Source organism: Natrix helvetica (genome assembly GCF_964273705.1).
Source record: "Natrix helvetica genome assembly, chromosome: Z".
Taxonomy (NCBI): Eukaryota; Metazoa; Chordata; class Lepidosauria; order Squamata; family Natricidae; genus Natrix; species Natrix helvetica.
This window is the reverse complement of record NC_138554.1, coordinates 59629837-59742347: the sequence shown is the minus strand read 5'-3', so window position 1 is coordinate 59742347 and position 112511 is coordinate 59629837. Positions and strand designations below refer to the sequence as shown.

At 40.8% G+C, this 112511-nt stretch overlaps 1 protein-coding gene across 1 annotated transcript; it reads right to left on the bottom strand.

Moving 5' to 3' along the window:
* Window positions 1–2893: 2893 nt before the first annotated feature.
* LOC309401577 (transmembrane protease serine 11E-like) lies at window positions 2894–108149 on the bottom strand (the record flags this gene model as incomplete). The annotated part of the gene is made up of 11 exons (XM_081970647.1): window positions 2894–3055; window positions 3877–4019; window positions 5161–5426; window positions 5785–5953; window positions 7105–7143; window positions 8668–8831; window positions 9718–9785; window positions 13937–14055; window positions 16141–16256; window positions 36383–36479; window positions 107603–108149. 11 exons carry the CDS (start codon window positions 108147–108149, stop codon window positions 2894–2896), a joined length of 1890 nt encoding a protein of 629 aa, XP_081826773.1.
* Between the last annotated feature and the right edge of the window lie 4362 nt (window positions 108150–112511).

Below are 112511 nucleotides of genomic sequence, written 5' to 3'. Positions count from 1 at the left end.
AAATGAAAGTCTTCAAACCTCTAACCCTCACAATAGTGGGCAGAGGGCCAGGATTGTGTACATGCATGCCAATGAGGAGGTGAGCAAAATCCACACTGAGTAGTGAGTAAGGAGTGAGGAGGAGAGAAGGAAAGAGAAGAACAGCAGGTGGTGGGAGAGTGTGCTCAAGAGGGGAGCGACCCCTGAGCCTCTGTGCTGGGACACTCCTTGCCAGCATGCCAGCTTGCCAGTCTGATTTTCTGCTGGCGCAGCAGCTTGGTGAGCGAGCAAGTGCAGGAGATCTAGGGCTGGGTTGGCCCAGATACCAGTGGCAGCAGGATCCACCCATGGGGAGAAGAAGGCGTGGGAAAGGAAAACTTTAATTCTTTATTTTTAGTTTAAGAATACTATTAATGCATATATACATGACTACACATAAAATGAATATAATAATTTTGTAACTTCTGGCCTGTATTTGAACCTAAATATTCAGGAGTTTTCTGAAGCCAGAATAATATTTTAGGGGTTCCACCAGACTTAAAAGGCTGATTTAGTCTTATATCAGAATGATAAAGTTTTCACTGGTCACATGGTGTTTATTTATGGGATTTGTGATCATTAATGCATAGACATGGATTGCAATGCAAAATAATATTTTTGTTAAGTTGAATATTTTTTGTTAAGTTGAAAGCAAGAACAGGTTGAACTCCCTGATATGAAACATGTCTTAATAATGTTAATCCCATTGAATTAAAAAAATGTTACTTCATTTTAAACATTATTACTTAGAAATAATAAGCATGTTTGAACAGCTTCAAAATAGAGTACTACAGGTGGTATAAATAAAACACATAGTTTTTGCTACATTGATCCTCTTTTGTCTCACACTTTTCTTTACATTTTGCCATACAAGAGCAAGGAATGGAAGGAAATGTATTTTTTAAAAATGTTTCTAACTCTTTAAATAAACTTGGGTTGTATTCTGAACAACAGGAAATATACAGAAAAAAGAAAGGACAATGTTGGCGGAAGCTATTATAAACATGGAAAACTATATTATCATTTCTTCTAACTGAAATGAATTATAAACAAAACCCTGGGATTTTTATTTATAATAAAAATCAACTTAGCAAGGTAACTCACTAACATTTTCTTCACTAAATTTCCTCTTTCTGTCTAAATAAATGTTAATTTAGTTTGAATTGAATATTAAATGCTTCTACTTCTGTTTTCTCAAAATGGTCCATGTTGGGAGTTGCAATTCAAAGCATCCTGGAGGTTATCGGATTAGGAGAAGGTCATTGAAACATCATGAGAAACCATATACCGTACTTTTCAGAGTATAAGACACACTTTTCTCCCCCCCTAAAATAGGGTGGAAATGTTGGTGCATCTTATACATCAAAAACAGCCATTTTTGGGCTCCAGAAACCCCGCCCCATGAGTCCTTTTTTTGGCAAAAACAGGCTTGTTTTTCACAAAAACAAGGTGCGCAGACTGTTTGGGAGGCCTGCAGAGTGCTCTTAGGGGTTGGGGAGGGCAAAAATATGATGCATGGAGAGTTTGGGAGGAGAAAAGCAGGCCCATTGTTCATAAAATGGGGGTGTTTTGTTTTCCCTGGCCCTCAGGAGCACTCTGGAGAACTCTGCAGGCCTCCTAAAATCTGGTTGCCCTGTTTTTGCAAAGAATGGGTGAAAACAGGCTCATTTTTGCCCTCCCGACCCCCTCCCAAGAGTGCAGTTTTTGCTCTCTCCAGCCCCCAAGACAGAGGTGGGTTGCTACCAGTTCACACCAGTTCAGGCAAACCAGTAGTGGACTTTGGGACTGGGTCGCCGAACTTACTGAACTGGCCATGCCCCTAAACCAGTTCCCCAGTCGCCCATGCCATTGCCGGCATGGTTTTTACTCATAATGTTCTGCGCATGCCTAGCGCAAGCAATGCGTGGCACACGCAAGCAATGCACGACACACATGCGCATGAAATAATCCACAGTAATGCTGGGAGCAACCACTCCTGCCCCAAGAGCACTCTGCAGGCCTCCCAAACCCTCTGCCTGCCCCGTTTTTGGCCTCCCAACCCCCCCCCCAGGAGTGCCAATTTTGGTCTCTCCAGCCCTCAGGAGCACTCTGCAGGCCTCCCAAACCCTTTGCGAAAAATGGAACAGGCATAGGGTTGGGAGGCCTGCAGAGTGCTTCTGGAGGCCAGGGAGGGCAAAAACTTTTTTTCTTGTTTACCTCTTTGAATCGTATATTCTGGTGCATCTTATAGTCCAAAAAACATGGTAATCATTCTAAGAAGGTGAACAATTGCACTTTTATATCATATTTTATATAATAACAAGACTGGTGCAAACAAACTGATCCTTAGTTCAATATTTTCTCAATCTGCATGGCATGTCTCTTTCCAGGCTTCATGAATTAAGGAAGACCATGGAGGATCCTTCATCCAAGAATCTTCTCCATTTTTGAAATACAGTTGTAAGAGAGTTATGTACCTGAGTACTCCAATTCCTGGAAGGGATGATGTGCAATTTTCCTTGAATAATACCACACACTCAAAACAAAACATTGGCCGAATTATCAAAGCTGTTGGGAGGGTTGAACATTCAACGCAATCAAGCAGGTGCCACAATGCAGCATTTTAAGGATAGGAATCATAAAGAACTACAACAAAATTATTTTGTTAGTTGCAGATGAATTCTTCAGTCTATTCATCTTCTTGTATGACACATAAACAGTGTTTATAATATAATATAATGACTCATGGACCTGAAATAATATGGGAAGGAATAGTGTTGATGCCTCCAGCAGAAAAACAAATCCCTATCCAATAGAATGTACCAGAGCAGTATGGCTGTTTGTAAGAAAAATATCTTGGATCTCAGATATTAATATAAGGTTACTCGTCATTATTTCAGAGTCCTGTATGGAGACCAATCCAATTTCGATAGTAAGTAACTCGTGTATAGACTCCAGGTTTATTTGGCTTAGCACATTCATCTCCCCAGCTTACTATGCCAACAAGGTACCATATTCCTCTTGAATCAGATGTAACCAATGGTCCACCAGAATCACCCTAAAAGGGATGGAAGATCGCTTTAGAAAGACCAGGAGAAAAATCTATAGTGTATATAATCATATGACAGATAGAGCTGTTTTATCAAACATGATACCATCTAAAATGATTTCCCTTGACATAAAATCTTCTTAAAGGAAGATATAATGGGGTGATCTGAAGACCATATTTCTCTCCTGACTCCCAAGCCTTCAGGGCTGGACTTACTTGCCAACTTTAAATGATTTAAAATACAAATTAATATAAAAATGGAATAGAATAAACAAAGCAATAAAAATAAAGGTCACATATTTCCGATCCTTAGCCATAGCTTCCCCATTCCTTTCCCCAGATGGACCACCATAACCCTGGAACTGCAACAACAACAACAACAAAAATGGCCATCCACATTTTGTATCTCCTAGATCACCTCTTTTTAAAAAGATTTTTAAAATTCTGCCTTTATTTTTTATGAATACTCAAGTATTATACTCAAGTATTATGTACGTTAGTTACTCAAGGTAACTAACGTACATAATACTTCTTCATTCTATTTTCTCCTGTGAAGTAGATTGGGCTAAGAAAAGATGACTGGCCCAAAATCATCCAGATGGCTTTTATGCCTAAGGTAGGACTGGAACTCATAGATTCCTATTTTCTTGGTCAGTATTTTAAATACTACACCAAATTCGTTTCCCGCCCCCATCTAAATCTCTGTTACTTAGTTATAGAAAAATATGGTGGCGTATAAATAAGTGGATTTTGCTCCAGCACAAAAATACTACCAAATCATAATATATCCAAGAGCCGTTTGCTGACTTCTAAGTTATTATTACATCTACCTGACAAGCATCGCTTCCTCCTTCCAGGTATCCAGCACAGAGCATTCCAGATGAAATGGCTCCATTATATACTTGTCTTCTGTTGCAAATTTCATTACTTATAATTTTCACTTCTGTTTGACGAAGTTCACCAACACTGGGACCTGATTTTCAAATAATAATGTAGTATTTTATACATGAAAACTCATTATCAGGTTATAGAGTAGCACAATCACAAAACACATATGCTTTAGTTTGTGATTTTGTCCATAGTATCAGAAATACTTTAAATTCCATCCCTTTAAAAGATATCTTCCTATGATAATTTAGCCTTCTACAATATATTATTGAAATTCAGAACATGGTACAAGCAGTCCATAGTCATTTTCCAGTTGACTAATAGGAAAGAAAAAGTCACCTCACAAAATAGTGTCACTCTTATTCATTCTCTGGGTAGGAATAACAAAATTGCCTTACACTACTTAAGAAAAAGGAAACATATAGGTAATGTATATAATTTGCAGCACATATATTTGAAAGCAGTTGTCAGGTAATTTCCCCCCTCCCCCCATATTTAGTTTTCTTACAGATGAACATGCATATGAATTTATATATTCTGCCTAAAAGAAGGCAAACAGGCTAGATGGTTGGCACCCCACCAGTCCAAAGGCTTAATTGCATATTATCAAAAAGTTCTAACTCTGTTATTCTGTGTTCTAACTAACATTTTCAGGTGGCTTTATCAGGTACAGAATCTCAGAATTAAACATTAATTTCCACAATTGAACATTTATGTTTGTATTTATCTTGTCTATACTGAAGGTGGCAAACATGCAACACACCTTCCTCACTCTATTTTTTCTACAACAATACTTCTGTGAAGTAAGAGAGCAACTGGTGCTTCAGAGAGAGAGAGAGAGAGAGAGAGAGAGAGAGAGAGAGAGAGAGAGAGAGAGAGAGAGAGAGAGAGAGAGAGAGAGAGAGAGAGAGAGAGAGAGAGAGAGAGAGAGGAGAGAGTTGCATAACTGGGCCAAAATCACCCAGCTGGCTGTCACTTCTATGAAGGATTTGAACTCAAGGTGTCCTGCTTTCTAATCTGGTGCCTTAATCACTAAGCCAAATTGCCATGATGTCAAGTGTTTCTCTTCCTGAAATCTTTATGGATATACCTGTTAGAAAGTAAGCCCACCTAATAGTGTAATTTGATGTCTCTATAAATCTGGAACCAACTCTACTGTGGTTAACAAATGATCAAAGAATGATTATTCACACAAGCAAACTAGCCCCAAATAGGGAGGTACTAACCGTCATCTTTAAGAGCACCAAATCCTGTAACAGCACAAGTCGTGTTGTCTGGAAACTTAAATGAAGCTTCTGGAAGACAAACACGATGTACAGCAGTTGTTAATTCCACTGGGGATGAAAGCTGTACAACAGCAATATCAAATTCATGGTTCATGACATTATTAGCATAATGCTCATGAATGATGATCTCGCGAAGATTCCTTCTCATTCTTGGAGATCTTAGACGAGCCCCAAAACTACTTGTCCAAAGTCTGACATCTCGGACACTGTAAGACATTAGAGAGTACAATTTATACAACAAACACTCTATTTGCATTTTCATTTATTGTAAACAAAACTTCACAATGGTTCCTTGCTAACTGTTTTCCAGTTTTCCTGCACTTTCACACAATCAAACTTCAAGATTAGACATACATTCAGTTTATAAAATGGAGTGTTTAGGCATAACAGCAGATGTGAACAGAGATAAGGAGCTAAACACTACTCTCCTTTCTACATTTTTTTTTAGTTTTGAACATATGAGACAAATTATATTAGTGGTAACATATGTGAATAAATGAACTTTATTGATTAAACACGTTGGTTCAGAAGTAGTCTTAGATGTATGGGGAAAGATTTACTCACCCTCTAAAACAATGAGCAGCAGTCACAAGCCAGTTATTGCTGATCAATGTTGCTCCACAACGATGAATGCCATTTAGCTGGAGACTAGCTTGCCAGGGCCATTCCCCTTCCCCTGCAATGGTTCCTCCATAGATTCTCTCCACAGATCTGTCCAGTCGTGTCCCACAGCCTGCTCCCAACCCAAAAAAGAACATTTCTTTCAAGGAAACAGTACACTTTATTAAAGGGAATCTGGGTTTTTTGCTAGAAGTACTATAAAAATCATAGTTTATTAGAACAGTTTTTAATGTTAAAAAATAAACAAAAGACATTCTCACTAAAGATGGTGGAATGTATTAAAGAGCCATACATTATTCATTCACTGAATGTTAAGAGAACAGGTAAGGGAGTATCAAAACATAATTGTTTCTGTTCATGTGCTGTCTTGATATTGCTTTTTTCTTGTCCTAAATTATTCATTCACAGGAAAACAAGAAAATAATTGCATAATCTGTTTTGAATACAGGTAGTCCTCAATTTCTGTGTGATGGGGACAGAATGTCTGTTGCTAAGCCAACTGGTTATTAAATGAGTTGCACCCAAATTTATCATCTTTTAGCCATGTTCTTAAATGAATCACTTAAGTGACTCACATGGTTATGAAATAAATCTGGCTTACCACATAGATTTTGCCTGGTGGAAGCTAACTGGTAATCAAATGGTAACTCATGTCACCACAGAGTGCTGCAACTGTAAAATGCTAGAAAACTGTCTTTCTGAAAACCATTACACTCCACCAAACAAATACAGAATGGCATTTCTGGATTCAGGAAAGAAAATAGATATATTTTGCAGGTTGCTGCGGTTAGCTCAGAAATATTGTTCTTTTTTCTCTTAGAGAAAATACTATGTAACAGTTCAGTTTTGTAGAAATATCTCATTCTTTAAAAAAAAAACATGGAAAATCTAAGTTACAATATTACAAATGTGAATTTAAATTTTATTTTCATGACAGATTACTATAAAAAAGAGGCTCCAGTATCTTTTTTGTCTTCATAAGGTTATTTAGCGGAAGTGACTTCAAATGTAATAATCAAGCTGAAAAAACAAATTCGAGATGATTGGGCATATTAGGAGATTAAAAAAGAGTTTGAGAATGATGGGTGCCAGCCAAGGCAGCCTTTCTCAAAAGGGCAGTCTTATCTTATACAGTAGACGTGTCCACCATCCCCAGTTATAAAATTAAAAAGATCTGGATAACAGCATCCAGAGGAAAATGAGGCTAAACACATCAATTTTTAACAAATCTGTTTTCAAACAGAAAACTCTTGTGATACTTACAACTGTTGAGAAGATTTGTACCATTTTCTTCATTTATTTCTGGAAAAAAAGATAGAGAAGACAAATACTAATTTGGCAATATCAATATTTCCACATCCTTCATCCTAAAGTACCTGATTCAATCAATCATTCAATCAGAATAGGGCTGGAAGGGACCTTAGAGGTCTTCTAGTCCAACCCCCTGTTCAAGCAAGAGAACCTATATACCATTTCAGACTGCCCAGTATCTTCTTTAAAAACTCCAGTTATGAAGCACCCACAATTTCTGACAGCAGCTGTTCTACTGGTTAATTGTTCTCATTGTTAGGAAGTTTCTCCTTAATTCCAGATTGCTTTTCTCTTTAATTAGTTTTCATTCATTGTTTCTTCTCCTGCCTACAGATGCTTTTGTAAATAAGTTGATCCCTTCCTCTTTGTGGCAAAATCCCAAATACTGGAATACTTGTCACCACTAGTCCTTCTTTTCCTTAGGCTAACCAAACCCAAATCCTGCAGCTGTTCTTCATATGTTTTAGTCTCTAGGCCAATGATGGCAAACCTAGGGCACGTGTGCCACAGGTGGCACGCAGAGCCCTCTCTGTGGGCACACCAGCCATTGCCCCAGCCCAGCTCCACCACGCATGCACGGGCATCTCCTACCAGCCAGCTGGTCTTCGGGTCTCTGCTGCGCATACAGAGGGGGCAGGGGGCATGAGGGGGATGCATAATTTGGGAATATTGGAAGAGAATGCTTTCATGCCAATATCTCCCTTCCAGTAGGGTTGAATGCACAGCTTTTTAAATAAGAGATATGAAAAATTTTCTTAAGCTTTTTTTCAACTTAGAACAAAATAGAATCTTAGTAAGTCTTTGTAAATACATTATAAATTATGTTAAAACCGTATTAGCTTTAGGAAACCTTAAAATTGCAATGCCACATCTCTAATTTCTTCCTCTTGGTTAAATGTTTTTAACTGTATTTTTTCTGGATTAGTTTTTATGTAATTTAAAGTATTTAACTTTGCATCTATCTACTATTACAATCACCAGAAAGAAAATAAGATACCTATTAGGAATTTTATCTCTATATAGACTCTTACAGAAACTGTCATATAGTTTGTAATCCATTTAGTTTGTTAGCATCATGATTAACCAACCAACTGATGTTTCCATTTGTTGACTTGTACTGTATAAGGGTGACTAGTTCATAAAAATAATCAAATAACATAAAGATTATTGGCTTTGGCTCAATGAAAATTTTTCAATATTCTTTGGCAAAACGCTCTGCAAATTCCTAAAGATAATTCCTTAAATATTAAAAAGAAGTAAATGAAAACCAGGGAATAATTATTAATAAATTGGATGGAAATTTGAAACCTGTAGTATTTTATTTCCCCACAAAGGGGGGGGGGGAGGGTTGTAAATACTTGCTTAACATATTTCTTAGAAATATCTTAAGCAAGAATAGGAAATGGGTAATGCAGTTTTGATTAAATCAACATATATATTTCAGATTACAGTGCAAGCAAATAAAGCAGTTTAAAAAATTTGATCATCATTACAAGTGGCATCTGTAACACTTGCCTGAAAGCTTATAAGAAGAAATATCAATACTTAAGGGCCATGTTGATGACTTCAGTTTTTTCAGCAAACTTTGATAAATATTTGTCCAGAGTGTCTCTTTATTATTTGTGGCAATGAACTTAAATATCAGCAGCACATCTGCCAGGACACCATCATTACCCGGGCTGCAAAAGAATAATACAGACAGCTGACCAAACAAGCCAGAATATTTTCTATACTCTGCAGGGGTATTTTTCCCCATATACTATTCACTCAAGGATTTGGGGCAAGTAAGACAGAAAAATTAAAATACTGTTTCCATCCATAAAGGAACACCAAGTAGAAGCACCAGACGGTTTGCTGCTTAACTCATTGCTTTTTAGAAATGGATGAGAATGGGCAGATACTAGGAAATGTTTCGACATAAATTTGGGTGATACCATCAAAAATAGCTATGATTTGGGATGGAGAAAATATAGGGATCTTTGAGAGGCACAGAGCTTTCCCGTTTTAACTCTTTCCTCTTCTCTTTTCATGTGCCAATCTTGCAATTAAACTTTATTCATTGGGGATTGTTTACCTATGAATATTTGCCCCAAATTCCCAGAAATAGGGGTATGCTGAAAAATTTGGGGGTGAGAAACAGAAGCAGGATAATGCCTTTCATCTGCCTAAATAGATAAATAAATAAGACAACATTGAAGACTTTCCAGTCTTTGCAGAATACTGATCTGCCAGAATAAACTTCCAATAAATGGGGTGTCTTTGGATAAAAGAATGCCAATTTATTATGTGGTGAGTTTAAAGCAAAATCTTATGGATTAAGAGAAACAATAGAAAAGATTGGTGTATTCTAACATGCGCCCAGCTCCTAGGTGTGAGACTCAACTAGCACAATTATGCTAGTTTTGAATGTGTGGCTGATTTATAGGAGTGAGAAACACATTTGGGAGAAATAACCCAGATTATTTCTTAATACTATCTGGGCCATTTCATTTATAAATTCATTCTCATGTCATTGTTAGCGATTAATTCAACATTTATTCCTGAGTGGAATATTCATCTCCATACCTTAGCCTGACAACACGTGCATTAATGAGCCTTTTTTCTAAGGGAGTAGCTTGAAATGCTTGTTTAATCTGTTGAAAGGAATGAAAAGTTATCTTTGATATAAGAAATGTTTAAAACAGAGTAGAAATGTAGCAGTTACCCTACGTCTATGTCTCCAAGTCCAAAACGATTGACACAATGTCCCTATCATAGCCATACTAGTTTTGTACAGGGACGTGCGGTCAGGGGAGGCAGGGGAGGCAGAGCCTCACTGCTCTCATGAAAAAAAAGGGGGGAAAGGGAAAAGGCGCTGAGGAGCCTCGGGGAATGGGACCGCGTGAGCCGCGGTCCCCTTCATGTTGACTCAGGAAGGCGGAGAATGGGACCACGTGTGCAGGACAGAGGGAGGTGCAGGAGGCTCCTCTAGCCTCAGCCTCCCTCCTGCACACGTGTTCCCATTCCCCGCCTTCTGTCGTGTTCTGACACCGGAGCTCATGTTCCAGGGCCAATGTGCATGCGCGAGCGGCTCCCTTCCTCGCACTGAGCAACGGCAGGTTTACAGGAAGTTGCTCGCGAAAGCAGAAAGTGTGACGGACTTTTCGGACCGTCGGCTACCGTTTCCCTGCCAGCTCGCTCGCGAAAGGACCCTGGAAACCAAGTCGTGGCTGGTGCCTTGTTAAGAATTCCCCGCCTTCCTGATGACATCACCAGCCTCACCAGCCATAAACCTCACCGCACGTCCCTGGTTTTGTACATGCCTAGAATCACTTGCAATGGGAAAGGGTGGGGCTTTTATAGTAACATATTCCATCATCTTTGCAGATTCTGACCATTCTTTTTCATAGACATTAATGTAGCAGTGAAAAAACCAACACAGTATGAATCAATTAAAACAATCTGGCCAGGTTTAAAATAACAAACTTGATTATCCTTTCTTTATTATCTGGGTTAACATTTGTAAATAACTTGGATTTAAGGTTTGAAATTTTATAATAAAAAAATGCTAGTGATATAAAGTTAGGAGGAATAACACCGTAGAAGACAGTATCAGGATTCAGCAACAAGCTGGAACAATGGATAAAAACCAGCAAATGAATCTCATCAGGAACATATTGTTTATTTTCTTCAACTTTCATGCTGGCTAGAGTCATTTGGAGGTGACTTTAAGCAGCTTAAGTCTTTGATTTGTATTTTTAAAAAATCAAAGGAGCAAATACAAGATAGCATGGCATGCTGGGAGCAATGTTGCTGAAAAAAAAATCTGAGTGCCTTGGTAACTCACAAAATGATTATGAGCCAATGCTATAAAGCAGATGGGGAAAAACAAATGAACAATTGGGATGCCTCAACAGAAATATAATGTCAAGAGGTCTTATTTCACTCTATTCAGAGTTTGGCAGACCACAATTAGAATACTATACCAAGTTCTGGTAAACATATTTTAAAAAGAACACTGAGAATCTGGAGATATTTGGGGGGGAAATGATTTAGCGATGGAATAAACTGTCTTAGAAAGTGGTTGACTTTTTCATTAGATGGATAATTTATATATTAAGAAGGGATTACTTGATCTCCAAGGTCTCTTCCATTCCTTCTATTCTACTAGTATTCTGATTATGGTTGGTTAGATAATAGAATATAAAACTCCACAAATTTACCATTCCCCTAAGATAATTTCTTTCTAAAAAGAATATATCTGGATCTGCAATAAAGAAATAAAAATTAAAATAAACCAAATGTGCATACAAAAGATAAGCCTGCTTGGAAACTCCTTTAAAATCCTTCCACAAATGGAAGCTATTAAATTGCAATATTAGATGGTGTAACCAGAATGAAATTGAGTTGTAGAAAGAGTTGTACATCTATTTAAAAAACTAGGCTTTATTGACCATTTCAATGGGAATTTCCTCTAAGTTAGCCACAAGCTTATATTTAAAATAGAGGTGACAAAATTGTGCAACTTTACAATGAACCCTGGAGCAATCTCTGCCCAGTTGTTTTACCAAAGCATTCGCATGTTGAGCTAATTTAAGTACCTCACCTAATTTTTCACTGGTACAATGACTTGTTCTAAATGTTAACTTTTAATTGAATGGCTTCTTATTAGGACTATCTTAACTTTGGGCTAGGCTAGTTTAATGCCATATTTTGTTATTATTTCTCCCTGATATTGTATTTCTTGAACTTTAAAATTGTGTTGTTGTTTTTAGTTTCATACTTGAGAACCTAGCTTTTTTGAGGTCCAGGTTTAATCATTGATTGCATAGGTAATCTTTCACTTACAACCAATTGAGCCCCAAATTTCCGTTGCTACGTGAGATAGTTGTAAACTGAATTTTGCCCCATTTTATGTCTTTTCCTGCCAGAATTGTTAAGTGAATCTAGCTGCTCCATTGACTTTGCTGGTCTGAAGGTAACAAAAAGTGATCACATGGCCTCAGGACACTGCAACCATCATAAATATGAATCAGTTGCCAAGCGTCTGAATTTTGATTATGTGACCATGGGGATGTTGCAATGATCATAAATGTGAAAAATGGTTATAAGTCACTCTTTAAGTGCTATTGTAACTTTAAACAGTCACTAAATGAACCATTATATGATGAGAAGTACCTGTATTCATTTATGGTACACACAAGCATATATCAACATTCTTGGAATGCTTCTATCAATTGTTGCATGCTGTTATGAAACACTTAAACTCAACCCAAAGGGCATATATTTAAAGTGTATCAACTACATAATGTTCTAAGCATATGTAGGAGTGTGCTTCCTTCATCCTGTGGCATGTGCCAAACCCAGCTAATGCACCTAGTTGGAAAAATATCTTCACGTTTCCTAATTGTGCTAGTAGTTCCATGTGTTGGGATATGAGAATATTGTCTCTGAATTAACTGAATATTTACAATCAAGTTGGCTCAATTGTCAATGACCACACATAGATAATTTTTCTCCAAAATTTGATGTCCTCAACTTGGTCATCCAGATCTTCCAAATAGTGCACACACCTTGCTGCTGAACATCCTATTTTTCTCTTTCCATCTTCTTCAGCATTATAGACTTTCTAAGAGACCTGGATATTTGTGTAATATGTCCTTGACATGATAATTTGAGCCTGCTCATGTATGCCTTGAGTTGATTTGTTCTATGAACAATTTGTTTATTTTGGGGGTTTTCCATGGTATTCTCAGGAGTCTTCATCATCAAAATATAAAAGCATCAATACTTATTCTATCCTGTTTCTTGGAAGCTCAATTTTCATACTTCATAAAGTGTCACATGGAAAAACATTAACTGCACCATTTCAATCTTTGTAGATATTGGCATATCCCAGCATCTGCTTATTTTTTTTCAATGTCTTCACTGGTGCTCTACAAACTGCTAAAATGCAGAACATTTATTGACTTCTGGCTCTTTTACTGTTGATTGCAATGAGTCCCACTAGATACATAGACCAGGCTGGGAATCACCTTCACAGGTAGGCTAAAACTACTTTTATTGACATTTGCTATAATAACAGAATCTTGCAAGTCTGACTGTGCTTTATTTCCCCCTCCTTTTTATACTTCCATAAAATAAGGAAGCATCTGCCTGAGTCATTCCCAAATATTATCCATTATAGATTTAAGAAGTGCTTCAGCTCCTTTGCCAAGCTCCAGTAAGGTAATCTTTCTTTTTCCTTTAAATAGCTGATCCTAAAAGGCAGAAATTATCTACCAATTTTAATTTATTGTCAATTCTAGGGCTGGTTGGGGCATCTACTGCTGTTAGTTTGGCCTTCTTGATATTTAATCTTAGTCCCTGACTTTAATTATTAGTGATACCATATCATTTGACTCTCAGAATAGTATAATCAATGTAGCTCAAATTACTGATATCTCCTTTTCTAATTTTAAAATCATGCTCATATTCTTTTAATTCGTGTTTCTTCAATATATATTCAGCATACAGTATATATTTATTTGAATAAATAAACGATTATTAACAGTACCCATTGTTTCTTATGGGATACTTTTTAGCCGGCAGGGAGTGCAGATGAGATAGAGATTCATAAAAGCTGTTCGGAAGTTTACTAAAGGGGAAGGAAGGATTTACAATTTGCAGAATCCCTCATCAACTTCCAAATAAAAGAAACAGAAAGACGGGGAAGGATTGTCCCAAAGTTTCTGTGTCTGTCTGTGTTCTTTTCCTTCTCCAGAATTTAGAACATTAAATGCATTAAAAAATCATTCTCACTTACCAAAACCTCAATACTTCTGCTCAGTTCTCTAAATTCTGATGAAGTCTGTTTGTCAAAGTTAGGCTGATATTGCTTATTTTTGATTCTAAAGGAAGCATTGTAAAAGAATAGCTTCTGATCTGCAGATGAATAGGGAAAAATGAAAGTATTTATACTATAGTATCAATTAATTTACAAGAATGAGACACAATTAAGCAATCATCAAAATAAGAAATTTTCTAATAATTTAGAGGTTTTATAGGATTAACTATCATAAAGTGAAAGATACATTTTAACTCTGAAGCAAAGGATTTTAATATATTTCCCATATTTTGTATGAGAAGAATGTAGATCAAGTATAATAAGTTGACCTGGATTATGAATAGTATCTCAAAAATTGGTCCTAGATAAGTAAAGTTGTTGAGTTTTGGAGCTATCAGATAGAGTGTATGTTAAGTGAAAGAAGCCATGCTAGTTCAAACAATTCCCCATCTACAAAAATAATCAACTATGTCTTCTCATTCTTGATGGTTGGCTAGTCTCAAAATTGATTTTGTTATTCATCCTCCTTTCAGAATCTCCAATGAAAGGATTAAAATTTCTTGGTGAAAGGCCAGATCAGGAGTTGGCTACTTTCTGCTAAGATGCAAATGTTGCAGTGTACATGTAGTCTTGCATAGTATATGCTTACTGATATATACAGAGAACCTTTTCAATCAGGTTCCAATCCTGTAAAACAAAACATGAGCAGGTTCTTCCTTTGACTTATCAGACACCATTCACTGTCTCATCAATGTCCATTGGGCTTATTGTGCCAGGGGTGGTCTTCAAGCAGCTTACTAATTCTATTACCTTATATCCAAATATTAAGATTTGTGGCAGCTCTAACAATATTTCAGCCCTCCAAAATAGACCAGACTTGGAAACTAAAGATAGGTAGTTATTACAGGGAGTCCTCGGCTTACAACCATTCATATGACCATTCAAAGTTACAATAGTACTGAAAAAACTGACTTATGACCATTTTCCTCACCTACATCCACTACAGCCTCCCCATGGTCACATGATCAAAATACAGATACTTGGCAACTGACATGAATTTATGGTGGTTGCAATGATCCAAGGTCATGTGATCACCTTTTGTGACTTTCTGACAAGCAAAGTCAATCACTTAACAACTGCCAGTGTTACTAATTTAAAAACTGCAGTGATGTACACAACAACTGTGGCAAGAAAAGCCATAAGATGAGGCAAAACTGAATAACTGTCTTGCTTAGCAATGTAAATTTTAGTCTTTGTTATGGTCTTAAGTCAAGAACTACCCATATTACTTTTATTGCAGATGGTCCTTGACTTAATAACCATAATTGGGATAAAAAATGTTATTAAGTGATACAGTCATTAAGAAAGGTATCACATCACCACATCCAATTTTGCAATCTTTTTTTTAAAACCACAGTTGTTAAGCAAGTCACTGTAGCATTAACTGACACATCACCTGACAACAGTTTGTGATCTTCCATGCCAGCTTCCCTATTGATTTTGCTTGTTGGAAGTTGGTTGGGAAAATTAAAAACAGCGATCATATGACTGCATAGTACCACAACTGTTGTAAGTGCGAGCCAGTTTCTGAGCAACCCAAATCATAATCATGTGACTGTATGGATGTTGTGATGGTCATAAATGTACTGACTGGTCATTAGTCACTTCTTTGAGTGATGTCATAACTTTAGACTCTAAATAAATGGCTGTAAGTCCAAGACTACTTGGTTATAGTCACATAATTTTGCAAGTCTGAAAGTACTCCCACCTCTCTTTTTTCTTCATGAGAAATAGGGAGGGTCATGTTTGATATGCTTTCTCAAATTACATTTCTTCCCTGGACTCAGATGTTGTTATACCTGACCATTGTTTTGGTTGTAGCTCTTCATTCTATTCCTCAAGGTTATTCCTTCTGCCCATTACACAATGCTGGCAGGATCATACTTTGCCTTGGGTGATACACCAACACAGAATCAGATAGGAAAACATTGCTAATACATAATAAATACTTTATGTTGTTTGGCAGATGGCCTGGCTTAAAATGATCCAGTTGAAATAAAAGTAGCTATAAATTCTTCAGGAAAGAAATGCACAATGTAATTTTTTCTTTCTTTCTGATTATTGAAAGATTTTCAAGCACAAAGCCATTCAAATCATATGGACTGAAAAAGAAATATACTTACCATATATCAAAAAGTACACAAGCAAACCAATGGCAGTGGCTAAGACCAGCAATATCGCTAACACAATCAAAGCAATCATCCATGGCGCCCAAGGACTGGTTCTTGGTTTAGACATTCTGAGAAGATGGGCAAACATAAGATTTTGTAGGAGACAAGTGAACCTTAAGTAATGCAGTTAATTTCTGCTATAATCTGCTTTTGGGTTGAGATTGTTGATGATGATAATAATGATGATGATGTATAATGTTTATGCACATTAAATGTTTCACAAATGAATGAATTAAAAATACTGCTGAACTAATAACAAATTAACTGCATTAATCTTCATTCATTCATTCTTTATTTTATCAATTGCAATGGTAGTTGCAATTGCAACGTACAATTTCAATAATTGTTGGCACACATCAGGGATGGGTTCTGGCCAGCTTTACTGCTGGTTCGCTAGTGTGTGCGCTGGATGCTCGCACACATGCACAATTCAATTAAAATTGTTATGTACAGAACTCAAAAACAAGATGGAGATAGCGCCAACCGGAGAACTGGTTTGGGGGCGTGGCAGGCCTGGGTCACTGCCGGTTCCAGTGACCCAGGCCACCATACCACTATCAATTCAGCCAAACCAGACCGAACCAGTAGTAACCCACCTCTGGCACACATTGGTTTAAAGCGAACAGGTAAGAAAAATAAGAAAAGTAATGGCTCTTGAAAATAAACTCTGATCCTAAAAAAGAGAAATTCACAGTGATGAATTTGTCTAATCTCCAAATCCCAAAGGAATATTCAAATCTTCAGGAACTCTTGAAATGTTAGCAGGGTTAGGAACATGAATTTTAGGAATATGGTGTTTTAGAAAAGCCATACCTCCTTGGGTCAGTCTGATGGTCTTATTTAATAAAGGGACCCAGAGCACAGCCTCCTCGTTGGATCTAATGGGCTGGGAAGCAACAACTAGAGCAAAATACTGCTAATCCCACAAATAATTATTTACTTTGAAATCTTTTTGCCGTCTCCTTTGTAAATTATAAATACAGAACTCATAATTGAGGCAGCACACTATAGAGACATTTGACTATTTAACTTAGTTCCCATATTTTGCAAAACCGCATCAGATATTGTTCTACGTTCAATTACCACTCATTTAAAAGGGGAAAGTTTGACCAAGTCCACTGGTTCACTTCTGATCATGCTCATGCAGAAGATTATGTACTACAAATATAAGTAAGGTCCAGCACAAGCAAAGAAATTCATTCATGCTTTTTTAAAAAGCTTTTGTCATATACAGCGGCCATTGGTTTTCCAGTGTCTTTAATATTCATTCTGCGCTATAAGATCAACATTCATGCTTAAAATAAAGTGAGAAACCCGCAGTCCTCAGCTACATCCTGGATTTACAGTTTTAAAACTTTGGCTGTGCTTCCTTTTCCAAATTAAATGTGCAATACTGCAAATTCCCTTCAGATTTGACTCTGTCTCTGGCTTCAGCTCTGTTCTTCTTAAAGCATGCCTCAAACTAAATATTATTATACCCTAAATATTATTACCTCCCTGTGTATGTGTATTCCCGTACACATAACATACACTAACTAAGCTCACAAAATAAAATCAAAAATAGACAGTATAGGCTTTTCTTTACAGTTCCATTAAAGTGCCTTCCTCTAGTCCTTGAGTCTGAGAAATTCTTCCCAAATCACCCGCATCCACCCTCTACCAAGTCCGTCATCCCAAGTTCCAAATATCCCAAACAAATGCATGCTCCAGGGGAGTATCAGTGCTTTTAATAAGGGCCATAGGTAATAGCATCCATATATATTCCACGGAGTCCACAAATGCCATTAGTGTACAGCTGAAATGTCAATGCTTTCCTTCCAAGGAATAAACAGAATTAGAACCAATTGATGCCTACCACCTTGTCAGCAGAAGGAGGCAAGGAGTTTGCCTGAAGCAGCAAGCAGCCTTAGCCAGCCAATATAGCATGTGAATTGGTAAAGCCTGTGTGCAAACAGCTTCTCACATGTTCATGCATTTGACATGTGAGAGTAGTGCACGGAAGATAGGGCTCCACTGTTCTTTAATATTAATTTCTCCCATGATTAATACATAAAGGAGCATTAAGCATTTTAGAACTTTGAGCACTACACCCTATTATTTCTGTACTATTTACTCCCGGCGAAGCAGCAAATTCTAGTACTATTATACTGGCCCCATTAGGAAATCCAACTTATGAGTAACTGCCTGGGGGGAAAGGGACTCAGTGGAGTTTCAGGACTGTCCAAATCTTAATCCAGAATTGCCTCTCATTCTTGGACTCTGAAAGCATATTTGTCTATAGACTTAATTAATAAATGTTTAATTAATATGCAATTAATGTCAGTGCCTAACTTAATGCTTAAGAAAAACTTCTGTCTCAAGCATTTGAATGAACTGGACATGCACTCATGTCATCAACTGAGGCAACCTAACAAGTGATGAATATAGCATATGTCCATGGTGGCGAACCAATGGCATGCATAGAGGTGGCAGGCAGAGTCTTCTGTATGGGCGTGTGCACTGTCACCCCAGCACAGACAAAACACTGTCAGATATGCGCCAAAACAAGTGATGGGCAGAAAAGGGCTCTGATTGGTGTTTCACGCCTTCAGTTTAAATTGATAGATAACTGAGGGCCTGTTTGTGAGTGCTCCCTGCTCCTTTCCTTGTATTTCAAAAAACCCTCCCCAGCCTTTTGCTTTTTCCAACACTCACCCCCTACATTCCCTCTGGTAGTTGTCATTTGCTTACCTTCTTTCAAAAATTACACTGATGCACAAGCAAATAACCTGTGCGTTGGCTCTGCTGCCTCCTCTTACCCTCCTCCTGCTCCCCACTTCAGCAGCAATAGCGTGAGTGAGAGAGAGACTCTGTGTGTGTGTGTGTGTGTGTGTGTGTGTGTGTGTGTGAGAGAGAGAGAGAGAGAGAGAGAGAGAGAGAGAGAGAGAGGGAGGGAGGGAGGGAGGGAGGGACTCGGCCTGCTTCCCTTCTCCTACGTTTGCAGTCGCTCTCAAAATCTGGGGTGGAAAAAGTGAAAGGCCAGGGAGGGTTTTTTGAAATAGAAGGAAAGGAGCAGGAACCATTCGCAAACAGGCCCCCAGCTGTCTATCAACTTAATTGAGAGGCGTGAAACACCAATCAGAGCCCTGTTCTGCCCATCACTTGTTTCAGTGCATATCCAGCAGCATTTAATCTGTGCTGGGGAGACGGCACGCAAGCCCTCTGTGTGGGCTCATTCAATAGCAATAACCATGAGAGAAGAGAGCGGATGTAGCAACGGCACAACATGCGATCTTGGTGCTCTGAGATTGCAGTCGAATTCCTGCCACTGGACTGTCCATTTGGACCTAAACTGTCCCACAGAGATGGTGATTGAGAAGGGCACCTCCTGTTGATCTCAGGGACACCGCAAAGTCCCTGAAAGATCCAGGAATAGCCTTTTTTTCCGACGACAGAAACACAGCTAATGAAGCTGCTGAAGTTGAGACAGCTCCGGTATGGGAAGAAAACAGAAAGAGAAAGTGTGTTGAATTGGTGAGGAAATTTTATTATTAGAGGAAGAGACTACCCAAGAAAAAAAATTAAGTTAAGTTAAGATTGAAGACAGAAGACTGTAGGCAGCAAGATTGATCTGCATTGAACTTAGTGTGTTATCCAGTTTCTAATTTTTTTCATGGATGGAACTTTTGCAGGGGCTCCCTATTTTTTTAAACTGAATGGATTAATTCTTTCTTCTTCTTTTTTCATGCTTTCTTATACTATGGATTAAAATTCTCCTTTTTAAAAATAATGCTTGATTTGATTGATTGGATTGTTTTTCATCTCCATTTAAGGTTTTTCTTTCTTTCTTAAGCTTGGAATATAAAGAAGAAAATAAGAAGGATTATAAAGAGGTTGTAACAACAGGAGGAAAAGCATTTACACTGCCACTTAGAGACTGGAGGCTGGATACATTGTTTTTTCTTCTTTCTCTTTGATCACTTGAGATTCAAGGTTTATTATTTATTTATTTATTTATTTGGATTTCTAAACCGCCCCCTCTCCCAAAAAGGGACTCGGGGCGGTGTACAGTCAGATAAAATGCAGATAAAATACATGAATAACAATATAAATAGTATAAAAACAATTAAATACTAAACATTTAGATGGAGGAGAAGAGACTGTACAAGAAATAAATATGCTATGGAAACCCTAAAAAACATCCCCAATTAAAATACCCAAACCCAGTTAAAATATATCCCCGGGAGACAAAACTAAGAGAGTGCCAGGCCAGCTGATTGAAACAGGTGAGTTTTTAATTTTTGACGGAAGGAGCGGAGGTCGGTGGTGGTTCTGATGTCAGGGGGGAGGTCATTCCAGAGAGTTGGGCCCATCACAGAGAAGGACCTACTCCTAGGTGTCGCCCGCTGGCATTGCCTAGCGGACGGCACCAGGAGGAGTCCCTCCCTGTGTGAGCGGATTGGTCATAGGGACGTGTGTGGTAGGATGCGATCCTGCAGATGACTAGGTCCTATGCCATGGAGCGCTTTAAAGATGGTAATCAATACCTTGAAACGCACCCGAAAGGCCACAGGTAGCCAGTGCAGCTCGCGCAGGAGGGGTGTTACGTGGGAGTATCGTGTACTCCCCATGATGACCCGCGCGGCTGCGTTCTGAACTAGCTGCAGTCTCCGGATGCGTCCCAAGGGAAGCCCCATGTAGAGGGCATTGCAGTAGTCCAGGCGAGACGTCACCAGCGCATGAGTGACCGTGCGCAGGGCACTCCGGTCCAGTAGGGGACGCAATTGGCGCACCAGGCGGACCTGGTGGAACGCCCCCCTTGCCACGGCTGCCACATGGTCCTCCATTGACAGCCGGGCATCAAGGAGGACGCCCAAATTGCGCGCCCGTTCCACAGGGGACAGTTGTTCGCCCCCTATGGCCAGCGATGGTGTCAGCTGGCTGAACCGAGGTGCCGGTAGCCACAGCCACTCAGTCTTGGAGGGGTTGAGTTTGAGTCTGTTGTCCCCCATCCAGACCCCGACGGCTTCCAAACACCGGGACATCACTTCGACAGCCTCGTTGGGGTGGTTTGGGGTTGAAATGTACAGCTAAGTATCATCAGCGTACAGGTGGTACTCAACCCCAAAACCACGGATGATCTCACCCAGCGGCTTCACATATGCGTTGAACAGGAGAGGCGAGAGGACCGACCCCTGTGGCACCCCACAAGTGAGTGGCCTCAGGGTCGACCTCTGCCCCCCTGTCAACACACATTGCTTCCGGTCGGAGAGGTAGGAGCCGAACCACCGCCAAACGGTGCCTCCGACTCCCATCCCCTCCAACCGGCGCAATAGGATACCATGGTCGATGGTATCAAAAGCCGCCGAGAGGTCTAATAGGACCAGGATAGAGGAGCAACCCCTATCCCTGGCCCTCCAGAGATCATCGACCAACGCGACCAAGGCTGTCTCTGTGCTGTGCCCGGGTCAGAAGCCGGACTGGCGTGGGTCTAGATAATCGGATTCGTCCAGGTGTCGTGGAAACTGCTGTGCCACCACATTCTCAACAACCTTCACCAAAAAGGGGAGGTTGGAGACTGGACGGTAGTTAGCTAGCTCCATTGGGTCAAGCGAAGGCCTCTTGAGCAAGGGTCTCACCACCGCCTCTTTCAAGGCGGTTGGTAAGTATCCCTCACCCAATGAGGCGTTCACCACGCCCAGAAGCCAGCCTCGTGTCACCTCCCAGGCTGCCAGTACCAGCCAGGAGGGACACGGGTCCATTGAACATGTAGTGGGCCGCAGCCATCCACGCAACCTGTCCAAATCCTCGGGGGCCACAGAGTCAAACTCCTCCCAGAATGGTCTCTCAAGACTCGCTGTTGACGGCTCATCTGCTCCACTGACGGAGATCCATCCGCTCCGGATCTGAGCAATTTTGTCCTGCAGATATTCCCCAAACTCCTCTGCTCTTCCCTGTAAGGGTGCCCCCCGCGTCCCCTGCGATAAAAGGGAGCGGGTCACCCGAAACAGGGCGGCAGGGCGGTTATCCGCGGATGCAATAAGGGTGGCACAATGCCTACGCTTGGCCGCTCTTATTGCCACAAGGTAAGTCCGCAAATAGGCTCTTACCTGTGTTCGGTCAGATTCGGAGCGTGAGGACCTCCACCTGCTCCTAGACGTCTCCTGTGGCGCTTCATCACCCTTAGCTCCTCAGTAAACCAAGGAGCCCGGGTGGGTCGATGCTGCAGGAGAGGTCGCAAAGGCGCAACCCGGTCCAAGGCTCCAGTCGCCGCCCTATTCCAGGCAGTCACTAGGTCCTCGGAGCGGGAGGGGGACAGGGCTACAGGTATTGGCCCAAGCTCCATCTGGAATCTATCCGATTCCATCAGGTGCCTGGGGCGGTACCAGCTTGTAGAGTCTGGTTCTTTCAGTTTGTTTACTGACAGTGATAGTAGGAAGAGCACGTTGTTTATACAGGTGTCTTTTGGACATTCTATCACTAGCTATTGTAGGGAAGACTACATTTTGACTTGAAAGATAATAAATGAACCTGTTTGAAGTTTATTAAAATAGCCTTGAACCCTTTAGTGGCAGTGCCTGCAAAATTGAAACAATGGCTCAGCAGGAAAAAGAAACTGTAACATTGCAAATGATTATGTTTGAAATTCAAAATGTATTAGTTGTGACAAAGAGAATTGAAAAGAGATTGGAGAATATGGAATACAAAACAGAAAAATCTGATGGAGAAACTGAGCATGTTTACCAAATGAAGAAAGTGGAGGACAGAGTTCAAAAGATGGAAGAAAAAAATGAGCAAAGAGATTAAAAAAAACTGTGGATACTGACAGCAAAGTGAGCGTGGTTGGTAATGGCAAGAGAGGAATATGGAAAGGGGAGATAGATGGATTGGAACTCTACCCCAGACTTCAAAGCACAGAAGAAGAAAAGAGAGAAAAATTGATGGAGATAAGGAGAGAAATCTTGATAGAAGCACTAGCGATAATCAAAGATAAGCTGATGGAAAGAACAGATGTTGGGTTTCAAGCTTTTATGAGATACGAAAGGAACAACATGTTACAAGAGAAGTTTATACAAGATTTATTAAGAAAATAACTAGAACTAATGCTACAAATGGCAAGAAATATAAGACCGTACTATTACTGGAAAGATACAGGTTGATGCAATTAAAATGTATAATAAAAATTAAGCTAAATTTAGTTTACTAGTAGTATGTATAAAATGAAGCAACAATAGCTGTAGTTAAACAATGATTAATAATGATAACAATACATATAGATATATTAGTTTGATAATATGAAATTTTATATAAACAACCCAAGGAGATTATGAGAGGAGATTTAAAAGCTTTATCTAGAATATGTTATAAAGATGTATTGTGATTGGATGATCCTAGGATGATTTAAAGGAATGTTATCATATAATCTTATTCTAGATTTTGAATATTATATATAAAAGGATGTAAAAACAATTATAGCCAAATTAAGGTTGAGTTATAATAATTGTGATATACATGAATATAGGTGAATTTAAAATATGTGATTTGATATGAAAAGCAGGTGGTGACTATGGAAGAGATGCATGGAAATACTGTAACCAACTGACACACTTTCTACAATTTGTAATGGAAGATGGTTTTTTAATTTTTATTTTTATGTTTGTTTGTCCTTGTTCAAAAACAAATAAAAATTGTTTAAAAAAATAATAGCAATAACCGTGAGAGGGATTTTAGAGTCCTAATGGACAAACACTTAGATATGAGTTAGCAGTGTGCTGTAATTGCCAAAAAAGTCAATGGACTCTTAGGCTGCATTAATAGAGAGATAGAATTATGCAAAGTGTTAATACTGCCTTATAAGGTCTTTGCAAGACCACGCTTGACATATTGCATCCAGTTTTGGCCATCATAATATAAAAAAAAAGATGTTGAGATTCTGGAAAGAGTACAGAGAAGAGCAACAAAGATAATTAGGAGGCTGGAGGCTAAAACATATGAAGAATTGTTGCAGGAATAATTAGCAAAAAGGACTAGGGGCAACATGATAGCAGTATTCCAATATTTGAGAGGCTGCCACAAAAAAGAGGAGGTCAATCTATTTTCCAAATCAGCAGAAGGGAAGACAAGAAACAATAAATGGAAGCTAATCAAGGAGAGATGTGAGGGGCACATGACATGGATTTTGTAACTTATTAACTAACGTAGTTACTTTGCATTTTAAGTTAATTTATTTCCCTCTTATATGAGGATTTATTAAACCATTATGGACTGGAATATAGGAAAACTTTTTCTCCTATCGCTGCATGGTTTGTTTGATAGCTTCTAAACTGAAAAGATAAACTAAAGACGAATGGACAGATACAATTTCCTGATTTAAAAAAAACCCAGAATGCTATTATTTGTGCTGCACTGAATATTTTAAGCATAAATATGTAGCAAATTAAAATCAATACTGCTATTTTTTGTTAAAGCTCTATAGCACAGGGAACAAGACATGATAATTGTCTCTTCAGTGTAATGTCATTGTGTGTGATATACCACCATGATAACTCAACCCCTGAAATGCATGGGAAATACGAAATGCACACTTTTTCAGGAGATGTGTATAACTGAACATTCTATTTAATAGTGTCCATATTTGTCATGAGTATATTCATCCCTAATATCCCAAAATATCCAGAAGATTTGAAAGCATTTTATTCTGAAAACAAAATTAATGAAAGATTTTCTCCTTTTAATTTAGTTAGAATGTTCAATTGTTTCTTTTCCTCTTCCAGAAAAGTTTTAAGGTTTGTTTTCAAAAATAAAAAGGAAGATGTCCAGAGGCATTGACAGAATGCTTTCAAGAAAACGGTAAAAGTAGCATTGCACCATCACAACAAAGCCCTGTGCCATCACATCACAAATTTGTACAGGCATACTCCAGCATGGCGCATGTACAAAAAGAAATTAGTGAAACATTGCCTGTCTCATTTGCACCCTTTTGACCTCCACTGCAGAGATCTCTCCAGATTACATACATAGGGAAAAGAGCATCATCACAAATTATGAAAATACTATCTATGCCACAATTATATAAGTAATTTCTCCTGCTAATATGTTTTCTTATCTTCCAATTTCCATTACATATCACTCTTGCTTATGGCAGAATATAAACAGTAGATTGGGGAATCTTGATTTAGACTAATTTCACAATGATGTTAATTAGAAGACAAAACCAGAGGCATTGGATGAAAATTGACCAAGGAGAGAAGCAACCTAACTAAGGAGAAATCTCCTGACAGTGAGAACAATCTACCAGTGGAACTACTTGCTTTCAGAAGTTTTGGATGCTCCACCACTGGAGGCTTTTAAGAAGAAACTGGACAACCATTTGTCTGAAATGATGTAGGTCTCCTGCTTATGTAGGGGTTTGGACTAGAAGAACTCCAAGGTCCATTCCAACTCTGATGTTCTATGTCCTATTACTTGCAGACGGTCAGCTCCTTTCTTTCGCCCGCCTGAGCTCTTCCGCGGGCAAAAGAAAGTGCTTTAGTCAGTGAGGTGTCAGGGGAGAGGATAGAATCTCTTCTCCTCTCCCTTGACACCCCACTGACTAAAGCGCTTTCTTTCCCCCGCCTGAGCTCTTCCGCGGGCGAAAGAAATTGCTTTAGTCAGTGAGGTGTCAGGGGAGAGGGTAGAATCTCTCCTCCTCTCCCCTGACACCCCACTGACTAAAGCGCTTTCTTTCGCCCACAGAAGAGCTCAGGTGGGTGAAAGAAAGCACTTTAATCAGCGGGGTGTCGGGGGAGAGGAGGAGAGAATGCCTGAGCATTCTCTCCTCTCCCCCGACACCTCACTGACTAAAGCGCTTTCTTTCGCCCGCGGAAGAGCTCAGGCGGGCGAAAGGAAGCGCTTTAGTCAGCGGGGTGTGGGGGAGAGGAGAGAATGCTCAGGCATTCTCCCCTCCTCTCCCCCACACCCCGCTGACTAAAGCGCTTCCTTTCACCCGCCTGAGCTCCTCTTCCTCTTATATATATGAAACTCCCTCGTGGATATTATTATTTTATATATTATTATTTCATGATGAGAGGGGAGGCTCTGCCTCCCCTGCCTCCAATGACCACACGTCCATGCTATAGGATGTTTTCAAAGTGGGAAGGTAGAATGAAGTATGACAGTAGATAGTAATAGGTAAGAGATAGAAAGCAAACTGAAGAGCTCAGGCGGGCGAAAGAAAGCGCTTTAGTCAGGGAGTGTCAGGGGAGAGGATAGAATCTCTTCTCCTCTCCCTTGACACCTCACTGACTAAAGCACTTTCTTTCGCCCGCGGAAGAGCTCAGGCGGGCGAAAGAAAGCGCTTTAGTCAGGGGGTGTCAGGGGAGAGGAGGAGAGATTCTATCCTCTCCCCTGACACCGCACTGACTAAAGCGCTTTCTTTCACCCGTGGCACAGTTCAGGCAGGTGGACGCTCAGAGCCCCTGGAGCCCGTGCTCCCTCACAGCTCCTGTCGTCCTGTCTGGCAGGCGCCACCCGCCCGGGAAGCAGCTGAGCTGGGAAGTCCCGACCGGCAGTTTGGCTTCCAGAGCGGGCGGTGTGGGCGCCGGTGGGCTCCTCTGGGCTCCCGCCTTCCCAAAGTGCGTCCCTGTTTTTGCAGAAAGCAAAAGAATGGAGAAGAAACGGGGAAGCTTCGGGTGGGAAATGAGGCCATGGAAGAGAGTTTTGCCCTTTGCTGGTGAACATGGATCGGTCTTGCGCCCATCCTGGAGAGATCCCACCCTGGGCTGGCTTTCAGAGACGTGAAAGGCTCTTTCCTCAGACGGGCATCTTTTCCAATGAAATAGATCGAGACAGGAAGATCATTTTATTACATTTGAACGTTTTGACTAAAACGGATTCTCTCATTCAAGGAGGGAACCCAAAGACCATCTTTCCGTCCCTTTTATCAAAGAAAATGCCATTGGACAGGGCAAAAATAATTCCTCCTTTGCCCTGGAAATCAGCTACATGGAATTAAACACTATAATCCAACTTCTCTTTGTGTGTGTGTGTGTGTTTATGTGTTTGAGAGGGGGGAGGGGGGAGAGAGGGAGGAAGGAGGGGAAGGTAAAAGAAAAAGAAAAAGAAGGAAGAAAACTTATTTAAATAAGTTTAAAGCTGTTGCTTTAAATCGGAACTGAGCATGCCTGGCTGTGGAATTCTGGGAGTTGAAGTCCACAAGTCTAAAAAAATTGCTGCCTCACTAGCCATAAACTTCACCGCACGTCACTGTTATAGATATGTTCAAAATTTCAAAGGAAATTCTAGCTATGTCCAATTTTGCCATTTAACCACTCACCAAGTCCAAACAATTACCCTGTGGAGAACAGCTACTGGATAGCATTGACAACTGGTGCAATTCATGTCTTCAGTAAGAAATTACTTTTAGAGTTGACATCACTTCAAAATCTTGATGATATCTGATACAAAGGATGTAATGCAAAATGCTGAGCTGTCACTCTGTCTTAGTCCTCCCTGAAGCCAAATCAAGAGAGCTTGCAGCTCAAGATCTGCATCTCATGCTTAGTTCAGGGACTTTTGTCAGATCTGGAGAAACACAAGAAGCATTTCAGGAATGAACATCAAAAGAAGGTAAATTTTACAATATAAAATCATTCCCTACTTTTTAGCAAGGATCATGGCTTAAAATTACCTGCTGGACAGCAGTAAGGGTAATATGGTCAAAGTGTAATATAGTCAAATAAGCCCACATGTTATCTCAATATATTTTAAAGATTGAGTGGCTCAGAGATGTTTAGGGGCAAACTGAAGATGGCAGAACTGACATCCATGCACAAATTCAGAGGCAAGACAACTGCAATGACAACTGAATAATGCTCATGATTGCATCATCCATACAGGTCATCACACTGTTCAGGTTGCAATGACTAAATCCATTACTGATTAGTTCTTTCTTCCTGAAATGACTTGTATTGTGCTTTTCATAATTAAGCAAATACAACCATGTTCACTATAAACACCCATTTTCAATTCATATTTAAATGTAATGTCATGTTGAAAGGAATGTCTCCAATTTCCTTTCTCTTCCATCAATCTTCCCACATTCCTTCTATTTCCTGTCTTTTCACCTTTCTTCCTCTCTGCTTATTTCCTTTTGTTTCCTTTGCTTAATTAAACAAAGGAAACAAAGCTCTGTGTTTTCAAATGTTTAAAAAATAATTCAAGATTTGTGACCTCAGTTAAGTTGCACAATCTCTCTATTAAGTACCCCCAATTTATTGCTATGTAGGGCCTACACACATCATTTTAAATCAGATTCTGAAAATGATAATGGCATAAGTTTAGCTTTAGATCCCCAGAGCAAATGTGCCTACTAGCTAAATACAATGAAGCTAGTGCAACATATAATACTTCTCAGATTTTAAATCTAAAGGGTAATATTTTTGAGGATTCAGCTTTTATTCAATGTTATAAATGTGTTAATTAAGAAACAAACCCATAAATTACTTATTGTTATTTTAAGTGCAATATCAAGTGCACTATCATCTTTCTTCACCCTCCTTTTATTTAACCCTGGTAGAAGCAATCCACCACAGAACTAAAATTATAAATATTCAGAATACATAGACCATTGTGGGAATTCCTGGCTTTAATCTTCGTTAAGGTTCACTTGCTGATCTACAATAAACTGCTTGGTGAAGTTATTTATTAACATGGCATATGTTAGGAGCTGCCACAAAGAAAAGGAGGGGCAGCCTATTTTCCAAAGCTCCAGAAGACAAGAAGTAATGGATGGAAACCAACCAAGGACAGAAGCAATCTTTAACTAAGGAGAAATTTCCTTCTAGTGAAAACAATCAACCAGTGGAACAGCTTGCCTTCAGAGGTAGCGGATAATCACAGGACTTCATTTAACTTTAAGTGAAAGAGAAAGATTCTATACAAGGCCAGCAAACAGTTCTTCAAATGAAAAAATAATTTAGTTTGATACTATGGAAGTTGACTTCAAAATCATGTAGGCATTTAACTAATGATATCAAACCTACACTTCAATTTTATTTCAGTTTCAGTTTGATAAAGCCAATATATAATACTAACTGACTGGTATTATATGTCTGACTGCTCCTGGTTGAAAGCGCAAAGGAGATCTTGTAAAATACTGTCTCCTTGCATATATATCTCTGATTTAACTTTTATATTTATTCTTTTATCAAAATTGTGCAACATGGGTTTCCTATAAAAGCTGCTTTTTGGTTGCATAAAAATAAATGACACCTTTTTTATTTTCTTAAGAAATAATTTAATAAAAAAGAATATTAGTTTGGAGAAATCTGAAATGAAGTGGAAATTATTTTACAAATGTTTTGGTATGATTTGGCTGGAACATTTTTTTCTGAAGGGTTTTTTTTTTTTGTAAACACTAAATAAATTCTAGTAAGTATTACTAAATTTCCATATGTGCATATGGAAATATTTTGTACCATATGGTTTTATGCCTTCTGTCTTCTGAATACCATAACATACATGTAAATTATAGTTCATCTCTATGGAGGGAAAGATGATTTACCAATTTACTTAGCTATAAAGTTTGGCAAGCTGCTATTCATATCAATAATTGATCTATATACCTCTGTTTGCTCAGGGATAAAATTATTCAGCTGCCTTCTAAGAATTTGCAAACTCTGTCTTCATTCATGACTGCTCTGAAATGGATTCAGTTCCCTTCAAAACCAAGTGATACATTGAGAAGAACAGTTCCTGCAGACACATTGACAATAGGTCCTCTGATGATTGTTCAGTCTTTAGGCACATCCAGAAAGTTGTTTTAACTTGTTTGCTTTCATCCCTGAACACCGCAAGTACACCAATATCAGTTTGTTCAAGTTAGTCATAAAGTAATAAATTAGATTAAAATGAAAACAAAAAAAAAACCAGTTCTTTGGGGAAATAGTGACTTCCTGCACCACCCTCATTGCAATCCTGCCTAAAGTGACAAGGGAAACTGGGCAGATCACTGTCCTTTTAACACATCACCAGCTCACCCTGAAATACCATATATGGAACATAGAGCAAGGTATGGATAGAAGATAGAAACATTATTTTCCCACTAGATCAGAAAGATCCCAAGTTTTCCAGATCCCAAGTGAGCTGAGAATAAGAGAATATATGTATTATGTCATAAAGATATGATCTTAACTATTAGGCAGAGCCCCTATAGCTGAATTCAGGGAAGCATGTTGCTATACCCTTTCTCTAAATTTGCAGTTCACAGAATATATGTTTCACTCTGCGGGTAATTTCTGATAGATATGAAATAGATCATAATCGTTCAATCTTCCAGTTGTCCAACTAAAAGCAGGAACAAAATACATCTCTTACTGCCCCAAATTGAAACTAAACTGAAATACCAAGAAGCAGGAGTGGATTTTTTAAAATGAGATCCATTCTCTTTATATGCATAGAAAACTGTCTTTTAATCAGACCTTTAAAATCTCCATGTTCTGGTTAGTCAGATACCAACTTCATTTTTGGACAACCTTACACTTCCAAATAACTTATCTGAAATTTCAGGTTGAATAAAACTAAAATCCATTAAGATCCATCAAACTACTTGAAACTACTGATATATATTACATGCAGTTTTATAAAATCATTTTTAGAGGCTAAAATGAAAATTATAGGTATTGAAAAGGACATTTGTTACTTTTCTACTCAGAATCCAGTTCTTTTGTACAACAATTTAACTGTAGTGTATTCAATAGAATTCTATGTTGTCTTTGCTCAAACTTGTTATAATGGTTTAATATAAGAAAGAACTTTTCAAGTTCCATCCTTGAATCCAAGTCAATTTTAGATGCAATTAAAAATAAAAAAGCTTCAACCATCATTCATTTTCATTCTCACTCTAGGTCTATTTCAGGGTTTAAAATGACAACAAAGGTTAAATTTGCAGAACATCTAGATGTGGTGAAAGAGAAGAACTAGGACTATTTATTTATCAAACCAACTAAAATCATATTCACTTATATGAGAAAGAGGATTTTTTTCCCCTCTCCCTACAAATCCTTTATTGCTACAGTGCCAAGTCAAATAGCACATTGTAGTTTTATATTAGGTTCAGAAGAGCAAGATGTGGATTTAGAATTGCTCATTTGTGTGCCTTAGAGGGTGGCTCCGGGCAAGTTTTTACCTGCCAGGCTACCTCACAAAGTTTGCTACAAAAATACAAAGAAATAAATCTTCCCTTGGAGATTTTGAAAAACAAAAACCAAACTCAAACCCATGGTATCTATGTGAAAAATGCAGTAAGTATAAAATCTAAAATGGATTCAAGCCAATCGCTTTTTATTTCATCGTTTTATAGAAATAAGAATTCTCAGCTCTCCGATTACACCAAAGACCTTGTTTCCCACACAAAACAATTGGAACTGAAACACTTTAAAAGAGTAAAAGATGTATATATTAAAAGAACCCAAATGTAGCCTCAGCAACCATGGGGTTTGTTATTGCCTTCTTTTAAAATGATTTTTTTAACCTTCTTAACCCAAAATCCAGGAGTTTCCTTACTGTCTCCCATCAAAATTAGAAGCATGTTTTTGTTATCTTTGAATAATGTAGCCAACAGTCTAAACAGAATTTAAAATAATTCATAGTATATATCCATATAAGCAGTAGGTAATGTGCTATAGCTGTGCTGTCAAGGAACAAACCAGAATCTTAAGCATTCAATGCTTATCAGAAAAAAAAGTAATGCATCTGCTCCTTTAGCTTTTCTCAACATCAAGTACAACTAATGAACCTAGACAGCCCCATCTGTAGTTTACTGATAAGGTTATAAAACAATGAATTATAACCTAGATAAGACAGAATTGGGAAGCAATAGCAAATAATGGTGCGCTGTACAAACTCATACTGTACTATAACAGAACTTATTTGTATAAGATGTCTAACTCACAATGTATTTGTTCCATATGTTTGCTACATAAACACAGTTGTGTTTGTTACAGTAGATTGGCTTCTGCTACTATATCATATGTATCTAAGGAAATAATTGATTCAGAGGTGGCATTCAGCAGGTTCTGACCAGTTCTGGAGAACTAGTAGCGGAAATTTTGAATAGTTCAGAGAACCGGTAAATACCACCTTGATTGGTCCCAACCCCATCTATTCTCTGCCTCCCGAATCCCAGCTGATTGGGAGGAAATGGGAATTTTTCAGTAACCTTCCCCTGGAGTGGGGAGGGAATGGAGATTTTACAGTATCCTTCCCCTGCCACATACCCACCAAGCCACACCCACAGAACTGGTAGTAAAAAAAATTGAATGCCACCACTGGGCTACAGATATGTCCCCCCCTTTCCCAGCCTCCTTGTACATTGAGTTCTGGAATGTGGGGCTGGTTGGGGGGTCATATCCTCTTGATATCCGAGCTCTGTTTTCATTGGCAGAGGGCTGTAGGAGGCTATCCCAGCAAAAAATGGAGCTCATGATCCCATTTTTGCTGGCAGAGCACTTTGGCCACTACAGATGCCACCCAACAAAAGTGACATCATGCTGGCCACACCTACTCTGGCCACATTCACCCTGGCCCCCCTAGGTCAAACACAAATCTGATGTGGCCCTCAATGAAATCGAGTTTGATATCCTGATCTAGAACATCTGAAGAAATAAACTTATTAAGTTCTTTGCATTTTAAAAATAATTTTGTATTGGGTATCAGTTTTTCTTAACTGATGCCATCCAAACAGCTGGAATAATTCCAGTAGTTGCCAGCCAGCTGAATGTCAGGTCCAGCCGAAAAATGACCTGGAACTAAAGCCAAAAATGACCTCGAACTAAAGCCATCATCCCTCTATCGGCTGTTTATTTCCTGACAGAGGGATGATAGATAGATAGATAGATAGATAGATAGATAGATAGATAGATAGATAGATAGATAGATAGATAGATAGATGCATGCATACACACACACACACACACACACACACACACACACACATACATACATACACACATACATACAGAGATGGGCTGCCATGGGTTTCCCTGGGTTTGCGAGAACCCAAAGCTAACATTATGGCTGGTTCAGAGAACTTCCAAATCCCACCCCTGGCTGCCCCTCCCATGCTCCTCCAAGGAGTCTCCATGTGGCCTGTTTTGGATGTGAGGTAAGTGCAGGGTCCACACGGAGGCTCAGGGAGGAAAAAAAACCAGGCCTCCAGGAAGCCCTCGGGAGCCCGGGGGAGGAGGTTTTTGCCCTTTCAGAGGCTCAAGGAAAGTCTCAGGAACCTGGGGGAAGGCAAAAATACCCCCCCCCAGTTCAGGAGCTGACTAGGTCACGTACACCATGGCCACACCCACCCAGCAACCAATCAGAAAACCCATTGCTGAAATTTTTAAAGTCCACCCCTGAATAGAAAGATATAGAATCTTGCTAGACTAAACCACTACTATCCTCCCCCTAAGGGATATATCCTGGAAGATTCAAGGCAGTGGCTTTTCTAACTCTTTGTCTCTTGATCCAGCACCAGGCTGTGTTGTCTCTTGTCTCACCTCCATCACCACCCCCATTGAAATGTGCTCTCTCCTTCCTATGATATTGCTGCTTCCTGTAGTCCACCACAGTACCTTCATCTTTATAGATACCTTTCATCACAACAGAGCCAACTACAATTGTGGAAATTAAAGTATCCATTGAAATATAATGAGATACATAACATACCAAGATTACATAAATAAATTAAATATAAAAAATAAAGAATTGGGGGGGCGATGGCAAAACAGCTATCTGTTTGTATTGAGCTTTAGTTTTAATCACTTATAAATCTGATACTACAAAGTAACTGAAACTAGTTTTTTATACAGACATTATTTTGTGATTTAGTACAATTCACATAAATATTATAGTTGTTCGTTCTCCCTTTTAATTCGTCTGCACTGTTTCTAGGTTCCATTCTGCTATTTTTAATTTGCAGAAGTAGAAAAGAAAGAATGCAACTGAATAAACAGGAAGCACAAATGCCAAAATAGAAATTAGAGAGGTCTTAATAATCAGTTTTCTCTGCTTTACTAATCCATATTAAAGGGAACCCAAACTCTTCATAAAAAATATTGTTCAGTTCATTGTAGTGTATCTATTTCTGACAGCTTTTAAATTTTCCTTAATATAAATATCAATTTGAAAAAGAAGCAGCAATGCACACTTTAAAAAAATGATTATAAGAACTTCTCACGGGCAAGTTTACTAGTCCTATTTCAGCACTATTTTGAAAATAAGATTTTTCTGTGGCAGTAACTCAGGTTAGTTATTTTCTAGGAGAAATTGACTCAAATGTCTGATGCAGAGGTTCATTTCCCCATTCAAGTGGTGAACGGGGATTAAAGCCAACCAACAGGTTAACATACAGAAGGGTAGGCACTCTCTTTCAAAATGCATGAGTTGCTGGAAGAAAGACTAAGACATTTTGACAAATGATAAATGTGTGCTCTGTTTTTTGGTGGGATTCTACAAGCCTTAATCCTGAGGACATTTCTTATAAATTAAGTGGGACACCCAGACTAGAACAGAAAAGAAGGCAAACCTGGTCAAAATATTGGTTCATAAAAGAAGCCTATGTACTGTAAGGAGATTTTATGTACTGAAGCAAACAAAACTAGTGAAATTTCTTTCCGCTTTTTTAACATTTGTAGTTTGATGAAAAATGTGTTTTTTTCCAAAGGAGAAAAACCTTTAAGCCAAAATGTCAGATACCCAGAACAGTGTTCTATTCTTAATGTCTTCCCCAGGTAGATTATGCTTAAATGAAGGATGATCTGCTATCCAGCACCATCTAGGAAAGGATGGAATTATAATTTTAAATTTAATTAAATGCAAATGAATTGATATCAGGTTTATTATGTCCGACCTAGCCCAATCCATACTTTTGGGGAGTGTGCCTCCTTTGCTAGGTGTCAGCTATTTAGGTAAGAAGAGCAACAAAATCTTCAAGGTAGGTACAGCAACATAATGTTGGGGAAAAAAAAGTCAGGATTTTCTTATAGTAAAGAAAATCAAGGCAGGTTATTTGGAGGGATTAAGTAACTTTTTCTAGAAGCCCCCCTCTCCTATCTGCCTTCCTTGCATTAGCCCAAAGTCTGTATCTAGTTTACTCTACTATTTTCAACACCCATCATCCATATTTTTTGGCATAAAACATTGAAAACTCCTTTTTTCAGAGTTTACAGAAACTCATATTCGGACTTTGCAACATAATACAAACAAATACAATGCAACCACTGCCCAATAGTGTCAGCACAAGTGTGGAAAATCTTTGGGATATCATGTAACCCAAATAATTTTCAAAGGCTTATAGAGAAGTAGCCTACTTTTTTGTAAATTTCCCAGGACATTTTACTGAAAGCACCTGTAAATTTCCCAAATAAATAACTTCTTTATAGTTTCATCTCAAGATGAAAATTATCACAAGCAACTATTTCATCTTTTCAGAAAAAAGAACAGAACAGAACTGAGAAGTACCAATGAAAACACAATGGTGGCAATTAATTAATAGTTAATTAATTAACTCCTTAATTAATTTTCAGTTATAAAAAATGGAATGAAGTGGGAAAATGCAAAAAGCTTACAAATGAAAATGATGAGTGTGTTCAGATCCAAATCCAGTGACCCTGTACAACAATGTCTGCACTAATAAAATATAAAGAGGATGGGAGTATCTGATTGAAACAAAAAACTCTGCAGAAGATTATATGTCTTCTATTTATGAAAAGGAAAATTTTTCCTAAGTTTGTTCACATTAAATTTAATAAAACTGATTTCCAAGCAGACTAAGAGTTTAAACTTTCTTGTTTTCTCTCTCACTCTCAACTCCTATCTGAAAATATATGGAGAGAAGATGAGGCATTAAGTTCTCATTTTGTGGTCCCTTGTCCATACTTCTGATCAAGTGCAGCCTGAGAGAAATCGGTAATAATGTCCCCTGGATATCTCTCCAGGGAGGTTGATTAAGCTGCTTGGGGCAATAGTGCTTCTTTGTCCTTCCAGCTGCCTCCCAGAATCAGCAAGTGGAAAAGTAGTTCTAGGAGAAAAACCTGCCTTTTGGTCAAAAATCTGACCAGAAAGCCAAAGCCATCTGGGGAAGATAGTCTGCCATATCTAGCAAGTGTGGCATGGAAGCCAAATGTTGCATTGCTGCTGTGGCAGCTTCTTGTCTTGCCTTTTGAAATAGGAGAAGAGCGCTTACCTGTTGGTGTCAGCTGTAGGTGAGCAGCTGCTTCTGTGCTGGGCTGCGTTCACAGTAGGTAGTGTGGCATCACTGCAAGGGCTAGATTCTTTATGAGCTGTATTAGGTTAAAAAAAGAAGCCACTAATGGGATAAATAAAAACAAGTTGGACGAGTCTTGGTGACAAAAGTTTCATTATGTAGTATGATTTCAAGGGAGGAATCATAACCATAACAGTGCCTTATGCTCTTCATTCATAATACATTCGTCCAAGGATCTCTATGACTTTAAAAGCAATAAATAATTGGTCCTTGTAACACAATTTCAGCAAGGTAAGTACTGTAAATATAAATCAAAAGAACAGTGAAAAATTTTGCAAGGAAGAATAAAACTTCTGTTTATGATTAAATGAAAAAGAATTTGGCAGAGCAAGACAAGGCATTTGATATGAGGCTGGTATTAAAAATGATAGACATTTACATAAATTAATATATTTGTGAATTGTACGTCAGAGGAACAGGTCATATAAGGTGTCCATTGAAAATTTATCTGGTTGCCTCAACAGCATGTTTTTGTATGAGGTAGAAATTTATTAAAGATTAACAGCAATGTAAAAAATATTGTTGGTATTTAGTTCAGAAGGATATGTGAAAATAGTTTACTATTATACCAGAGCATTTCAGTTTCTTTGATCAACTGTTGTTTTAAAAATGCATTGCTATATAAGCATATGTGACAGCCTTCCAAGACGAGATTACTTTAAATTTTCCAGTTCCATTAAATAAATTTGCAATTGTATGAGAATTAAAAAATTGAGTGACGTAAGCCTTATATACCCAGTTAAGATTATAATATGTATAAAATATTATATATTTGCAATCCTTGATGAGTGGTCGTTGACTATATAATTGGCACTTAACTGAAAAGCTTTAAATTTACAGTACTTATTTCCTCGTTTAATTTTTTGGCATTGGTAGATTTTAATGAGGAGGTAGAAAGCATAAGGACCTGAAAAGAATTCAGTATTTGAGCTGAGATAATATGTAAATAAGTAACTTCCCCTTCTAGTTTAATTTCATGATTACTTTGAATGTTCTATTAGCAATCATCCCAACAATATAGAATTCTGCAGTGGTTTCTTTTTTATGAACCTCAGAGCTTTCTTTGATCATGATTATCAAAACAACACATTTGTCTGCCATTTTAAGATGAGAAATATATGGAAATTAAATAGACACTTCACATTTAAAATCCATAATCTCCTTGGAAAAAATGTGTGAAGCCACAAGAATGACATGGTCCCACCCATATTACAATCAAGAAACAAGTCATGAAAAAAAATCTCCCTCCCACCCCTGAAAAAGTAATAAAAAATTATACATACTTCCTTCTGAATATATCAGCCTACAGTAGTGCATATACTATAGGATTTGATATCCTGGCTTCATGGGGTAGCATGGGCATATACAATGAAACTGGCTCTTGCTTGCACTGTGGCATATTGGCCAAAATGTGCCCAACCTTTCAATGCTGCAGTTACCATTAGCAGGAAATACTGCAGGTGAACTAAGATTGAGCACTTAATCTATCTCTATCTTCTCACTAGAGAAGTTATTGGAAAATCGCTACTGACCGAAGCCATGATGGGCAGCAAAGTTCAATATCTAAGGGCTGGTGATGTCCACATTCCCTAGGGAAAGTTGCAATTTGGAAGGCAAGAAAAGTAATGGTAAAGAGTAGCAAGGAAGAAATTAAATGAAAGAAAAATAAATAAATGTGCTCTCTGAAACTAGGAGAAAGAATACCTTTGATTCAATAGTACACAACAAACTTCTGTTAAAATTAAGCTCCTATGGCATTTCTGGAACTTTGCACAAATGGATGGCTATCCTATCAAACAGGCAACAAGTAGTCAAAATTGGAAGGGCAATATCAAACCCTGCACCAGTTAACTGTGGGGTCCCCCAAGGCAGCGTATTACGATTCACACTCTTTCTGCTTTACATAAATGACCTCTGCGATCATATTATAAGCAGCTGCATCCTCTTTGCTGATGACATAAAGCTATTTAACACCACAGACAATACTACCACCCTACAAAACGACCTTAACTCTGAATGGTCGAACAATTGGCAATTCCAAATCTCTGCTAACAAATGCTCTGTCCTACACATTGGCAACAAAAACCAGAACACCAAATACAAGCTGGGCAGATATGACCTAATAGATAACCTTCACTCTGTCAAGGACCTAGGAGTACTCATCCCAAAAGATCTAAGCCCCAGAGCTCACTGTAACAACATTGCCAAAAAGGCATTAAGAGTTGTCAGCCTTATTTTATGAAGTTTTTTTTCTCTGGTAACACTATACTGCTAACTAGGGCATGCAAAACTTTTGCTAGACCAATCCTTGAATACTGCTCACCTGCCTGGAATCCACATTGGACATTAATACAATAGAGAGGGTCCAGAGGTATTTCACAAGAAGAGTACTTAACTTATCTGCTCACAATAAAATACCTTATGCTACCAGGCTTGAAATCTTAGCCTTGGACAACCTCAAACTATACTGCCTACATTCCAACCTAAGCATAGTACACAAAATTATCTGCTATAATGTCCTACCTGTAAATGTAAACTTCAACTTCAACTACAATAATACATGGGCAAATAATAGATACAAACTCAAAGGAAAACCACTCCAAACTCGATTGCAGAAAATATGACTTTAGCAATAGTATTTTCAATGCTTGGCATACTCTACCTGATTCCATTGTTAGTTCCTCAAACCCCCATAGCTTTAACCTTAAACTGTCCACTGTGGAGCTCACACGTTTCCTAAGAGGTCCCTAAGGGAGCATGCATAAGTGCACCAGCGTGCCTACTATCTCTGTCCTACTATCCCCATTGATGTGTACTCATTTTATGTGTTCAAGGCCATGTTATACTTATTTATATCCATTATTTGTACCAATCTCATGCAAAAATGTCCATGTCTATACTAAGACCTGTTACCTTGGACACGTTGACCGACTAATAAACAAACAAACAAATAAATGGATGTCAACAAAATTGATAAACGCATATAAAGAGTAGAGATTTAGATTTGATTATAAATGAAGTAACTAAAGTGTGTGACAGAAATTATGGATTGGTAGCATACAGGTTCTTTTGTCTGCATAGAGTCTATGCATTATTAATGCTTATACATCACACACCAGAAAATGGTGAGAAATTGTGCAACATTTTAAATGAATGCAAATGTGATTTTGTTCAGTGGAATGAGTGAGTAGGAGCAAGACAAGAGGAATGGGGATAGTAAAGGATTTGCTCTGGGAAAAAAGTCTGTTCCTTTAGAATACTGAATATCATTCTAAAGGCGTGGTTCTTTTGACTGTTTATGATGAAATATTGAGAAAAATAAAATAATTAAGAATGCAAAGATAATGAGAGGATGTGAATATAGGACAAACCATCTTGGAGGAAATGTTAAGAATCAACCTGGGGTTGTCTGAACTGAAGATGATTTTTTAATGTATACTATGTTAAGAACGAACTATCTTCTATCGGATGTAATGGCAATATTTACAGCTACATTTGTTAATAAATGGACTAGCAGCATTCTCAGCTTCGGAGAGACCTGAGATTGCAGAATAATTTATTAAATCCCTTAAAACTGAAAACAAAACAAAAAAACTTACTATAAATACTGCTCAATTTACAACCACAACTGAGCCCAAAATTTCTGTTGTTAAGTGAAACAATTGTTAAGTGAGTTTTGCCCCATTTTATGACTTTTCTTGCCATAGTTGTTAAGTGAGTCATTGTACTTGTTGAGTTAATGACATGTTAAGTGAATCTGGCTACCAATTGACTTTTTTTGTCAGAAGGTTGCAAAAGGGGATCACAGGACCCCAGGACACTGCAATTGTCATAAATAGGAGCCCGCTGCCAAGTATCTGAATTTTGATCATGTGACCTTGGGGATGCAGCAATAGTCGTAAGTGTGAAAAACGGTCACAAGTCTTTTTTCCCCAGTGCCATTCTAACTTTGAAGAGTCACTAAATGAACTGTTTTAAGTTGAGGACTAGCTGTATTACTTTTTATAGATATTTGTTATAAATAAATCAACTTGATATGAAGTTACTAAGAAACAAGTGGAATGAAGAATTAGAGGTTCCTATATTGCCTAGACAAAGTTTTAACTTGTCTACCAAGAGTGTCAATGGACCTCAAATTATACAGCAAAAAATAAATAAATTACAGTTTATTGGACTCTGTTATGTCATTCACTTAACAACTGCTTCACTTAGCAACAGAAATTTTGGGCTGATTGTGGTTGTCAGTTGAGGACTACATGTATATAAATATAATTGTGCAACAAAAGCATTTTTTTTTCCAAATGACAATATTTTTTTGAACCTAAACTTTGGCAACTGGATAATATGAATAGATTTTATGTGCCTTATTATGGCCAAAAGACTAATATTGCAGCATTGGAAAGATATTATGGCCCCTTTCACTCAAATTGATTTAAGACGTCATTGCATTTGCAATTTATGAGTGGATTACCCATAGACCAATGTTTCTCAACCTCAGCAATTTTCAGACTTCAATTTCCAGAATTCCCCTGCCAACCATTTACAGACAGCCATCTACTGTCCAACCAACAATTTACCCAACCTTTCTGACTAGGGCATTTTGGTAGCTAAAGTCCACACATCTGAAAATTGCTGAATTTGAGAAACACTGCTGTAAACATAAATTTTGTATGGAATAAAAAATATAATGAAACACAGGACCATTTTTTTTTAAAAAATAGAGTAGATTAAAAACATTGCTTTACTATATTAGAAACATATGTATTTGAATAATAATTACGCTAACTATATATAGAATTGTAACTATTTATTGCTAGAATGGTATATCATGCTCTTTTTCCAATTTGCTATATTTTTTCCACTTTTTAAAAAATAAGTGTACCTCCTGTATGTTTTTCCCCTTTGACAGTATATGGACTTTTACAATTGTGTTTTGGATTTTTTTTCCTGTTTTTTTATCATTATTTTAAAAGCAATAAAAATAAATTTAAAAAAGATTGGGGAAAGAGGGCACTGAAAAAAGAGAAGGGATCTAGAATAAAACTAGAACAATTATAGGAAAATTAAGAAATCTCTATTAAAAGATATCAGAAGACAGATTAATCTTAATGAATGGGAAGTGGACATAAATAAAAAGGATATAGAAGTTTCTTGGAGTAAACTAAGAAGAATAACATATATTGCAGAACAGGGTAAAATTATTTAATTAAATTATAAAAAGAATACTAGGTGAAACAATAAAGTGAAAGAACCTATGGCTGAGACAAGTTGATGCAAAAGAAGATAACTAGAGGAGAATTCTTTTTTTTTTAAACAAAGTTTTATTGGTTTTTTAATATTTTACAAAGGGAAAAGGTATGGGAAAGATTACAAATTTTGGCAGCCGCAAAATGCGGTAGGTGCACCCCCCCCTCCAGACTCATAGTATACATTTGCATAAAGTTCAAATATTACATAATAGCATATAGTCAGTGTGGTAAATTCAATTGGTAATTTCGGTCAGTTTATATCACGTGGATTTTCTTAGTCATTTGTGTGATCGGAGCTTTCTTGATGTCGCCCCATCTCCCCCCGTTGGCAGTGCTCCGGCCCCTCCCATGTCTTGTATATCTACTGAAGTGTCTTCTGGTTTTTCTAGGAGTAGTTTATTTTTTTCCATAAACGCCTGCGCCTCTATGGGCGTATTAATTCTGACTCTTGTCTCCTCCCAGAATATTAGCATACCTTCAGGCAGTAACCATCGAAACCACACCCCCTTCTGGTATAGTTTATTCGGCAATTGCGAATAAAATTTTCTTTTCTCCCTCACTTTCTTGGGGATCTGTTTCAGAATGGTTATCTCCTTATCTTTGTATGTCAAGGCTTGCCCCCTTTGTGCATTCAGGATTTCATCTCTTGTGCTTTTCCTAAGAAATTGAATGTGTACCTCCCTGGGGACATTGTGTGTTCTAGCATATGCTGAGTTCACTCTATAGACCAGGTCTATTTCCCACCCCAACTGTTGTTTTTCCTTCTGAATATACTCAGCCAAAATGGTTGTCATGATGTCCCTTATGTTTTCATCATCTGTCTCCATCACATTTTGAAACCTAAGATAAAAAGACATTCTCTCAAACTCTATTTTCATTTGTTGGGTGTCAAGTTCTTTGTTTCCCTTCTGCACGCCCTCTATCCCCCCCCTCATCTCAGCCGCCCCATCCTCCAAAAGATCCAGTCTCTGTGAGTTCTTATTAATTTTTTCCTGGTTCTCTCTAATTTCTTCTTTCATCTCCTTCAGTTGTTTCTTTATTTCCTCTTGTCCCTGTAAAATTTGCTGAAACATTTGGTGAAACTCCAAGTCCGTAGATTTAAGTTGTTTAAAGGCTGTTAATGTTGATTGTGTGCTAGGACTTGAGGTTGCAGATGTCGGGGCAGAGGCAGCAAAGCCTGACTTTCCAGGAGGTGGTCTTTTAGATGCCATTGTTAGTAATAAAGAGTCCAGTCAATATAGAGGAAGATCAGTCAGAGTGGTAGAACAGCTAAGAGAGTCCAGGAGGCAGAGAGTCCAGGCACAGGGGAATTTTCTAATCACCCTGGCAAAAGGGCAGACGTTTTTCACTCCAGGAGGTTCAGTAGCAAACAATCCACAAGAGAATTATCCAGGTAGCACGGAGACAGAGACCGGAAGCCTGAAGCTAAAAGGTGGAGTCAAGTTTCACATTTCATGAAGACAACGGAAGTGTGCCATCTTGCCCTGCCAACTTCGGGTATTGAGGCAACAAATAAAATTTTCAAAGTTCAAAGTTCCCAGGGCTTCCAGATCTCATTGTCTTAAAACTTAAAAGTTTAACTCTGAAAATCCATGTAGTAGGGGTGTGACATCTTTGGTTTGGCTCTCCCCCTCCTCCTTCCCTTGGGGCTGAGAGCACACTTGTTTCCAGCCGCTTGTCCAAGGGGGGGGGAAATCCCCCTCCCCTCCAGCCGCACCTCTCCAAATCAAGCCAAAAGTTCAAGTTTGCACAGCTGACAGATTTTAAAGTTGGTAATAGGAATGAAGGAAGTCTACACCTCACCGCTCCGCCGGCGCATCCTTCAGCTTTCTTTTTTCACTCCATACAGCCTCACAGCGAAGACGCCGGAGCGCCTCCCCTTCATGCTCCTCGGTGCCTGGAGCGAAGCGGGAGCCCCCCGACGGCCACCTCCGATCCAGGGGTCCTCCTGCCGCGCCGCTCCTCCAGCAGAATGCCTCTATGGGGCGTCCTGTGCCCCCCAGGAGGTGGGGAACCCACCGGGGATGCCCGGGGCGAGCAGTCTCTGCCCGTCGCCGTCAGCTGCCGGAACCGGAAGTCTCCTACTAGAGGAAAATTCTGTGTAATGTGTCTAAAGAAGAAGAAGGATATTTGCAAAGAATGTAATCAGAGTATAAGAAACAATACAACTAAAAGAGGCAATTTTGACAGAAATAAAATTTTGTTTTGGAAATTAATAAGAAGAGCTAAAGGATCCTCCAAAGGAGTTAACGGGATTAAGAATAAAAGTGAAGAATTGAAGATGGTGCAGAACTGGAGTGTGAAAATGTGGGAAAGATTATTTTAAAGCTTGCTATGGAAATGATAACAATATATTAAAGAGTGTGACTGAAGCAAGTGCGGTAAATGCAGTAGTGAAATTCATTTTTTTTTACTATCAGTTCTGTGGACGTGGCTTGGTGGACATGGCAGGGGAGGGATTTTGCAAAATCCCCATTCCCTCCCCACTCCTGGGGGAAGGATATTGCAAAATCTCCATTCCCATCCTATTCTGGGGCCAGCCAGAGGTGGCATTTGTCAGTTTTCCAAGTACTCAAAATGTCCGCTACCAGTTCTCCAGAACCTGTCAGAACCTGCTGAATTTCACTCCTGGGTAAATATTGATGTCCAAGAAAAAAATGATGAAATAGGAGACATGGATGCTATCAAAATAATGAAAAATAACAATATTGCAAGTGTTGATGTAGAAAAGATCAAACATAGTTGTGTTTGTACATGAGGATTGTCCACTTTACTTCATGTGCATGCTTAGACTGTCTCTGTACTTGATAATTGGAAGAATGTTGTTATTATTTCCCTTTAAGAAGGGAAAGGTAGCAAGATTGAATGCAAACCTAGAAGTGGATTAATTTGTTGGGTGTCTCTGGGAAATTGTTTGGCAGGTATCTGACTGAAAAGAGTACAAGAAATAATAAGTACAATCAAGGAGAAGCAGTGTAGGTTTATGCCAGAGAGGGGGAATGGATCAGATTTTGGCCTTTCTGAAATAAGAAAGAACTATATTAATACAAGGAAGAACATTGTTATGCATTTGTTGTTTTAGAGAAAATATATGTTGAATGAATAAACTTAAATTATGAAATATTTTGCATGAATAATATTTGATTGCTGAATGCAATAAGAACAGTTTATGATGGAAGTAAAGGATGTGTAATAATGAACCAAGTGCTTACTGAGTGATTCATCACTGAGTATGAAGCAAGACAAGGATATTTGGTATCCCCTTGATTGTTTGATGTATTTATGATGTTGGAGGTATGTTGTTTGGGAGTGTGAATGTATGTCTTCTTTTATATGCAAATAATACTTGTTGGATGAGAATACAAATGATATATTGCAAATGTTAAAAAATCTTTATAATACAACAAGGAGGATAGATTTGAAAATTAATGTATCAAAGATCAAAGTACTTGTGCTTGACAGTAAATGGAGTAAATAATTGCAGTTATGTGTAAGTTTTGATAAAATAGGGTAAGAATGTGTATACCTTGATAGACTGTTTACTAAATATGGGAAACTTTATCAAGCAATTTTAAAATATGAAAATGTAAATATAAGGATCATGGGAAGTATATGCTCTATTTTTGTTGTTTTTTCGATTTGTATGTTTGATTGCCCACCGGTGGGCAATTTTATGCAATTTTAAAGTGTGGAATGTTAAAAATTATAAAGATGGGGGAAGAAGAGTGCTCCTTAATTAATTTATTTATATGGAAATAAGAGTTGGAGATGTCAGGGAAAACATAAAAATAAGTTGAATGCCATGGAAATGAGTGGTTTAAGAAGTACTATATGCAATAAAGCAAACAGAAATTGATTTAGAATGAATAGAAGCTGAATGAATAGGTGTTGGTATGAATAGGGTGAGATTTAAACATTTGGCATGTTAGGCAAAGTTATAATCCATCACCCCTGTGGTTTAAACTGATCTTCCAATTTTGTTAGTGTGAGAAGCCCCCCCTCCCCGAGAATGAAATAATTTGGGGGATATTAAAAGGGGCAGAATATTGTATTTCCCCAAAGAAGAAATAGAAAACAAAGACAGAAAGCAGCCCGTCTTCCTGCCATAGCCTCCAGCTGAAGCCTCAAGTCATTAGAGATGAATATTCTGTAGTTATTAAGAAAGGCTGAGCCAATTATTCATAAGCAAAACACCTTCAGCCACAGCTCCCACGGAAGGCTGGAGCTGATGGAATTAAGAATTTACATTCCCACACCCAAATTCTAAGGACAGGACATGACCTTTAGTATTAGTAGGATTTACCCACCACTAGAATAGCAAAAGACACAAGGCTCACTACATTGCATAACCCCCTGGAGCATCTCAATCACCAAACCCCAAAACCCTATAAAAAAACATTCACTCATTCAGCCATTTTGTCAGCCACCCCAGAAATACGCTGTTAGATATTTGCATAAACTGCTGTAGTCTCCACTCAGGTCCGCCACTAGGGCGGGAACAAGGGGTTGTTCTGATTCGACGGGAGGTCTACCAGATCCCTATAAAAGGGGAGCTGCACGACCCCATAGCAAGCTGGATCACTACTACTACTAAATAAAGAGCTGTTGTTGTCACTATCATCTGGAGTCTGTTCTCTCGTTGCCTGAATCTAACATTGGCGATGAAGGTGGGATCGAGAGACAGATAGGACGAAGAGCTACCTCCAGAATTTACGGATCCAATCCAGCCCCGGAATTCGGTGGAAATTCCGGCAGCCATCTCAGCGCGGCAAATTCGAACGTAAGACAAGATGGTGATGCACGCTCCACCGACCCCATACAACCCAATCACCGAGCATTGGGAATCCTACATGCTCAGATTCGAATGCTTCCTCGAGGCAAATGATCTCACAGGAGTACCGGACTCCCGGAAAAAGAACATGTTCCTGAGCTACTGCGGGCGAGAGGTCTTCGAGACGGCCAGGGATCTCTCTGAGCCAACCCCCATCCAGGCGGTAACATGGACGGTGCTACAACAAACACTGCAGACGCATTTCATGCCAAAACCTTCCCGCCACGTTCGCCGGCAGGAATTCAACACGAGGAACCAGAAGGCGGACGAATCCATAAATCAGTACGTTGCAGCACTTCGAAAGGCAGTAACGCATTGCGAGTTCAGGGACCTGGACGAGCAAATCCTGGCACGCCTCATATGCGGGTTAAAGGACATTTCGTTGCAAAAATGATTGTTGGCCAAATCCAACCTAAACCTGCAGATTGTGCTAGATGAGGCAAGAGCTTCTGAATCAGCGGACAGATCTGCCAAAATGCTACATCGCGGGTACAGCGCAACCCAGTCCGGAGCCAGACAAGCCCGGGTGCATTATGAGGCCACCGATCAAGAAACCGAGGACAGCAAATACGAAGACAGCCATCGCATGCGCAGCAGTCACACAAGACCGGCGCGAAAATCCGAATTCCGTTTGCCACCCTGCCCAAGCTGCGGAGGGAATCATCCCCGGTCTACCTGCCATTTCAGGAACGTTGTTTGCTCGCATTGCGACAAAATTGGGCACATTACAAGAGTGTGTCGGAGCGAAGACCCTGCCACACAATGGCAGCCTCCAACGTATCGCCGACAGAAGCCCAACCCAGGGGCTTGGTGAAAAAACAAAGGGCCCCCAGAGAGAGACCCGAGGGAATCAGCCGAGAGAGAGTATTCCCAGAGAGCTGAGAGAGAGTATTCTCAGAGAGCTGAGAGAGAGTATTCCCAGGGAGCCGAGAGAGAGTATACCCAGAGAGAACCACTAAGAACCTATCTCACAACAATAGGTCAGGTCCGCACGAAGCGACCTCAAAAGCTGAAACTCACTGTCCTCCTGGAGGACTCCCCTTGCGAGCTTGAAGTCGACACGGGATCGTCCCTGACGATCATTTCATGGTCAGCAATTCTCGTTGCCCGAATCTAACATACACGATTACTGAAGTTTCTGGAAATCAAATAAACAGAGACCTTCTTTTCTTGTAGCCAGCCTCCATTTTATTTCTGGCATCTTCTCCTGGATGGGAATCAGATTGGATTTATCTTCCAACATTAGGAATTTGAAAAAAGCACCATTTTCCTTCTTTCCTTCAGTCTGCCTGTCATGCTTTTCAACCCTGTAGAACAGGAGTATCAAACTCATGTCATCATAGCGGCATAATGTGACGTATCAGGACTTTTTTCTCCTTTGCTAAACCGGGCATAGGCGTGGCCAGCACGTGACGCATCTGTCCCGCGAGGCGGGAGTTTGACAGCCCTGCTGTAGACAGTTTTTTTCTTTTTCTTTTTTCTTTTTTCAGGCATTGTCAACCTATTTTCAAAGTGAATCATTTTATTACATCAGCAGCCATTGTTTTTAATTCTACTAAATTACATTTAATCCTCCCATGGGCAGTTTAAATTTTTTTCAGAAGTCCTTTCAGCTGGGAGCCCCCTAAAATTTGACAACCCTAGATCATTGCTACTCAACCTGGAGCTGGCCTTCAATATGAAAGGTGACATTGCTCAAATAGAAAGAATAAATGAGGATCAAATAAGGAAACATATGAAAATCATGAGGAAAGGGAACACTGAGAAAAAGAAGTTAAAGAGAATTAGTAGAGATCTTTCAAAAGAAAAATGTGAAAAATTTAAGGAACAAAAGCAATTTATTGCATTTTGGGGGTTTGGGCACATGCGCATGCATTCACATACTTTGGGCACTTGGTCAGGAAAAGGTTAGCCATCACTGCTCTATTGAATAGGAGCCCATTTTACATAAATAGGAGTGCTGTTACACATGAGCTTTTTGTGATTATTCAGTTTCTTTTGATAGGTGTCACAATGGGCATAATTTTACCAGGTATGTATACTAGTAACTGCTTCTTCGAGTTCATGTAAATGCATGTTTATGTCATTAGCAATAATATCTAACTCCTTTGTTTGGTATTCATCTCATTGTCAATTGCTTTTTATTTTTCCAAGTATCAGATTCTCTGCAATGATTGTTGGCTTTTGCATTGCATCCAAAATATCTAAGCAGTTCAAGCATCAATTACAAATAAAAAATTCAACCTATTTGCAAAATGACTTCAGGAACAAGTAGGGCACACAGTAAAGATCTTGATGAGATAAATCCAGAAATACCAATTCAAAGATAAACATATGTGATATCATAAAGGAAATAACATTTTCCAGGTAACAATGGCCCAAACAACATGGTATGTGGTAAAGTCACATTTCTGAACAGGTGAGGTTCTCTATAAAAATATAATAATCTGCTTATTACTGAGTCATAGTATTGGTCCATCTAGCTCAGTATCGTTTTTTCTGATTGGCTTTAGCTTTTAGGGAGGCCTTAAACAAAGCCTCTTCTAATTTCTATGAATTTTTCCAGGGATGCCAAAGACCTAAGTGGAATTTTCTAAGTGGAAGGCATGAACAATTCTAGTAAACTGTGGTCCTACGCTAGCAACACTGAAACAAAGGCTTTGGACTTTGCAAACCCAGGTGCATTCAGGGCCCCTTGCTTTATGGACAGGCTCTGGGAAATGAAATGACATAAGAGATGCTAGAGTTCAGCTGGAGAAGATATGGGATGAAGCCAACTGAGTACTGCTACCATGTCAGGGTATATCTTGTGGCAGGAAGAGTGGCAAAACATACTTACTTCTCCACTCTTATCACATCCACAGATGGGTACCTAGCAGCTCTGTTTCGGAGCAGAGGGAGGTTTACCTTATAGGATCACTGTGAGGCAACTCTAGGCATCTGTTGTTCAACATTGCTTAGAGGTGGAGTATGCTGGAGCCCTATATATGCTTGAGGCACCTTCTAACCTGAATATTTGGGAAGAATTTGAATTGGTCAATCATAAGGAAGTTGAGACAATCTTTACTGCTTTGAGCTCTTCTACCTTTAGTCTGAAACCATGCCCCTCCTGGGTGATTAAAGCCTCCTGTGATGTGGCATGCAGTTGGGTCCAAGCAGTAGATCCCAGTGTGAGAGGGAGTGGCTCAGCCAGCCCTAAAAGAAATAGTCGTTCACCTGCTCCTCAAGAGGCCGTCCTTGAACCCTATGGTTTTGGGTAACTTTCATCCAGTCTCCAACCTTCCCTTCATAGGGAAGTTGTTGAGAGGGTGGTGAACTCCCAGCAGTCAGGATTCAGGTCATAATTACCAAAATAATATTGGTCTCATTTGGGGTGGGATGGGGCTAAGGATAGGGGTAGTGTGTCCATCCTGGCTGTTCTAGATCTCTCTGTAACTTTTGATACCATCAATCATGGTATCTTATGGCCAGCTTCAAGGACTGGGAATAGAGGACAGTGTTTTGCAGTGATTATTCTTTCTATCTCAAATCAAATCAAATCAAATTTTATTTGATTAGCCGCAACCCTCTCCCGAAGGACTCGGGGCGGCGTACAATCACAAGGATAAAATACACATAGGACACACATACATACGAAAAAACAAGGACAATTACATTTGTGCATGGAGGAGAGTAGACCTGCAAGTGAAAGACAATAAACACAGCTAAAAACACAGTTAAAACACAGTTTAAAATCCCCTAAATAAAATTGCTGAATTAAAAACCCCTCAGGAGCGTAACGAAGTTATGGTTGGGCCAGGCCAGATATTTGAAAAAGGTGGGTCTTGAGCTTAACACGGAAGGAGCGGAGGTCTGTAGTGGTCCTAATGTCCGGGGGGAGGTCATTCCACAGGGCTGGGCCCGCCACAGAGAAGGCTCTGCTCCTAGGCGCCGCCCCATGGCATTGTCTAGTGGACGGCACCTGGAGAAGTCCCTCTCTGTGCGAGCGAATAGGTCGTAGGGATGTATGGGGCAGAATACGGTCCCGCAGGTAACTAGGTCCTGAGCCATGGAGCGCTTTAAAGATCGTAATCAAAACCTTGAAACGCACTCGATAGACCACAGGAAGCCAGTGCAGCTCGCGCAGGTGTGGTGTCACATGGGAGTACCTGGTGCTCCCCATAATCACCCGCGCGGCCGCATTCTGGACCAACTGTAGTCTCCGAGTGCATTTCAAGGGAAGCCCCATGTAGAGAGCGTTACAGTAGTCCAGGCGAGACGTCACCAGCGCATGGGTGACTGTGCGTAGAGCGTCCCGGTCCAATAGGGGGCGCAATTGGCGCACCAGGCGAACCTGATGGAACGCCCCCCTGGCCACGGCTGTCACATGTTCATCCATGGACAGCTTGGCATCCAGGAGGACGCCCAAATTGCACGCCCGCTCCATGGGGGCGAGTTGAATGCCCCCAATGGCCAGAGATGGAATTATCTGGTTGAACCGGGGAGCCGGAACCCACAGCCACTCCGTCTTGGAAGGGTTGAGCCTGAGTCGGTTGTCATCCATCCAGACCCGTACGGCTTCCACACACCGGGACATCACTTCGACGGCCTCGTTGGGGTGGTTCGGGGTGGAAATGTACAGCTGAGTATCATCAGCGTACAGGTGGTATCCCACCCCAAAACCACGGATGATCTCACCCAGCGGCTTCATGTATGTGTTGAACAGGAGTGGCGAGAGGACCGACCCCTGTGGCACCCCACAGATGAGGGGGCTTAGGGTCGACCTCTGCTCTCCTGCCAACACACGTTGCGTCCTGCCGGAGAGGTAGGAGCCGAACCACCGCAAGACGGTGCCCCGGATCCCCAACCCCTCCAGTCGGTGCAACAGGATACCATGGTCGATGGTATCAAAAGCCGCCGAGAGGTCTAATAGGACCAGGATAGAGGAACAGCCCCTATCTCTGGCCCTCCAGAGATCATCTACCAACGCGACCAAGGCCGTCTCAGTGCTGTGCCCAGGGCGAAAGCCGGACTGGCGCGGGTCTAGATAATCATTCTCCTCCAGATGTCGTGGAAACTGAGAAGCCACCACACTCTCCACAACCTTCGCCAAAAAGGGAAGGTTGGAGACAGGACGATAATTGACCAGCTCCATAGGGTCCAGGGAAGGCTTCTTGAGCAAGGGTCTCACCACCGCCTCTTTCAAGGCGGCCGGGAGAGACCCCTCACCCAACGAAGCGTTCACTAGGTCCAGGAGCCAGTCGCGTGTAACCTCCCAGGATGCCAGTACAAGCCAGGAGGGACACGGGTCCAACAAACATGTGGTAGGTCGCAGTCGCCCACGCAATCTGTCCAAATCCTCGATGACAACCAAGTCAAACTCCTCCCAAAAAGGTTTCTCAAGACTCGCCACTGGCGTCTCGACTGGGCCACTGAAGGGGACCCAATCCTTCCGGATTTGAGCGACTTTATCCTGCAGGTATTTCCCAAACTCCTCTGCCCTGCCCTGTAAAGGGGCCTCCCGTGGCCTCTGAAACAGAAGAGAGCGGGACACCCAAAACAGGGCGGCAGGGTGGTTCTCTGCGGATGCAATGAGAGCTGCACAATATTGACGTTTGGCCGTTCTCAATGCCACTAGGTACGTCCTTAAATGGGCTCGTACCTGTGCTCGGTCAAGTTCGGTTCGGGAGGATCTCCAACGACTCTCTAGGCATCTCTTGCGGCGCTTCATCACCCTTAGCTCCTCGGTAAACCAAGGGGCCAGGGTGGATCGTTGCCGCCGGAGAGGCCGCAAAGGCGCCACCCGGTTCAAGGCCCCGGTAGTCGCATTATTCCACGCGGCCACCAGGTCCTCTACCCGAGGGCGGGTCAGGGCTGCAGGAGGTGGCCCAAGCTCCGTCTGGAATCTGTCTGGTTCCATCAAGCGCCTGGGGCGGAACCATCTAGTGTTCTCCGGTTCCGCCTCCCCGCAGCGAGGAGTAGCACCAGGGAAGTCAAGACGGAGGAGTGAGTGATCTGACCATGACAGAGGAGTGATGGTTAAATTCACTCCTCCCAGATCACTCAACCACTGGCGAGAGACAAAAACAAGGTCCAAGATGTGACCTCCCTCGTGTGTCGGGCCCTGAATCATTTGAGTCAGGTCCATGGCTATCATGGAAGCCATGAACTCCCGAGCCCCCTCTGATGCTTCTCCCACCGACGGCAGGTTAAAATCCCCCATCACTAAAAGTTTGGGGGTCTCAACCGCCACCGATGAGATCAGCTCGAGGAGCTCAGGCAGGGTCGCTGATGTATGGCGGGGAGCCAGGTATACTATCAGCAAGCCCATCTGCCTCCTAGGGCCCCATTTCACAACCAGGGATTCACATCCGGATGTCTGTAGCACAGTGGACTCCCTCGGCTCTAAATCCTCCCGGATAATCACTGCTACCCCACCGCCCCTTCCCCGGGCCCGGGGCTGGTGAAATGCTTGGTAACCTGGTGGGCACATTTCCACGAGGGGTAACCCTCCCTCGTGGCCCAACCAGGTTTCCGTTATTCCCGCGAGGTCCGGCTCCCCCTCCAAAATCAGATCGTGAATGAGGGGGGCCTTATTGACAACGGACCTCGCATTGCATAACAACAGCCTCAGGCCCTGGGCCTGCAGATCCTGACCACCTAGAACGCGGGGGTTGGTACAAGCGACCGGGTGTAACCAGCACCCACGGTCTCCCAACCGACTACGGGTTGTTAGTCTGTCCTCGTATCTGCCCCTCCCTACGACTGTTGGAATCACGAAGCCCTGTATGGGAATGATATCCTCTCCCCCCTCCTCCTCTCTGCTCCTTCTGCTCAAGACCCCGCCTGGTGACCTGGCTCCATCATCGCTCCTGATCTGGCCCACCCCCCCAACCCCTAAACCCCTAAAAGAATTTTAAAAACATTTCACTAAAAACCCCCTAAGTCTCCGCTTCCTCCACCTCTCGGGATTAAGAAATCCGTCATCAAGGTGGGCCCTAGAAAGGGCGGAGGGCCACACCTGCGAGAGGGGGTATTCCCGCAGTAGGATAAGTTCTAGCCTGGAATACATATGCTGTTAAAAGTTCATTAGGGCCTAGGCTCTGTGCTGCAGATGGTATGATCGTATGCCATAGTCCAGTAAAATTGTAACAGCCGGGTATCAGTATAAAAGTCATCCAGTCCAAGATGAGGGGGGGGGTAATGATGATAATAAGATGGTCAAGTGCCGGTCACTAAATGGGGGCTAGTAGGTGGTCAGTGGTGGATGGCGAGGGGTAGATGGATTTTTGCTTGATAATGGGGAGGGGCAGATGGTCAGTCAGATGAAAATAGGGCGGTAAAAACCTCCAGGCGCGCACGGATGAAAAGCAGGGGCAGCTGTTAGTCCAAAAGTCAGCAGGGGGGGGGGAATAAACGGAACAGTCAAGGAGGTGGCTGGCAGGGGAAGAAGCTCTCCTGCCAAGTCTGATGTTAAACCTCCTGCCAGTTCCCAACAAGCCTGCCAGTTCCAGCAAGCCTCCCCCCCCCGGCCTCCAGGCGGCCTCCTGAAACGCTGCCCTTCTCCTACCAGCCTTCGGCATTCAAGTCTTGCCTAGGCCTGCATCCATGTTCTAAGCACTCCAGCCATTTCAAGCCCCAACGCCGCTCCTACCGGCCTCCAGTCCTTCCTGCTCCAGTCCTGTCCAATCCAATCCAATCAACCTCCAGTCCTCCCAACTCGACCTCCAGCATCTCCCACATCTCTCCAGTCTGCTGTAGGCCAGGGGGATTTGGCGTTCGGCTTTTCGGCTCGCTCCAAGCCACAAGCCTCCAAAGCGACAATAACACACCCCCGCACGCTCCAGATGCCGTTTCTCTGCCTTTTGCCATTCTCCCGAGCTCCTCCGTACCTCTCCGCTCCCAGAACGGCAAATTCAACTCCTCCAACTCAAACGGCATTCCTGGGCGGCGTCTCTCCTCGGCAGCTCCCCAGTCCGCTCTCCGAGCTATTTCCAGATCTTCACACCACCCTGGGAGACCCCCCTTGGGTCATAGAAAAACCCAGGGTGACTGTTTATTGGACACCTGGCCCCCATGGTGTAAAAGGGGGGCCGGCAGCACCCCTGCTCCCTTAAAAGAGCTCGCGGGTCTAAGGAGCTCTCAGGCAGACCGCCATTGCTCCAGGAAGCTCCTATCTGGCTAGTTCCAGGTAGTGTTGATGGGGGAAGAGAGGTCCAACCTAGGTCTTTATTATGTGAGGAGCCTCAAGGCTCAAATCTTTCTTCCCTCCTATTTAACATCTACATGAAGCTGCTGGGGGAAGTTATTTTGCAGAATGGGATTCGGTATCTTCAGTCAGCTAATGATACCCAATTACATATCTCTACTTCATGCCAGGCAAATGATCTTGTTCAGATGCTGGATCAGTGCATGTAGTTCATAAAGACCTAGATGGGGAAATAATAGCTGTAACAACTATAAAAAGATGAGTGGTTGACACCTTTGTCAACGAACTGTACTGGGTCAAAAATGAATTGACATCTTTGACCCAGTACAGAGTAGCACTCCCTCGTACAGACCTAGTGCACAAGAGTAGGTGGCAATTGTGTCCATGGATTTTGCACAAATCCATCTTGAGCATCAATCATTATTTCTAGATCGGGGGGGTCTCATCCATTTTAGTCACCTCCAGTTTGGGTTAGTAAAATACACCTTACATTGGGTTCCTTTTAAAGACCATTTGGAAGTTGCATCTGGTCCAGAATGCAACAGCACATGCTGCTTTGGGTTTTCCATAGTTCACCCAAGAACCACTGTCACTGCGTGAGCTGCACTAACTTCCAGCTGCTCTCTGGATAAAATCCAAGTGCTCCTTATCACCTTTCAAGCACTACATGATACAAAGTCAGGTTATTTGCAGAGACATCTCTCTTTGAAGATTTTTGCCTGCTTTAGTAGGTGATATAGGATGGGTGTGCTCCAGGTCCTCTCTCTTAAATGTGATCAACTGACAGGATCTCAAAAGCATGCCTTCTCAGTGGCCACCCCAGTTCTTTAGAAGAGCTTCTCATTAGGTCAACCAGAGGTTCTTCAGCTGGACAGACGTGGGGTGTGTGAGCTCTGAAGAGCTTCACATGAACACTGTCTGACAAACCAATACTGAGATTCTTTTGGATCAGAACCTCTCTGGGGTGGGGTGGGGGGTGAAGAAGGGGCAGTGTTTCATCAGACCCAGAGGGAGTGCAATAGGTCCCTCATAGGTCAGAGATTTGCCCTCTGAATCAGCATCAGGGCAGCAGCATGCAACATAGCTGCACAAGAAGCTGACTTCAGGCCAAAGGAACTGAACGTAGTGTGCAGAAGATGAGATGAATGCCTCGTAAGAAGATCTAATTAACCCACAGTCATAAATCAGAATTTGGAAAAGGCAAAGAATCTTGAGAGTATAAATAAATAATATTGATGGACAGATCTGGATTTTGGCAAAAAGAAAGAAAGAAGGGGAAAAATGGAGGGTTGAATCACTAGCCCAAAAGTGAGCCATTTGCTTTAAACTATTTGGACAAAAAGGAAAAAGCAGAGAAGTGACAGATCCATTCAAACACAAACTAATTTTTTTTTTAAATTAAAAGAGTTTTGTACAAACAAATTTTCCCCGTTTTCATCCCCCCCTCCACACAATATAAATCTCATACAAATGCTATACCCCCCCAACCCCCCCCGCAAAAATTCACATTCAAATATTATACCAAACACTTTACCCCCTCCCCTCCCCCATCTTAAAATAGATTACTCATAACCCCTCTCCTCCCAACAAACACTATATAAATTTCTCTTAAATTAATAATAACACATTGATCATTTTCTAAGCTAATTTAACATCTATAACTCTTAATATAAATTTCTCCTAGCCTAACAATGTTTCATTAATCCCATCTTCTAATTTATTCATATATATATATTGCCCCACCCTCCACCCTAACCCTCCCCCACCTCCCACACAAACCCACCCCCCTGACTTCCGCTGTATACCACTCTAACAATTCCAAACATCCCATATACTATTTACTCTGATCATCTATCGGTCTAAACATTCTTACCTAAAGACTAGATAATAACTCCTAGTCTGATATTTATTCTGTATATAATCAATCCATTTTGCCCACTCCTGTGTATATTCCTCCTGTTTCTGAGCTTTTAAGAAAGCTGAGATTTTTGCCATTTCGGCGAACCCCGCCACCTTCTGAATCCATTGATCAATTGTCGGTAAAAAATCTTTTTTCCAATGTTGCACAATCAACAACCTAGCTGCTGTAACCATATACAAGGCCAATTTTGTTTCCCCTTTGGTAAAATCCTTAACTATACCCAATAAAAACATTTGCGGAGTGAATTGTATTCTTTTCTTAAATACATTCTGCATAACCCACCATATCTTTATCCAAAAAGCTTTCACCTTGTTACAAGTCCACCATACATGAAAAAAAGTAGCATCTAGACACCCGCATCTCCAGCATTTTGGTTGAACATTTGGGTACATGCATGATAATTTTTTAGGATCTAAATACCATCTGTAAAACATTTTATAAAAATTCTCCCTTAAATTCTGTGACTGTGTAAATTTAACATTCTGAATCCATATTTTTTCCCACGTTTCCAACATAACCACTTCACCAAAATTCTGAGCCCATTTAATCATTTAAATCATTTAATATTGTATGATTAAATGGGCTCAAACTATTTTTTTTTAAAGAGACTAGGAGGGTGAAATGGAAAGCAAAACATACCGAGGAGATTTGCTTTGTTCGAGTTTCTTAATCAACTCCAATTAATGAGAAATGGAATGTAACAAGGGAGAAAAAACTCAAGAAGAAAGCACTATTTTCTCACTGATAACCTAATTTTACCTGTGTGGCAAATGGAATGAGAAATGCTGAGCAGAAAGCTTTAATTAACCTATTAATTAAAGAATGTAACAAGGGGGAATAATAATAATAATAATAATAATAATAATAATAACAACAACAACAACAACAACAACAACATCGAGTAAAAAAAGTAAAGAATTGGACATCACCTGGAAAGGACCAATTACATGGTTTCTGGCTCAAATATCTGACCAGTTTACATGCAATATTGGCCAGGCAACTGAATGAGATTTTACAAAATGGCCAAATTGATGAATGGTTGACAACTGGAAAAACATACTTGATTCAGAAAGATGCAACTAAAGGAACAATACCTGAAAACTACAGACCAATAACATGCTTGCCAACAACCTTCAAATTACTCACAGGCATTATTGCAGATAACATTATGGATTATTTGGAAACAAACAACATCTTGCCAGTAGAGCAGAAAGGCAACAAAAGAAGGAGCAGGGGCACAAAAGATCAGCTCCTAATTGATAAAATGATATTAGAAAATTGTAAGAACAGAAAAGCGAACTTGAATATGGTCTGGATTGATTACAAAAAGGCGTTTGACTCATTGCCACATAGTTGGATCATAAAATACTTAGAAACAACTGGCATTAGCAAAAATATTACATCCTTTACTGAAAAGGCGATGAAACAATGGAGAACCGAGTTGGCAGTAGGGAATGAGAACTACGGAATGGTTAATATCAAGCGAGGAATTTTCCAGGGTGATTCACTTTCACCTCTTCTCTTCATCATCGCGATGATCCCACTATCAGTAATCTTAAAAAAAATGAAATTAGGCTACCAAACAGCCAAAGAAGCCGAAAAAATTTCGCATTTATTATATATGGATGATTTGAAACTCTATGGAAAGTCAGAAATAGAAATCCAATCATTGACAAACACAGTCCGAGTATTCAGCACCGATATTTCAATGAAGTTTGGCATGGAAAAATGCGCCACTGTATCCATAAAAAGGGGCAAAATCACTGCGTGTGAGGGAATTGAAATGCCCAATGGCCAACTAATTAAATGCAACGAAAATGAAGCCTACAAATACTTAGGCATTCTGCAGTTGGATAACATCAAGCATGGAGAAGTAAAAACTATTGTCAGGGGAGAGTACACCAACAGAGTTAGGAAAATTTTGAAATCTAAATTGAATGGTGGAAATACAATCAAGGCCATAAACACCTGGGCAATACCAGTTATAAGATACACAGCTGGTATAGTTAACTGGACACAAGCTGATTTGGACATTTTAGACCGAAATACCAGGAAACTAATGACAATGCACTACAGTTTACATCCACGTGGTGATATTGATAGACTATACCTACCCCGGAAATCAGGTGGCAGAGGATTAGTACAAGTGAAGCAAATAGTTGAAGAAGAAAAACATGCACTGGCTGATTATTTAAAAGAAAGTCAAGAACATCTATTAATCGAAGTAAAGAACAAAAATCTATTGAAGGCCCAACAGACGAAACAAGAATACAAAAAAGATGTGATAAAATTAAGAATGGAGAGTTGGCAGAACAAAGCATTGCATGGCCAATTTCTGGAAAAAATAAAAGATAAAGTGGACAGTGAAAAAACTTGGTTATGGTTAACAGCAGGTACATTAAAGAAAGAAACCGAGTCACTAATCCTGGCTGCGCAAGAACAAGCTATCTGCACAAATGCCATTAAGACCAAAATCGAAAAATCCTCTGATGATGCCAAATGTAGACTTTGCAAAGAGGCTGATGAAACTGTTGACCACATACTCAGCTGCTGTAAAAAAATCGCGCAGACTGACTATAAAATGCGGCACAATTCAGTGGCACAAATGATCCACTGGAATTTGTGCAAAAATTATAACATTAAAACAGCAACAAACTGGTGGGAACATAAGCCTGAAAAAGTCGTCGAGGGTCAGATGGTCAAGATCTTGTGGGATTTTCGCATACAAACGGATAAAATACTGGCGCATAATACACCAGACATCACACTGGTTGAGAAAAATAAGGTTACAATCATAGACATCGCAATACCAGGTGATAGCAGGGTCGCCGAGAAGGAATATGAAAAAATCACAAAATACCAGGACTTAAAAATTGAAATTCAACGATTATGGCACAAACCAGCAGTGGTAATTCCAGTGGTAATCGGCACACTGGGTGCTATTCCAAAAGCACTGGAATTACATTTAAAACAGTTAAAAATTGACAAAATCACCATCAGTCAAATGCAAAAGGCCGCACTGCTTGGATCTGCACACATATTACGAAAATACGTTACGACGTCCTAGGCCCCTGGGTGGGGCCCGACTAGTAATCAATGCCAAATCCGGCGAAACAACTGGCCACTGTGATACAATTCTGTTGATGCAATAATAACAATAACAATAACAATAACAATAACAATAACAATAACAATAACAATAACAATAACAATAACAATAACAATAACAATAACAATAACAATAACAATAACAATAACAATAACAATAACAATAACAATAACAACAACAACAACAACAACAACAACAACAACAACAACAATAATAATAATAATAATAATAATAATAATAATAATAATAATAATAATATAAAAAAAATCAACAACCGGGAAAATACAAAGGGTTGTTGTTTTTCCTGAAGGGAGCAAAAGGTCAAGATGGCTACCGCTTCTCTTCCTCTTCACATCAGCTGAATTAGCGAAATTTAAGGTGCACCAGAACTCTGAAATAAGAACTGTATAACTAACTGTAATTTTAGAACTGGACATTAAGGTAACAAGGGAGGGGGGAATAAAATCAAGAGCTGGGAAAGATTGAAGGGGTTTTTTTGAGGGTTTTTTTGCCAAAGGATCAAGATAGCCCCCACCTCTCTTCCGCTCCACATCAGCTGAACTAGCTAAATTTAAGGTGGACCAGAACTCTGAAATAAGAACTGTATAACTAACTGTACCTGGACATTATGGAAGGTGGGAATTTGAAGAACTACATGAAATTATAAAAATATATGCATAAATCATTAAAATCAAGTCTAAATAGAATTTTGAAGATAGATATTGAGGAGAAGCAGGAAGTGAAGGAAGAAGTAAAGGAAGAAGAGGGGGGATAATGAAAGGATAGAAATGGTGGAAAATAAAAAGTAGACAAAAAACTTCATTGGGTTTGACAGTGGTATAGGGAAAATTGAAAAGGGGGGATGTGTCTTAACAAAAAGAAATAAAAAGCAGACAAAAGATTTCACTGAATTTGACAGTGGCTTGGGGAAAATTGAAGAGTGGACATGTCAAAACAAAGAAAAGGGAGAAGACAGGAATAGAGAAGTAGGACAAAAGACTAGGAAAAAATCAGGCAATTAGAAATTGTTATATGGGAAATATAAAGCTGAGATATGTGGTTTATATCTGTATATGATAATAAAACTGAGTTATTAACTGATTGAATATGATAATGGAAAGATAATTAAATAAATGTTAAAATATATGGAAAAGGACAAATATGAAACTGTTATGTGGAGAGTATAAACTAGAGGTATGTGATTCACTTTTACACATGTTAATGAAACTGAGTTGCTAACTGATTGAATATGTCAATGGAAAGACAATTAAGTACAGGTTAAAATATATGAAATATGGACACATATAGAACTTCTAAGATGATGAACAAAGTGAGATGTGTACCGCTTGTTATTCTATATAGTAGATTAATGGAATTGTAATGAACATTGAACAGTAAGGATAGTTATTTAAAGACAATTACGGGTAAGCTAAGTCAAGATATGGAAAAATGGAGAGAGAACATGAAATATACTTACAATGGGAAATTATTGAGATTATAAAGACAGAACTACAAATTTGGGGCGTGTAAGGATTCATAGTTATATAAATGTAATGATGACAATAGCTGGGAATTGCAACCAGGTCTATATCTCAGCCAAAAATAGGCTGGGGAGGTGGTGGTTAAAAATACAATCATTATATATGTTATATATATTATACTTTTTTCTTTTAAAAAAAGAGGAGGAAGATACATGTTAAAATTAAATATGTATATTGAAAAGGAATTATAAATACCATCAACTTAAAATGAAGCTTGCTCAGAGGCTGAATTATACCAAGTAAATGAGAGAAAGAGTGCAAAGTAGAGGAGAGATATAAGGGAAGAAGAGAGGGATAGGAGAGAGGGTAGGGGGGAGAAGAGGAGGAGAGAAAGGAGTGGAAAGGGGAGAAAGGAGAAGAAGAGAGGAAGGGGAAGTAGAGAAAAGAAGAACGACAGAGGGAAGAAAAGAGGTAGGGGGGAGGAGGAGGAGAGAGGGAGAAGAAAGTGATGGATAGGATACAAATATGGTGTATGGAGAGCAGAAGAACCAATAATTGTTTTTGGGAGTTGATGGTAAGACGATTTGATGTAAACATTTAACAATATAATATGGTTGGTTATGTAATAGTATACACGTGGTTATTTGTTATGAAAATAAAAAAATAAAAAACTTTATTAAAAAAGAAGAGCTTCTCATTAGAGTTCAGAGGGATTTCTAGCTGCCTTTGGGGCTGTATAAGACCTCATTCTTCCCCCAAGCATTGGGCTAAGATGGAGAGGCAATTTCAGCAGGAGGATATTTGGGTATAAGGGTATGTTTTTAATATCTTTTATAGATTGTTGTGGTTACCTAGAATTATTGTATAAAATAGATGGTTATATAAATCCTGTAAATACATGCATAAATACATACACAGACCTTTAGAATTGCCCAAAAATGTATGTTTAGACTGGAAACCTCTGGACATTTAATTCATAACAAGACTGGCCAAAGTTGAAAAATTTGTTATTTGTTATTTAGCAACATTTGAGATGTTCCTCCCCTTCTCTTATGTATGAGCTTAGATAAATATCTGTGAAGATTCTCAGTCATCCAGGTCATAGTTGTCTCAAAGGTGCTTTTTTCTTCAAAAGGCAACTGGATTGTTTTTTTTTTTCATGAGGAAGAAGAATAAAATGTGTTGCTTCTCACCCCAAGAAACTTCATCATTTCTGATGGCAGGGGCAGAGCAGACTTCTTGGGTGAGAAGCTAAATGTTTTCTTCTTCCTCAAAGTCTAGTTGCCTTTTGAAAAAAAAACACCTTTGAGTAAACTTAGCTAGCATTATAAGCTGAGTTTAAGGTCTCTTCTCTATGGGATGGAACAGGTTGACATTCTCCTTAGCTCAACAAAAGTCTCTCTCTCCCAATTTGTCATCCTCCTGGCTATAGCTCTGCTCTCCAACTGGGAGTGTCTCAGCTCCAGGTGGGAGTAGGTTTCTTTTGTCAAATAGCCTAAGGAGGAACACCCTGCAGCAGAATTCCTGACTGAGCTTTTTCAAGGTGGGGCAGTATTGCTGTTGCAGCCTGCCTAAATATGGGCAGGGCACCTAGTAGCACAATCCAGCCCATGGTAGAAACAAAAGGATCTAGGAGTAAAAATTCTGAGCAAGGTGTGAAATATGGGAGACAAGGTGCAAGGTCCCTCCCAGAATATAAACTTGTGCACCAAAATATCACGTACTAAAGCAAGTTTCTCTCAACAGAACAGAACAGAATAACAGTCTTCTAGTCCAACAACCAGCTCAAGTAGGAAACCCTAAGCAATTTTAGATAAGTGGCTGTCCTGTCTCTTCTTAAAAGCCTCCAATGATGGAGCACCCACAACTTCTGAATGCTAACAGTTTTACTGATTAATTATTCTCTTTGTCAGGAAATTTCTCCTTCATTCTAGATTTCTTCTCTTCTTGATTACTGTAGTTTCCATCCATTGTTTCTTGCTTTGCCTTCTGGTACTTTGTAAAATAGGTTGACTCCCTTTTCTTTGTGGCAGTCCCTCAAATATTGGAACACTGCTCTCATGTCACTTTTAGTCCTTCTTTTGACTACACTAGACAAACCCAGTTCCCGCAACCGTTCTTCATATTCAGCAGTTTTTGCCTCCAAGCCCCTAATCATTTCTGTTACTGTTCTCTGCACTCTTTCCAAGACTCACCTTCTTTTTATAATGTAGTATCTAAAACTGGATGCAGTATTCTTACAACGGCTTTATAATGTGGTACTAATACTTCGTGTGATGTTGATTCTATCCCTCTGTTTATGCAAACTAGGATTGTGTTCACTTTTTTTGGTTGTTGCTGCACACTGTTGGCTCATATTTAAATGATTGTTCACTGGGACTCCAAGATCCCTCTCACAATTACCGCTATTGAGTCAGACTTCACCTAATCTATACCGGTACATTTGATTTTTCTTGCCTAAGTGTAAAAGCTTACTTTTTCTTGCCTAAGTGTAAAAGCTTACTTTTTCTAAAAGCAAATATAGGTGTTCCAGGATAATGTTGCAAGATTGAATCTGGGTCAGTCGCAGGACCAGAGATTTACTTTTTCTAGCTTTCGGACTCATGTTAGACCCCAACTACAGGGAACCTATCTCTACTGAAATATGTGCTTTGGGTTATTCTGTAAGTCATATTTATCTGGTACCTTCCTATTGGTTGATTGATGTGCTGATGGCTGGCAATTGACTGATTTTCCTTGTGCTGCCAAGCTCTTATTTTTGAAATAAGGTTAAAATATATAATATATATTATATCAATATAAGATATGCTAACACCGAATGCTAACAACAAAGATATATAAATAACTTAGAAGGCAATCAGAATCTGGCTTTTTCAACAAGTCTTGAGGTAGAAATACTGTGACCTGTTTCTCCTTATTTCTTGATAAATTACAACACATTGTTCTTTTAGGAAAAAAAAAGACAATTCCCTCGATGTCCTATTTATTCTGACCTAGGAGACGAAGAAAATTGCTACATTATCTGCAACTAACAGGGTTGGAATTTGTTAGTTTGCTAACATTGGAAAGTGATGATTAGAATATGAAAGAACTCAATTATTAAATTAATATACAGACTGAAAAGGAAGATAGAATACACCCTACCCTTGCTGTTCTTTTGGCAAAAATAGCCCCAGAAAGCATCAGGGGAAACATCAGAGTCTGAATGAGATGTTAGAATAAAGCATATGCATAAGAAGGTGCTATCAATTACTCATTGGTCATCTGAAATCCACAAAGACAAGAAAACAGATGTCTTTGGGTGGCAAGATATATTTTTCAGCTAAATGGTTCAAGATCAGATAACCGCCTATGAGGTTGAATGGCCTCCTCTAAATCCTACCTGTTTTTCAACAAGAAAGTAAATAAACAAAGAATTAATTTTGGACACAGTCCAATTGTTTCAATAAAGATATTTTACATATAGTTTGCTCATAATATGAAGCATGTAATAGGTCTGTAATTGGCAGAATTAAGTTTATTTCCTATATTCTGAGTTCTGAAGGAGCTGGCAGATGTTATCTTAGAACCATTGTACCATATCTTTCAAAAATCCAGGAACATTGAGGAATTAACTAAGGATTGAAAAGAACTGATGTGGTTCCTATCCTCAAAAAAAAAAAAAAAAAAAAAAAAAAAAAGAGGACCCAGGAAACCACTGACCAATCAGCTTAAAATTAATACCAGGGAAGTACTGGAAAAGATAATCAAAAAACAGATCTGTGAACATCTAGAAACACATAAAGTTATCACTAAAAGTCAGCATGGGTTTGTCAAAAAAACAGATCACACCAGACAAATCTTATTGCATTATTTGACACTGACTAAATTAGTAGACCAACAAAATGCAGTGGACAGAATATACTTTGTCAAATAGGCATTTGACAAAGTAAACCACTTGGTAAACGGTAGAAAAATATGGAATAGACAACATCACCATCAGATGGATTTATGACTGGCTGATAAACCATACACAACATGTTGTCCTTAATGGTACTACATGGAGGGAAGTAAGAAATATGCTGCCACGTGGTTCCATCTTAGGCCCACTATTCTTCAATATCTTCATAAATGACTTAGATGAGGGAATAGAAGGGAAACTCATCAAATTTGCAGATGACACTAAGCTGGCAGGAACAGGCAATACCCCAGAAAACAAGCTCAGGATTCAAAAAGGTCTTGACAGACTTCAACAATGTGCCCTATCCAATAAATTGAAATTTAATGTGGAGAAAGCAAAGTCTTTACACTTAGGCAGAAAAAAACCAAAGGCACAAATACAGAGTAGGTGAAACCTGGCACAAAAACAGTAAGAGTTTTTGTGAGAGGGACATTGGAGTCCTAGTGGATGATCAGTTAAATATGAGCTCGAAGTGTGTGGCAGTTGCCAAAAAAACTAATACAATCCTTGGTGGTATAAACGGAAGCATAGAATTAAAACCATGTGAAATATTAGTATCACTTTATAAAGCCTTAGTAAGGCAACACCTGGAATACTGCATCCAGTTTTGGTCACCACATTACAAAAAAGATCTTGAGACTTTTGGAAAAAGTTAAAAAAGAGCAACTAAGATGATTAAAGACCTGGAAACAAAAATATACAAAGAACGGTTGAAGATTTGCCTAGAGAAAAGAAGGACTAGGAGGGACTTGATAGAAGTATTCCAGTATTTGAGGGGTTGCCACAAAGAGGAGGGGGTCAACTTATTTTCAAAAGCACTTCAGGGGGCAGGACAAGAAGCAACTAATCAAAGAGAGAAGCAACCTGGAATTAAGGAGAAACTTCCTAACAGTGAGAACAATGAGCCATTGGAACAGCTTGCTGTCAGAATTTATGGGTGCTTCATTACTGGAGGTTTTTTAAAAAAGACAGAACAGCCATCTATTTGAAATGATATTAGGTCTCCTGCTTGAACAGGGGTTGGACTAGAAGACCTCCAAGGTCCCTTCCAGTCCTATTCTGATTCTGTGTTCATATGCATTATCTTATGTGGGAGCAAAAGCAATTGAAAGAAGGCAGTCTAGAAGACAGGCCCTGTGACATGAAGCAGTTTAAAGGTGATAACTAACACCCTGAATTGCCCAGAAGCACATGGGCAGCTCCTGAAATATCCAAATGTTGCTTTTTGGATCAATTGCAGTTTTCAAGCAGTTTTCAACAGCAGCATCACATAAAGTACGTTGACTTCATCAATTTGGTGAGTTTTTCTATCTCTGTGCATATAATAATCATGGCTGGCTCTTCGGGCCAGGAAAGAGGAAATGCAAATCCTAGCTGTTTGCTAATCTTGTCATCTTGCCTAATTGTGCTGCTTATTTGGAGTCTCTTTGCTTACGGATAGATTGGCCCAGTCTTTCTCCCCCCCCCCCCCATTTCTTAAAAAAAAATACAAATTATGCATATTATTGTCTGGGTCTTTTCTTTTACATCCTCTCAATTACATAGTCCTTTTTACATCATGGTTTTGTTTTCACTTTCAGCCAAATTATTCCCTTCCATTATTTTTCATCTTTATAGTTGTTTTTTCTTAATACATAAACAATATCTTCAATTGCCCCTTCAAAATTACACCAAATTTCATTTCTTATTTTCTCTTGGTATATTTTGCTATAAGAAGCATACATCCTCTAATTCAATTTAAGCATAGAGAGCATTTCTTTCAATTTTTTTCTACCATTAACAATATACTATCATTTCTTTATTTCTTAATTAGTTATGTGACAATGACAATCTTACTACTATTCTCTTTAGCCTACTAATACAACTCTTTTCCCCTTTCTTCCTCTTTTAACCATTTTCTCTTGGGCTCCCTAAAATCCCAGTTTTAATTCTTTTCTTTCTTCTCCGCATTTTCCCCAATTTCTTCTTTTTCTTTCCCCTAATTTTGTATCTTTTCTTCAGAGTATTTACTTTTATTATCCTAGTAACTTCCCCCAGGGTTTTCCCTGTTCCCCTCCTTTCATTATTTTATGGTTTCTTTTTGGGGTGATCTTTCCCTTTATCTACTTTTCCTTTATGACCGTAAATCCCAGTAAAATCTTCTATCTGCATTTTATTTTCAATTCTTCTTTTTTTTTGGGGGGGGGGGGAAATTTTTTTATTGGTTTTACAGAAAATTTCAGGAAAAGGGATAGTGGATGAGGTTACAAATTTTGACAGCTACATTATGCAGGAAATGGCACTCCCCCCAATTCTCATAATTTTCACTTATTAATACATTAAGTATTCACTACTTAGCAATATTTTGACAGCATATTTTTACCTTATATCTTCAAATAATTTCAATCTATTTTATATCAAATAGAAAAAATTCTCTGTATTAGCAATTGCATTATTTTTCTAATTGACTTTTGTGATCTAAGTTTTCTCGGTGTTGCCTCTTCTCCCCCCTCCAGCAAGGCTCCGGCACCTCCTTGTCTTGTATATCCCGTGTGGTGTCATCGGTTTTATCTAGGAGCACTTTGTTTTTTTCCATGAAGACCTCCGCCTCCATGGTTGTGTTAATTCTAACACTAGTGTCCTCCCAGAATATCAACATACCTTCTGGGAGAAGCCATCTGAACCAAATCCCTTTCTGGTATAATTTCTTCGCTAACAACGAATATTTTTTTCTTTTACCTCTAACTTTCTTTGGGATTTGTTCAGGATGGCTATCTCTCTATCCTTGTATTTTAACACTTGCCCCCTTTGTGCACTCAGAATCTCATCTCTTGTAGTCTTTCTAAGGGATTTAATGTGAACCTCCCTTGGAACATTGTGTGTTCTAGCGTAGGCGGAACTGACTCTATAGACCAGATCAATATCCCATCCCAGCTGTTGTCTGTCTTTTTTAATACATTCAGCCAATAACTTTGTCATAATTTCCCTCAAATCTTCATCATCAGCCTCAATTACATTTTGAAATCTAAGGAAAAAAGACATTCTTTCAAACTCCATTTTTATCTGATGGTTCTCAAGTTCTTGATTTCCTCTCTGGACTCCCCTCACCTCCCCCCTCATCTCGGCCGTCCCCTCCTCCAAAACTTCCAGTCTTTGCGCATTTTGAGCCATTCGGTTTTGATTTTCTCTGAGCTGTTCATTCATTTCTTTTAGTTGGTTCTTCAATTCCTCCTGCCCCTTTAAGATCTTTTGTAGCATCTGTTGGGTTAGATCCTCCTCCGGGGGCTTGGGTTGTAACAGAGATGTTAGTGTCTGTTGCCTGCTGGGACTGGATGTTGAAGATGTAGGGGCAGAAGCCGCATAGCCTGGTTTCCCAGGTGGTGGTCTTTTCGGTGCCATTTTAATAAAGAAAGCTCAGAGATGTCTGTGTCAATACAATAAAAAGGGAGCTGTAAAGGTGGGTAGCCAAGAGAGATCGCGAGGCAGGCGGTCCAGGCAAATAGAGACCTTTTCTATAGTTCAAATCCAAATAATAAAATCCATTGTTCCAAGTCCAGGGTATTGTATATCAAGAAATATATCTGAGTGTCACGGAGACAAAGACAAAATGCCAGCAGTTTCTGTGGGTGGAGTCAAATGTCAAAGCACAAGAAGACAACGGAAGTGTGCCATCTTGCCTTGCCAGCACCGGGATCAGAAGGCAACAAACCAAAAGTTTTAAAAAGTTTTCACAAAAGTCAAATCATCACCTCATTTTCACAATTGCAGCAAAGTATTCATCTGCTATGAGTGTGATTTCATTCCACAGTTCTCTCTACACCTCCTCCAGGGGTAGAGAGCAATTTAAAGCCGCTTTTCCAAGGGGGGGAATCCCCCTCCCTCTTGTCACACTTCCCAAGAGCAGATTGAACGTTTTAAAAAGCTGGCATTCCTTTTTTTTTCAGTCTGAAAAGGGAACGGGGGGGATTTCCACCTCACCACATTGCAGCTGCAGCCTTCAAATCATTGAATTCATCCAGCTGCCTCGACATGAAAGCGCGAACTCGCGCGTCCCCTTTTGCCTCCTGGTGCCTAGGGCAATGCAGGGAGCCCCCCCCCGTGGCCAACACCAACGCAGGGGACTCCCCGCTAGCCGCCCCCTCAGCAGGGGCCCCTATGAGGCTCTCTTTGCCCCCCCCAATTAAGGGGGAGCCCACCAAGAGCGTGCGGGGCGAGCGAAGAACGCCCGTCGCAATCCACAGCTGGAACCGGAAGCCAATTCTTCTTTTTTCCACCTTATCTTCCTGTATCTTATTTGTGTCCACTTTTACTTCCTCTTCTGCTATTTCTTGTTCTGAATATTCCCTTTGATTTTCTAGATTTCCTTTACCAATTAACATTTCATGTGCACTTTTCAACTTCACAAATAATTCATCACACATCCAAATCTCCATTTAACTATTTTAACCTATTTTTAAATTTTTGGGTTGTACCACATTTAGTTGCAAATTTAGGGTCTTCCAAATTCTGTTGCTTAATTTTAAAATTAATCCAGTCAAGTCCAGGTTTTCTCTTCCACAGCTGTAGATAGTTGCAGTCAAAAACAATGTTGCAAAGGCAGCTCCCACAGCCTCAAAGCCTCTTCCTGAATCCAAGGTCACACCAAGGCTATAACTCTCACTTTTTTCTCCTTTTCTTTCAAAGTGCTTTAAATCCACAAAAATAAAAATGAAATGAGAAGAAGGATTTCCCTCTGTTGTTGTTTTTGTTGTTGTTGCTGTTGTTTCTTCACTAGCCAGCATAGTCTTTTCTGCTCTCAGGTAAATGGTTCTCTCCAAACCGCAATACAATCCCACAACTAGCTGTCAATAGTTGTCAGACGCTTTTAATGCACAAAGACTAGAATCAGATAAGGAGAAAAGGGACTTCCCCCAGGGCTCTTCCTTTTAGATGTTAATTTTTCCTTCACTTCCACATTGCAGAAGACACAATTCTCTGTGGCTTTTGTGCTTAGCCTCCCTTGCCACCTTTTTTCAATAACATTCCCCGAAAGCCATTTAGTTAGCCACTAATTTCACTTTGAGATCCTTTTTAAGATTAAGATCAGCTTTTTTTTTTCTATGAGTTGGTCAATCACTCACCCAGTTCCAACACTCTGCTCCAGATACCACTCCTGCCCAATAACTTAGTCCAGGTGCCCCAACTTTATAATGGTAATTAAGTTATGGCCGTCTCTGCTGCCGGTTTGAAGGGTTTTTCTCCAACTTCTCAAGAAATTGCCGGTTCCTCTAGGACATTAGAGCTGTCCCTTCTTCTCCCCTGTCCCTCTAGGACAGGTTTTCAGTCTGAAGACTCCTGACAGCAGTTTGTCGAGTTGGATTTCTGCAAGGCTCAGCAGAGCCTGCTGTTTTCCCAGCCAGTCTTGCTGCAACGCTTCTGGATTGGCCCAGTCTTTCTGAACAGATACAAAATCTCCATTCCAAAAGACCAGCTTCTTCAAGCTTCTGCTTGAGGCTGTTTGCCTGCAGCAGACTGGGCGGCTTTCTGCCTTTAAAAACACATTTCTCCTCATTTTCTTGTATTTAATATCATTACTTAATAGGTATACACAATCAAAGATTCCCCTGGATATTTTAGCTTCTTTTAACGACCATCAATCATAGTGTTCTTTTGGGCTATTCCCAGAGTTGAAAACAGGACACTAATTTTACTGTGGTTTTCTTCCTTCCTTCAAAGTTGGTTCCAGTCATTGGAGGTAGAAGAAGATAAATTTTGAAAAATTGAATTTTAGGGATGGGAAGGAACGTGAAGGCTTTCCAACCCACTGCGCAACGAAGAAGTCCTTATACCATCCAGGACAAATGACTGTCCAAACTTTTCTTGAAAACTCCAAACTTTTATTAATGAAAGACCCTTTATTGTATGGTTATGCAGACTTTGGTTTTCTCTTTTCTGCAATGTAACATCTATAATAAGCCACTGAGACAGTTCATTTATCAATATGTAAGCAAGCATCATCACTGTGCTAATTATTTTCACTTGTTTACCTTATACAAGTATATATGGGCTGAACAGAAGATGTGGCCAGAGTGTTTCCCCAGAACTTGGAGACTGTTGAGGTCTCTATGTGGAGGAAGAAACTCAGGATTAATCCTCAAAAGATTGAGTGGCTGTATCTGGGATATTCCAATACTGTCTCTCAGTGGGGTTGTCCTCCCCTGTTAAAAATCAGTTTATAGTTTAGTGAGTCCTACTGGCCTTATAGTTCCTACTCCATGATCACATGACAACTATAGGCAAAACAATCCTTGTGCCATTTTATCATATACACAAGCTTTTATGATCAGTAGACATTCACACAGTCACTCATGGTTCGGTTATCTCTAGGCTGGACTACTGCAGTATGCTCTATATGGGTCTATCCTTGGAGTTCATTAAGAAGCTTTTTCAGAACACAATGGCTTCACTAGTTATGGACAATCTTCAATTTGCCCACATATCACTATTCGAAAAGTTGCACCAGTAGACTTCCAGGTAAACTTCAAGTTGCTGAGGTCAAGAGGCATACAAAGTTTAGGACCTGGTTATCTCTGGAACCTTCTGTTACATGATGAGAGAAGAAAGAAGGACTCTTCTCAGGTCCTGACTCTTTGAACTTGCCAGAGATCTTGAAAACCATGCCCTTTCAGTTTCCAGCCCTCTCCTGTGGAACAACATTCTTCCTGCAATCAGCAAAGGCCCAACCTTTAAAAAATTCAGGACAGCTATTCAGACCTGGTTGTTCCAGGAAACATTTGAGGTGATATTGTATCATTTTGTTGTACACCTTGTGATTTCCATTTTAAGATTATTAAGGCAAATTGACACTATTATTTTTTCATATATTGATTGTAGTAAGTTTATGTAAGCAGTGTCTATGCCTTTGTTGAACAATGCATTAATTATTGCTTGCTGGAATACTGAATCAAATGCCTTTTCATAATCAATGAAAGCCATGCACAGAGGCATGGTGTACTTGTTGTGCTTTCAATGACTTGCTGAACAACCTTGATGTGATCCATTGGGCTGTAGCCACTTCTGAACCCTGCCTGCCTGCCTGCTTGTGCATCATTTGATGTTCTCAATATTCTTTTTGCTATTATCTTGTAGATGACTGAAAGAAGGCTTATTGGGTGATATTTCTTTAAATCATCTTGGATCCCTTTTGTTACATTCGGGCAACGAGAGAACAAACTCCAGACGATAGTGACAACAACAGCTCTTTATTTAGTAGTAGTAATGATCTAGCTTGCTATGGGGTCGAGTAGCTCCCCCTTTATAGGGATCTGGTAAATCTCCCGTCCAATCAGAACAACCCCTTGTTCCCGCCCTAGTGGCGGACCTGAGTGGAGACTTACAGTGGTTTATGCTAATATCTAACACCCCTCCCCTCTTAGATGGAGTGTTCTGGTTAGTGACGAAGTCCTGTAAGTATGCCGGTTTCTGCCTTACTCGGGTGGACCGTCAAAGTTCGGGTTGAGTTGGAGCGGGCGTGAAATCGGCATGTCCCTCTTGTTCCGTTTTGTTGGCAGGGGATGGTAGGTTCCCCTCGCTCGGAGGCTCTTCCGCTCTATCGTTGATCTCAGGTTCCACCCCAGGCTCCGTGGTGCTGTAGTCCTCTGTGCTCGGATATTCGGGTTGTTGCATTGGCTGATTTTCCGACGGAATGAAGTCTTCATTTGCTGATCGTAGGTTAGAGTGCGTTAGGCGACCTCGGAGTTGGTCTATGTGCCTCTTCCAGTTTCTACCGTCCTCTAGTTCCAACAAGTATGATCGAGGACCCGTGATACCAATTACCTTTGCCGGAATCCACAGCGTCCCCCCTGCATAGTTGTGGGCGTATACTGAATCCCCTATGCTAAAGTTCCGAATTTTGCTTGTGGAGTCTGGGGGCGATGTGGCAGAGTAGTTTGGGTGAAGCCAGTCCAGGTGAGACCGTAAGCGGCGACCCATGAGGAGTTCAGCGGGGCTCCTTCCCGTCGTGGCACTAGGGGTAATATGTTGGATTAGTAAGTAATGGTCGATTCGTGTTTGCCAATCACCTGGGCCCATCCTAGCGAGGGCCTCTTTTGCAGATCGCACCATTCTCTCCACCTGTCCGTTCAATGCCGGATGGAATGGCGCGACGAGGGCATGCCGAATTCCCTGACTCGCTAAGTATGTTTCGAATTGCATGGCCATGAATTGGGGCCCGTTGTCGGAAACCAGGAGGTTGGGCAGGCTGTGAGTGGCGAAAAGCTGCCGTAGTACCTTAATGACTGCCTCTGCCGTGATTGAAGTCATCAGGACTACTTCCAACCATTTGGAGTATGCATCCACAACTATTAGAAACGTTTGCCCTTGGACTGGCCCTGCGAAATCAATGTGTATTCGTGACCAGGGTGCTTTTGGTTTGTCCCATTCCGTAGTGGGCGCTTCAGGGGGGGCTGGTCTGGACTCTTGGCACAGATCACAAGTGGCTACCCATTCCTCTATCTCCTTGTCCATGTTTGGCCACCAAACGTAACTCCTAGCTAACGCTTTCATCCTTACGATCCCTGGATGCCCGACATGTAAAGCCTCTAATACATTTCTCTGCAGTGCGTACGGTACGACAACTCGATCCCCCCACAATAAACAACCTTGTAAAACCGACAGTTCATCGTGCTTAGACCAAAACAGTTTGAATTCGGGTCCCACATTCCCTTTGGGCCACCCCCTCCATACCCAAGTTTGTACTTGTCTGATTACGTTGTCCTTAGCAGAAAACCTAGCAACGTCCACAGAAGAAACTGGCCCTGAGTCCAAACAGTCAATCAAAAGGACCAGTATTTCGGGAGTGGGGTCTGTTAACAGTTCTGGTAGTGGGCAACGGCTGGGTGCGTCTGCGTGCCCTAATGTGGAACCCGGTCAATGTATCAGTTTGTAGGAATACAGGAAAACAGTCCACCTGGTCATGCGTGGGGAGAGTGAGACCGGTGTGGGGTGGTTTCCTGCCAAAAGACCCAGCAATGGTTTGTGGTCTGTGATAAGTTCGAAATCGTGGCCGTAGAGATACTCATGGAAACGTTTGACTCCAGCCACAGCGGCTAACGCTTCCCTGTCCATTTGGCTGTAGCTTCGTTCCGCCGACGACAAAGTCCTTGAGTAGAACGCGATGGGGGCTTCGTTGCCATTGGGCATTCTGTGGCTGAGTACTGCGCTGACGCCGAAAGGTGATGCATCGCAGGTCAATACCAGTGGTAGAGTTTGGCTGTACTGAATGAGTAGAGAGTCGGTCGTCAGCAGGCGCTTGACTGCGGCGAAGGCGGCCACCTCGGAACGTCCCCAGGTCCATTTCGCGTTCTTGGCTAGGAGTCGGTGTAGCGGCTCAGCGACGGTAGCTTTCTGTCTTAGAAAAACGCTGTAGAAGTTAAGAAGTCCGAGGAATGCCTGCAATCGGTCTGATTTCGTGGTGTGGGGGCGTCCTGGATCACCTTAATTTTCTTCGATGTTGGGTGTATACCCATTCCATCGATTTTATAACCCAGGAATTCTACACTAGGCACATTAATTTGGCATTTTTCCTTTTTTAGGCGGAGACCCTTTTCTCTAATTCTGGCCAAAACAGTTCTAACACGTTTTAATAGTTGCTCCTCATTTGCAGCCGACATCAAGATATCATCAAAATATGGGACGACTCCTGGTATGCCCTGCAAAAGCCGTTCCATGACGCTTTGGAACAGACCTGGAGCGATGCTTACGCCGAATTGTAACCGGTTGCATTTGAAAGCACCCCTGTGCATCACTATAGTTTGGGCCTCCGCCGTGGCGCTATCCACAGGCAGCTGCTGATACGCTTGTGCCATGTCTAACTTCGCAAATATTTTTCCTGGCCCCAACGAGTGCAATAGGTGTTGGACTACGGGCACAGGATACGCGCTCTGTTGTAGGGCGACATTAATTGTGCATTTATAGTCCACGCAGATGCAGCTGACCCGTCTGGCTTAACTGGGGTCACGATGGGGGTTTCCCAGTGCGTGTGATCCACCGGTTCAAGGATCCCTTGCTCTACGAGCTTATCGATTTCTTTGTCAATCTTGGGACGGAGTGCAAAAGGCACTCTTCTAGGTTTGAGTCGGATTGGCGCCACTTTTGGATCCAAATTGAATGATATTGGTTTTCCCACATACTTACCAAGGCCGGGGCTGAACACATCCTCAAACTCCTTAAAAATTTGCTCAGCGCTGCTGTTCTCCACGGCGTTGATTCCGGTGACTTCTAGCCCCAGGGCTTAAAACCAATCCAGTCCCAGGAGGCTCTGTAATGGCGCGCTGGCGACGGTCACGGGCAGCTGGGCTATGATGTCTTTGAACTGGACCCGAAATGTGCCTTGACCCACAATGGGGACCCTGTTCCCTTGGTAGTCTCGTAGCAGGATGTCTGGTGTTCGCAATTGGCGCTTCTTAAGGCTCGGAATTGCCTTTTTCATGGCTGACCACGAGATGATAGTCAGGGACGATCCCGTGTTGACTTCAAGCTCGCAAGGGGAGTCCTCCAGGAGGACAGTGAGTTTCAGCTTTTTAGGCCGCTTTGTGCGGACCTGACCTATCATTGTGAGATAGGTTCTCATTGGTTCTCTCTGGGTATACTCTCTCTCGGCTTCCTGGGAATACTCTCTCTCAGCTCTCTGGAAATACGCCCTTTCAGCTCTTTGTGCGTATTCTCTCTCGGCGGACTCCCTCGGTTCTCTCTCTGGGCGCCCTTTGTTTTTCCGCCAAGCCCCTGGGTCGGGCTTCTGTCGGCGGTACATAGGAGGCTGCCATTGTGAGGCAGGGACTTCACTCCGGCACACTCGTGCGATGTGCCCAAGTTTGTCGCAATGCGAGCAAACAACGTTTCTGAAACGGCAGGTAGACCGGGGGTGGTTCCTTCCGCAGCTTGCGCACAGTGGCAAATGGAATTCGGGTTTCCCCGCTGGTCTTGTGTGACTGCTCCGCATTCGATGACTGTCTTCGTATTCGCTGTCCTCGGTCTCTTGATCGGTGGCCTCATAATGCACTTTGGCTTGTCTGGCTCCAGGCTGGATCGCGCTGTACCCGCGTTGTATTGTTTCGGAAGATTTGTCCACTGATTCAGAAGCTCTCGCCTCGTCTAGCCCAATTTGCAGGCTTAGGTTGGGTTTAGCCAACAATCGTTTTTGTAACGAAATGTCTTTTAACCCGCATATAAGGCAATCCAGGATTTGCTCGTCCAGATCCCTGAACCCGCAATGCGTGGCTGCTTTCCGAAGTGCTGCAACGTACTGGTTGATGGATTCTCCCGCCTTCTGGTTCCTCGTGTTGAATCCTTAGCGGCAAACGTGGCGGGAAGGTTTTGGCGCGTAATGTGTTTGCAACGTCGCAGCGCCGTCCATGTTACCGCCTGGATGGGGGTTGGCTCCGAGAGATCCCTGGCCGTCTCGAAAACCTCTCGACCGCAGTAGCTCAGGAACATATTCTTTTTCCGGGAGTCCAGTACTCCCGTGAGATTGTTTGCCTCGAGGAAGCACTCGAATCTCAGCATGTAGGATTCCCAATGCTCGGCAATTGGGTCGTATGGAGTTGGAGGAGCGTGCATCGACATCTTGTCTGCGTTCGAATTTGTCGCGCTGAGATGGCTGCCGAAATTTCTGCCGAATTCCGGGGCTGGATCGGATCCGTAGATTCTGGAGGTAGCTTCTTTGTCCTATCTGTCTCTCAATCCCACCTTCGTCGCCAATGTTAGATTCGGGCAACGAGAGAACAGACTCCAGACAATAGTGACAACAACAGCTCTTTATTTAGTAGTAGTAATGATCCAGCTTGCTATGGGGTCAAGTAGCTCCCCTTTTATAGGGATCTGGTAAACCTCCCGTCCAATCAGAACAACCCCTTGTTCCTAGTGGCGGACCTGAGTGGAGACTTACAGCGGTTTATGCTAATATCTAACACCTTTCTTGTGCACAATAATTAATTCAGTATTTCTCTATACATCGGGTATTTTTTTATTTCTCTGGGGCATCTCAAGTATAGTTGTCAGGCCTGCAGTCATATTCCTTTTACGATCTTTGTCCTGCCACACTCTGTCTTATTTTACTATGCTGTTTCATTAGGGGGGTTATTGGGAGGAGGAATAGTGAGGAGTAGAATTGTAGAATGTGTTTGTTTTCAAAATGAAAAATTCCTTTCTAGAAATCAAGGTCATCCTTTGTCTCTGCACCTGACTGGAACTAGATGGGTAGAAATGCTAATGTGGCAGGAGAAGATTGGACCATGTGATGAACTTGTGGGTGTTGGGGCAAGGTCTTGAACTTTCAACTGGGTGGAAAACCCAGGAAGCTTTCAGATTTGGGTTTTCCACAGATGTGCCAACATGTCTCTCTTATTAAATTGGAACTTTGATGAAAGCTATGCCTTGATCTCTGATTTAATTCTGGATGATATTTGGAATGCTGACATTAGTTTTGCTAGTATATTATGAAAACTATGTCCACCAGCTTTCAGCATTTTAACGTATTTCATTTCATTTCCTGAAGCTTTGCCGTTTTTCATTGATTTTATGGCACTTGATACTTCCTCCACTAGGATAGCTGCCATTTTCTTTTGTGGGTGTAGTTACTTTTGAATGACCTTGATGTTTATACAGCCCTAAATAGAATTTTCCAATTATTTCTAACATTTCCTATCTTGTTCAACACACACAGAGCCATCATATTTTCATGCAAAAAACTTTTTTCTTGTATTTATAAGGTTGCATTTTGTTCTATTAATCCCTTTGTTTTCTTCAGTTGCCTTTTTCACAAACTTCATGTTAAACATCATGTTTCTTCTTGGATATGTTTTCTTATGGTCTTGCAAAGTTCAATATACCACATTGTCCATCATTTTTTTCATTAAATCAATAGTTTCATCAGAGATTTTTGACTGTACAAAGTGTTTTTCTGGTGGTATTATGGATATAAAAGATTCAAGGACATTTTTGACTATTTGTTCATTTTGGTCCATAATATTAATCTCTTCCAAATCTTTCAACACAGTAAAGTGACTTGATAGATGAATCTTAAAATCACTGTTCTCCTCTAACTACTTATCACTATTTTTTCTTAAAATAAAGTTTTATTGGTTTTTAGGAAATAGAAAGGAAAAGGGTGCTGGAAAAGGTTACAAATTTTGGCAGTTGCAATATGCGGCAGGTGTCCCCTCCCCCCATACTCATGGTATACATTTAAACAAAATTCAGTACAAAATAACAATATTTAGTCAGCATATAAATTCATATAGTAGTTTCAATCAATTTATATCAAGCAAATTTTCTTGTTCATTTTTGTGATCTGAGTTTCCTTGGTATTGCCCCTTCTCCCCCCACCAGCAGAGCTCCGGCCCCTCCCATGTCCTGTATGTCTGTTGTAAGATCATCTGGTTTATCTAGGAGTGCTTTGTTTTTTTCCATAAAGGCCTGAGCCTCTATGGTTGTGTTAATTCTAACTCTTGTATCCTCCCAGAATATTAGCATACCTTCAGGCATCAGCCATCTGAACCACATCCCCTTCTGGTAAAGTTTCTTCGCTAATTGCGAATAATTTTTTCTTTTCTCCCTCACTTTCTTGGGGATCTGTTTCAGAATGGTTATTTCTCTATCTTGGTATTTCAAAACTTGCCCCCTTTGTGCACTCAGAATTTCATCTCTTGTAGTCTTTCTAAGAAACTTAATGTGTACTTCCCTGGGTACATTGTGTGTTCTAGCATATGCTGAATTTACTCTATAAACCAGGTCTAATTCCCACCCCATCTGTTGCTTCTCTTTCTGAATGTATTCAGCCAAGATGTTTGTCATAATGTCCCTTAAATCTTCATCATCTGTCTTAACCACATTTTGAAATCTAAGAAAAAAAGACATTCTTTCAAATTCTGTTTTCATCTGGTGGATCCCAAGTTCTTTGTTCCCCCTCTGCACCCCTTCCATCTCTCCCCTCATCTCAACCATCCCCCCCTCCAAAAGATTCAGTCTCTGTAAATTTTTACTGGTCTGGTCCTGGTTCTCTTTAAGCTCTTCTTTCATCTGCTTCAGTTGACTTTTTATCTCCTCTTGTTCCTTTAAAATTTGTTGAAACATTTGTTGAAAGTCCGTCTCAGTAGTTTTAGGCTGCATCAGGGATGTTATCGTTGATTGTGTACTGGGACTGGATGTTGCAGATGTCGGGGCAGAGGAAGCAAAGCCCGGCTTCCCCGGGGGTGGTTTTTTAGGTGGCATTGTATGAGCAATAAAGAGTTCAAAGTCAATACAGATAGAGATCGATCAGGGAGGGGAAACCGCCAAGAGAGTTCGAGAGACTAAAGGTCCAGGCAGAAGGAGATTTTTCTGATCACAATTTCTGGTATTAGAGTAATAAGTCCTTATTCCAGGGAATTCAAACCAACAAGAGATTTGTCTGAGTCGCACGGAGATAAAGACAGGAAGCCTGAAGTTCTGTAGGTGGAGTCAATTTTCACTGTTTATAAAGACAACGGAAGTATGCCATCCTGCCCTGCCAGTTTCGGGGTTAAGAGGCATAACACAAAGTTTTCAAAGTTCCAAAAGTTTTCAGATCATCATTTCATTTGTAGGGTTATGATCCGAAATTAGCCCTTGCTATGAGCGTGGAATCATTTGTTGGCTCTCTCCCTCCTCCTCCTCCAGGGCTGAGAGCAAAAACAGTTTACAGCTGCCTGTCCGAGGGGGGGGAAATCCCCCTCCCTCCAGCCGCGCTTCTCCAAACCAAGTTGAAAGCAGTTTTAAGTATAGCTGGCAGTTTCTTTAAAAGCAAATAAAGGAATGGGGAGAAGTTTCCGCCTCACCACACAGCAACCGCATCCTTCGGATTGTTCATTCTTCCAGCAGCCTCCTCAAGAAGGCGCCGGAGCGCCTCCCGGTCATGCTTCCCAGTGCCTAGGGCGATGCGGGCGCCCCCCGACCGCCGCCGACTCAGGGGATCCCCCGCAGTGCCAGCCCTTTGGCAGGAGCCTCTACAGGGCGTACAAGGAGTGAGGGGCCCACCAGGAGAGTGCGGGGCGAGCAAAGCTTGCCCGTCGCGATCAGCTGCCGGAACCGGAAGTCTACTTATCACTATTTTTGTTTTTCATGATGTCTTTATCATTTTATATGCTCTTTTCAACAGTCTATCTTCCCTTTCGCTCATACCATTCTATATACACTGCCAACATTAAAACAATTGACGACAGTACAATTTCAGAATATGGTTTTATCACTTGACATGATGTAGTCAACTTTGCTTGTGTATCCAGATGGACTCTGCCATGTCCATTTTCTGCTAGCCTTTTTCTTATAAAATGAGTTCATGATATAAAATTCCTGTCCTTCAGCAAAATCTCCCAGTCTCAAGCCTCTATTATTTCATTCGCCAGAACTTAACTTTTCTTCTATCCTTAATTCATATTGAAAATTCCTTTGATTACAGCAGGCATATTGAACATTAGCACCTGCTTTGTTTTAAAAAATAGCGGTGAGGATGTGAAATCAGTGATGGGTTCCTACCCGTTCAGATAGGTTCAGCCAAACCAGTAGTGGTTTGGTGGCCTGGGTCGCTGGAACCACCAGCAAACCAGGCCTGCCAGCCCCTGAACTGGTTCCCCAGGCGGCACCATTGGTGCCGCCATCTTGTTTTTCAGTTCTGCTGAAATTTTAATTGTACTGCACATGCGCGCACAAGCGAACTGGCAGTAGTCCCTGCCGGAACCCACCCCTATATGAAATATATTTGAATTGTTCCAATTTATGCATGTGTATATATTTCCCCCCACAAATATTGTATCCTAAATCCTTCTTCAGTTATAGCTTCTATAAAGATGATCATTCATTACTACCACCATCCCATCCCCTTTTGCCCACCCTCAAAATCTCAGCAATCCATGAAATGGAAGCCCAACATCCTCCTTCCTTCCAGGCCTGTGAAATTATTCTTCCTCAGCCAGTTTGGCCATAAGCTTCACTGCTATCCCAGGGCTCCTTTATGGAAAGGCATAATCTCAATATTGTACAGTAGCAGCTCATGGGTGGAGCTGTCTGTTGCATTAGTGCAAATTGTGACAGGAGTCTTTTGAACCTCTCCCTTGTATTCTGGCTATTCAAAACACCAGGGTGACTGGGACTCAAATAGCTATTATAGCCCAATTTAATTACGGCTACACCTCTCTTCCCATTCAAACACCTTGGGTAACAAATCTTTATGCACCAATCCTGAGGACAGGATCTGATTCATGAATTTAGGTATTAGAATGGGATAATCAAGGCATGTCAGCTGAGGAAAGGGGCAAATGCAACTGTTGAATAATCTATCCGGTTTTTGTATAAATTAATTGAGAAGGCAACAAAATAGACATAACAGCTGAATTTATTTCTTTTTTTTAAAAAAAGAAAGGTTTCTATTATGCATTTCTATGTTATTTCAAATGGTAAGGTTTTAAAATGTACATTAAATGAATGCAGAAGAGGCTGTTAGACTGAGCAACGTAAATTGGAGGGAGTATGGAATGAAGATAGAACCCTCCTTCCATTGTTTCGTTCCCTAAAAGATCTCCCTCTTGTCAACCATCCCACTGAATGGGACATTTTTTTGTCCAAGAGTATAACTTTACTGAAAAGCCATATGGGTACAGAAATAGAAAAGCTAATCCTGATGTTTCCATGTGCAAACAGCATAGCAAAACCTGCTCCCCCAGACCTCCCATTGCCCATTGTCCACCAATTGTATGCACTTGCTTTGTTTTGGAAACAACCTGTCTGCCTCAAATGTTCCCAGTCAATGATCCTGGGGTTTGGATCAGACTCATACTTCCAGGTGGCATACTTGCATTCCAGAGATCCCTCCAAAACACATTCCAATGCCTTCCCTCCACCATCCCATTACTGTTGTCTGGTTGTGAGTAGGGCTGCATAGCAAATCAACCATGATATGCCAACCTAAAGAAACAAACACACACATTATTTCTGCACTAGATTCTTTGCACACTAAAATCCTATTGGGGTCAGTCTGGGGATCTGGAGTAGAACCTCTGGATAAGCCTAGAGTCATGTATGTTCCTTGTGGCCACGCACACTGCCCCTATGAAGGGAAACCCATTCCACAAGACTAAATACTGCAATTTCCCCTTGTGGTATCAAGAGTCAAGGATCTCCTTGACCTTAAAGTACTTTTCTCTACCTACCCATATGGGATGGGATGGAGCTAGCTTAATGGCTGGCCTCAGTAGTAAGCTACTGAAGGGCTTTAGCAAACTACAATGAAACACTGAGTAAATACACCTAAGGTTTTTAGGTGACTTTAATTCCACTGTCACTGGATTTACAATATGGATGATAGGGAAAGGACTTATGTACTTAAAGTCCAACTTCTTGCAGTGTTGGCCCAACTGCAAGAATATCATGGACAGGTATACCACATCTCCTATTCTAAACTCCCTCTGAGGTGCTCTCTTCTTATCAGCCTTTCTCTTTTGCACTTCCCTTGCTACTTCTAATGCTTTGTGCACTGTGGGCCAGATGTCTTACTGAGTACTCATCTACTCAGCCAATGAAGTTGAGAAAAGAGATTCTTGAGGAAGGTCTAGCATAGGCACAAATTCGGCACGTATATCCACTAGAAAGGGGGCAAATCCAGTACTACTGTGAATAGAGTTCTTGTAGGCCCCTCAGTGAAAGGCAAGAGCTCAGTCCAATTATTTTGCTGGCTCCATGTTCCCCTCAAAATATGACCTACCCCCAAAATAAGCCCTGCACCTAATATAAGCCCTACCTCAATATAAGCCCTAGTTAAGCCCTGCCTGTCTGGTTGTACGAGTGGGTTGAAGTGCATGTGTAAAAATCAAGGTAGGTTGGGGGTTGGGGGTGGAGCTGCCCCATGTATCCAATACCTGCTTACCTTATGACCTTATGACCACCACAGCCAGGCCTCCCATGTCCCGACATCTGTTATGCTACTGCCTGACTTCTTCTGTAGCCGCATGCCACATAGTGCATTGTGCTGGTACTGCTGCTTACAGCAGGAAGCCACATGACTCATCCTACTGGTGTCACTGCTCATGACAGAATGCCATGAGGCTCGTTGTGCTGGTGTTGCCATGAATGGCAGGATGTGGTGTGATTTGTTGCCCTAATGCCACCTCTCGCAGTAGGAAGCGATGTAGCGCATCATGCTGGTACCACCCCTCATGCAACCAATGGCACAATGCACCACACAGCCACCTGCCACTAGCAGCAGCACTGGTGCAATGAGCCATGTGTTGTCTGGTTTCTCACATAGCAGCTCACAAGCATGACAAGTGCTGGAGTGTGGGAGGCCTGGCTGTGGTGGTGCTAAGGTAAGCAGATATGGCATCCCCTAAAAATAAGACCTTATTTTGGGGCCCAGAAGAAAATAAGACCAGTTTTATTTTGGGGGAACACAGTTCATGCAGCATTGAAGTTACTCTTCCAGGACTGCATTCATGCATTCACAAAATCCATTTGTTTGAGGATGATGGGTAGAGCTAAGCCTGTGGGAGGAGCCTAACAACATCAGAAACTCAAACCAAAATTTTGAGATGAATTGTACACCTATATCTGAGATTATGCATTTTGGAATGCCATGCAATCAGTACATGTGCTGTACAAAGAGCTTAGCCTTGGTCCAAGTGAAGGGGATCTTAGGGCATGCCACAAAGTGGGCCTGCTTATAGAATAAGTCTGTAATGACCCATATCACACTATTCCCAGCACTCTCCAGCAGCTCCATAAAAAAGTCATAATTATCAGAATGGTACCTGGTGCTGCAGGCAGGCTCCGGTACGCCCGTACTGGTGCATAACACCTGCAACCCATCACTGGTTTGTATTAGGTTTTTTGGCTGCTGTCACACACTACTGGCTCACGTTAAGTGATCATCCATTAGGACTCCAAGGTCCCTCCTGCTGTTTTTGAGCCAGGTTTTGCCTAATTTGTACTTGTACCTTTGCTTTTTCCTGCCTAGATCCTTGCTTTTCTCTACATTAAATTTCATGTTGTTGGAGAAGGCCTATTGTTCAAGTCTGTCAAGATCTTTTTAGATTCTCAGCTTGTCTTCTGGGGTGTTAGCGATTCCTGCCAGTGTAATGTCATGTGCAAATTTGATGAGTTCCCCTTCTATTCCCTCATCTAAGTCATTTACAAAAACATTGAAAAGGACTGTGTCTAAGGCAAACCTTGTGATACCCACTGCTTGCTTGCTTGCTTGCTTGCTTGCTTGCTTCCTTCCTTCCTTCCTTCCTTCCTTCCTTCCTTCCTTCCTTCCTTCCTTCCTTCCTTCCTTCCTTCCATGTTGATGTAGTACCATTAAGGACTACTCATTGAGTATGGTTTGTCAGCCAGTTTCAGATCTATCTGGTGGTGATGCTATCTATCCCACATTTTTCTAATTTACCAAGAAGTAGGTTGTGCTCTACTTTATCAAATGCCTTGATGAAGTTTTAAGTATGCTATGTCCACAACATTTCGCTGGTCTACTAATTTAGTCATTTTGTCAAAGAATGAAATAAGATTGGTTTGGCATGATCTGTTTTTAACAAACCCATGCTGGCTTCGGGTTATAACTTTATTTTTTTTAGATATTCACAAATCTGTTTTTTGATTATATTTTCCAGTATCTTCCCATGTATTGATGTTAGATTGATTGGTCTGCAGTTTCCTGGGTCTGTTTGTTTTCTCTTTTTTTCAAGATGGAAACTTCCTCAGTGCTCCAGGAATTTTTAAAGATATTGTACAATGGTTCTGAAATAACATCTGCCAGTTTCTTCAGAACTCTGGTATGTAATCCAACAAATTTTTCACACTTATAACTGTTTTTGACGCTTATGGCCATTGCAGCATCCCCATAGGCAGGTGATCAAAATTCACATGCTTGGCAACTGACTCATATTTATGATGGTTGCAGTGTCCTGGGGGTCATGTGATCCCCTTTTGCGACCTTCTGACCAGCAAAGTCAATGGGAAAGCCAGATTCACTTAACAACCATGTTACCAACATAGGTGCAGTGATTCACTTAACAATTGTGGAAAGAAAGATCACAAAATGGGGCAAAATTCACTTAACAACAGGAATTTGAGCCTCAATTATGATCATAAATCAAGGATTACCTGTATGAATTTATTATGGTCATAATAGCATCTTGGGGGCACATGTGGGCATTTCTTTTTGAAATTTCAGCATCAATTGTATCGTACTGTTAGTTTGCTCATTTAAAATAGCTAAGTAACCATGCTCTGTACACAGATAGAGTTCTAGCATCATATAAAGTTCATTTCTGGCTACATGCTTTCATCTTTTCCCTTTTCCATTTAATGGCTTTTCTCATAGCTTTGTGGCTTTTAATCTTTGCAACAGAAACAATTTGGATTTTATTATACGCTAGTCAGTTGGGTATCCGTGCTTCACTATGGAACTGGAACAGCAGTAGGTAGCATTCTTCGCCATCATGCTCCATTATCCTGTAGCTGTAAAAGGCATCATCAGACCTCCATCAGGAACCTTGATGTTTGGGTCGCACAGAGGTATATTGATGTAATAGCCATCTTCTCCATGACAGAACATCAGAGGGTACTGGAGAGCATCATAGGCACGGTGCATCTCATTGTTTCCTTACCACCGGTTGTCTCTGCTGTGGAGAACAATATCTCTCTTCTCAAAATCCTGGCTGACAATGAGAACAGCCACTTCTGTAGTCTTGGGGGCATTGAAATGTCCTCAGTGCTCTCTAGAAGGCTTCCTATCAGTGTTAATCACCGTTTGGAAGTCCTTGTGACCATTAGGAACAGAAGCAACAGCAGTTTTAAGTTCCAGAATATACTTGCTGTGTTCACACAACAATTTCTGCAGTTGGCTAACCAGTTGTGCCTGGGTAGATTCCACAATGAATGTCTCTCTCATTGTCATCACACCTACAAAGTATATCTGGATAAATGAAGGCTGCTGCTGAGGCCCCGTCATGATACTCCCTATCCTGTGGTAGGCTTGCCCCTGCACTTTGGATGTTGGTATAAAATTTCCCTCCTTCACCTCTCTGGCTCCAAAAGACATCATTTGGAGACATCCATTGTACGTCCGGACAGCAGAAAGAAAGTGCTTTGCCATTGGATGCTGGTGGATGAGAAGGTTGTGTAAGGGTTCAGGATAGGGCTGAAGGGGAGGGAGGTGGACTTTATTACCACTGCAGCACATCTCAGGACTCTCATCCTGCCACTTCAGAGCATGGCACCAGGCACAGGGTAACTGGGGTCTGAGATCAATAACCTTGTCCTTGGAGTAATCAATCTGAGGTTGATATTTAAAACCAGACAAATACTTATTAGTCCAAGGCATTTATCTCATTTGTGACTGATTAACATAGGGGTATTAGATGTATACTTTTTACAGCCTGACTTAGGGATGAGTTTAACAATACTTGTGTGCAGCTTCCCTTACTTGTGTTTTCCTATTCACATCTGTAAATCTTTTTCTGCATTTTTTGCCTCTTTCCCTCTTAACTGATGTTATAGTAGAAGGAACAGATTCGTCTGAACAGAGGAGGAAAATAAGAGGGGGGGGGAATCTGCCTCTGCCTACCAGCATCCATTGGTATTCATCTGGCTAGCGTCCTGTCAGTGTGTGAGAGAGTTGAGGGGTGTTTGAAAACTCAAACAATATTTGCTGTGTGAGCAAGAAATAGACAGGAAGGAGCCTGGCCGTGGCTTAACTCAACTGTTCTGTAGTAAAGCTGCTTCCTGCTGTGAAAGTAAAACTGAAACTGAAACTCCTCTCCTCTGCTTGTGTTTTGCATTTGGAACAGATTTCTGTTCCAAAGGAGGGGGAGTAGAACTCCTTAGCAATAGAGTGTGTTAATAATAATATAGAAAATACTAATGCTCTGATGGTCATTTCAAAAAATCCTTTCTTATTCAGCACGTAGAAGCCAAGAGGAACATATATGGCAAATTTAATTTTGTAGACTCTATGGTTCTAGAAATTTTGTGATGGTATGTGAGTGGTATTTCACTTATATATATATATAGATTCTTGAGCTATATTTTGTATGCTATTGAGAATTTGAGTTTCTAAGTCTTAAACGACATTATGAATCAGTACTTCTTTTGTTTGTAATCTTCTAGTAGTAGTTCTTTAGTTAGTATGTATTTAGTTTCCTCTATAAATATCCTACATAAAGTGGGATAAATTACTGTTTTCTTTGCCTAGTCATTACATTATTTTCAAAGTGATCTTACAAACGTTTAGCTTTTATCAATGACAATAAAAATAATATATGTGTGTGAAAATTATTAAACATGCCTCATATTTCTTTAATAATTATCTTTTGTGTTTCCCAAGGGGAAAAAGAGAAATGTTAAGGTATACGTGCTCTTATTCATAGTTTAAAGGAATGTTCTTAACAAGTTCTATCCTGTATGTATTCTAGCAATTAACTCTTCTGTCAACATCCAAAGAGAAATGAACAAGATGTGGACCTATTTTGACTTGGAAACCACTGAATTGAAGACTGAGTTTAACAATGTCTATTATGATTAGTTAGTGTCATCATAACAGCAGACATTGTGATGAACTCTCAAAGACCTGATGACTCACTCAACCCTTTTAAATAACTGGTGAACATAATTGATTGCAACGAACTGTGTGCTTCAAACAACTCCAAGTTTCTAAAGTCTGTTGCTTAATAGCTGATTCTTTATATAATTCTTTATATATGAGCCTGTGTAGGTGTTTGTATATGGAACCAAATAGCTCCATGCTGGTCTGGGGGGCAATGTATTGAAGATAAAGAAGATTCAGTAAGCTAGCAGTGGTTCCTTTGCTTCTTAGAATTGATTGCTTTTTTCAAACATATTTCCTGATTCAGTCTATAATACCACAGACTTATCCTGAATTATGGAATTATTACCGCAAACTGGTAAGAGGAATCTGACTTGTCAAAAAAATGAGAAATTGTTTGGCTCCCATATAAAATTTGAGAAGATAGACCTCACCTTTCTCTCCAAAGTTCTTAAAAGTAATTAGCAATATAAATGTACATCCACTAATACAATATTAAAAATGGAAAATAATATTATAAACATGAAGAAGAAAACATGGACAAAGAGACAGAATATCAAAATAATCCTAATCTAAAACAAATGATATGCTGAAAATGTTGACACAAGCAGCATCTCTCAGGATACAGAATTGTAGATTGTTTTAATTTCCCCCCCAAATTTCTTACAAAGTATATCTAGATTTGACCCAGTAAAGGAAGAGTAGAAAATGGAACAATAGGTGACTAATCTATCTTTGATATTATGGAAGTATTGAAGATGTCATCATAAATCATTCAAATATCACCTAGAATCTTTTTCTGAAATTAAATAATTGCCCACCACACTATACTCTTAGTAACGACAACCAGGAAAATCTTCAATGGGACTACTTTTTATGTTTTATGTTTTGTTTAGGTGTTGCCCTTTGCAGCTTATTACTCACCTGCCAGAAGTAGGATTGGAAATGAATTTATCTGATTGTTTCTAGATGACAAGATGAAATAGGGAGCAGCGCTTTTATGCACAACAGAAAAAATGTATCTCCTTGATGTTTCAACTTCTTTTCATAAAAATCAATTGTTTTCTCTCATCATATACACTCCCATACACAAGTTCACACACATTTGTAGGCAAGAAGAACTCCAATATATCTTGTCAAAGAGATAATGCCTGTCGCAAAACAAGTATTGTTGCAATCAAGAGATTTATTTCACATAAAGTACATAGTGTTGAGGGCTTCACTTTATTCTTCTGGATATGTAAGCAGAAGGAGATAAGGAAAATAGTGCACACATATACAAAATAGGCAGAGCCTACATCAGGATAACACAATTGTATAAGTCTTTAACACTTTGGATTGTAAGGGTAAAAATAACAGTAGGCAGGCAGGGGAAAAGGTGTGTGTGTGGGGAGGACAACCATATTCAACAGTTCTCCCTTAACATAAAACATTGCAATATTGCCATAATAGTTTATTTAAAGGATTGCATGCATGGAATACATAGAAAATGGAATATATGGAAATCCTCTTGACAGGTAATTACCAATTTTACATTGGCTATTAAATGCATTACAAGCACAGCATGATATTCTTGGGACCTACATTCCCTCTAAGGTGCGCGGCTGCGCTGGCGCGCAAGTGGCAAGAAAACACCGCGCAGCAGTTTTCAACTGCCGCGCAGTGATTTCTATTGCCACAGGCTTTGGAAGCTGGGGAGGTCCTTTGCAGGCAGCTAGAACGGGCCGCCTGCAAAGGACTTCCCCAGACTTGCTTTGAGGAGCACGGGGTGACTGAGGCTAGTTGTGAAGCCCCAAAGCCCCCACCGCCACCGGAAGAACTGCTGCCACCTCCTCCTCCTCCTCCTCTAACAGGCAGCACTGCCGGATTTGCCGCCCAGCGCTGCGGCTGAGATGAAGCCGCCAAAGCTCCAGCCGGCATCTCCGCGCGTGGCAGCAGCGCCTCCCCTCCGCTCGGAGCAGCTGAGCTCAGTCAGCGCTGGGTTACCCCTGCCCCCTCCTCCTCCTCCGCCGTGCTTTTGAGGAGCCATGAGGCTGCAGGAGCCAGTAGGAAGGCGGGGGGGGGGCAGGGAAAAAAAAGCCTCATGGCTCCTCAAAAGCACGGAGGAGGGGGAGGGGGCAGAGGTAACCCAGCGCTGAGCTCAGGAGCAAATCTGGTGATTCTGTTGGAGGAGGAGGAGGTAGCAGCAGTTATTCTGGTGGCAACTCGTACTCGTCGGCATCTTCAGCAGTAGCCCTGCCCACAATGAAGAAAGCAAAGATGGAGCAGATCCACGCAGATGACGTCGTGGCAACATGACTGGAGGAGGAATTCTGGGAGTTGAAGTCCACAAGTCTTAAAGCTGTCAGGTTTGAAGACCTCTGCATTTTTTTTTCTAGGGGTGGAAGGGTCTTGTAACTTGACAGCTTTAAGACTTCCATGCTTCAAATGCCAGAGTTCCTGAGCCAACATGACTGGAGGAGAAATTCTGGGAGTTGAAGTCCACAAATCTTAAAGCTGTCAGGTTTGAAGACCCCTAGGGTTTTTTTTCCCTAAAGGGTTAGGGGTGCAAGGGTCTTGTAACTTGACAGCTTTAAGAGTTGCGTGCTTCAAATGCCAGAGTTTCTGAGCCAACATTTTGGTTGCTAAGCAGGAGCGTTGTTAAGTGATACTGATATTATATAACACTTTGAATTAAGCGTGTACCTTGAAGAAACATAACTTTGAGTTTCAAATAATACTGATTTCGTTGTTGTCTTAGTTGACATCTGTGAAAAAAATTCGGGTGCTCAGGCATGAAAATGTGCCGCTCAAACACTATACTTTTTTGCTCACATCGAAAAAAAATTAGAGGGAACATTGCTTGGGACATGTTTGCACTTGCAATGCATGTAGTTTAACTTTTTGAGAGTCACTATTATCAAAAAGGATGTTTTTCCATGTAGCAGCTTTTACAATCTTTTGATCCTGTTTTTGTTTTTTGGGGTGTAGGGAGGGGTAGTCTTTTGCTTATACCATTACAGTGTGAAGGTGTTTTGAGGAATGTTTATTTCTGGAAACTTTTTTCCAAAATACCTTTTTTCATGTAAATGTTTTCATTCACTCCTAGTCAGGGGTGGGTTCTGGCTGCTGCTACTGCTGGGTTGCTCAGGGGCGCACTGTGAGCACATGCACATGCACATGCATTTGATGCGCACTATGCATGCACAGTACTAAAAGTGCTGTGCGCAGAAGCAAAAACAAGATGGCGGCACCTATGGCGCCGCCGAGAGAACCAGTTCATGGACGTGGCAGGCCGAGTTACTACCTACTCAGCCGAACCAGGCCAAACTGGTAGGAACCCACCTCTGCTCCTAGTTGACAAATACTGTGCATTAATATGTTGGGGAGAAGCTCTGATTTATAATCATGTCATGCCTACATTTAGTTATAGTCCTATCCATGGTTATTCAGAATTTGGATCCATGGAATGCATTCACATTCACATTTGGCTATAACAAATACTGGGACTTGTCATGTTGTGCTGAAAATTCTTCAAAGCTGAAAAATTGAAATTAATAAGCAAATAGTTACTGTCCCATTTTTTAAAATATAAAATCTATTAACACTAATGTATCTTTTTCTTTTGATAAATCATACAAATTTATGTGTAAGTAATTAGAAAAGATAGAAAGATATTACAGTAAATTTATGTTTATATCAATGTAATTGGCCTTATTTTATATCTGTAGTGGGTGTGTTTTTTAACGGAAAAAAACCTACAGAAAACTAACATCCTACAAAGTACCTGGGACAAATATTACTTCAGTATACATTCACTGGGAACCCTGCTTACTTTACTACTAGTAGAATAGGAGGCATCTTTACAGAGTTGTTCCCATTTCCAATGGTGTAAAATTCTCTTCACTTACTGCCAGATCTTGATGTTGAACATCTAAATTTCAATACTGTGTTATCAAGATTTAGAATAGAAGTAGGAATTAGAAAGAGGGAAAATATGGTCATGTATACTCCAATATAATATTTCAAAATTAGTATATAGAGGGAAGGATCAGAAGCTGAAAGATGTTTGTATTATATACCTCTAAATAACATTATTAAGGTTATCATAGTTATTAGCATTGAGTAATATAACATAATATTGAACAATTAAATGATGAGGATTATATACAAGGTGGACTAATGTTAACAAATGTAATTGCATATTCATAATGTTATGATAATGATGTATGATTAATATAATTATCAAAAATCAAAATGGATAACAGATGAAGGATAGAAATAGAATACTTATTACATAAGACTGGATTTATCAAGAGACTAAATAGAGGTAGAAATCAGGAAGGGGGAAATACCACAATGAATATTGTTACATAACATGCTAAAATTAGTAGATAGATGAAAGGATAAGAAGTTGAAAGATGATTGTGTTTTGTATAATATTAGAAGATGTGAGTATGACAAATGTAAAGCGGTCAAAATTGTCAATTTTATTATTATTTTTGAGTATCAAAATTAATACCCGGAAGTCACACTGTTCATATATTTAATACATATCCATTTAAAAATGAAAAACGTAATTTTAAAAATTAGCTACTGGTTCTCCCGAATCAGTGCAAACCAGCTGAAGCATCTGAATTTTGATCACATGATTATGGAGATGCTGCAAAGATCATAACTGTGAAAAACAGTCATAGGTCTTTTCTCAATGCCATTGTAACTTTGAGCAGTCACTAATTGAACTATTGTAAGCCAAGGACTACCTGTATTTGCTTGCAGTGTCAGGCTAGAGCAAGGGTGCCACTCAAAGCATCCTAGCTGATGCACATATGCACAGCAGGGGGCAGCTGCACATACGCACAGGCCCAGCCCACACCAGCCTGACAGGCATGAGGCAGGCACCAGCTTGGCACCAGGAGGGGCAGGCACCAACTCGGCAGGAGGAGACAGGTGTATACATTCACTCTGAGATGCTGTGAGCCAGATCTGTGCCAGGTCTGAGCAGGCATGCGCCTACCTCCTGTGCGCCTGCGTGTCTGCCGGGCTGTGCAGAGCTGAAGTGATGCGGGCCAGCACCTTACCATTTCTAGGACAGCTGCACTTACCATTTCCAGGATGGCTGAACTTACCACCCTTTCAGGTGTGTGTACATGGAGGGGGGAGGTGACCCGCAGCAGGGGCTATACAGCTGGCCCTCCAAGATGGAGGCATGGCAGCAGAGGCACCAGCAACAGGCAGAGTGTGGGGGAGGCACATGATGTACAACACCAGACATGCCTGCTCTATCCCATGCAGCTGGGACATGGAAGCTGGCTGCCCAGTGCATTCAGTGCAGTGCAGACTGCATGCCTCATCCCTGCCTCTGCCTCCAGCAGATCACACAGTTCCATTAGGCTGCTGCTGTTCTAAATGCTAAATGAGTCTGTGTAAGAAGCCCTCCCCCCTTATTAAAATATTTTTATTCTTAGTATTGAAAGAGGCAGGAAAGGAGAAATGGAGAAATATGCCCTTAAAGGCTGAAAGCAGCCCCAGTCTTCTTGCTATAGGAAAAAGCCTTCAGTAGGTGCTTGAAGTCTTTAGAGACAGATATTTTGTGCCCATTAAAAAATCCAGCTGTGCGTATTCATAAACAAAACACTCTCAGCCCAGCTCCCCCAGAAGGAATTAAAAAGTAGAAAAACAAAGACTTCTAAAATCTACATTCCCCACCCAGCTATAAGGACAGGGATAAACTCACCATCATTAGAATAGCAAAAGGCACAAGGCTCATTACATTGGGCAACACTCTGGAGTATATCAGAACCCTATAAAACTCACCAATTCATCCAGGGAAGGGATCAGCTGTCTCAGAACTACATGCTGTTGTTGGTTCTTCCCCTTAACAAACATTTCTTAAGCAGCCTCCATTTTATTCCTGTCTTGTAACTACAGCTGGATTTTTCCTCCTATACCTGCATGTAGTTGTTTTGGGAATGAGGGTTGATGAGTAAAACTTCCAAACATACATATTGGCATTTGAGCCCTGATGACTAGATGGGGACAGAGAACAACAACAGTATATACACAAATTATATGCTGGTGTGTGACAATGAATGCTTTATTTTGGATTCTAAATTGGCATGGATCTGCTAGCCTCTGTTCTGTTATTTCTGATTCTGGATGTTGTTCTTTGGTGCATTTGTTTCAAGTATCCCCTTCTTGTTGGACTTTATCTGTAATAATATCATTATTTCTTTGTTTTCAATCACTGTGTATTTGTGACAGGTAAACACCTTTTCTTCCAGTGGTCCTGAAGCCCTGGTTGTTCAGCCAACAGTCCTGAGTCCTGTTTTTCACCAAATGTCTAGCAACTCCAACATCTGTCAGGGACCATGTTAACCAGAGTAACATCTGAGCCTGTATGACTTTCTGAAATTTATGTCTCAATAGTGTTACAAGAGAGACACTCTTTGTCTGACTCTTCTGATGTATGTTTGAAACTCTGGCATAGCTCTTAGCTTCCTACAAGCACACAAGCTCCACAACCATGTTAAGATAGTGTCTCACTGGGATGGTGTTGTTGTTGTTGTTGCTGTTGCTGCTGCTGTTGTTGTTGTTGTTGTTGTTGTTGTTGTTATTATTATTATTATTATTATTATTATTATTATTATTATTATTATTATTATACAATTGTATCACAGCGGCCAGTTTTTTCGCCGAATTTGGCATTGATTACTAGTCAGGCTTTTCTCAACCAGTGTGATGTCTGGTGTGTTATGCGCTAGTATTTTGTCCATTTGTATATGAAAATCCCATAGGATCTTGTCCATCTGATTTTCGGTGACTTTTTCAGGCTTATGTTCCCACCAGTTTGTTGTTGTTTTAATATTATAATTTTTGCACAAATTCCAGTGGATCATTTGTGCTACTGAATTGTGCCGCAATTTATAATCACTCTGTTCGATTTTTTTACAGCATCTGAGTATGTGGTCAACAGTTTCACCAACTTCTTTGCAGAGTCTGCATTTGGCATCATCAGAGGATTTTTCGATTTTGGCCTTAATGGCATTTGTTCGGATAGCTTGTTCTTGCGCAGCTAGGATTAGTTACTCTGTTTCTTTCTTTAATGTACCGGTTGTTAACCATAACCAAGTTTTTTCACTGTCCACTTTATCTTTTATTTTTTCCAGAAATTGACCATGTAATGCTTTGTTCTGCCAACTCTCCATTCTTGATTTTATCACATCTTTTCTGTATTCTTGTTTCGTCTGTTGGGCCTTCAGTAGATTTTTGTTCTTTACTTCGATGAATAGATGTTCTTGACTTTCTTTTAAATAATAAGCCAGTGCATGTTTTTCTTCTTCAACTATTTGCTTCACTTGTAATAATCCTCTGCTACCTGATTTTCGGGGCAGGTATAGTCTATCAGTGTCACCGCGTGGATGTAAACTGTAGTGCATTGTCATTAGTTTCCTGGTTTTTCGGTCCAAAATGTCCAAATCAGCTTGTGTCCAGTTAACTATACCAGCTGTGTATCTTATAACTGGTATTGCCCAGGTATTTATGGCCTTTATTGTATTTCCACCATTTAATTTAGATTTCAAAATTTTCCTAACTATGTTGGTATACTCTCTCCTGACAATAGTTTTTACTTCTCCATGTTTGATGTTATCCAACTGCAAAATGCCTAAGTATTTGTAGGCTTCATTTTCATTGCATTTAATTAGTTGGCCATTGGGCATTTCAATTCCCTCACATGTAGTGATTTTGCCCCTTTTTATGGATACAGTGGCGCATTTTTCCATGCCAAACTGCATTGAAATATCGGTGCTGAATACTCAGACTGTGTTTGTCAGTGATTGGATTTCAATTTCTGACTTTCCATAGAGTTTCAAATCATCCATATTTGGATATATAATAAATGTGAAATTTTTTCAGCTTCTTTGGCTGTTTGGTAGCCTAATTTCATTTTTTTAAAGATTACTGATAGTGGGATCATCGTGATGATGAAGAGAAGAGGTGAAAGTGAATCACCCTGGAAAATTCTTCGCTTGATATTAACCATTCCGTAGTTCTCATTCCCTACTGCCAACTCAGTTCTCCATTGTTTCATCACCTTTTCAGTGAAGGATGTAATATTTTTGCTAATGCCAGTTGTTTCTAAGTATTTTATGATCCAACTATGTGGCAATGTGTCGAATGCTTTTTTATAATCAATCCAGACCATATTCAAGTTCGTTTTTCTTTTCCTACAATTTTCTAATATCATTTTATCAATAAGGAGCTGATCTTTTGTGCCCCTACTCCTTTTTTTGTTGCCTTTTTGCTCTACTGGCAAGATGTTGTTTGTTTCCAAATAATCCATAATGTTATCTGCAATAATGCCTGTGAGTAATTTAAAGGTTGTTGGCAAGCATGTTATTGGTCTGTAGTTTTCAGGTATTGTTCCTTTAGTTTCTGAATCAAGTATGTTTTTCCAGTTGTCAACCATTCATCAATTTGACCATTTTGTAAAATTTCATTCAGTTGCCTGGCCAACATTGCAGGTAAACTGGTCAGATATTTGAGCCAGAAGCCATGTAATTGGTCATTTCCAGGTGATGTTTACTTTTACTTTTTTTACTCGATTTTTGACCATCTCAGTTGTTATTTCTAATACTTGCATTTGTTTATTACCAATGCTTTCCTCAAAGTCATGTATCCACTTTGCTTCCTTATTGTAGTGCTTTGCATTTTCCCACAATTCTTTCCAGAATTCAGCTGTGGCCTGCTTTTCTGGTTTTTCACTTTTGGTGTCACCATTCACATTAAGACTTTGATAAAAACGCCGTTGGTCTGATTAAAATTGTTGATTTTGTTTTTAATAATAATAATTGTTGATTAATAATAATAATAATAATAATAATAATAATAATAATAATAATAATAATAATAATAATAATAATTATTATTATTATTATTATTATTATTATTATTATTATTATTATTATTATTATTATTATTATTATTATTATTATTATTACTTTATTCATTAAACATGAAACTCAGTGAACTGAACATTCAAAAATGCATTACAAATACCATTGACTGGTACTAATGGTTGATACGGTTTGCTGCCAACATCCTAGGTATCAACCAAGTACCTTCCTAAAATATAAGATGTTCTGAGTAGTGCAGTTTTTTTGCAGTTCTGCTGGTGTGTGTTTTTATTATTATTATGTGTTTAATCTTTGGTGAGATTCACAGCCTTTGGGGCTGGTTGGTAGTTCAACAGCTCGAGTCCTAACTAAGGACCTAGGAACTGTTAAGGTAACTTTGGAGGATATATGTTGTTCCAAGTAGGCTAGTTTTTTGTAGAGTCAGAATGTTCAGGTCAGGTAAATTTAGAATTTTCAAATAGTGAGGTAGCCCTTTAGGTATTGCTCCAAGGGCTCCAATTACAATTGGGGCAACACATGATTTCTTTTTCCACAGTCGCTCAACCTCAATTTGCAAGTCCTAGTATTTTGTGATTTTTTCTTGCTGTTTATCTTCAATTCGTGCATCACCAGGTATTGCAATGTCAATGAACCATACTTTTTTTCTTTTCAATTATTGTTATGTCAGGTGTGTTGTAGGCCAAGTGCCTGTCAGTCTGGATTCTGAAGTCCCACAAGATCTTGCCTTGCTCAATCTCTAAATCCTTCTCAATCTGATGGTCCCAGTAGTTTTTGCTGTACTCAAATCCAAACTTTTGGCACAATTTCCAGTGAATAATCTTAGCAACATGGTCATGGTGTTGTAGGTACTCAGTTTGTGAAATTTTGCTTCACTCGCTGTTCAAGTGGTTGACTGTCTCATCTTTCTCATTACAGAGGCAACATTTGCTGTTGGTGGTAACATGTTGAATTTTGCCTTCATGCAGTTTGTGGCTAAGGCTTGTTCTTGAGCTGCCAAAATAAAGCCTTCTGTTTCTTTTTTCAGTATTGGCCATGCATAGCTTTGTTTTTCCAATTTTCAGCTCGCTTCTCAATTACTTCTTTCTTATATTCAGCTTTTAACTTAGTTGTCTTCAAAAGGCCTCCTTTATTTACTTCCTCAATCATTGGTTCTTCACTTTTCTGGATGTAATCATTCAAGCTGTGTCTTTCTTCTTCCACAGTGTGCTTTACTTGTAGGAGTCTTCCACCACCCTCTGCTCTTGGTAGATACAATCGGTCAACATTACTTTTAGGGTGCAAAGCATGATTCATTGTCATAAGCTTCCTTGTTTTTCTATCCAAATTGTCCAACTCCATCTGGGTCCAGTCAATTATTCCTGCAGAGTATCGAATTACAGGTATAGCCCAGGGATTTATGGCTTTTATGTTGTTTCCTCTACTCAGTTTGGACTTTAATATCTTGTGAATTCGTCGAATGTACTTGGCTGAGGTTAATTCCTTGACTTTATTATGCATTAAGTCAGAGGCCTTTAAAATCCCCAAGTACTTGTAGCCTTCTTCTGGTTTTACTGCATTTATCATTTCTTCATTCTCAAGTTGTATTCCATTACCTTCTAGGACCTTGCCTGCCTTGGTTGCCATTGTTGTACATTTGTCAATTCCAAACTGCATACCAATGTCTTGGCTAAATTCTTTTGTGCTTTCAATTAATAAATTCAGTTCAGCTTTTGTTTTACCAAACAGCTTCAAATCATCCATGTACACCAAGTGTGAAATTTTCAGTCCTTTCATTGCAAGTTCATATCCAAAGTTCACCTTCTTCTTCAAAATAGTTGTCAGTGGTAGCATTACTACTACTACTACTACTACTACTACTACTACTACTACTACTATTTATTTATTTATTTATTTATTTATTTATTTATTTATTTTATTCATTAAACATGAAACTCAGCCAACTGAACATTCAGAAATGCATTACAAATACCATTGACTGGTACTAATGGTTGATACGGTTTGCTGCCAGCATCGTAGGTATCAACCAAGTACCTTCTTAAAATATAAGATGTTCCGAGTAGCGCAATTTATTTGCAGTTTCACTGGTGTTATTGCAGGAAGCTGCAATTTTGTTGATGTGTCTTATTTGCACAAAGCTTCTGAAGTTTCTACTGACTCCTGCCATTTCTAGGCATTTGATTATCCTGTCATGTGGCAGAGAGTCAATCCATGCTACATTCAAGTTGGTCTTCCTTCTCTTTCAATTTTCCAAAATCATTTTGTCAATTAGGAGTTGATCCTCTGCTATTGGGGCGGTTTCCTTTCTGCTCAGGTGGAAAAAGATTATTTTCAACTAGATGCTGTCGGACTGCATCCACATCAGTTAACAATTTGAAAGTTGTTGGTAAGCAGGTAATTGGCCTGTAGCTGCCTGGTGCTGCCCTTTTGCTGGATCTTTCATTATCAGGTAGGGTTTGCCAGATGTTAGCCACTCTTCAATTTCACCTCCATGTAGTATGTTGTTAAACTGCTAGGCAATAAGTGAGTATAAACTGGTTTGATATTTCAATCAAAACCCATGCAGTTCATCTTTACCTCATGCTGACCAATTCTTGACCTTCCTTGTTCTTTTTTCTCTACCATTTCTGCTGATATTACTATTCCTTTCATTTCAACTTCTTTTTTATTCTTATCCACCTATTTTAACCAAGCTGTGTCCTTGTTATATTTCTTTGGGTTATCCCATATATGTGTCCAGAACTGCACTTGTTTCTTCCTTGTCAGGTACTGACTGATTCACTGCAGTTTCTCCATTGACGAATTGGTAGATATGTTTCTGATTGGATTGAAATTGGAAGTTCTACCTATAATTTGCAAATCGAGCTTCCTATCTGCTAATCACCTTGCCTATAACTGTTATTTTCTGCTCTATTATTTCCAGTACTTCCTTAATCTTCCTTATTTCTAGGTGATATTTTTTGATTAGGTATTCTTTGGTCTTGTTTTTCAGCTTTTCTTTCATCTGCTCTAGCTTGCTTGCATCTGATCTCAACCTGCTGATCTTATTTTCCAATTTAATCTTCCATTTTTATGGTGCATTGTTTAATTCCTCCCCACCCCTTCTCTGTTGATTTTGCATCCCAGGTGGTGGTGGTGGGATTTAGCCGGTTTGCACCGGTTCAGATGAACTGGTTGTTAACTTTTTTGTACAGTTCAGCGAACCGGTTGATCTCACCACTGGCTGGCCCTGACCCACCACACCACACCATTCCTTTTCTTGCCTCACCTGCCTTGGCCAGTCACTTGGCCTAGACTCTCTGACTCCCTCACCCACCTGCCTTGCTTGCCAGGCTTCTTAGCTCACCTAGACCATGTGGCGCCCATGGCCCAGCTGCTCTCCTGCTTCCTTGCTCGCTTTCCTTGGTTGCCACCCTTTGCTGATTGCCTGATTTTTGATAAATTGCTCTAAGTACAGGGATTATATGACACACACCCCTCGCACCCCATTGCATTGCTCAAGGGAAAATCTGTTCTAAGGTTGAATAAATCCAGTGTCAAGCCCCAAAACAGCAAGCCTCATCGAGCTATCTGGGAGCTGTGCCAATTAGCTGGGACGCTGCCCATCCTGTGGCCCATTTTTGGCCTGGACAAAATCCTGCAGCAACCACAATTCCCTCACTAACCTGCTTTACAGCTCCGTTCACTGGCATGCAGAGCAACAAAAGACCACCATATGACTACCAGTTTTATAAATAAAAGTTCAGTCAAATCTTCTAAAAGACCTTTTAAAAGATCACAAGATCTTTTTTTCCTGAGAAGTTGGAAGGTCAGACTGCACTTTTTAAAAAATTGGTAGTTACATGGTATTATTTTGTTGCCCTGCACCCAGGAGAATGGAGCTGAAGAGCAAGTTAGAGAGGGAATTGTGGTTGCTCTGGGATGGGAGTGAGGATTTTGCATTATGATTATTCTGGGGTTGAGGATTTGCATTGTGGAGCAATCACAATTGCTCAGTCTTGGCAAGTTTAAGATGGGTGAACTTCATGCTGTCTGGGGAACTCTGGAAATTGAAATCAATGTACCTTAAAGTTGCCAAAGTTGAGAAGTATGAGTCTAGACTAGATTAGAATTTAGGATTTCCCATACTGTTTTATTTAGACTTTGATGCAATTAAATAAATCAGGTGTGGTTTCCTTAACAAACAGTGATTAAAGCGATATGAACCATTCCTGGACTTTTTGTGAGAAACTAAAATTAAAAGTTGATCTGGGGCTTTGATGATTAGATATGGGATTATGGAAATAATGTAAGCAAATGTTAATCTTAGAGTAAGAGTTTAATATATTTTTTATTTATATCTGTACCAAAGAAAGTTGGAAGTCATTCTTTTTTTTTTTTTTTTTGGTTTTCCTTCTTTTTCTCTTTCTTACACTTTCACTTTTTTCCTGAGCCTTTTCTTTTTTCAGATGTTTTTTATTTGTTTATCCCTTAGCTTTGCATTTATGTGAAACATGAAGGATCAAATACTCAGCCATTATAATTCTACATTCCTTATTTACAGAAATCATATCAAAATTTAGAATGAAATCCACTGGAGCCACCTCATATAAGACGGGCTCTGAGTAACCAAAGAGTGTTTATCAATAGAAGAGAATATTTGTAGCTCAAGGTTGAACTGTGGGGTCTTTGGTGCCCTCTGAGCTTGATGGTTTTCTTGCAGATGTTTCATTACTAAACTAGGTAACATCATCAATACTAGAAAGGAATGGAGTTTGCTCTTACTTTCAGATGCTAGTCGCTTACCCTGTCAATGTTGATCAGTTGCTTCACAAACAGTCTTTTTATTGGTGTGGGTCTCAACAGCCTCCGGCAGAGAAGGGCTATTCTGCATCCCTCCCTCAAATGTTCTTGAAAATACAGTTTCCCAGCATTAGGAACCTCCAACATGCAAATTGTGGTTGCTCATCCTAAAATGAATCCTCTACCTGGAGCTTCAAAATTTGCTGTTTGCTAGCCAGTCTACATTTAGTGTACATCTGACTTTGGGGATATTTCCTCATAACCAAACAAAAGTGTATTTTCTGTGCATTTCACAGCACTTGCTTGATGGATCTGGATGTCACAAGTAAAGCCCATATTTTGTAATTAACCCCTGTGCCCTGTTTTGGCTGGCAGAGTGCTGTAGGAGGTTGAGTGCTATCATGACACCCAGCCACGCACACCTGTCTGCCTTCTCATTAAGGCAGAGAACCAGTTGTTAAATTATTTGAATCCCACCACTGCACGTTATGTCAAAAACAATGGGAATTTTGCAAGTCAAAAAAATACAGCATCCTAATTTGAGTCCCCTGTTCCTTTATTAGACCGACTGAACATTATACAATGCTGTATACATCAAGAAAGATAAAATTGAGTTCAAGGAAAGAGGTAGCAGAAAAGAGGTAGCTAATGATGTAGTTTGAAGAGTTGATTAGAATTTAAAAGCTGGCACAGTTTTGAATGATCTTAATAACATTATAAGGATTCTATGATGTTTAAAGAATCAGTAGTTTTTCTTAGTTTTCCTGAAGGTTCACAGAAGCTCAAGACATTTGGAAGCTGAATATTTTGCCTCAGCTAATTAATGACTGCATCGACAATTATTGTGAGTTTTCTCTCTTTGACCAGAAATTGGGTAAACACATATTCCTCCCCCCCCCAAAAAAATACTATTAGCGAACAAATAAGAATTATACAACCTGTCCTTAATTTGTATTGTATCTCTTTGTGAAGCTTAGGGATGCTGAAAACAAGATAGAAAGATAATGTAGAAATAAACAGCTTGGAGCCCATCATGCCATGATGTCTATCAGGTTCCCAACTTACCTGCCTTTATTATTCTGTAGATTACTATAATAAAAAATAAACAATTTTTTTTAAATTAAAATGTACATATAATCTATATATATAAAGCGAAATACCACTCATGCAGCATCACAAAATCTCCAGAACCGTTAAGCCTACAAACTTGAAATTTGGAATGTATGTTCCTCTTGGCTTCTAGGTGCTCGCTAAGAAAGGATTTTTTGAAATGACCATCAGATCATTAGTATTTCTTATATTATTACTAACACATTCTTATGCTAAGCAGTTAGATGTTCTACTCCCCCCTCCCTGTTAGATCAGGGCAATGAGAGGACAGACTCCAGACATGAAGGCAACAACAGCTCTTTATTAGCAGTCAAGTGTGTACAATCCAGCGACTGTGAGGTCTGACAGCTCCCCTTTTATAGGGAGCTGTCAAGCCTCTCAACCAATCAGATTAACCCAGGCTTCCCGCCTAAATGGAGGACTGGAGTGGAAACCTCTATAACTATTTACAATATCTAACACTCCTCTCCTCTTAGTCGGAGTGTTCTTATTGGTTACGTAGTCTTTGAGATAGGCGGGTCTTTGCCTGACTCGCTCAGACCTGCGCAGTTCATTTTGAACCGGTTCGTGGAGCAGGTCGGAGGGACCACTGTGCTCCTCTGCTCCAGGCGATGGAAGTTGCTGGAACTTACCCCTGGCTGCGGCTGGAGTCCTTTGAGCTTGTTCGCTTGGGGCTCGTTGTGGGCTAGCGACAAAATCAGGTATGTTTACCGGTTCGTTCGGGTTTGAGAAGTCTGTAGAAGGAGTGACTGGTTGCTCTTTTTGGGTAGAGCCTTGGTCAGTTGGCGTCAGAGTTTCGTCTGGTGCCCTAAGATTGGAGTGGGTTAGGCGACCACAGAGTTGGTCAATGTGCCTCCTCCAATTTCTACCATCCTCTAGCTCCAAGAGATAGGAGCGAGGCCCGGTGATGCCTATCACCGTGGCAGGAATCCACAAAGTCCCCCCTGCATAGTTGTGGGCGTATACTGAATCCCCTATGCTAAAGTTCCGAATCTTGCTGGTAGAGTCTGGGGGCGATGTGGCAGAGTAGTTTGGGTGTAGCCGGTCTAAGTGGGACCTTAGCCGGCGACCCATGAGTAGCTCAGCTGGGCTTCTCCCTGTGGTAGCGCTAGGAGTGATATGCTGAATTAAAAGATAATGATCAATGCGTGTTTGCCAATCACCTGGGCCCATCCTAGAGAGGGCTTCTTTTGCTGATCACACCATTCTCTCCGCCTGTCCATTGGAGGCCGGGTGGAATGGCGCAACGAGGGCATGCCGAATTCCCTGGCTAGCTAAGTAGGTCTCGAAGTGCATGGCCGTAAATTGGGGCCCGTTGTCAGAGACCAAGACATCAGGCAGGCCGTGCGTGGCAAACAGGTGTCGTAGCACCTTGATGACCGCCTCTGCTGTGGTAGAGGTCATCAGGGCTACCTCTAACCATTTCGAATATGCGTCCACAACTATTAGAAAGGTCTGGCCATGAACGGGGCCAGCAAAATCTATGTGCACCCTAGACCAGTGGTCGGCAAGCTGCGGCTCACGAGCCACATGCGGCTCTTTACACACTTTAATGTGGCTCTTCTGTGTGCCGGGTGCCCGCTCCCCTCCCTCCTCTCGGGAACTTCAAAACAAGCGCCTCTTTCCCTTTTTTCTTTTCGACCCACAATGATTAGGGAGGATCCTGAAGTCGGGCGGGGACGAGAAGCGAGGAGGCAGAAAAAGAAACGGAGGCTAAGGAGCTTCCCCCCCGCCTCCTCCCAGCAAAAATCTAACCGGGGAGCCGGGCGAGCAGTAGCAAATTAGCCGATCACACCGCGTGATCAGCTAATTTGCTACTGCTTGCCGGCTCCCTGATAAGATTTTTGCGGGGGGGGAGAAGCTCCTTGGCCTCCGTCTCTTTTTCTCCTTCCTCGCTTCCTGGGGCTCCACCAATGGGGGAGCAAGGCCCGCCCAGCGCCAGGCTTTGGGCTAACACAGAGGTCTGCAAAGTTGGCTGTTTTAAGACTGGTGGACTTCAATTCTCAGAATTCTGGGAGTTGAAGTCCACCAGTCTTAAGAGCCAATTTTGCAGATCCCTGCCTGGGCTAATATGATTGATGCCCTTGGTGGACTTCAACTCTCAGAATTCTGGGAGTTGAACTCCACCAGTCTTAAGAGCCAATTTTGTTTTTCTGATAGCAGATCTGGCTGATCAAGATACAGGAGACAGGGAAAGCATAGTCTTCATTCCTTAGTTCCTCTGTATGGTATGTATCAGCCTGCCCCATATTTGACAACCGGTAGTAAAAAATATGCTACCTTAAGCACAGAAAAGGTTTACATTTGCAGCATAGAAGAGCAAAACAATCAACCAGTTTTGGGGGTGTGGGGAAACAGCAACCTGTCACTAAATAAAGTAAAAGATGGGGTTTTTTTCTAAAGGGTTAGGGGTGCAAGGGTCTTGCAACTTGACAGCTTTAAGACTTGCATGCTTCAATGCCAGAGTTCCTGAGCCAACATGACTGGAGGAGGAATTCTGGGAGCTGAAGTCCACAAGTCTTAAAGCTGTCAGGTTTGAAGACCCCTGGGGTTTTTTTTCCTAAAGGGTTAGGGATGCAAGGATCTTGTAACTTGACAGCTTTAAGACTTGCGTGCTTCAAATGCCAGAGTTTATTGAAACTAAAAACAGTGTACCATCCTATGTATTTTTGGTTTTAAAAATGTGGCTCTCAAAATAAATTTCAATCGTGGTTTTGGCGAGATTTGGCTCAGTTGAAAAAAAAGGTTGCCCACCACTGCCCTAGACCATGGTGCTTGAGGGCACTCCCACTCCTTAGCGGGCGCCTCTGGAGGGGCTGGTCTGGATTCCTGACAGGGCGTGCAAGTGGCCACCCATTCTTCTATTTCCCTGTCCATTTTAGGCCACCAGACGTAGCTCCTGGCCAATGCCTTCATCCTGACAATGCCAGGGTGCCCTATGCAAAGATTCCAATACTGAACGACGCAGTTTGTTTGGAACAACCACCCGGTCCCCCCCCAGAAGACAACCTTTTAACACAGACAATTCATCACGTTTGGTATAAAACAATTTAAATTCAGCCCCAACAGGCCCCTTAGGCCACCCCCTCCATACCCAGTTAAGCACTTGCTTAATAATCATGTCCTTCGCCGAAAGGCGGGCAATGTCTGTAGAGGAGACCGGTCCAGAGTCCAAACAGTCAATGAGGAGGACCGGGGTCTCCGGAGTGGGGTAAGCTAGCAGTTCAGGCAGGGGGCAGTGGCTGAGTGCGTCGGCGTGACTGAGCGTGGAGCCAGGGTGATGAACGAGTTTGTACGAATAGGCAGCCAGGAAAACAGTCCACCTGGTCATGCGTGGAGATAGAGACACCGGGGTGGGTCGGTCCCCAGCCAGCAGCCCCAGCAGTGGCTTGTGATCGGTCACAAGTTCGAAGTCTCGCCCGTAGAGGTACTCATGGAACCGCTTGACTCCCGCTATAGCAGCCAAGGCTTCCCTGTCCAATTGGCTATAGTTTCGTTCAGCGGGAGACAAGGTTCGCGAGTAGAAGGCGATGGGGGCTTCGGTTCCGTTTGGCATTCTGTGGCTGAGGACCGCGCCAACGCCGAACGGTGAGGCGTCACAAGTTAGGACCAGCGGCAGCGTTTGGCTGTACTGGACCAGCAGGGAGTCTGTTGTCAGGAGGCGCTTGACAGCGGCAAAAGCGGCGGCCTCTGCTCGTCCCCAGGTCCACTTGGCTTTTTTGGCTAGCAACCGGTGTAGAGGTTCAGCAACTGTCGCTTTCTGTCTGAGAAAGACGCTGTAGAAGCTAAGGAGCCCGAGGAAAGCCTGCAACTCGGTCTGATTGCGAGTTGTAGGGGCGTCCTGAATTGCTTTTATTTTTTGGGATGTCGGGTGGATCCCAGAACCATCAATCATGTACCCCAGGAACTCTACCCTGGGCACATTAATTTGGCATTTTTCTTTTTTGAGACGGAGACCCTTTTCGCGAATTCTTGTCAAAACAGCCCTAACACGTTTTAAAAGTTGTGCCTCGTTTGCAGCCGATACCAATATGTCGTCAAAATAGGGGACGACTCCTGGTATTCCCTGCAAAAGCCGTTCCATGACACTTTGGAACAGTCCAGGGGCGATACTAACACCGAATTGTAGGCGGTTGCATTTGAATGCACCCCTATGCGTCACAATGGTTTGGGCCTCCGCCGTGGCGCCATCTACAGGCAACTGTTGGTATGCCTGCGCCATATCTAATTTCGCAAAAATTTTTCCTGGCCCTAGCGAATGTAGTAAGTGCTGTACAATGGGCACAGGGTAGGCGCTCTGTTGTAGCGCGACATTAATTGTACATTTATAGTCTGCGCAGATGCGGACTGACCCGTCCGGCTTGACCAGGGTCACTATTGGGGTCTCCCAGTGAGCATGGTCGACTGGTTCTAGGATGCACTGGCTCACCAGCTTGTCAATTTCCTTATCAATTTTGGGTCGGAGGGCGAAATGTACCCTCCTGGGCTTGAGCCTGATCGGCGCTACGTTGGGGTCCAAATTAAAAGAGATTGGTGTCCCCACATACTTACTGAGGCCGGAGCTGAAGATGTCCTCGAACTCCTTAAAAACTGCCTCGGCAGCGCTGTTGTCGTGGACCGTGTTGATGCCGGTGACAGCCAGGTCTAACGCCTCGAACCAGTCGAGCCCCAGGAGGCTTTGCAGGGTTGCGCTTGCCACTGTGATGGGTAGCTGGGCCGTGACGGTCTTGAACTGAACCTTGAAGGTGCCCTGGCCGACGATGGGGACTCGGTTCCCCTGGTAATCACACAGCATGATGTCTGGTTTCTGTAGTTGGTGTTTTTTGAGGCTAGGAATAGCCTTTTTGAGCGTTGACCAGGAAATGATTGTGAGCGATGATCCCGTGTCAACCTCTAGCTCGCAAGGAGCGTCCTCAATGAGGACCGTGAGCTTCAGCTTTTTGGGCCGCCTTGTGCGGACCTATCGTGGTGAGATAGGTTCTGAGTGGTTCTCTCTGGGAATACTCTTTCTGGGAATACTCTCTCTGGGCTGACTCCCTTGGTTCTCTCTCTGGGCGCCCTTTTTGGTTTTACCAAGCCCCTGAGGTGGGCCTCTGTTGGCGTGTTTGTGGCTGCCAAGTGGTGGCAGGCCCGTAACTGCGGCACGCTTTTGCGATGTGCCCTTTCTCGCGCAATTTCGGCAAATTGCGTCCCGGAATTTACAAGTAGACCAGGGATGGCTCCCTCTGCAGCTTGCGAATGGCGGCAAGCTGGAGTTGAAATTTTGCGCCGGTTTCGTGCGGCTGCTGCGCATGCGGTAGCTGTCATTGCACTCGCTGTCATCAGTTTCCTGGTCTGCAGCCTCATGGTGAACTCTCGCTTGCTTAGTGGCGGTCTGGAGCGCGTAGTGTTGGCGCTGTAGCGTCTCTGTAGACCGGTCAGCAGATTCAGATGCTCTTGCTTCATCAAGGGCGATTTGCAGGGTTAGGTTAGTTCGAGCCAGCAGGCGTTTCTGTAAAGGAATGTCTCTTAAACAATCCAAGATGTGGTCATCTAGGTTCTGGAAGTTGCAGTGGGTAGCCGCTTTTTGCAGGGCAGCTACGTACTGGTTGATAGACTCGTTCTCTCGTTGGTTTGTCATGTAGAATTCGTGCCTTCAAACGTGGCGAGAAGGCTTCGGTGCGTAGTGCGTTAGCAAAGTCTGTTGCAAGGCCGTCCAAGTTATGGCCTGAATCGGGGTTGGCTCTGACAGATCTTTAGCCGTTTCAAAAACTTCTCTGCCGCAGTATCCCAGGAACATATTCTTCTTTCGGGAGTCTGACACCCCGATGAGATCGTTGGCTTCAAGGAAGCACTCGAATCTTAACATATAGGACTCCCAATGCTCATTAATGGGGTCTAACTGAGTTGGCGGAGCGTGTATAGCCATTTTGTTCTGCGGTTTAAATTTGCCACCTTAAAATGGCTGCTCGAAGCCGCGCCGAATGCTCCGGGCTGGATTACTTGCTGGATTGTCTCGTTGTTCTTCTTTGTCCTATCTTCCTCTCGATCCCACCTTCGTCGCCAGTGTTAGATCAGGGCAATGAGAGGACAGACTCCAGACATGAAGGCAACAACAGCTCTTTATTAGCAGTCAAGTGTGTACAATCCAGCGACTGTGAGGTCTGACAGCTCCCTTTTTATAGGGAGCTGTCAGGCCTCTCAACCAATCAGATTAACCCAGGCTTCCCGCCTAAATGGAGGACTGGAGTGGAAACTTCTATAACTATTTACAATATCTAACACTCCCCATCTGAAAAGAGCTCTGTTCCAAATGCCACTTGGGTGTGGCCAGCGCGTGAGTCATCCGGCCTGCGGGCTGGGAGTTTGGAGAGGATCAGTGGGTCAGCTTAAGGGAGAGAAGGTGATAAAATAGGAGAGGCTTCTGTGGGGTAAGCCTGAGAGACAGAAGGAGAGGCTTCTATGGGGTAAGCCTGAGGAAGAGAAGGAGATAGGAGAGGATCAATGGAGCCAGCCTGAGGGAGAGAAGGGGGATAGGAGAGGCCAATCGTAACTACTCATTAATTTTAAAGCTGTAAGTGTCTATTTATCAAGCTCAATCACATATTTTCCTAGCAGAACACAGGTATTCAGTGTAGTGTAGATATAATTGGTACCACTAGAAAATAAAGCAGTTTATGACTGCAAGCCAGTGCTTTATTTAGAAATATCAGCAAAAAGACAAAATTAAACTTGGATGATAGAGTCCATCATTAGAGGCTAGTTGTAACCGGAAAGAAATTTCAGTTTCTTTCTGGGAGAAAATGTTTTGGATTGGATGTCTCCCCTCGGTCTTCATTTTGTATTTGAGAGGCTGCCACAAAGAAGAGGGGTCAACGTATTTTCCAAAGCACCTTGTGCATGAATATGGACAAGAAGCAATGGATGAAAACTAATCAAAGAGAGAAGCATCCTAGAACGAGGGAGAAATTTCCTGACAGTGAGAACAATGAAGATTTTATGGGATGTGACAGTCATTCTTTCTCCATGAAATTCATATAGAACACTAGATGAGGGCAAAGAGAAACTGGAAACTCTTTAAGTCTTCAGTACCATCTAGTGGTCACCTTATATTTTGCAATCCATATGTTATTTAATTTAATTAGTTTCTCTCTATATTTATATGGGTAGTCCTCAACTTATGACCTCAGTTGAGCCCAAAATTTCCATTGTTAAGTGGGACAGAGGGTAAGTGAGTTGTACCACATTTTATAACTATTTTTCTATAATTATTAAGCTAATCATTAAAGCTGTTAAGTGAACCTGGCTTCCCCATTAAATTTGCTTGTCAGAAGCTCCCTAGTTGCAAATGACAATTCCATGACCCTGGGATGTTGCAACCATTATAAGTACATGCCAGTTGTAGAACATCCAAAGTTTGATCACATGACGGTGGGGATGCTGCAATGGTCAGAAGTATGAAAACTGGTCATGTTACTTTTTTCAACGTCGTTGTAACTCAGAGGGGAATGGAATTATGATTTGCCAGGTGTGAAATAGATTTTTCTTTACAATAAATCTGCAAAAGCAAAGTAAATGAATTGCCTTCCACGATTATCACTAAAAACAAGTAGTGCCTACGAATGTCCCATCTTATACTTTAACAATAAACATGTTAAAATGGAAGTTAAAGAGACATGTTAGATATGTTTAATGGTAGCCCACTAACTTTGAAGAGAAAGACTTTTTGATAGGCTGAACCATGTGCAAATAGCTCCAATAACAAACATTTGATTGACATATCACTGCCCATGTGCTCCCTATAGCTCAATTGGTCTGGTTCCAAACCAGTCAGTCTAGTAGTGGCCCATGGTCTGAGAGTTCGGGACCCATGCTCTAGTTTGAGTGGAGGGGAGGAATTTGCAGGAATTAAGTTTTACCTGTATTTTATACTTCAAGAATATATTTGTGTTCATTGAAGGAAAATGTCTATCGGTATGTATTTTATCCTAAAAGCACAAACCTATACAATATTCATTGACTTTGGTAGAAATATAATTTACAGCTTCTTTTAATCTCATTGGTGATTTTAAAAAAATCCATCAAGGAACAGTTGGTGGTCAATAGAAATCTTCGTTGCTTATCACCAGGTTAGAATGACAGAATGATGGTCTTTTTGAGCAAGACTTCTATTAAAATCTCTGAGACTAATTTTAAAAAAAAGTATGTAAGAACATTTTTTTAAATTTTTTTTTAAAAATTATACCATCAAGTAATAGTCATTGGAATCTGATGATTAGCTATCCATGTAGCTAATCATAGCTATATTGGTGTTTGAAGGTTTGAAATACATAAATATTACAATTTATATACCATACAGTTTCATACTTCAACATTCATCTTGATTTGGATTTCTAGAAAATGTGAAATACTTAGAAAAAATTGATCTTTATAAAAGCTTAAGCATATTGTGGTTATTGAATTTAGTGTATCTAGCATCTACTGCAGGAAAAAGAAATGGAAAACGTGCACAATATTGCATCTTAACTGCAACTAGGATTCAACAAATTCACTGTTAAATGTTAAGAAACTTCATTGCAATTCTACCATCTCAGTGCTCTTTTTCTCTTTATTAAATTTCCAGTCTACCCCTGATCAACCAGGAGTCTCATTTGAACTGCTTAGAGGCTTGTATGTATCATTTGAATGTGGACTTCTGTGCAATTCCTCTACTATCTGCTACATATGCATCTTTTGTCTGTATATCACAACAATTACCTGGTCATGCTTATTATTATGGTTACCCATAAAATATAAAACAGCATTTTGGGATTGGGAGTCTCCACAGATAAAATTCTTATTTTCCCCCCCAGGATGTTGAGGCAAAGGAGAAAGCCCTAAGACAGAATCCCCCAATTGTTTGGTTTTGTGGACCAGCTGTGGGTGGGTGGGGAATAGTTCCATGTGTGCGGTGAACAAGCAAGTGCATGCGGCTCCATTTGTGTGAGCAGTGGGCATATGCACCCACCGCTCACACAAATAGAATGCGCTCGCCCTTACTCACTCACTGCTCTTGAGTGCAGACACTTGTACTTTCCCACTACTTCTTCAGCCCAGTTCTGAAAGGCTCAAGGGCCGGTAGTGAGCTGTGGCCTGAGGGTTGGGGACCTCAGCGCTAAGTTATATAAAAGACTAAGCTTCAGTGATACTTTCCAGGAGTGATTATGTACAATATTGTAACACTTTCTAAAAACATGCTTACTGTGTCATGACTGATGATGAGCCTATTCGCCCTATAGGAGGAGGAAAGAGCCCAGAGAGATCTTTTCAGGACCACTTGAGATCTAGAAAAAATAGCTGCCTCCCTGCATACAGTAGAAATATATCTGTGAAACTTTCATTCTGACAAAGTTTGCACTAATACATTTATATAACAGATGCGGGGGGGGGGGGGGATGCCAGAATGTAGCTTCTTGTTTTGCTTGAGAACAACAGAAGATTTTCACTATTTTCTTGTGATGTTTCATAAATTAGAGTGTTGATTGATAGAGGCAAAAGAAATAATAATTCCACAGCTTATTTTGGCATTAAACCGAATCATCTTTTTGCAGCTAAATTTTGCAGCTAAATGCTGGAGAACTAAAAGCAGTGAACTAGATTTCTCTGAATTAGCTTGTTTCCTCAGCTAAGACCTTATGTAGCAATATTAGCATGACACCTAATTTCTTTATGACATCCAACATAATTCTTGGGTGATGGTGTGATAGATATTGTTACTTCTCTTGATTAGTAGGGCAGTGGTAGCAATAGCAATAGAACGTAGACTTGTATACGACTTCATATAGCTTTTACAGCCCTCTCTAAGTGGTTTACAGAGTCAGCATATTGCCCCCAACAATCTGGGTCCTCATTTTACCTACCTCAGAAGAATGGAAGGCTGAATCAACCTTGAACCTGGTGACATTTGAATTGCCAAATTGCAGGCAGCCAGCAGGCAGCAGAAGTAGTCTGCAGTACGGCACTC